Raw genomic sequence first — 144179 nt, 5'->3', positions numbered from 1 at the left:
GTTTAATTTGAACTATTGATGTACTTGAACTTTCAATGCTCGCAAATGGTCAAGAAGAAGAGTGTTTCATTTGAACTATTGATTTGTTGTACCCATGTATCGAACATAGTTTCCCATGTTCGATCTTAAGCAAGTATCTTCATACCATCCATATGTCACCCTCCAATCCATCCAACTTTAACCCAATTGTTTAGAATATTAACGTATGTCACCCTTCGATCCATCCAACTATACCTTAGATGTGGGTTGGAGAGGTTATTTTATTTTTATTTTTATAACGGCACGAAACTTGTGTAAACTAATGTTGCTTGCAAGACCAGCGAGAAACTCCCTTGCATCATGACCATACAAGCTAATTCCTGAGCTCAGTGCGGCCCGGCTTCTGCCGCGCCATGAGCTATGGCGTGACAACCGAACACGCTAGGGCCAATGACGCGACAAGTTCTAAACATTTCCAGCGGACCAAAGTCGAGCAGCAGCCACCAAGACGCTTCAATAAATCAACTAATGCAGCCTCAACTAGCGTTTTAAATGAATTTGAAGCAAAAAGTGGACCACAGGCATAGGTTTTCAAGTTGGTACACAAGAATTGATTTGTTTGACCCGACAAGTTGGTACATAAGACTTGAACAAAATTAAGTTCATGACGACACGACAATATTCGTTTGACATAAGTTCTACACGAAGCAACTAAGTCAACCAAGTGCACAAGTTGGTACGGAGGTCTTCAGCCACAAGTGCAACTAGTACATAATTTTGGTACTACATGAACTACAAAATAAGGCAAAGTCTTCAAGGATGGACGTCTTGATGACATGATCCTTCAAGATCTTGAGCATCTAAAGGCCTTGTTGAAGGTGTACCTACATTATCGTCGCAACGGTTAGTAAGGAGGCCACACATCAAGTTTTGCAGTTGAGGAAACTTGAAAACAAACACATGGACTATGGTTACCTAGACCCTACGTCCTAGGAGTGTAAGGGTCCCATGGATGCCTCTGTCTCTTCAAATTTGTAGGCAACACATTAGGAGTGTAGCCAACATCGGTGCGGTCACGATGGCGGGGCTGACGGCCATACTGTTGCGTATGGCTCATACCCTATAAGTATAAGATAGGCAAGATTAGTTATAATCTTTATCATTTCTAGTTCATATAGGCTAGGTATTTAAAAAAAGTACCTTTGTTACTACTTGTTCATCTCCTTGGGTACCAAGCGAGGCACCACCTAGCTGAGACATGTTGATCTCGTCCTACTACCAAGGGTCCCACTGGTGGTGGTGTATGTGGAAGCCCGAGGCCTCCTCCTCGTCGTCGTCTACAGGGCTGTTACTAGTGCTATAGTGTGGTGGTGTATGCACAGCGGAAGTCACACCTGTCACCGGCTCAGAAGAGTCGGCTGGTGTCCTCAAAGAGGCCGAAGCCATGCCACCCGACCGCGCTGGGTACTCGGGTTCCTCCCACGGAGTGTCCATGCAACTCAACTTCTGAGCTAGCTTCCTACAGCTCTTCTTCACTTTCTACATGAACAAACGTTAAAGATAATGCATTTCCCAAGCGCATTGAGACTAAACAAATATTTTCAAAATGGATAAGTTTATGTTTACCTCCACAAAAACCTAGAGAATGCCTGGTCCCTGCCCTCTAGACTCATGAAGTCAAAACGCTGCTTCATTGGACAACCTTGACAATTGTGTGGCCTGGGTACAGAAACGTGGTTGGACCATTTTAGTACACTTACTAAATACCAAATGGATAACAAATTATAGCATTCGAGTATCTTACCACGTATCTCTAAAACGGGGCTCTTTGTGGTTGTCTCCTCCCTAGTGGCAATGTCGTACACATCTTCCTCTAAGTCCTTGTCAATCGTGTTCTTAGTGTAGGGGGGCTTGATATGTGTCCTCATAGACCTATGAAGCCACCACAGGTAGTCGTTGAAGGTGTGCTGGTCGTGTGGGGGATCTGCATTGACCGCTCATCGCTCCCTAGTCTCCCACAGTTGGACGACCTCGTAGTGCTTCACGCGCCAATCCTTATCCTTGCACCTCTTCCTGCGGTCAAACCTACAACAAAACAATAGTTAGTTCTACCACAGCCACACCCACAATTGTAACTTTGTGGTGTCCGATGATGCACCCGTGCAATTTTTGATTGGTGAAGTAAAGTGGTGGTGGGTAGCCTGTAATTCTTCTGAACTGCCTGCAAACCCTAATGGGCAAGTGGATCTCGACCACGTGGAAGAAAATAAGAGGGACATTGCAGTGATACTCGTCGAACTCTTCCCTAGTGAAAGGACTCAGGTACTATTGGAGCTCCGTAGCATCCCAAGGACACCAAATCACCTGAACATTTCATAATTAAGTTAGCTTATGATAGAGTGCACGTCCATAAAGACACACATATGTTACCAAAGAGAGTGTAACCTGGTGCTGTGTCAGGACGTCGAGACAGTCCGTGTACTCCCTGTACTTGCACCGTGGATTCCTTTGAACTAACTCTGCTTCCTTCTAGATATACAGAGCAGTAGGTAGTGTATCATGGCCTTTTCAATGCTGCATTGAATACAACAATGAATTATCCAATCATAAATTCATGATATGTAATAGCTTTGAATTAACTAGTGAACCGAAGTACTTATAGGCAAACCATCAAGAAGGGGCCTCCCAACAGGCCATCTTTTCCAACACCAAACCTAGAGTAGGTAGGAGCAACCACCAAGGCTCACAAACGATGTGCGATGGCAGGCAACGCATTGTTGTCGATACGTCCATGCTAGGACCGTGCTGCCCTAGTTATACGTCGCTATGTTCTCCCACGGCTGACATAGTATGTCAAGGAAAATCTAGCTAATAGTGTTGCCCGACGTGACGAGGAATAGGAAAGCGCCAAGGAAGTGCTAGAGCCACACTCTAGCGAACCTGTCGATCTCAGCCTCATCAGCCTGTGGGTGCAAGTTCTTGAAGCGCCCTGTGATCCACAACGACGAAACGTCGGAAGTTTTCCTAAAATTCTCCAAAGACAATGAGACGTGATGGATTCAGAAAAGCAACGCACGTATTAAATAGGGTTGAATTGCTTGCTTATTTTTTTGAATCCTCATCGTCTGGTGGAAGAAAGCCATAGAACTAAGCCACCAGCTCTCTCTAGTGATCGTTGTCAACTATACCTGTCACCGGAAGTCTCCCCAACCGAAGGCCAAAGATAGCCTTCACGTCTTGCATAGTGATGGTCATCTCGCCGCAAGGTAGGTGTAACATGTGGGTCTCAGGCCTCCACCTATGAGGTTGCATTACAAAAATAGAATGATTGTCAGTTACTTTAATTTTGTTATAAGAATGTTTATGGGGAATCAAGGGACTCGCACCTGTCTACAGTTGTAGTGAGAAGTGAGGGGTCAACGGCCAAAAGACCATAGTTGACAACGCGAACAAGCTCGAGAAAGCCGACACGCCATATGTATGGTGCGTAACGCTCGTCCCACTAGTGCGCCCTGTTGTGCGTGCGTGGCCTCAACGGAGGCAAGGACACCTCTGCGTCAGTGTCAGTCAACACGTGAGCTCGGTGCAAGTCATCGTAATCCACCTCAAGAATGGGGTACAACGGGTGCTACGTGAGAGGGGACATCCTGGTACAAATTGATAAACAAAGGGTTAGAACAAACATGATGAATAATACAATATTGAAATTAACATTAAGTAGCATAGCAAAATTTAAACTACATGTTATGCAACATGAACATAATATGGAATCACATGTACATATTGAAAGTAACATTAACAAACATATTAAACAACTTCACTAGGAAAATAAGCAAGTTCTATATATGGACCTGCTGCCCTCGTCTTCTATGTCTGCTAGCCTTGTGACTAGGTTCTTTGCAAATGGAGCAAAGATTCCTACCACGGGTCTCATTGAAGTCTCCCCCTCCGTACATGTCTTCATCGTATCCTCTCATAGCATCCATGTCCCCCCTTGAGTCGCTTCTTGTTCCTCCTACCCTTCCCTACCTTCATTAGGTCTAGATGTGGCACGTAGTCATAACCATGATAAGGGGGCCACTATGTCAGGTCAAGGTATGGCTCAAAGCTCTTCTCCCATATACTAAGGGTGTTCGAACAGAGATACAAGGGTGACATGTATGGTAAACCCTTGAAGTCATATCCACGGACCCTGCAGGCAGTGATCATGTGAGAGCATGGGGCCTGCATCATCTGAGGGATGTTGCAACCGCACTCTACTTTGTCAAGATCAACTCGGTAGTTCCGTCCACCATAACGTTCATCGCCTAAGCTTGTGCCACCTTTCCCCCGTACACAAAAGACATGCTGACGAGGTGCATATGGCTCGGTGGTCTGCTGCTTGGCCAATTTCTCGGCCTCCTTCAAATGTTCTTGAAAGCATCTAGGCCCCTAGTTAGGTTTTGGTGATTAATGACAATACAAGATTACTATGACTAACATGTGTTTTGCAGAGACAAGTAAGTTAGGTCATGGTAATGGAGATCAATTGGGCAATCAAGGTTGTTATGCCCCTACGATGGAAATCGTTTCGGTTTTCAAAGGATGGACGACAAGGTTAAGGATGACTAGTTCTAAGTGTCGATTGGAGTTGGAGAGACACTTAGAGTAGTTTAGGACTTTGTTTTTCCTTTGGCCATACTATTAAGAGGGGTATGGATGGGTAGCCTGACCTAGGTGAGTCTAGTGAGTTAGGTGTGGTGCACACTTGTGAAAACTAGCTCTAGGTAGCTCCTATGAATGCCTAAGATCCTTTGGAGCAAACTTCATTCACATATGATCGAGAGTTGGAAGTGAATGAAGGGTCAAATGCTGACCGGACGCTGGCCCCGGTGCGACCGAACGCTGGCCATAGGGTCCGGTCAGTTCATTTGATCAACAGATTGCGTTCGGTGCCACCGGATGCTAGAGAGGTCAAGTGACCGGACGCTGAAAGGCAGCGTCCGGTCGACTCCAGTAAGGTTCTAGAGAAGGGAATCTACGACCGGACACGTCCGGTCAGTACTGACCGGACCCTGGGGGTTCAGCGTCCGATCGAGTCCAGTAAGGGTTTAATGCGACCGGACGCGTCCGGTCAACACATTTTCACTAGTTCACGGGTTGAACTGACTGGAGCGTCTGGTCAACATGATCGGAGCGTCCGGTCACCCCGCAGAAGCTCATAATGGTTTGTTTTTCAGGCTGCCTTATAAATAGAAGCTCCACTCGTGTGTGGAGTTACTTTTGCTCATTCCAACAGCCGAGAAACATGTTTGTGAGTGTCAAGAAGAGCAAGGTCCTAGTGAGGTGATTGAGATTTGAGAATCTAAGAGAGTAGCCTCATTAGTGAATCAAGAGTAGCCAAGTGTGCATCCATCTTCTCATTAGGCTTCGCGTGGTCAAGTGAGAGTTTGTGCTTGTTACTCTTGGTGATCGCCATCACCTAGATGGCTTGGTGGTGATTGAGAGCTTGGTGATCACCCGGCAGAGCTTGTGGGTGACCCAACTCAAGTTGTGAGCGGCTTTGGATGATTCGCCGTGATGGAGTATCGAAGAATTAACCCATAGAGAGCACTTGATCCTTGCGCGGATTAAGAGGGAGCTACACCCTTGCGCCGGTGCTCCAACGAGGACTAGTGGGGAGTGGCGACTCTCCGATATCTCGGCAAAACATCGCCGCGTTCCTCTCTCTCTCTATTTACCTTAAGCATTTACTTTGAACAATTCAATACTTGTTCTTTACATTCATAGAATTGCCATGCTAGAGTAAGTTTGGAACATAGGTTGTAAGTCCGTTGTGCGTTAGATCAATAGAAACACTTTTCTAGGCATAAGGGGTTAATTGGGCTAACCGTAGGATTTGATTATTGCAAGAAAATTTAGAATTAGCCCAATTCACCCCCCCCCCTCTTGGGCATCTTGATCCTTTCAATTGGTATCAGAGCCTCGTGCTCACGTTTTTAAGCTTAACCGCTTAGAGCAAGATGTCTCATGGGGATGGACCTCCTCCTATCTTTGAGGGAGATGACTTTCCATATTGGAAAATCCACATGGAGGCGTACTTAGAAGCTCTAGATGTTGGTATTCTTAGAGCCGCCTCACAAGGCTTCCCAAAACCTTGGGATGCTACTAACCTACAAGGCGATGAGGTTAATTATGAAAAATGGAATGCAAAGGCTTGCAACACCATCTTTAGAGGCCTTTGCAAAGATGTGTTCAACCGTGTAAGGAACCACAAAGACGCACATGCACTATGGTCGGATGTCTGTGCGCTCCATGAGGGAACCAAGAGTGAGCGTGAGGAACGCTATCATCTTGTGATTAAAAAGCTAAATTTATTTGAAATGCTTCCCAAAGAAAGTGCTAATGAGATGTATTCTCGTTTAAATGTTCTTGTAGAGGAAGTCAATGGGCTTGGACTTACTCAAATGTCACCATCCGATGTTGTGAGAAAGATCTTGAGTGTCCTCCCCATTGACAAATATGGGCACATTATGACCGTGCTACATCAAGGTGATCTTTCCGCCGCTACACCGACACAAATCTTGAGAAAGATCAATGCTCATGAGATGTACATGCACATCACGCCACAAGATGGCTCATCCTCTACAAAGAAGAAAGAGAAGGACTTAGTATTCAAAGCTAGCCAAGATAAGGGCAAAGCAAGACTTGAGTATGAGAGCTCAAGTGATGAAGATGATAAAGAAAGTCTTGCTCTCATGGTGAAGAAGACCACCAAGATGCTAAAGAAGCTAAACAAGAGTGGCATCAAGTTTGACGGCAAGAAGAAGAAGTTCTTCACTAGCTCAAGAAGAAAGCCAATCTCCGAGATGGATTGCTACAATTGTGGCGAACTTGGCCATCTAGCTCATCAATGCACAAAGCCCAAGAAAGATAAGTTCAAGAACAAGAATAAGGGCAAGAAAGATGACTCAAGTAATGAAGATGAAGATGAGAAGAAGAAGAACAAGCTATGCAAGAAGAGAGATGGCAAAAAGAGGGACTTCTATAAGAAAAAGAAGAGTGGAAAGGCTTATATTGTCGGTGATTGGTTCACGGATATTGATTCATCAAGTGGATCATCCTATGATGATAGTGACAATGAGAAGGTGGCCGCCATTGCTATTGATCTTGCATCTTCACCGCCACCATCGCCATCATCCTCTACACACCTATGCCTTATGGCCAAGGGTGAACACAACGTAACTAAGAATGATGATAGTAGTGATGATGAGCATGCTAGTGATGATGATAGCGATAGCAATGATGATGATTCACCTACATATGATGATCTTGTCAAAATACTAAGAAAATACACTAAGATCATTAGAAAGAGTAGAGCTACAAATGAAAAGCTTGATGCTAAAAATGATTCGCTCTTAGCTAAGTGCGATACATTAGAAAAGGCTAATGATGAGCTTAGAGAAACTAATGATGCTATATCATCCAAACTCAAGGAGCTCAAATCTTCTAAGAAAGAGCTTAAAGATAAACATGATAAACTTGAGTGGGTGCACAATGAGCTCATCACTAGTCACAACAAACTAAAAGATGAGTATACAACTCTTAAGATCAATCATGATACTCTTGTCATTGCTCAAGAATTCCTACCAAATGAGCCATATGATGCTACTAACCATGTTGTTAAGATTGATATAGCTACATCATGTGATGATTTGATTGATGAAAGCATTGAGCAAGGATCTAGTGGTAAAGGCAAGCAAGTGGTTGAGTGCAATGACTATGATGAATATGTCAAGCTCAAGAACACAAATGAGAAGCTCATGAAAGATCTTGAAGAAATGAAAAGCCATAACACCATTGTGCTAGAAACTCTTGATCATGACAAAGAGTTGATTCTTGAGAATGAGAAGCTCAAAGAAGAAAACAAGAAGCTCAAGAAAGAGAAGAAAGATGATGCTCTTAAAGAAGAAAATAAAAAGCTCAAGTTGGAGAAAGAGCATCTCAAGATTGGATTGAGCAAGTTTGCTAGAGGCAAGCACCTCCAAAGTGAGCTACTCATGAACACCATCATGAAGATGGATAGAAGTGGCATTGGATATGTGGCAAGTATAGAGAAGAAGAAGGCTCAAGTTCAACAACAACAATCAAAGCCAAAGCCAAAGCCAAAAAGATGTTTTGAATGTAGACAAGAAGGCCACTTTGCTCATGAGTGTCAAACTCCACTGCCACAACCCTTGCCCAAGCATGCTAGACCCTTTGCCTTCAATGCTCACTACATGCTTAGAAAGGACTCTAGTGGAAAGATGAAAGTCATGTTCTTAGGTCCCTCTAACAAGAATAGGCCTAAAAAGATTTGGGTGGCTAAGTCACTTGTTGAGAAGGTGAAGGGCCCTCAACAAGTTTGGATTCCTAAAGATTAAATCTCTTGTGTGTAGGTGAACTACAAGACCGGTGGAAGTCATTGGGTTATTGATAGTGGTTGCACTCAACATATGACCGGTGATCCTCATATGTTCACCTCACTAGCTGAAGAGGTAGATGGACAAGAGAAAATAACATTTACAGATAACTCAAAGGGCAAGGTTAAAGGATTGGGCAAAGTGGCAATATCAAATGATCATTCCATCTCCAATGTGCTCTATGTTGCTTCATTGAGCTTCAACTTGCTATCCGTTGGACAATTGTGTGATCTTAGCTTCCAATGCTTGTTCACCGAGAAGGAGGTTGTTGTATCCAAGGTAGATGATAATCAAGTGATATTCAATGGATTTAGATACAACAACTTATATCTAGTGGACTTCACCTCCGAAGATGCAAATTTGAAGACTTGCCTATTCACCAAAACAACACTTGGATGGCTATGGCATAGAAGACTTGCTCATGTTGGGATGAGCTCACTCAAGAAGCTTATGAAGAATGATTTGGTGAGAGGGTTGAAGGATGTGAAGTTTGAGAAGGACAAGCTTTGTAGTGCATGTCAAGCCAGCAAGCAAGTTGCAAATACTCATCCAACCAAAGTTTTCATGTCAACCACAAGAGTGCTAGAACTCCTACACATAGATTTATTTGGACCAACAACATATAAGAGTTTGGGAGGGAATCTCTATTATCTTGTGATTGTTGATGACTACTCAAGGTATATATGGGTATTCTTCCTTCATAACAAATCTAAAGTTGCATCTTGCTTCAAGAAGTTTGCCAAGAGAGCCCAAAATGAATTTGAAGTGAAGCTCAAGAAGATAAGAAGTGACAATGGCAAAGAATTTGACAACATAAACATTGAAGCCTATTGTGATAAAGTTGGGATCAAGCATGAAGTCTCCGCAACTTATACTCCTCAACAAAATGGTGTAGTTGAGAGAAAGAACCGGACCTTGATCACTCTTACAAGGACAATGCTAGATGAGTACAATACCCCCGAAGCTCTATGGGCGGAAGCAATCAACACTGCATGCTATGCATCCAACCGCCTATTCCTTCAAAAGTTCCTTGGCAAGACACCTTATAAGTTGCTCAATGGGAAGAAGTCGAACGTCTCTTTCTTTAGGGTGTTTGGTTGTAAATGCTACATCTACAAGAAGCGGCAACACCTAGGAAAGTTCCAAAGATGTCGTGATATTGGTTTTCTTGTTGGCTACTCATCGAAGTCCAAAGCATATAGAGTATTTAATCATACCACCAGCTTGGTTGAAGAAATATATGATGTGGAATTTGATGAATCTTATGGCTCCCAAGGAGCACATGAGAATCTCGATGATGTAGGTGACGAACCATTGAGGGAGGCTATGAAGAAAATTCCAGTGGGAGACATCAAGCCAAAAGATGATAAAGATGATGTATAAGTCATTAACCAACCTTCTTCATCAAGTGTGCCACAAGATGGTGAAAAAGATGGAAGAGTAGAAAATAAAGATATTCATATCTCCCATGAGCAAATGGTGGTACAAGCACAAGATGTTGATGCTCCACAACCTCCTCCCCAAGTGGTCAATAGAAGAAATACACCTCTCCTATAAGATCATCCACTAGATCTCATCATAGGGAGTCCATCAAAGAAAGTAATGACTCGATCTCAAAAACATACTTCATTTATTGCTCATCACTCTTTTGTCTCTTGCTATGAGCCTACTAAGGTAGAAGAAGCTCTTAAAGATTCGGATTGGATCAATGCCATGCATGAAGAGTTGAATAACTTCACTCATAATGAAGTTTGGACTCTTGAAGAGCGACCAAAAGGTGCAAGAGTCATTGGAACGAAGTGGGTGTTCCACAACAAGCAAGATGATCAAGGTGTTGTTGTGAGGAACAAGGAAAGACTAGTTGCAAAGGGATTCTCCCAAGTTGAAGGTTTGGATTTTGGGGAGACCTTTGCACCGGTTGCAAGATTAGAAGCCATCCGTATCCTACTTGCATATGCATCACATCATGAAATGAAACTATATCAAATGGATGTGAAAAGTGCATTTTTAAATGGCTTTATTAATAAACTAGTCTATATTGATCAACCTCCCGGGTTTGAAAACCCTAGATATCCTAATCATGTTTATAGGCTGTCCAAGGCACTATATGGGCTTAAGCAAGCCCTAAGAGCTTGGTATAAGCGCCTTTGGGACTTTCTCATTGAGAAGGGCTTCACCATTGGGAAGGTTGACATCACACTATTCACCAAGAAGCTTGATGGGCATATCTTCATTTGTCAAGTATATGTTGATGATATCATCTTTGGATCATCAAATGAAGACTCATGCAAAGAATTTGGTGAATTAATGTCGAAGGAGTTCGAGATGTCCATGATTGATGAGCTTACATTCTTTCTTGGTTTTCAAGTCAAGCAAATGGAAGAATGCATCTTCATCTCTCAAGAGAAATACACAAAAGATCTTCTCAAGAGATTCAAGATGGATGAATGTAAGCCAATCAAAACACCAATGCCTACCAATGGACATCTCGACCTAGATGAGGGAGGTAACCCAGTTGATCAAACTCTCTATCGTTCTATAATTGGTAGCTTGTTATATTTAACCGCATCTAGGCCCGACATCATGTTTAGTGTGTGTGTGTGCTAGATTTCAAGCTAGTCCCAAGGAAACATATTTAATTGCTGTAAAAAAAATCCTTAGGTATCTTAAGCACACACCAAGCATTGGCCTTTGGTATCCCAAAGGAGCTATATTTGAATTAGTTGGCTATTCCGATTCGGATTATGCCGGATGCAAAGTGAATAGAAAGAGCACATCCGGAGGGTGCCATTTGCTTGGTAGATCACTTGTATCTTGGTCCTCCAAGAAACAAAATAGTGTGGCTTTGTCCACCGCCGAAGCGAAATACATTGCCGCGGATGCTTGTTGTGCACAAATATTATACATAAAACAAACTTTGCTAGACTATGGTGTAGTTCTAGAAAAGGTACCTCTTTTGTGCGATAATGAAAGTGCGGTAAAACTTGCAAATAATCCGGTTCAACACTCTCGCACCAAGCACATAGATATCCGCCATCACTTTCTAAGAGATCATGTTGCTAAAAATGATATATCACTAGAAGGTGTAAGAACCGAAGATCAATTAGCGGATATCTTCACTAAACCACTAGATGAGGCTACATTTTGTAGATTGCGGAATGAGCTCAATGTACTTGATTTTAGTAACTTCACTAAAAATTGAGCTTGTGTTGTCCCTTGCATTCTTTGTAATATACAACATGTTTAATTTTTGGCAATGCATATAGGGCTTGTCTAACATGGTTAAGATAACCACCGAAAAGCGTGTGAAGAAGCTTAACCTTGGATTAAACTTGACAAGCAACTAGATTTACTTACAAGTATTGCATATGCATGAATGTTGCTTTGTCATTTCGTTCAATTTGCCCTCTTATTGCCTATTTTCCTAAAAAGAATTATAGCCTAAGGCAAAATATTTTGAAAAATATGAGAGTTTGAGAGAGGTCACTCACATCAGTCCCAATTGGTGTTTATTTGGATCTTATTCAAGTTGGGACTTGATTGGGAACAGGCAGCGCGAAGGAACTTTGAAGATTTGCTGGAAAAGGTGCACCGGACGCTGCACCAGACGCTGTTGTCCAGCGTCCGGTCAGTTCATAGGAGGTGAACTGCTGCTGAAGGAGTGACCGGACGCTGCATTTGTGCATCCGGTCAGGAAGGGATCCAGCGTCCGGTCGTTTGAAGAAGGAACAGGCTGTACTGACCGGACCCTACCTGTGTCCAGTCATGGACCACCAAACGCGTCCGGTCGCGATTCTAGAGGAATTGGACCTCTCTAGAATCGACCGGACACTGGGTGGTAGCGTCCGGTCGCTACCACCGAAGCGTCTGGTCAGTGGATCTCATGCGGGTTCAGGACTCTTTTCCGTTTCCTTTCTTGTTGCGTTGGGGGACCCTCATATAACCGGTTTCAATTCATTTGACTTAACCCTAGCCAACGCCGCCACAGCTCCTCCGCACCTCCTGCGACCGCGTGCCACCACAAGCTCGTCGTAGCCGTGCCCTAGCCGCCGCGCCACCACAGCTATTCCACGCCGTCGGGCTTCCTTGTCGCCGGAGTACTGCCTGTGCTCGCTCCTGCTCTATGGCCGAGCGCCTCCTGCGACCTTTGCGCCGCCGTAGCCAAGCCCATGCGCCCAGCGCCGCTAGCCAGCGTGCTGCCTCCTTGCGTGCTCAGGCCACCGCGAGTCACTATCGTCGTCCTCTGCTCCCGCGCACCTCTCACGATCCAGTGCCGCCGGAGCCAATCCAGTGCGTCCGATGCCTCCAGCCAGCGAGTAGCTCCACCGCGTCGATCTACTGTGCCCTAGCCCTACCTCCACACTGGTAAGGCCCTTTCTGCTGATTCATCAGATTACCTTGCGTCAGCGCAGCAACCCTAACTTCATCATTATCGCTGATCCCTGGCTGATTCTTCGTAGAGCTTCACAACCCTAGCCCCAGCCGGTTCTGAGGTTTCCCCCGCGTGTCATGTCTCTTCTTCTCTCGGATCGCCAGTTCATCAGGTAGCATGCCCGTTGCTTCAATTTCGTACCTACACTGCTTGCTTCCTAGGGTTTTCGCATCTATTAGATATATTGTATTTACTCATATATCCATCTATTCCATCGTGCAGCGAGTCGGTGCCGTTGAGGTTCTTGTGGTAGTTGGTAGTCAACTCGGAGCTAAGCTCGCGAGTAAGGATCGAGGCCAAGCCTCGGGAGTGTCAGTTTGACAGTTGATCTTCATCAGCGGCAGTTCATCCTCTTGTCAGGTCAGATGGCTCGCACAAAGAATGTTGGTGGTGGTCCAGGAGATGACAATCAGAGGCCCCTGCCTCGCTAGCCTACAGGATCAAAAGGCAAGGCAATGAAGCAGGTGACTTCCAAGAAGCGCAAGTACCCCAACGCAGAGACAGCGAGAGCAGCAGCAGTCGCTGAGGCCACAGAGCGTGCCGAGAGAGGTGGTGCCCACAGTGGAGTTGTCATAGCAGATCATCTGGCACTCGATGCTCAGGGTAGACTGAGGGAGATTAAGCGACTTCATGGTAGTCCACCTAGGACTGTCATGATGGCAGGACATCGTTTGGCTATTAAGGAGCCTCAGCGTCAGGGGGAGTCCCTGCAGGAGCCACAGCAGCAGCCCTTACCAGCAGAGCCTCAGCCAGCTCAGGAGACTCAGGAGGGCCAGCAGACTGAGGAGACCGAGCTGGCACCCCAGCTACGCCGCTCTGGTCATACCAGTGCTATAGTTCTACCGAGGCTAGCTATACAGCGCAGAGGCTCACGCCCACTGCCCAGACCACAGGGTTCGCCTCTAGTGTTTCACCTTGAGTTGAGGGCCGCCACAGCCAGACAGGTTTGCCAGCTGAGGTTTGTTGAGTTTGACGTGTGGTTCCCACCGAGGAGGGATGAGAGAGCAGTAGAGGGTTTCTATACACCGCTATAGGAGGATTTCTATAATGCTTATCTCAATAATGGGGCAGTGTTCAGATCTCAGAGAATCTGCAGTATAGATTCTATTGTGGCAGCAGTCGAAGAGCATATCCACCCCTACTTGTCATATTTGCCAGGGCTCATAGATTTGATTGGCCGGATAGGAGTATATGTACCATCTTGGGTTCGGCAGTTTAATGCTTCACTCTACGTTGATTCGCATCACAACTTCATACACTTTGCATTCAACGACAGAGATTATAGGGTGATGAGTTTTAGGGCCTGTCAGATTGCATGAGGTATGCTATGGACAGTAGGAGCCTCCCAGGTGTCCTCATGGAGGGTTGGTGCCCCCTACTGATCTTGTGTGCCATTGCTTCAAGGAGCCCTTTGGTGAGGGGTCGAGGAGGAACCCCAGTGACCTGACTCCTATAGCTCGTGTGCTAGAGGCCATTATCAGGAGGACACTACTTCCCAGGTTGGGATACAGAGAGGGTCTGACTCACCTATAGCTCTGGCTCCTTAATGCCCTGATGCAGCAGACCGTGTTCGACATTTGGGACCTCCTTCTATCAGAGATGGAGGATACTATAGCTGAGGGCTTCAAGGGTCGCATGCAGCTTCTGTATGCACATTGGATCACTTTCCTGATGCTTCAGTCTGTGCAGGTTAAGACCCCAGCGATGGTTGCCGAGTACAGAGGTGCCACCACAGAGTTTTCAGATTATAACATGGCACAGAGGATCCAGCACAGCACACCACAGGCACCCGCTCGGCCCAGTCGTCGTCCAGATGTTCCAGAGTCAGCAGCTCAGCAGGATGAGATCATTAGAGGCATTGCCGCCACTGAGGAGGAGCAGCTTGAGACACAGCAGGAGATGACCGAGTCCAGTGATAGTTCAGATGATGATTATCAGCCGATTCCTCAGATGCCTCCATGCCGACATGATGCAGAGGCCGGTAGTTCTAGCTCAGCTCCACCTGCACCGTAGATGGACCTTGCCTTGATTGCTATTCTTGAGTGGATACAACAGGATTAGGCATGTCAGGCTCAGGAGACGGCTGCCAACTTCGCACAGTTTTAGGCTCGTTAGGACGAGTTCCAGCGGCAACAGCAGCTCCTCCAGCAGTAGCAGCAGTAGATGCATCACCAGCAGTTACTCATGCAGCAGCAGCTTATGGGATTTATGCAGCATGTAGTGATAGCACTTGGGGCCCCACTACCATAGCCTTTGCCCCAGCTTGCTCAGCCTGCCACCACTTCGATGACTCTAGCTGTAAAACCTAGTGGGCTTCAAAGTCAGGGACAGCCTCCAGCTCAGTTTGCTTCCCCTACAGTTCAGGTGTCCCAGTGGTTGTCCTCACCAGTGGTAGCCCTGTAGTTCACTCCATATCACACGGGCTTCTCACCGGAGCAGTCACCCTCGCTATTTGTGCCTGACACGTCAGTCTCCAGGAGTCTTAGAGCATCCTTCAGCGAGTTGACCGGCATGCCTACACCGCCTCATATGCATATCACCGGTCCATCTACAGCAGCTCCAGTTGTCATGACTACTCAGCGGCTCCCCTCGTCTGTCACATCTTCAGATCCTATGATAGATGTCCTAGCAGCATCACAGGCAGCACCTGCCCTAGCTCAGACCCAGACCGCTTCAGCGACACTTCCTGCTACAGAGGGTCAGTCAGTACAGAGCTCAGGGTCAGATGATGATGGCGCCTAGTTTTAGCTTGCTCCTCGTACCTCAGCGCCTGGCTCATCCGCTGTAGCCTCGCCGACCGACCCTTAGGTTTTGATGTTTGACGCCAAAGGGGGAGAGGGTTCGAGTATGTAGACTCAGGGGGAGCGTCTCTTAGGGGGAGCTAGTTATCTAGTATTAGCTTATTATATACATTTGGAGTTTTATCTGTGTGATACACTATTATGTTCATGCATTCGTGTGTTACTTTCATGCATATTATTATATCCATGTGATAGTGCTATCTACGTGATTGTGATATATGACATGTGTGCTCTCTACTTTACATTATTTATATGTCATATCACTTGTGTTATGCTCATTTGCCCTTGCTTCTGCGTTTATACTCCGATGCAAATGAGCTTTACTTGTACTCTTGCTTAATTCATATCCTTTGAGTACATTGTGTTGGCTTGGGTCATATAAGCTTGACTAACACTTTTGTTCTTATCGACAAAAGCTTATATGAACCAAGCCCGTCAAAAACCTCACTCTTTCACATACTCGAGGTGGTATTGTCATCAATCACCAAAAAGGAGAGATTGAAAGCATCTAGGCCCCTAGTTGGGTTTTGGTGATTAATGACAATACAAGATTACTATGACTAACGTGTGTTTTGCAGAGACAAGTAAGTTAGGTCATGGTAATGGATATCAATTAGGCAATCAAGGTTGTTATGCCCCTACGATGGAAATCGTTTCGGTTTTCAAAGGATGGACGACAAGGTTAAGGATGACTAGTTCTAAGGGTCGATTGGAGTTGGAGAGACATTTAGAGTAGTTTAGGACTTTGTTTTTCCTTTGGTCATACTATTAAGAGGGGTATGGATGGGTAGCTTGACCTAGGTGAGTCTAGTGAGTTAGATGTGGTGCACACTTATGGAAACTAGCTCTAGGTAGCTCCTATGAATGCCTAAGATCCTTTGGAGCAAACTTCATTCACATATGATCGAGAGTTAGAAGTGAATAAAGGGTCAAATGCTGACCGGATGCTGGCCCCGGTGCGACCGGACGCTGGCCACAGGGTCCGGTCAGTTCATTTGATCAACAGACTGCATTCGGTGCCGCCGGACGCTGGAGAGGTCAAGTGACCGGACGCTGAAAGGCAGCGTCCAGTCGACTCCAGTAAGGTTCTAGAGAAGGGAATCTACGACCAGACGCGTTCGGTCAGTACTGATCGGACCCTAGGGGTTCAGCATTCGGTCGAGTCCAGTAAGGTTCCAGTAAGGGTTTAATGCGACCGGACATGTCCGATCAGTGGTGACCGGACCCTGCCAGCATCCGGTCAATACATTTTCACTGGTTCATGGGTTGAACTGACCAGAGCGTCTGGTCAACATGATCGGAGCGTCTGGTCACCCCGTAGAAGCTCATAACAGTTCATTTTTCAGGCTACCTTATAAATAGAAGCTCCACTCATGTGTGGAGTTACTTTTGCTCATTCCAACAGCTGAGAAATATGTTTGTGAGTGCCAAGAAGAGCAAGGTCCTAGTGAGGTGATTGAGATTTGAGAATCCAAGAGAGTTGCCTCATTAGTGAATTAAGAGTAGCCAAGTGTGCATCCATCTTCTCATTAGGCTTTGCATGGTCAAGTGAGAGTTCGTGCTTGTTACTCTTGGTGATCGCCATCACCTAGACGGCTTGGTGGTGATTGAGAGCTTGGTGATCACCCGGCGGAGCTTGTGGGTGACCCAACTCAAGTTGTGAGCGGCTTTGGGTGATTCACCACGATGGAGTGTCAAAGAATCAACCCATAGAGAGCACTTGATCCTTACGTGGATCAAGGGGGAGCTACACCCTTGCGCGGGTGCTCCAACGAGGACTAGTGGGGAGTGGTGACTCTCCGATACCTTGGCAAAACATCGCCACGTTCCTCTCTCTCTCTATTTACCTTGAGCATTTACTTTGAGCATTTACTTTGAGCAATTCAATACTTGTTCTTTACATTCATAGAATTGACATGCTAGAGTAAGTTTGGAACATATGTTGCAAGTCTGTTGTGCGTTAGATCAATAGAAACACTTTTCTAGGCACAAGGGGTTAATTGGGCTAACCGTAGGATTTGATTATTGCAAGAAAAATTAGAATTAGCCCAATTCACCCCCCCTCTTGGGCATCTTGATCCTTTCAGTTCTACTCTGGCCTTTCCAAATCATCCAAGCTTAGCTATATTCCTCTACGTAAGTTCCCACCTCTTGATAAAATATTCATTGCACTTGTGAAAGGATAACTCAACAATTTTAGACACAGGCAACGATCGAACTCCGGTGAATACATAGTTGAAAGACTCTGACGAGTTGGTGGTCATGATGCCGTACCTAAAACCGCCCTCATCATATGCTAATGCCCACTTAGCCTTCTATTCCATCTACGCCTCTAACTAGGCCTTACCCGCTTGGTTTACCACCTTGTCTAATTCTCCTTTTGTCTCCTTGAACTGGTGCTCTATACGTACACAACATAAAGTCTTTACCTTGTCACAAACCTCCTTCTTCCTCTAGCGTCGCCAAAAATTAGCGACAAAATATCGTAGGCACCATCTGTGCACTAGCGGTGGGAACACATCTATATGTTCACCTGTAGCATTAAGAATCCCTGGGTGACGGTTCGAGATCAAACATATAGTGCGAGATGGGCCAAGCACATGTACATGTAGAAGCCGCATGAACCATGACCAAGATTCATTGTTCTCCCCTCTGCCAAGGCAAAAGCCATGGGTACTATCTGGTCCTCTAGATCAACAGTAGCAGGATCAACAGTAGTAGCCATCATCAAGGTGCCCCTGTACTTTCTGGTCAGGAAAGTGCCATCAACAAGTATGACTAGGCGACAATACCAAAATGCATGTTCTGTCTGCGTAAACGACCAGAACACACAATGTAGGACATGCCTCAATGGGTCCTCGAAATACATCCCTTCGGTGTATATAAACCATTTCAAGTTAGGGTTGTAGTAATGCATTGCACATAATATTTGGGGTACCCTGTTGTACGCTTCCTCCTAGCTATCCCAATAAATCACCAGGGCAATTTGCTTAGCACGCCAAGCCTTTTCGTACTTCACATTATACTTAATGAATCCAGATATGGACTCTTGCAAGGAAGACACCAAAATGTCATTATTGTTATCGACGAGCCCTAATATACAATGGGCAAGGTAACGTACAGTGAGCTGATAATGATTTTTCTTCCCCTTATTTGATAGGCAAGTGTAGGGTTGGACCACTTTACTTATCCTTCACTTGCCATCACTCTATGTCTTTTGTGCATTTAACCTTCACATACAACCATTTTTGCATGTCACGTGGTATCTCAACTCCTTATCAGAATGAGTGATGTTGTAGGGCCTATGCTGATAGATAGCATAGTCCTAAAGGAACAACTTCATCTCTAACATTGTATTGAATATCATCCACTTCTCAAGGATTACATTCTTATGGTCATACAATGATTTCCTACACATCAAGAGACCGGTGTCACAAACTACCATATCCATCATGCTGACATTCCTATAGTTTAGAACGCCACTGAAAGGTACGTTCATCAACCTCAGCTGCATAAGCTCTATCGCTGTGTAAGGTGGTGGTAAAACATACTGCTGTGCTTCGCTAATTCTACCCCATGAATCATAGGGGGTATCATCCTATGGCAAATCTGTGACTAGTCTACCCTGAGCCGACATAGCATGAAGTACCTTAGTTGGTACTGCTAATGGCATAGCATGAACTGGTACTAGCATGACATCAACCGGTGTTGGCATAGCATCTCTACCTCCTTAGTCATCATCAGAATCACTGCTAACTGCATCATTGATCCTGTCCTCCTCCTCCTGCTCCTCTTCCCATTTGAACTCGTTCACATCAAAGTCATTGCTTATACAGTCTACTAGAGTTGAATCAAACTGCTCCTACGTCAACTGATAGTCGAAATCCATGTTACCCCTGAGTTGCTTTCCCTTCGACCCTTAATTCTTGTTCATTGCCTCCAACACCGTCATTAGATGGCCCGTCTTGGAGACCCTGCATCATGTACATATTCTCCACCACCACCTTAGCCATGGGCACATTAGAACCTTGGAGCACCCTATTATAGCGGGACCAGTGAGCAGGGTCGTGCAAGGGCATTAGGACATAGTGTGCCATAGTCTTCCCACTATCAAACCTCCCATTCACTATGAAATCACCACCAAACTTTGCATTCAAACAGACACAAAGGTCGTCGAAGCTAGGAGGCTCATCAAACCATTCCAATTCTTCTTCCATATCCTCAAATATACCATCTTCTTTTCTAACACTTACTCCATAAAAAACTTAGACACAACAATCTGTTGATGCAAAAGTGGATCTGCAAACACAAAGGGCTAATACCCGAATCGATATCCAAAGCGTGCCAGTCGATTTGACCTGCTAATCGACAAGGATGAAGAAACGAACACTTTGGTCCTGACAACAGCGATACGCCCGGAAGTCACGGCCAAGAGGTGCTCACGCGGAACTCGAGAATCGTCGAAGATCGCACTGAAGCGATGCAGCTCGCCGAATCAATGAGAACTCGTAAAAAGAAAAGTATGCAAATTGACGAAGTCGCCGAAAAGTAGATGCAAATAGGAGTAAAAGTTGGTTTTGATATTGATTGATATATGTTTTTACATTGCTCCTCACTCCATATTTATACCCTGATCTAAAGAGACACAACCGAACACAACTAGGACACCAATCCCATATCTAAGGAAACACGTGACTCTTACACGAATCATACTCTAACTAATATAGAAAAGGAAATCAACTCCTATCTATTTCCCTGTCCGCCTTAATTACGATGGAAAACTCACCGTCCTCCTTCCCATCGGCATACTCCTTGTTTCATCGGCAGTAGTCTTCAAGCCTCCCTTTATCGGCATATTCCATGTTCCATCGGCAGTAGTCTTCAAGCCTCCCTTTATCGGCATCGACAAAAACACCTCCAACCTCATCGGCAACGCCCGAGTCCAAGTCAACCTTTCCATCGACCACCACCAGCCATCGGCAACCATCTATACAAGCTAGCTTTCATCGGCTATCAAAGTATTCAATAACTTTCCCCTTACCGATTAGTCCACTCCGATTATTTTGACATGTGCAAAAAACGGTGTCAACACATGCCCCCCAATTTCGGAGTATAAAACCATTAATGCTCCGAAATTTACTCCAGATAACGCTTGCCTTCGCCCGATTACCGTAACTCACTCTCCAAGCCAAAACTTGATCTGTTATCAAATCCAATCAAATCTAATCTTGATTCACGCATTTCAGTAAATATCGCACAATCGCCAACCACTCTTGCCTTAATTATGGTTAAGATACCGAAACAATAACCCATCGGCAAGATCTTAACATGATAATGCTGCCATTTTCAGAATTAAAATATCCTGTATCGACATCCCCTCTAAGTCATGATTACTTGCCATCAACTCATCTGTACAATCCCTTGATTATCGTGCGAACAGTTACCATATCCTTCCGAACTGTCTCGACCTATATGCGCGCGACATAGAAATAAGTCCAAAATACCCTTACTCCGGGCGGCTTATAAATAGATTCCTCCGGAACCCTCATTTTCTACCTTCAGCCTCCAATCCTTGGCATTTCTCTCTCCGGCGGCGACTCCGACGAACAACCACGCGACCCCAACCAAGAAGAACCCTTCTCCGGTGCTAACTTCAAGTTTCCTCAAGACCATGGCCATCAACTTCGACGTCCCCGCGGTTTGCTCCACTTCCATTACCCTTTACTTTGATCTTTTCGTAAATTCATTCAGTTGGTGATTTTCCCTTTCTTCTATTCTCTGGATTTTATAACCTTAGGAACTGCGCAACAAATTAATTATCCCAACCGATCAGCCGCACGTCCAATGCCTCGGACCAATGGGCAACCCAGACCCAACCGATCTGATCAATGCAGAGGTTAACAGAATCCCCTTTAGAGCCCAAAATTTCTCTCTGAATTTGTGGAAAGACACATTCCGATCTTGGCCCAAAACCACCAAGGGGTGGAAAGACTGGTACTTGAGAGTTAATAACTCGATGCAAGTATACTGGGCAGAACGAAGATTAGACCAATGTATCAGGCTCTCTATTGCCGATATGCAGAAAAATGAATCAATGATAATTGCAGCTGCTTATTTCTGGTCAGATACAACCAATACTTTTATGTTTGGACATGGCCCAGCTACTCCTACCCTTGCCGATGTCCACATGCTTACTGGCTTGGACATCTCAACTGCCGATGAAGGCTCCATCTATGGTAGAAAGCCTGAATATAGAGTGAATACCCGTAACATCGGCGGTTGGACAGGATACATTCAAGAATACCAGAAAACCGGGACACCTAGCCAGAGGGAACATGCCACATTCCTGAATATGTGGTTAGAAAAATTTATCTTCTGTGGTCGATCAGTAGGACCAACCAACGCCTTCCTCCCTGCAGCTGAACTTCTAGCTAATGGCGCAAGGTTTCCTCTCGGCCGATACCTTCTGAGCTCCACTTATCATCTTCTTCACCAAGTGTCTCAGAAGCTTCTGCTTGGCGAACCCATCGGCAACCTGGGAGGCCCGTGGTGGTTTATCAACATGTGGCTGAATGCCCATATGCACAAACGTTTGCAATGGGACTTTTTTGCTCAACAATTCCCACGAGAAATAGCTGAAGATTATGTGCTCGGGGATGATGAATCGGCAACACGCTCACCCCTCAATTTTGGTGAAGCCATAATCGTCCTCCCTGGAACAGAAGCCAACGAAGACCAAATCGGCAGATTCTTTCAAAGCTTCTATAATGGTCTCTCTCGTGATCATAGGGCCTGGGTACCTTATATCGACGAAGAAAACAGATTCCCCCTTCTTTTCAACTTTGCCGATGACACTCTAAATCAAGATAATGAGCTTATGATGGCTATCATCACTCCCAGGGCAATTCCAGTAAACACATTCGGCAGCGGGAAAAACACCAACATTACATATGAATTTTACAACCCATCGGCAGTATCCCGCCAATTGGCTTTTGGGCAACTGCCAATCAAACTCTGCTTTGCCGATGTGATCAAACCCAGGGAAACAATCACTTGCGGAACAGACTGGAACAAGGTAGTACAACTTTCTCCTGATGCCGATACCGCAGATGTCGATATATCCACCTGGACACCAATCTCTTTCATCACCGAGTCATACAAGCAATGGTGGCGAGAGTGGAAAGAGCAACTGTTCGCGACTTCTGTTCACACATATCGGCACATGATCGATTCTGAATATGCCATCCCTGACGACGCGGTAAATTTCCTTTGAACTCCCTTCTGCTTTTCCTTTCATTTATCAGTAACTGATTCCCTTGTAACAGGTTAATAACCCAGCACCATCGGTGAGCAAAAGTGGGAAACCCTTCAACCTCCGGCCTGTTTCCCCAACATCGCCGATCGGCTACAACGCTCCCACCTTAGCCGCTTTGACCCGCCAGAAGATTCTTACTAAGACCATCACTTCTAAGTCCAAATTGGCTACATCCAGGGCTACCCCATCGGCCGCTGCTACAACCTTGGTCAAAGCCTTTAAGGTAACAACCTTGTTTATTTTCACTTATGCCGATCACAAACTATATTAACCTTAATCATCAGGGGGTAAGAGCTGCTACGGGATCGTCATCGGCAATTCCGCCGATATCAAGCACCACTCCTTCAGAGGTAGCTTCTTGACTTTACATTTTACCTGTTAAATATCATATCTTACACTTGTTTTGCAGCAACAATTGGGTACATCGGCAAACATACCAGATGCCCAAGCTTCACAATCAAGTGTCGATGCCCCCCAGCCAATCGTTGCCGATGTCCAAGCAAAGCGCAAAGCTTCAACAGATACTGAAGCACAGCCAAAACGACAAAGGTCTATGCCGATCCCTACATCCGCCCCAATGTCATCGGTCATCATACCTCAAGAGCCCACTACCGATGAAGTCATAGAGGATATCCCATCGGCAAGCTCAGCTGATCCACACGACATACTCCAGGCTGCTTCCTCCAGTCAAGCACAGGAAATTGCCTTGAAACAGGTAAACCGATTAACCTATCTGATTTTACAATACTCATACCTACCCCTGATTGAACTCCTTGTCTTTCTTTCAGGAACAAGATTCTCCGAACAGCCTATTTTCCTTTGCCATTGACATTTCTGACGACGATGGAGAGGAAACAAGTTCTTCCCTTGCACTGGGAACAATATCGGCAGAGACTAAATCCAAGTTGGAAACCCTCCTGAACTTGCTACAGCAAAGTACCGCCCAACTGGTAGATGACTCGGACCCCGCAAAGGCAATTTTCAAAACAATTCGTGGCCAGGTCCCTGCCGATGTTGAAGAAATACTCTTCCCAGCAGCTCACTTAGAAAGCCGTCAACTGCAATATCAACGGGCTGCTCAGCGCATTGCCGATAGAGCAGCTCAAGCTCAACTTAAAGGAGAGATGCTACAACTGAAACAAATCGCTGATGAGAAGCACAAGGGCATCGTCAACTTGCAGACTTCGGGTGCTGCACTTAAGCAGAAAATCTTGGATCTATCGGCAAGGAAGGCAGCTCTATTGGCTGAATTGAAAGAAATCGATGCAGCCTTAACTCATGCTCAACAAGAAGAAAGCCAGCTACCCAATGCCGTCAAACCCTTCAGCAAGAAAGAGATATCCAAGCTCGCAAAGCTTTAACCATGAAGAAGAAACTCAAGCCTGTGGAGGGTGCTGCCGATGACGATATCAAAGAAATGGAAGAAGCCGACCAGATTCGCCTGCGTGCGATATTAGCTATCCAATCTTTGCTGAACGTGTAATCTTATTTATTGTATCGGCACTTTATAAGACATTGATACTCTTGCATAATTTCAGCCGATAGTACTGTTATCGGCACTTATACTCTTATGCATCTGTCCAGATACTAGGGTAATATTTCTTTAAATATTTTCCATTTAACGCTCTGGGAAACACAACCCCTTCGAGGGTTTCTAAAATATATGCATTACCAGGAATAGACTGATTTATCCGATATGGACCTTCCCAATTAGGAGACCACTTTCCAAACTTTGAACTTTTAGTCCCAATCGGTAAAATCAATTTCCAGACCAGATCTCCATCGGCAAACTCTTTTACTTTCACTTTCTTGTCATACCATCTAGCTACTCTTTTCTTATTTTCTTCAATACTAACTAAAGCCCTTAACCGATGACCCGCCACATCTTCCAACTCATCTTTCATAAGAGTATTATACTCATCGGCTGTCAGCTGATTTTGAGAACGTATTCGTCTAGAGCCAACCTTAATTTCCCAAGGCAACACTGCATCGTGTCCATATACTAACTGATAAGGCGTTACTTTGGTTGCACCATGGCATGACATCCGATATGACCACAAGGCTTCATTTAATACTGTATGCCACCTCCTAGGATTTTCTTCAATTTTGCGCTTAATGAGTTTGATGATCCCTTTGTTAGAAGCCTCGGCTTGACCATTAGCTTGAGCATAATATGGAGAAGAATTTAAAATTTTAATTCCCATACCCACAGCAAACTCATCAAATTCTCCTGATGTAAACATAGTGCCCTGATCGGTAGTGATAGTCTGAGGAATACCAAATCGGTAAACAATATGCTCTTTCACAAAATCAATCATATTGACCGATGTCACCTTTTTTAAAGGAATTGCTTCAACCCACTTTGTAAAATAATCGGTAGCAACCAGGATAAATTTATGTCCCTTACTCGATGGCGGATAAATCTGACCAATGAGATCAATAGCCCATCCCCGGAACGGCCATGGTTTGATTATAGGATTCATAGCCGACGCAGGCGCTCTTTGAATATTACCAAACCTTTGACACCCCTGGCATCCCTTAAAATATTTAAAACAATCTTCAAGAATAGTCGGCCAATAGTACCCATTCCTTCTGATCATCCATTTCATCTTGAAAGCCGATTGATGTGCCCCACATACTCCTTCATGAATTTCACCCATCAAGCTTTTTGATTCATCATTGTTAACACATCTGAGTAAAACTCCATCTATAGTTCGATAGTATAATTCATCATCGAGGAGCACATATTTGGTAGCTTGGAACCTTATACGTCTCTCAACCTTTCTACCTGGATCCTTCAAATAATCGACAATCTCTTTCCTCCAGTCATCGGTATCAACTACCGATGTTAGCACTTCCTGAATAGGCTGATACCCTGAAGCATGCTGAGCTAGTCGATTAGCTTCCTCATTATGCAATCGAGAGATATGTTCAAGACGAAAATCTCTAAATCCTTTCAATAATTGCAAACACCTTTCATAATACGAAATCAAGGCTTCACTTCGGCATTCATAACTTCCAGCCAATTGATTTATAACTAGCATAGAATCACCAAAGATTTCAACAACATCGGCACGTATCTCCTTCAGCAATTCTAACCCTTTTATCAAGGCTTGATATTCAGCTTGATTGTTTGTTGCTGTAGCAACAATCGGCAATGAAAACTCATACTTCTTCCCTTGAGGTGAAATTAACACAATGCCGATACCTGCTCCTTCACCACATGTGGACCCATCGAAGAAAAGTGTCCAGGGAGCAATCCCCAGAGAATCCACCGTGTTACAATGCTGAGTGACAAAATCAGCCATCACTTGCCCTTTAACTGCCTTAGTTGATTTGTAGCGTAGTTCAAATTCTGATAATGCTAAAATCCACTTGCCGATTCTACCACTTAATATCGGCATCGACAACATATACTTGACCACATCGTCTTTGCATATGACCGTACATTCGGCAGATAACAAATAATGCCTTAATTTGATACAAGAAAAGTATAAGCACAGACACAATTTCTCGATAGCCGAATACCTTGTCTCAGCATCCACTAATCTTCTGCTCAAATAATAAATAACACGTTCTTTCCCTTCAAATTCTTGAATAAGAGCTGAACCGATAACTGCATCATCAGCTGACAAATATAACCTGAAAGGCTTCCCATGTTGAGGTGGAACTAGCACTGGAGGATTTGATAAATATTTCTTAATTTCATCAAGGGCTAATTGCTGTTCAACTCCCCATACAAATTCCTGATCAGCTTTCAATCTAAGTAATGGGCTGAAAGCCTTGATCTTACCCGACAGATTAGATATGAATCTTCTAATGAAATTAATCTTACCGATCAAAGATTGTAATTCAGTCTTATTGGCAGGAGCAATCACCTTGTTAATTGCATCAATAGACTTCCTACTGATTTCAATGCCCCGCTGATGCACCATAAAACCCAAGAATTGTCCTGCCGATACACCGAATGCACATTTATTAGGATTCATCTTCAATCCATGCTTCCTTGTGCACTCTAGTATCTTTCGCAGATCGGCTAAATGTGCTGTGATATCTCCAGACTTAATTACTACATCATCAATGTAGATCTCCACTAATGTGCCGATGTACTCATGAAAAATAAAGTTCATAGCCCTTTGATAAGTAGCACCGGCATTTTTCAAACCAAACGTCATGACTATCCACTCGAACAACCCCACATGTCCTGGACATCTGAAAGCAGTCTTGGGAATATCCTCCTCAGCCATGAATATTTGATTGTAACCTGCATTACCATCCATGAAGCTAATAATTTGATGTCCAGCCGCAGCATCAATCAACAAATCAGCAATCGGCATTGGATAACCATCCATTGGTGTGGCTTTGTTGAGATTCCTGAAATCAATACAAACACGAAGTTTTCCATTTTTCTTATAAACAGGAACCACATTAGAGATCCACTCTGCGTATCGACATTGCCGAATAAACTTTGCTTCAATTAATTTAGTTATTTCGGCCTTAATGTCAGGAAGTACATTAGGGTTGCATCGGCGCGCTGGTTGCTGATGTGGCCGAAATCCAGATTTGATAGGTAACCGATGTTCAACTATCGATCGGTCTAATCCAGGCATCTCAGTATAATCCCAAGCAAAACAATCTTTATATTCTTTTAATAAATCTGTTACTCGCTGCTTACACTTGGAATCTAACTTAGCACTAATAAAAGTAGGTCTTGACCTATTACCATCACCAATATCTACTTCTACTAAATCATCTGCCGATGTGAACCCTTGACCTAATTTCCCATCATCGGCAAACCTATCCATTAAAACTCCTCTTCAGAACCGACTGCTTGGATCGGTGGAATTTCATAATCAGCAACTCTAAGGAACTCTTTTTCCCAAGCTTCTCCTGATATGCATTTAGTTCGCTCATAAGTATCTGATTCTGCCGATGCGATGATATAAGAAGAATCACCAGGGACGATCTCAATCTTATCCCCAATCCACTGTACGAGGCATTGATGCATTGTAGAAGGAACACAACAATTAGCATGAATCCAATCCCTCCCTAGAAGGAGATTATATGCACCCTTGCCGTTGATAACAAAGAACGTCGTTGGCAAGGTTTTGCTGCCGATGGTCAATTCCACGCACACTGCCCCTTTAGCCGGTGACACATTGCCTTCAAAATCTTTCAACATCATATCGGTTTTGGTCAAGTCTTGATCCCCCTTACCAAGTTTCCGATACATCACATAAGGCATAATATTAATCGCAGCCCCTCCATCAATAAGTACCTTAGACACAGGCTGCCCATCAACTCTGCCCTTCACAAATAAAGCCTTAAGATGCTGTCTCTCGTCATCGGTAGGTTTCTCAAAAACGGCCATCATTGGATCTAGTGTTAACTGAGCTACTTGATCAGAGAGAACAACTTCTTCCTCATTATCAGATAGTGCTAAAAACTCCATCGGCAACATGAATACCATATTAACATCTGCCGATGGACCCTTATTTTTGTGTTTTACCTGCCACTGCTGATGACCAGGCTTTTCATTGGAGGAATTTTCCTCCTGGTATAAATCCTCCTGACGCTCACGTTGCATCCTCCTCCTCTGCGTCTTTGTCAGACCCTCTGGGCACCATCGAGGAAACTTGGTTTTCCAAACCGGCTGATAACAAGTCCTAGTTGATTCTACACGACGTATATTAGGGTCCCTGTAGAATATCTCCTCATCGGGAACTCTTGCGTTTGCCATCTCCTCAAGCTCCTCTTGATTCCTTGGAAAATATCCAGCGCGTTTACCAAGCCTCTCATGTACACTAAGTCTGCCCCCCAGCCGATCATGCACTGATGCTCTGCCTCTGATCGGTTCGTTGATAGACAAACCCTGATTACCACGTTGAAACATCCTTTCTGAACGATTGACTCCGTAATAACCGTTACACTCAGGGCAATTTTCAACAGTCGGCAATTTTATACCTTCTTCCCAGCAATGGATGAAGAACGGACATCTCCAATGATCTTTATGTCGATTCCACTCTTCCTGACGTCTCATTTCTTGCTGTTGCCGATATCGGTCATTACGTTGACGCCAACCCTCCTGCTGCCTTCGATGAGTAATCACAATGCCAGGTCGAGGAGGTTTTTTGGAACTACTGCTTTCCCCTAGCAAACCCTTACTCTTTGCATCATCGGTAGTTATCCGATGTTGGGGGTCTACTGACGCGTTTTTCTCAGCAGCTTCTGATGTCAATACCTTGGTCTTTCCTTTGGCATCCAACATATTTGCTGGAAAAGGGTGTTGATCAATTTTCATCGGCTTCTGGGTCTTGGAAGTACCAAACTTAATTCTCCCAGATTCAATAGCCGATTGTAACTGTTGCCTGAATACCTTGCACTCATTTGTACTGTGTGAAGTTGCATTGTGCCATTTGCAGTACAAAATCTTCTTCAACTCTTCTGCCGATGGAATCACGTGATTAGGTGACAGCTTAATTTGGCCCTCTTGAAGCAGAAGATCAAATATTTTATCGGCCTTGGTGATATCAAAGGTAAACTTTTCTGGCTCTTTTTGACCAAAGGGACATGATATCGGCTTTTTATTCTTAACCCACTCAGCTAAGCCGATAACTGGTTCTTCATCAGAGTCAGAATCTCCTACCTCTTCAACAAATGATACCTTTTTACTCCAGTTCTTTTTAGGTTCAAAAACCCTAGTGTCCTGATCAGAGATCCTTTGCACAAGATGACTGAGGCTTTCAAACTCCTGAGAAGCATATCTGTCCTTAAGATGTGGCAATAACCCCTGGAAAGCCAAATCGGCAAGCTGCCGATCATCCAGCACCAGGCTGTAGCACTTATTTTTTACATCTCGTAACCTTTGTACAAAGCTCTCTACCGATTCATCATTACGTTGTCTCAATTTTACTAAATCGGTAAGCTTCTTTTCATGGATTCCAGCAAAGAAATACTTGTGGAATTGTTTTTCTAGATCAACCCAGGTAATAATAGAATTTGGTGGCAATGAAATGAACCATGTAAATGCTGATCCAGACAGAGATGATGAAAATAATCGAACTCTTAACTCATCTCTGTTAGCTGCCTCTCCACATTGAATAATGAAGCGATTGACATGTTCCATTGTTGATGTATCATCTTGCCCAGAGAATTTAGTGAAATCCGGTACCTTGTACCGATTTGGGAGAGGAATTAAATCGTATGCAGGAGGGTACGGAGTCCGATAAGAATACGTATTGACCTTGGGCTTTATCCCAAACTGATCCTTCATAATTTCTGCTATCTTATCGGCCCAAAAAGCATCAGCCTCCTGCTGACGAACTAGTTGAACTTCTACCGGAGGTGCCTGCTGACATCCCTCCACATACCTTTGTGGCCCACGATCTCCAGCAATCGGCATATTTGCCGTTACTTGTGGTCCATTAACCTGTTGGAAAGGATTCATCGGCTGAGCTGCCGATGCTTGATTCTGGAAACCAGCTTGCATATGACCTTGTTGAATCCCTGCGACCTGCTGATTTCGCTGAACTGTATGCTGAACAGGTAATTGTCCTGACCAATCATTATTAGAACTCATCGGTACAAAACTTACCGATGGCTGGTAATTTGCCGATATCGTTGGATAATTATAACTGGTTTGAGGCATGAACTGAACCCCAGTTTGACTCATAGCAGGGGCTTTCTGCTGCATCGGCAGTAAGCTCGCCGATGGACTTGAATTGAATGTTTGAACCATAGGCATCTGGAAACCTCCTGGAGTTGGTTGCACAGAAGTAGTTGCGGCATATTGAGGCACTTGAGCCATCGGCGAAACGGCCGATGATAAAGGCGCTCTTCCTGCTGCATCAAATACTTGAGGTAATCTAGGATTGAAAGCAGATGACTCTGGAGGCATGCCATATCCCCACCAATTAGTAGGAATCTGGTTATTCTGAGACACAGGGCCTGACATAGCTGATGCCGATAGATCTGTATTAAGCTGAACTCGCCCTCCTGGTAACACCTGATCTGATTGTATCGGTGTAGATTGTATATTAGGTGAGCCTGCCAATACTGGAGGGGAAGTAACTTCTGTACCCGCAACGGCCGAAGGAACCGATGGAGTTTTTACAGATGCTGGCTCTGGTTGATGATAGGCAGGCCCAACGTAATGTGGTGCCGCTTGTCCTTCTTTGAGAGTTCGAACCACAGCATTATGAACAGTATTGGACAACACACTGGAATGATTAATCAAAGCATGATTTACTGCAGAATTAACCATCTCTTGAAGTTTACCAGGATTGGAATCAAAGGTAACCTGCCGAGGTAACGGCAAATCTTGCTTCTGGATGACTTGTCCACTCTTGTTCAAGCTAAACGATCTCAGACAAAGCTGCTTGTATTCTTCTACAGCCTTTTCCATAGCTTGCCTCTGTTCTTCCTTGAGATCTTCTTCTGATACTGCGATGATGTTCCCTGGATCGATCTCGGAATTGAACATATTGATTGATTGGTCCCACCGAGCGTGCCAAAAGATGTGTTGATGCAAAAGTGGATCTGCAAACACAAAGGGCTAATACCCGAATCGATATCCAAAGCGTGCCAGTCGATTTGACCTGCTAATCGACAAGGATGAAGAAACGAACACTTTGGTCCTGACAACAGCGATACGCCCGGAAGTCACGGCCAAGAGGTGCTCACGCGGAACTCGAGAATCGTCGAAGATCGCACTGAAGCGATGCAGCTCGCCGAATCAATGAGAACTCGTAAAAAGAAAAGTATGCAAATTGACGAAGTCGCCGAAAAGTAGATGCAAATAGGAGTAAAAGTTGGTTTTGATATTGATTGATATATGTTTTTACATTGCTCCTCACTCCATATTTATACCCTGATCTAAAGAGACACAACCGAACACAACTAGGACACCAATCCCATATCTAAGGAAACACGTGACTCTTACACGAATCATACTCTAACTAATATAGAAAAGGAAATCAACTCCTATCTATTTCCCTGTCCGCCTTAATTACGATGGAAAACTCACCGTCCTCCTTCCCATCGGCATACTCCTTGTTTCATCGGCAGTAGTCTTCAAGCCTCCCTTTATTGGCATATTCCATGTTCCATCGGCAGTAGTCTTCAAGCCTCCCTTTATCGGCATCGACAAAAACACCTCCAACCTCATCGGCAACGCCCGAGTCCAAGTCAACCTTTCCATCGACCACCACCAGCCATCGGCAACCATCTATACAAGCTAGCTTTCATCGGCTATCAAAGTATTCAATAACTTTCCCCTTACCGATTAGTCCACTCCGATTATTTTGACATGTGCAAAAAACGGTGTCAACACAATCCATCTACAAAAGCATTTGAGGAAACTTCATCAAATCTTTGAAATTGTCATATCACGTACTACTAAGTACCAACACATGAAAACTAATATCTATACTAACTACCATTACTACTACAAACTAACTAAACCATAACTACCTAACCAATCCCTAAACCCAAAGTCCTAACTAACAATAGCCTAAACCCTAAACCCTTAATCCTAACTATCAAAAACCTAAACCCTAAATTACTAACCAAACCCTAAACCTAATATCCTAACTAACAAAAACCTAAAGGCTAACTACCTAACCATACCCTAACTCCTAACTACTTAACTATATCAAATCACTAACAATAATCAATTCATTCAAAATTTAATCACTAAAATAAGGGTCTTAGAGGGGGGAATACCTTAGCAACAACGGGGAGAGCTCCTAGGGTTAGCCCTGACGACGAAGAGGGCCACCGGCCTCCTCGCCAGAGGCGACGGTGGCCAAACAGCCGCCCACCAAGGGAGGTGGTGTGGGCGGCCAAGGGGCTAACCCCCAGCCTATCACTAGGGGATATAGTTGGCCAACAGGCCAGCACGGCCCATAGGGGGTCGAGGCGACATGGCACGTCGTGCCTCTCGGGCCGTGCCCCTCCGGGTCTCGTGCCTGTCCTTCGGCCCAAGCATGGCCCTACGGGCCAAAATCCATGCCATGACAGCCCGCTAAAGCACGGCGAAATCCGTGAGCCATGCTAGCCCACAGACCGGTGCCCTTAAAACACCTCAAACTGCTTCTCTCATTCAACACTTCTCTATTTTCACAATCATATTTCACAAGTCATTCACATTTCAGTATTTCACATTCACAAGTAATAAACTGATCATAGATTATAAATTCTAACAAAAGCCACCAAAGGAGACAAGGGAATTAAGATAGTTGAGTTGTTTGTGCAATGCTGCCTCATTAAAAACCTTTCTAGGTAAAACTCACCCTTGTGAGAAACCCTAGAAAGAGAAAAAGAGTGCAACACAGCTCTTAATTAAGTCTTAAACCATTGTTCACCAGTATCAGTCACACATCACAGATACAAAGATAACAGATCACTCTCAAGTCTCACAACTCTCAAGTCTCACACACTAAGTACCAGTAGAAGCCACAGATGCAGATCTAGATGTGCTAGCCCTAGATGTGCCAGCAGCAACAGCAGCCCCAGATGCATCTTCATCAAGATAAAGATTCTTGAAGGAGTCTTTCAACTCTTGGTTGCCAACAGCATGTTGTAACCTTCTTTCTCCTTAAAAGGACCTAGGATGCTGCCTAGAGGGGAGAGGGGGTGAATAGGTGTTTCTATAAATTAACACATTTAAATCGAAAACAATTAGAAAAGGGAGTTTCCAAAATAAAAACTCTAAATTAAGAGTAATACCACCCCTCACAAGTTAGCCACAGAGTAAACAAGGTATAAATAATATATCTAGAAGCTACAACCCTGCAATACAAAGTTAGAACAGAGAATAAATATTTTAAGTATTGAGCTTTAATATCGGACGTGTCTGGTATGAATACCGGACGTGTCTAGTATACACGATTTCTGTAGATCAGCCCCGAACTTGTTCCTTTTGATTTCTATCTTCAAACCAAACTACAGGTACCTACTATAGATGACAATATACACAAAGAGCCTACACAAGAGCTAGAGCAACACAAATATCAAATGAAATGCGAATTGAGACACGATATTTGTTTTACCGAAGTTCGGACTCGTTCGAGTCCTACTCTCCATTGAGGGGGTTGTGGGCGACCCAGCGAAGGTCAGCCCTAGAGGGTACCATAAAGGTCACTCTAGCTGAAGTTTTTTCCAACTCCTTTTCCTCCTTCCACTAGTTGATTCCGAGGTAGCGAAATCAACCGTTTCAAACTTTCCGAGGCACACCATAATCTCTCGGGTGCTCTCCGACGATGCCTAGCCATCTAGGATCAAAGAGTCCAAGAGTAACAAATGCGAATCACGAAATAGACAATATACACAAGTGCTCAAGTGGTTGGATTGCTCTCTTTTTGAATTTCACTCGACCCATAATTTGATTTGGCAAATTTGATCAATCACTTACTAAGAGAGGGTTGGGAGAGTTGGCAAGGCTAAAAAACATGTATGTGTATCAGCAGAATCAGCAGCCTCCAAAGGTAGAGGCTTGGGTGTATTTATAGCCCCCTTGGAAAAAACAAGCCGTTTTATAGCCGTTGCCATATCAGACATGTCCAGTATGACTTATACTGCCCCAACGGTAACTAAGTTACAGTGACAATGTGAGGCGTCGGAACTCCCGATGAATGCCAGAACTCCCGACCATTGGAACTCCTGACTCACATTAGAACTCCTGACCCTCAGCATATTTGAAAACCATGTAACTGAGTTAAAGTATATGAGGTGTCGGAACTCCTGACTTATGCCAAAACTTCCGACCGTCGGAACTCCCGACTTACGTCAGAACTTCCGACTCTCAAGACATTTGAAAACTAGCCGTTTACCTTTGGTCGTCCATACTGGACACATCCGGTATAACCAGGACAGTGAACCTCCAAGTCGGTTTTAAGCACGAGGCGTTGGAACTCCCGACCATTGCTGGAACTTCCGACGAATCAGCCCGAGAACAACACTTTTATCATTGCTGGACAAATACCGGGCACGTCCGGTATTACCAGACCAACAAAAAATCAGTTAGTTCTTTTATCTCTCAAATACTCAAAACTCACATGGGTTGGCTTAAGCACTTATAAAACATTATCTATCAATATGATGCATCCCTCTTAATAGTACGACATACCTATTAAACTCAAGATTAAAGGAAAAACGAATTTATACTGCTTGAGTTGACCTCTTTTGAATTAATGTCGTCTCTTTCAATCTTTATCAAGTAAGGGTGCCAACATGTTGATATTGATCTTGTCACTTGAGCATAGCCATCTTGAGCACATGACTTGATTTCATTCATCAAATATGAATAACTCCAAATGCATCAAGTCACTTCAAACACTTTGTCCAATATAGATTTGATCCTCCACATCAATATGACCATCGTAGCTTGATTAGTACCTCAACTAAATGCAAGTACTTCCTTCTTCACCCTAGATAGGTTCTTCGGCCGCCAAGCCATCGCTTGCCCTTCACCCTTGTTTAGTACCTCGAAGCCTTTCCTTGCTATCTTCACCATCTCAAGCCATCAAGTCACATCTTGTGTTGAATCAACCATTCATTTGTATTATTATCTTTTTCATTTCAATTGAGCAAGCTTTAAATAAGAGATCAGTCCATATGCAATCCCTCATGTCTCATTAATTAATTCTTACAAGCTTGCTTTCACACAGTACATGAAAATCCCACAATAAATAAGCCTTTGCATGAATTCTATTTGCATTGTTGTCTTTTGCTTGAACTAGATTGTTTATACAACAACACATCATTTTGGCTTTTATTAAGTACCTGTGAGATAATCTATTACCTGTCCACACTTAGCAAATGTGTTAGACCTTTAATCACTTTGTCATTCAATCATCCAAAATCCACTAAAGGGCTAGATGCACTTTCACTCCTAACTCCCAATCCTTTATGCAAGCCAACATCTCCATAGTTTCAAGCAACAAGCGTCATCGCCGCTCTTCAATTATCCTTCCTATCAAGCTAAAACATGATTCTGAAGAGAGTAGAAACAGGAATAGATATAATATCTCTAGCCATTATAGATAGGATATGATAGGTTAGTTTGTGGTCATGCCATCAGAGAAGTAAGTCGAAGTCATCCTCATATTCAGTGACATTGTCATTGTCCAGATAAGCTATGAGTTCACAACCAACAATAGAAGCAAAATTGAGATGAAGTACGGGCAGAGGTAGGGGAAGGACCAACAACACCAGATGATCCAAGGCCTCCAAAGATTCTTTCCCATGTCTATTTTTTCTTACCTGTATGGCTTGCAGGCTGTGCAAGCCTCTGAGACCTAGCTGCACCAGACTTTCTCTCATATTGGTTAAACAACTTGTAAATTTCAGTTTTCACATCAACATAATATGAACTATAATCAACACCAGTGTTCTCTTTAAGTATTTGTAGAACATTAAATAAACCTCTCAACTTAGCTCTAGGATCAAGAATGAAAGCAAATGAATATAATAGAGGTATATCCGACCAGTAATTAAGGAATTTAAGCTTTATAGGATAGACAACAGCTATTAGATTTTGATCTTTTTCACTTGCATGAAAATGAGAAGTAATGTCTAGCAGATGGTGCAGAATAAGTGGACCAGTTGGATAGTAAACACCAGAAAGAACAACTATGGATTCATAAAATATTTCTAGGAACTCCAATATCTTTTCAGCTATATACCAATGCCTTGTAGTCAACAATGTTGAGCCATAATTTGCATTAATGAACACAGAAAAATATCCTTATATGGAACCAAGTGTTTAAGCATAAGGTATGTAGCATTCCATCTAACATCCATATCTAAGCCAAACTTTCTAGGTCTAACACCTTGAGCAGTACAGTAGTTCTTAAACATAGTAATTCTTTGATTAGAAGAATTTAAGAAATCAATAGTAGTTCTAAAATATTCTGTGTAAGGTTTGAACCTCTTTAAACTAGATTTTACAATCAGATTAATGATATGACAAGCACAATGCACAAGACTATACTTACGCTGATTAGGATCTACAAGCTTAGGTGAAGAATCACAACCCAAATAACCAGCAAACATATGTGTCAAAGTATCCATAGCCTTAGCATTAGAAGAAGCATTGTCTAGAGTTATAGAGAAAACCTTGTCAATCAAACCAAATTCCTCAACGACATAAGCAATTTTTCAGTAATATTTTCACCAGTATGCTTCACCTCAATCAATCTCAGACCAATAACCTTTTTCTATAACTCCCAATTAGCACTCATATAATGAGCAACAATACTAATGTAGTCCTCTTTAGCATTACCAGACCAAATGTCTGATGCCAAAGCAATAGATGAAGCACCAGTCAATACATAATTCTTAAGCATATTACGACATTCAGTAAATAGCTTACTAAGATCTCTAGTGGTGGTCTGACTAGAAACCTTAGTAAACCTAGGGTTATGAGCATGGATAATGTACTCCTCATATGCATCTGTCTCATCAATACCCAACGGCAAATCAAGCCTAGCAATCAAGCGACATAATTCAAATCTAGCAACATCAGGTTTATAGTCCCTGTTATGCACAGAACTATCAGGATTATAAGTAAATCAAGACTGAACCCTAACAGCTTGATCAGTTTTCTGCTTACAAGATTTCTGGTGCCTCTTCAAGTGGCTAGTGCCAGCATTCGATCTAGCAGACAAAGTATGCTTATATATTTTACAGGTAGCTTTAGTGTAGATTTTCCTACCATTCACAGTCTCATATATCTCATTAAAATCAGCCCACATAGCAGATTTATGCTTACCAGTACCAACACTAGAAGAGTTATCAACAACAGATAGAGCTGAGCCGTTGGAGCAGGCTAGGGTCCCAGTCGTCGTCGCCCCTTCACCACCGCCGTCGTCCAGATTGATCAGAGTAGCAGAGTCACCATCGACATCGATACCGAACAAGGTAGCAGCGTCCTCACAGGTGTCGTCGTCGTCCTCAGGGGTCAGGCCTACCACGATCAGATCGTCGTTGCCGATGAGTGGCCAAACGATCTCGTCATCAGCACAAGCCATGACGCCCTCGACCGTGGAGGGCTCTCTAGCATCGTTCCTCAATGGTGCGTGGAGCAGCCTTGGTCGCTCTATGCCACAGCTAGAGGACGACACATTGACCACCGACCTGCGCAAAGAGATGGAGGAGGAAAAGAACACATCAGAATAGATCAATCATCAATGGAAGAAGAGGAGGGTTTGAGTTAGGGTTGTACTTGCGCAACCGAAGCCCGGTGCCAAAGAAGATGAGGGCCACCCAGAGAAGACACATCAATTAGAAGGACGGCAAGCGACCGAGGAGGGATAGATGGGGAGTCGGGGACACGAACTCACATAATCACTGAGATCAAGAGGGGAGATAGGGAGAAGGGAGAAGAGAGAGGCGGAGAGGGAGGGGATCATGTAGGAGGAGACGAGGAGTAGGGAGCAGCTCGCCGGTGGCAGGCGGATCGAGGTCACCGAAGTCGGGGAAGTTGAACGCCACCATCAAACGAGACGATGAGGTGAGAGCAGCGTGACGGGGGGAGTGGAAGTGATTTAGGGTTTGAGGTGAGGAAGAGAGCATCGTGTCTGCGCGCTTATATATGGGGGGAGGCAGGGGGAGCCATTGGGGCTGGTCCGCCTCGCAGGCCACGGGGGACTGGAGGTGGGGGGATGCCGGGACGCTACCGGGCCGATCCTTATAGGTCGGGCCATGCCGTGCCAGCCCACGGGCTTGAGCGATGGCCCAGGCACAGCCTGTACCCCTGGGCCAGGTCAGTCCGGGCCCGCTGATCATTGAGTCGTGCCATGCTTGGACCGGGCAAAAAATACGGGCTTCATGCCGGGTCGTCGGGCCTCGGGCTGCATGGACATTTATACCAAGGGAGGCGGTGCGGGCGTAGGTAGAGAGGCGCGGCCGGCGGTGGACGAGCCAAGGGAGGGGGCGACGACGAGCACAAACAAACAGGAAGGGAGGGGCGCGGGCGGCCAAGGGGGTGCGGCCTCGTTCGAGCAGGGTAATAGGGAGAGAGAGGGAGGGATGGAGGCGCGGTGGAGGGCCCAAGGTCATGGGCGGGCGTGATAGGATGGTGGCGGCGTGGTCGGGCGAGTGGCGGCGGATGATACAGAGGAGATAGAGAAAGAAATGGAGAGAAATGGAGGAAGAGAGGCCTTGCCGCGGGCTTGTGATGGGCCTTGCCGCGCCATGCGCCGTGGCGCGTCAGCGCCGCGTCCAGATTTGCGGCGTGACAGCTCTGGCCATGTCAGCGTCCAGCGGCTCTGGTCGCTGCCACATCGCCGCTCCTGCCGTGCCCCATGCATGGCGCGACAGCATGATTTAGCCGCGCCATGCGGATAGGTGCGGTCAAAAGTGTTCGTTTTGAAGAAAAAAATAAACAGTATTTTCCCGTTCGCTGGTCTGAATCTTGGCTGAAACTGGCTAAAAAACACTGTTCTGGTTGAATTGTTGTGAGAGAAAAATACTGTTTCGGTTGAAAAAACAAACTCAACCAGCCGAATATGGGGTAAGCCAAACGGGCCGTATGTATTTGCATATAGTTTGAAAAAAAAGTGTTAAAAATAAAAAAAAGGCTCCGGAGTGCGACAGCCCGCCTGCAGTGATGACGCCCAAGCACCTCAACCGCCGCCGCCTCCTCTTCGCCGCGGCGTCGGTGCTCCTCCTCCTTCCCTCCGGCTCCAGCGCCACCGCCGTCGAGTACTGCAGTAAGCGCGCCTCTAGAAGTGTCCCCGTCTCGAGTTTTGTTTTTGCGGGACTGCGCTTTCGAGCCTTTTTTTTTTCTTCTGATGGCGATGATTTCGTGGTGTTTCTGCAGAAAAGGGGCGGGACTACCCAGTGAAGGTGAGCGGCGTGGAGGTCGTCCCCGATCCCGTCGTCAGGGGGGAGCCGGCCACCTTCAAGATCTCCGCCTCCACAGGTAACCAGTCTGTCGGTTGTCAACGGGCTAGCCTCCGTGTTGCGGGTTACGGATTCAGAGCGATTTGTGGCATCCGGTAGTTCGACTGTGCTTAGCCATTTATTAGCCCGGAAATTCCTGTTTCCTGTGTAGCCACTGTCTCAGATTGGATATGCTTCTCGTGGGATCAAATCCGAGCTGTTAATACTAAGCCTGCTGTAACATTGATGAGCGGCGTTGCCCTGTTTCACAATATTGTCTGATTTCTGGTGTACCAAACACAACAAAGCCCTTCGTAATGCACATAGGGCCTTGTTTAGATGCCACCCAAATTACAAGTTTTTTCACTCTCTTTCCATCACATCAATTTTTAGCCGCTTGCATGAAGTATTAAATGTAGGTAAAAAAAATAACTAATTACACAGTTTAGTTGTAAATCACGAGATGAATCTTTTGAGCCTAGTTGGTCCATGATTGGACAATATTTGTCAAATAAGACGAAAGTGGTACTATTCATCGGGTTGAAATTTTTTCGCAATCTAAACGAGGCCTAGGATTGATTGGAATGTTTGCTACAATCTAGATAAGTTCTATCCTTAGGTGCCATATTGGACTGTTCTTGACAATAGTTGGTTGTCACATGGAAGTATGAAACAGTCAACAGTGTATGTTGCGAATTCATATGCATGTGTGCATGCCGAATCAGCGATTTCTCTTATTTTTAACCCTTTTTTCTATTGTTGCCTGTATTTCAGTCAATGAGGACTATTCTAGTGTATTAGTTGTATCCTACAAATGATGTGTTATCTTTTATGTGATGTGCTCATAAGTTCGTCTGCAACCAAAGGTTAAGAGTTTAACTACAAAGCAGGGTGATAATCAGCCTACAAAGCAACTACTTTACTCAATATTTTTTGTTCCATATGTAAGACTGATTACAATTCGGACTTTGGACGGTGAAATTAGGTACTGCCACCTGTTCTAGGCCTGCATATGAAGTTAGGAACCGACAGTTTTATTTTATATTTTTTTTTGTTTGGAACTATGGTGAGCCTTTGTGCCTGCCTGAATAAGTTGTGTTAAATCCATCAAGAATTGGTGGGTTTTAACCACCTAATTTTGGCATTTAAGCCACCCTTTTATCGCCTGTTGAACCTTTATTCACAAGTTATGTTGTTACTATCTTGTTTCTCTTAATTTGGTACATATTCCAAACCCCTTGGTTATCAACCCCATTTAGATGATAGTATATTGTTTGAAACTTAGATACCTAACCATTAGTATTTGTTACAACATAACAACTTGCTACTGTGTCGCCTTTGGAGTATATGTTATCTATCATGTATTATGCCGCAGCTACTATTGTTTAGATTGAGAACGAACATCATAAAGAATTTTGCAATGCTCATTATTCTTTTTTTTTTGGTCTGCATTACCTGACACATCGCAAGCTTTTGCATAGAAACTCAGTGTAATTTTGCTGACACATCAAAACACTATAATATCCATTCTAGCCTATAGGTGTGTAACAGATCAGAGGATGCACACTTGAGTAGAGATACTGATTCACGCTTGAGTAGAGATACTATACCTAACTCGACTTGTCAACTATCTAGGGCAGCAGGATGGTAAACCCTAGATACTGAGTCTATATGATTTGTCAGGCACTATTTTTGGGTGTTTATTGTATCATGATTTGCAGACATAGGGTCATACATTTTTTTAGTTTTTATTTTATACCTTATAAAGACATGCAGATCAAATAATTATTTTACCTTAGGAAAATGTCTCATATGGCTACTGGAGCCCTATGGATGAATCTGAAGTTGAAAAAACCATTTAGATTACCTGTTTTATACTGTTGCAATTTGCTTATCATTCGAAATGATTTTTTATGTTGTATCACCACCTCAATTTACTTGGTTACTTCCTGCCAGACCCATACAGGATAGTCATGAGTCATGAGATATTTTTGTTTGTGAATACAGATAAAAACATCACTAAAGGGAAACTGGTGATAGATGTTGCATACTTCATTTTCCACGTCCACTCAGAAACTCATAACCTCTGTGATGAGACTCCTTGCCCAGCAACAGGTGAATTTGTGCTAGCTAGCCAACAGACATTACCATCATTCACCCCGCCAGTAAGTATAATGCACCACATAATTTAGTTCTATTAACAAACTAGACTTGCTGGATTACTGAGGCAGGTAAAATAATGATTGTCTACTTTTCCTGGCATATTGTTTATCTTGCAGGGTTCCTACACCCTCACGATGAAGTTGCTGGGAGACAGCAATGAGGAGCTAACCTGCATCTCCTTTGGGTTCAGCATCGGGTTTGTTACACCAAACCCCATCATCTAAACCTGATATCAAATTTGCCATGGATGTAGTTACATGAACCTTGTAATGCAACATATACTTCCATATGACTCAGAATGTGTGTTCAACTGCTGTCTTGTATTCGGAGGTGGACACCTGACCTAACGATCTAACTACATACAGTGTTATCATGGACCTACCTGAGTTTGGTGCTCTATGTCAGCATGCTTTTCACATGTGTATATAAATAAATAAATGGACATCGATAATTGCTGTTATGGTCTTGTTTCCTCAGTGCGTCTTTCCTGAATGATAAAACTTGAAAGGACAATTGGGTTCACTTTCTTTTGATACTTGATTTTGTTCTGTGATGCCCTGGCGAGGGTGGGATGGCCGGCGTGCGCTGCTGTCCGTCCAGCTAGCCGAATGAGCCTGACGCTGCCTGAGTACAAGGCAACAAATGGACAGACAGGGCGCAATGGGTGGCTGGATGCCGTCCAGCTATGTGTGGCAGCAGGATCGCCGGGGAGGGGCAACAAATGGCCAGGCATGGCGCAATGGATGCGGTTGCTGTAGTACGTGTAGACGTGTAGGCTTTGTCCCACGTGGCACGCATAACGTTGCCGGCAATGTTTTCTTGCGACCGCACCACGTGTGGCGAAATGGTTCCTTTTTGTTTGCAAGTGGTAGACCAATTAGCACTGACACGGAGGAGTACTTTCTTCTCTATTATAGGGCAACAATAACGTGTCCAAAAGATACTTTCTTGTCTCAAAAAGAACACAGTTATAGAATGTCTATCTAGACCTTATGCTATCTCTCTACAGTGAAACAATAGCAAAAGCCACTCGTATGGCCTAGGAGTAGCAATAATTATTGTTCTTCCTTTCCTCTCTTCTCTCCCCTATTTAGTACCTAGTGTGGGTCGAGCATTGTGAGGTTTGTTACAATTGCTGTTCGGCGTGTTCACTGATTGGTTTCTGGGCTGATTTGGGCTGGCTGGTACTGGTTTATTGTGAGAGAAAAATACTGTTGGCTTGTTGAATAAGTCTGGCTGAAACCAACAAGCGAACATGATGGTTGACTATTGTGAGGACCGAGTATATGGATTGGGTGATCTAAATACATTGTCGTTGCCTTAAGCCAAATTTGGGTGAAGTCACAACTAATATTATCTAGATAACTATCAATAATTGACTAACTATCAGTTAGGTGTTGTTTGGATCCACCAGCTAAGGATGCCTTTGAAACACTGATTGAAAAAATATATAAATGGGATAGGAATGCACATGCAAACAGAAGAATAAAAACACATAAAATTTACAGAATAGGTGTTTGGATCAATTGTGGAAAAACAGGAAACATGAGATTTGAGCATATGGCTCTGTTCGCTTTGCTGAAATTTGGCTAATGCTGCTGCTTATGCTGATTTATTGTGAGAGAAAAATACTATTTATTCGCTGAAAAGTACTGCTGAAAAACAGGGCGTATGTTTTTCCCCACATGTCCTGTGAAATCAAACGAGCGAGAGATTGAGAGAGAGAGAGTTTCTACGTTTTTCAGTAAGCAATTTCTACGAACCAAAGGACACTACAACGACTCAATCCATAGGGGTCCAAATTTTGCGTTTTTCCTACAATCAAATGGGGCCTAAAAGGTAGATGCATCTGTGGTTGTCTATTATGTCCTTTATTTTCTATTTGTTATTGGGAGGGCACATGGATAAAGGTAAGTGGCAGAGCAAAAGTACCTTTTGCAACCTGTTAGCTTTAGATGGGTGTCTAGCTAACAATTACTTGACCTATTAGTTGGGTCTATTTGGTTCCACAACAACTCTTTTTTAGCAACTATAACTATTAGTTGGATGGATCCAAATAGGACCAAGTACTTCCTTTGATTCAAAAGTATACACTGTTTTAACTTTGTTCCAAGCCAATTGTCTAATTTGAACTAACCTTATATGAAATATATTAACATCTACAATAACAGAATAACACACTATCAAGATATATTTCGTAGTACATATGATGAAACGAATTTGATGATACGCATGTTGATATATTTTTGCTTTTCTTTTGGTCGAATTTAGATAAGTCTAGGATAAAGTGAAAATGACCTATAATTTGGAACTCGGAAGGGTAGCACATGCTTTGAACTAACATGGAGGGGGATTGAACGTTGTTTTTCATATACTAAACGCCCTTGAGATTTTAGAGGGTACTGACTTCATTTTCTTTTAGAACTTATATTGAATCGACAAGTTCTATGGGTTTTGACGGCCATGTTAGTATGTATACATCTAGAATTCTGAGCTAAAGGTGCAAGCAAATCAAAGACATTTGGTTGAGTAATTTTATTACTATATTTTAAATTAACACATGTTCCCACCGCTTTATTTTATTCTACAAACTTCAAACCTTTGCATCTATAACTTGGATGTTGAAACTCATATAACTGCAAGTGTCAGATAAAATATGATACTATTTATTAGTCACGATAACGGCAAAGGTGCATCCATGCCACATCCAGCGCCAAAAAGGAAGGCTGTTCAAAATTTCGAACCATCCTTTGCATTAACGGCTCTAATCGTGTTCAAACGACCAAATCTGAACGTTAATGGGCTGCCCGGGAAGCGGCAGGCGCCCGCACGCAAGTTTAACATCCGCACGCCAGGCCCACTGCCCACGCTCCGCGCACGCCAACAACGCCCGAGAAACAGGAGAGGCTGCGTAGCACACGGGCCTCGCGACGCGACTCGCGGAACGGAAGCCCTAGCTTTTTCCTTGCGTTCTTCCACCCCCGGCCCCCTTCCCTTCCTCCCCCGCGCCTCCACCCCGCGCCCGCCTCCACGCCGCGCCATGTACCCGAGCCCGTACGCCGGCTCCGGCGCCGGAGGGAAGATCCGGCGCCGCCCGCCGCCCCGCGCCGCCTCCACGCCCTACGAACGCCCCCCCGCAGCCGCCGCCGCGCACCGCCTTGCGGCTGCGGCCGCTGCTGCAGCAGTGGCTTCCGCATCCTCGGAGCCGGCCGGGGAGCGCGGCGGTGGGAGCGGTGGCTGGGTGTCCCGGCTGGTGGACCCGGCCTCCCGCCTCATCGCGGGCGGCGCCGCGCGCCTCTTCGGCTCGGTGTTCCGCAAGCGCCTCGCCCCGCCGCCGGCCCCGTCTCCGCCGCTGTCGTCGCCTCCTGGTGAGCCTAAGAGTCATCTGTGCTCCTCTCTGCTCCCTGAGATTGGCATCTGCAACAGCCGTCCGTGATTTTGACTGGGGCTAGGGTTTCGGGCTTCCCATGCATGCTAGGGTTTACCTCACATTGGTAAGCACCTACGTAAGGTTTTGGGCGATTTTGGCTGTGGCAGATGTATTGCGGATGCATTGAGGTGAGCTCGTAATGAAGCCGAGTTGTTTTGCCGTGGTAGCTCACATGAGCTTTCCTGCAGAAACGGAAAGCTTTGAAACCGTGGTTTGCAGTTATGTATATAGTGCATTAGCATTGTTTAGATTTAGATTTGATTATATACTTCAAAAGGAAATATGTCACAATGATTGATTGGTGTATGCTAGAGTCTAAATTTTAGGGCTCGAGAGGTGTCTAACCTATTGGATCCTTGTGTTTTTATTGGTGGATGCGAAATAAAAGGGTTCTCTTACTCTCCCCATTCTTTCTTACTGTTGGATCTTAATTCTTATTAGCGATTGTGTGTAATGATTACCTCTAAATAAATTAATAAATTATATTGTTGCTGGTCTGATCACAGTTTTTGTGCTTGCAGGAAAAAATAATGAGCCAAAACAGGACTTGCCTGATTCAACACATGTTGTAAGTAGCAACTGACCGTTTGCAGTTAAACATAACACATTATATATTATGTTTAATGAGCCTGTGTTCTATTTGGTATCATTTGGTTCACCATTGTTCAGACCAGAACATTTGAAAACTCTATGCAGGATTCGCTTCCAATCCCAGAAGGTGGAATGGAGAAAGGGAAGAGCATAGTTGGCACATCAGATGACAAAGCATTGTCTGAAGTAGAGCACTTGTTAATGCGGAAGACATTCACTAAGTATGTATCTACATAATTACTATTCTTCAATTTCTTGTGTTTAATCTGCTATATTTTTCTTAAAATGTATTTTGTAAATTCTCAGTTCATAACTAGCATTCACCCTCACCCCTGGTATAGTGGCTATTATCTGGTTCTGTGACGTTCCACCTCTTCCAGTCTAAAACATATTTCAAATGAGATTCCCTTTTGTTGTACTGCTGCACGCAGTGTGCTCTTCGCCTTTCCTCTGTTTGTGCCTGCGTATTGCTTTCACAATGTATTCTTTGTTCAATGCTACTGAAGCTGTTCATGACGAGCATTACTTCCTTTGCAGGGTTGAGTTTGATCGTCTTACAGACTTATTGCGTGCAAGAACCATTGAGTCTGATCCACCTAAATCAATTGTTTCTCGTGAGGAAAAGAATGAAGAAAGTATCAGGATTGATGGAATCGGAGGCTCAGCATTACGTCATATGGATCTTGATGATTCTCCGGCTGTTAAAGTAAGGATTCAATTTGCTCATACAAGAGGAAGGCTTGTACAATTCTGTTATCCAATGCCTGAATACCATGAAATTTCATGCTGTTAGTTAGAGCCACAAGAGGAAGGCTTGTACAATTTATAGTTCCTTTGTCCTTGGAGTTCTGTGTGTATCACCAAGGCTCTTGAGGCGGTAGGGGGAGGTGAAGGCTTGAGGCGAGGTGATGTCACACCAATCAAGGAACAGTGGAATGCAGCAGAGAAAGTAGCAAAGAAAATGGGGAAAAAGATAAATAAAGGGAAGAAAGGGGAAGGAGAGGCAGGCCGAGCGCACCATCGAGTCTATACCCCTTTTCTTTGCGACTAACCTGAATCCTGAACTCCTGATTGCTCGATGTTCAAAATGTACTGCTTGCAGTGCTACTGCTCCCTCCCTGCTGGGTACACATCCCATCTCTGTGTCCCTCCTCTCTGCCACCACCCTTCCTGGAGGGGAGTGCTGCGTCGGCCATCAACGCCGAGCTTGGTGGGGGTGGGGGAGATGGTGGCTGCTTGGCCTGGCCATCAACTTCCCCAGCTACTCTTCATATTTTCTTCCTCTCTTCTCACTGCCTTTTTGGTAAACTGTCCATTATGCCTAGGCTTGCCGATGCGCCCTATCTACATTGTGTATCACTTAGATCCCTTAGAACTGCAAATTTATGTTACCAAACACTTGGCCCTATTTAAGGTCAATTTTGGTTATGTGTATGCTAAATGAGAATAATGGAGCATTACTGAGATTTTCTCCTTATAATTTAAAGACCTCATTTAAATTAAAGACTGTCAATTCTACATTTATAATTTGTTTCAGATAAAAACACGTGAAAAACAACAGCTTATGGTTGAAATAAGTTCCCATGCCATGTCTAGTAACTAGTTTTTGTTCCCTATTGGCTCCCAGTTAGTTTGGGGCCTTGGGGGCTAAATACACATAGGTCTCAAGTTTTAGTTCAGGGATGCAAATGACATACCTGTGCACATTTAGATTATTAGCTTCAACGCCTGTTGTTACTGCACTCCAAAATATGTTGTTAATAAAGCTGGTTAGATTGTTGGATCCATGTTTTTTCCTGTACTAATGTAAAATCACTCGTCTGATTGGATGCATGTAGCTCAGTAAGCATAATAATTTGTCTTGGTATATATACAATTGCTGACTTGCAGCATCAACCATTCAGTGAGCTAGGAAGAAGCTAACAAATGTAGCTTTGCTTTTAGGTATTGTTGTCTGAAACTTCTATTACCTTTTATATTTAATTCCTATCTAATTTGCACTTTTACAGGGTAATCATGGTGCTAGTTCTCCTACAGAACTCGCGATACAATATATGAGCTCTCGTTATTCGAGGGAACCCCAATCAAATAGTCTGCGGAGCCGATTGTTTCTTGAGAATAAAGGTGAAGCAAGCAACATTGCCAATGATAGGAGGTCCGGACCACCAATTGTTCAGGCACCACTTGAATTTCGGAAGGAAAACCCTAGTCTCCCTGTAAATGGCTATGGGACTTCGGGATTACGTGGGCGGTCAGCAATATATAGAATGTCTCGCTCTCCATATTTTAAGGTTGGTATATATCTAGTGCCCATTATGTCGGGTTCTTGTAGGTTGCTAGTTTTCTGATAAGTATAGTTTTGCATTGCAATGGCCTCAAAAATATAATTTTGACAATCAAATGTAAATGCTACTATAAAATTGCATTATTACCATCTAAGTTTACTTGTATCACCTTTTCATTTATACTTAACAAATATTGATGGCCAGTGCTGGTCAGATTTAAAATAGTTTGACTTAATGAGTTCTAGGATATCACCTTTTTCCTTCACCAGAGGTCACAAACACATATTTATTTGTATGTGCTCCACACAGAATGCTCTTGGTTCTACGACACTAGAAATTTTCTACTTGTTCATTTAATGAGTTGAGAAGAGCCTCCAAAGTTATTGGAAGTAATTTTTTGTTTATGCATCTTGTAGGGTAAGAACTATTCCAACGATTTGAACACGTCTTCATTGCCCCAACGAGCACAAAGTTTGCATGTTGGTGGCAGGCAGGTAATTTATTAAACATTTGTAGTACTGCATAGCTTTAAGTACTGAAGTATGCATTTTTTTCTTGGATTATACACACATATTAGAAAACGATGTGGATACGTTACAGAATTATGGTTGTGAACGTGTAAAATCTATGATTTTGCTCCTGATATCCGTGATGTGCCACATGCAAGTATTTATATGATAGAAGACAACATATCAACTTGTTTTATCGATCCTTGTATAATATCATGGAATCTAGGCTTGTTGGATACATCATTGAGGAACTTTCTTTGAGGTGTATGTAACTTCTGCGTGGTCTGAACTTTATGCACCAGAGTTTTCTCACTATACTCCCATCTTCATAACAGGTCTTGAAACGAAGTGGGGCTGAATTAGAGAATGAACTTGGATCTTTAGGCCCCATTCGTAGAATTCGGCAGAAGTCAAATATGATGTCTTTTAGAGATTCTCGTGCAAACCCTCAAGGAAGCCTTCTTACTAGCCATACAAGTGGTTCTTATTTCACTGAAGACAGCACATCCATTCAGTCTTCGAGCTCAAAAAGACTATTGGTTGGGAGTAGTCAATCTCTGCGACCCCTAGAATCCGAAAAGAATGGGGGAGATGGTAAATCTAGTGATAGCATTCCACCCATACCTGCTCAATCAAACAAGATGGCTGAGAAGATATTTGAGCAGCTTAATATAATAGCTCCATCGCCAAAACAGCAGCAGTCTGTTACTCCGAATGCTAGTAATTCTATGTCAAAGAAACCTGTTTTGCAAGATGCTGGGCCAAGCAGTATGTATAAGTTGTATAACCAATCTAGCTCCCTGAAGTTTCAAGATTTGGATGGTGCAAATGGACCCCTTGATACAAACTTGAATGGTTCCCTGTTGAAGAAAGACAAGCTAAATATAATAAAAGACGTACCGCCAAGAGCTGCCTTTTCTGATAGACCTACCCTTTTGGGGAACTCAGTTTCTGCTTCTAAATCACTGACGCCAGGCTTTAAAATGGCTGTGATAGAGGTATGAGAAATGTGTACTCTTTTTATCAAATGTAATGCAGTCATGTATCCAATACTTATGACCTGACACCTTTTTCTTACCGTTATGTTTTCAAGGAGTTGGATGATGATCTCGAGGTCCCTATTCCATCAAGTAAGATAGAGGTTGAAACAACTGAGCAAAAAATTGATTCAAATAGAAAAGAACAGAAGGTTGAACAAAATATATTAGAGCAAAGGGTCGAACCAAAGCTAAAGAAGAACATTGCTGGTTCTCCGGTTAGTGAACAGCCTGTAGCATCACTGTCTAAAACTGTCCCTTCATCTGGTGGTTTGCTTTTATCTAATGACCCTGGGAAGGCAGTACCCAATGCTTCTGTGGACAACAATACCGGTTTTGCATTCTCAAATGCACCTCCTGGCACCCGTCCTGCAACTGGTGTATCAGCAATGCCACTTGCTTCAGTTAAGGACGATAAACAGACTGGTGCTTCAAATTCTATTTTTGGCATCAAGCAGTCAATTGCATCAGATTCGGAAACATCAACTGTAGAAAACAAATCCACACTTGGGCAGAGGTGATTTCTCTTATATCCTTGTCTCTCTTTTGATGTTTCAGGGTCCGTTTACGTTATTAGTAGTAAGAATGTGCACCATAATTGCAATGTCTTATGTGTTACTGTGAGACTGAGTATTTATCTTATCATGAAATTGGTTAGACTTGGTGTTAGTAATTGGATGTGGATCCTTGATGGACAGTGGAGAGATATTTTTTTTTTTAACTTAGTGATACAAGTGATTCATTTAAAAAATCTATATAGTCTTAAAGCTGATCCTCCTGGAATGTAAGCCCAGTTGTTTTCAATGTTTTTAAGTCTGCTAATCTATTTTGCTTTTTATGTTTCCAGTGTCACGAAGCTCACAACATTAGCCAGCACTAGTCCAGAGAGAGGTGATAAAACAGAAAAAGCAGAAGATGTAGCTAAATCATCGGACAAGGTGTTGCCCTCAGCTGCATCAACAACATTGAACGCACCTCTCCATTTTACTTCTGTGGCATCTACTTCGAGCCTGAGCAATGGCTTCTCATACTCGCCACCAAAGCTCGAAACTGCTCCACCTACTGATAAACCTGCTATCAGCTCTGCTGCTTCCACCTCCATATTTGCTGTATCCAGTAGCAGTCCAGCTATTTCATCGTCTCCTGCATTTACAGCATTTAGTTTTTCTTCCAGCGCTCCGGTTGGCTCGTCAGTGGCAACATCAGCTAAATCAGATGGCACAACTGCTGAGAATAAGGCAGCTAGCACCATATCATTTGGTATAGGGGGTGCAAAAGATGAAGTGAAATCTGTGGCACCAGATGCAACCAGCAAGCCATCATCGAAACTTTTTACTTCACCTGTGTCATCAAGTATTGCAAGCTTTTCAAGTTCTCCCATCACATCTACGCCTAGTCTCTCCCCGGTTGCAGCTTCAAGTGATGCTGCTGGCATAGCTATGGCTGCACCATCTAGTACTTCCACTGCACCAGGTTTACAGTCTGCTTCAACCCCATCATTTACATTTCCGAGCTCTGGAAACAGCCTTTTTGGGTTCAGCTCGCCAGCCCAATCTACTGGCCTCAGCACACCATCAGTTGCTGGTAGTACCTCTCAACCATCAGCTGCTAGCACACTCTTTGGTAGTAAGCCGACACAGTCAGAGGGAACAATGCAACAACCATCCCAGAGTTCAAAACCACAATCTGGCTCACCATTCCCAGCCATGACTCCTGGAGTTGGTGCTTCCTCGTCCGGATCTGGGACCTTATCTTTTGGACTTGGAGCTTCCTCGACTGGTTCAGGGACCATATCTTTTGGTGTTGGAGCTTCATCTTCCGCACCTGGAACTTCATCAGCTTTTGGGGCAGCAGCTCACTCATCTGGACCTGGGGTTTTCTCTTTTGGGGCAGGAGCTTCCTCATCAGGATCTGAGACTGTTCCCTTCGGAGTTGGAGCTGCCTCATCTGGACCTGGAGCCGTGTCTTTTGGATCAGGAGCTACCTCGTCTGGACTCGGGGCCATGTCATTTGGAGCAGGAGCCTCCTCATCTGGACCTGGGATCGTGTCCTCTGGAGCAGGAGCCTCCTCATCTGGACCTGGGACCGTGTCTTTTGGAGCAGGAGTCTCATCTGGACCTGGGACTGTCTCTTTTGGAGCAACAACTTCCACATCAGGGGCTGGATTTGGCAATTCACCATTTGGAACTGGAGCTATGTTTGCGAACCCATTTAGCTCTAGCTCAAGTACTGGGTTCACATTTTCTTCACCTAGCTCTTCTGCTGGTGCATCAATGGTAGCCAGTACGAGTGTGTTTGCCAGCACCTCCACAGCTTCTTCAGCCTCAGCTTTTAGCAACCCTTTTGGCTCAAGTTCATCCCCACCCAGCACATTTACATTTGGGCAATCAGCTTCTTCAGGCAGCGGTTTTGCATTTGGAGCGCAGCCAGCACCAACGTTCTCATCTCAACCGTCATCAGTTTTCTCATTTACTTCAGCAAACACTAGCATGAACTCGTCTCCACAGCCTACATTTGGAATGACTAATACCAACACAGCCTTCGGCGTGGCTTCCCCCGGAAATGATCAGATGAACGAAGACAGCATGGCAGATGACATTAGTCAGGCGGCACCTGCGCCGGCGCCAATATTTGGTTCTTCATCATTTGGACAGCAGAATATCTCGCCTGCTGCCCCGGTATTTGGTGCTCCGGCAGTCCAGCCAGCTGGGGTTTTTCAGTTTGGGGGCCAACAAGGCTCAGCACAGCAGAACCCGTCCTTCCCAGCCGCTGGCAGTCTAGAGTTTCAGGGTGGGAATTTTTCGTTGGGCAGCGGGGGTGGTGGCGGTGACAAGTCGAACCGAAGGGTGATCAAGGTCAAAAGGACAACAAAGAAGAGATAAGGGTGAGCCCTCTGTTGGAATCTGCATTCAGTGGTGTCATTTGGGATTGGATTGCACCGCTTGGTAGCAACCTTGCCTCGGTTTATAATCAAGGGAATGAAGTTAACTACGATGAGGTTTTTTGGCCATACAGATTTCCCTGCAGCAGGACGATAACACCATATATATCTCATGGCTGGCTTGTAAACCCATCCTCAAGGTCAGTGGAGTCTGCCTCACTCGATTCATTTCCTGATCTGAGCTGGCCTGCATGTTGTGTGTAATATGCTTGTGCTCTTGGGGTGTAAAATAGAACAAACAAAGATGTGTCTCCAGGTGTAATTTTTGTTTTCTTGCCCCCAAATGCCGTCTTGATTTCTTTTCTCTGTGGTCTGCCTCCGGTATATTTGTCTCGGAGTGTAATGCACTGTTTTTTTTTTGTTCTTGGTTTATTACATTCAACAACAAGGTCAGAACTGTAGGGTAGAATCCCTATCCAAACTAATCATGCGTACGCATTGATTATTTACGTGTCTTCCGTGAGCTGTTGCGTGCTCACGCCACTCTGTGTTGTCCTTCTCGCAGCAGAATATTTTCGTTCCCGTGTGCTTGACCGGTTCTTCCCGAAAGCTACCGCTCGGCACCTATGTTTAATCCGTAATCAAACGGGCACCTGATTTGGAATTTTTTTGTCCGGCACAGCTGAAACTGGGATGTTACTGGCCACCTGCCGCGGCTGGTAGTCTGGGAGAGCCGGAGATCCGGACGGCCATTGGCCCCCGGACGGCGACGCGCTTTGGACTTTGCACAGCGGAGCGGCGCGACCCGGTCGGTCGGCCACCCACGCGCAAGGCGCTCTCGCTGGTGCTCGTTTCATTTCAACCCCGCTTTCCCTCCGCGATCATGGAAGTGGAAGAACCGGGGCAACAGGACAAAAACAATGACACGGGCGTCGTGCCTCCTCGCCGTTCCCCACTTCGCGCCCTCTTCCTCCTAGCTCCTGCTCCTTCCTCGCCGTGCCATGTCAAACTCATCAACAGCTAGACACGAGTAGCCACCCAATCATTGCCCCCTCGGTCCCAAACTCCCAACTGCGCGTATCCACGGCAGCCTAAACCGCCACAGGTCGCCCCACCCCCCACCCACCCTGCTGGATCTCTTTTTTGTTCGCTTCTTGGTCCATTCATACTTCCCCTCACGCGGCACGTAACGAGGGATCACGCATTTGCACCCACAGCTCCTGCCCTTTTGTTGCCCCCCCCCCCCCCCCCCCCTATTCATGCTCTCACCACTTCTTCTTCTTCGAGCTAGCTGCCTATCATGGTCATGGTCGAGCTGCTGTCCCTCTGTTTGTTATCCTCGGTCCTGTACAGAGGTGGCTCTCCAAGTCTCGAACCCCTATCTTTGCCTCGAGCAATTTGGTTTCTAGCATCTGTGAGTGCTCGCCTTTGACTTCTTCTTCCTCCACCTCACCTGCCGCGCCGGCAGGACGACGAGGTCCAAAAGTTTGGTTATTGTTGATGCGCAGGCATAGCTGCTGTCCCAAGGCGTCTGATTTCTGCATTGCGAGCTCCGGGATACCTTGTCTGGCGTTGACTTCGACACGCACTCGAGGCGATCGGCGCATTTTTTTTCCATCTTTGATCTTGGCTTTCCATAGTTTTCCGCGCGAGGTATCCGATCTCCTGCCCGGAAGAGGTCCGTTCCCGGATGCTGGAAGAGACATACACCCATACATCCGCGACGTGATCTGAGCCGGCGCAGAGCTCGAGGAGTTGAGAGCTGTGTTTCTTGGATCCGAGCGGGGGTCAGCTTGGGCGCCCGCCCCGATAAAGATTCCGGCGACTCGTGTTCTCCCCGCCCGCCGCGATGGGGAACACGTGCGTCGGCCCCAGCATCACCAAGAACGGCTTCTTCCAGTCCGTCTCCACGGTGCTGTGGAAGACGCCGCAGGACGGCGACGCGCTGCCCGCCGCCGCCAATGGCCCCGGCGGCGCCAGCCCGGGCCGGTCGCAGTCGACGCCGCTTCCGGCGCTGCCGAAGCCGGCGTCCGACGTGCACGTCGCCGTGCAGAGCAAGGCCCCTGAGCCCGTCAAGATCGCCGCCTCCCACTCGGAGCCGGCGTCCAAGGCTGCCGCCGCCGCCACGCAGGACGCCAAGCCTGCCAACGCCAACGCCAACGCCAGCCCCAGCCCCAACTCGTCGGCCGAGGCGCCGCCCAGGCCGCGTCCCAAGGTGCCGCAGGTGAAGCGCGTGTCCAGCGCCGGGCTGCTCGTCGGCTCGGTGCTCAAGCGCAAGACGGAGAACCTCAAGGACAAGTACAGCCTGGGGCGGCGGCTCGGGCAGGGCCAGTTCGGCACCACGTACCTGTGCGTGGAGCGGGCCACCGGCAAGGAGTTCGCGTGCAAGTCCATCATCAAGCGCAAGCTCGTCACCGACGACGACGTCGAGGACGTCCGCCGGGAGATCCAGATAATGTACCACCTGGCGGGCTACCCCAACGTCATCTCCATCCGCGGCGCCTACGAGGACGCCGTCGCCGTGCACCTCGTCATGGAGCTCTGCGCCGGGGGCGAGCTCTTCGACAGGATCGTGCAGAAGGGCCACTACACCGAGAGGAAGGCCGCCGAGCTCGCCAGGGTCATCGTCGGCGTCGTCGAGGTGTGCCACTCCATGGGCGTCATGCATCGGGATCTCAAGCCGGAGAACTTCCTCTTCGCTGACCAGAAGGAGGAGGCCGCTCTCAAGACCATTGACTTTGGTCTCTCCATTTTCTTTCGCCCTGGTGAGTTTCTGCGATCACGTTGTGAACATAACCTTTCATTCAAAAAACATGTCGACGCGAATGGTATTGTACCATGCTTTTTTCCCCCTTTGACATGATCCCATCAACATTTGATCAACATTATCAACAGTATGTGATGCAATGCAATGATTCTCAGTTTCTCATCAAACCAATTATGATGCGGTTTTGATGATCCTATTTCTATCAGTTACAGAGACAATGGCATCTGTTATTCAATTTACCAATTCGATGTTCACCAGAATTAGAATTCAGAATATTGTCATTCATTAGCTGTGATATGTGGTTAGTGATACACATTATGTTTTTATTGCTGATGTTCTGGTGAAAATCTGATTCTTGTCACTTAATTTATTTGGAAGGATTTTATTTGTGCCACCAACAGTTGAGACATATACAGCTGCATATCTTCACTTGTCTGCAACTCTGCATTCCATCCTTGTGATGATATCAATCATTCTCCATTCCCCTCAACATTTACATTCCATCTTACTGCAGGTCAAATATTCACCGACGTCGTTGGTAGCCCTTACTACGTCGCACCAGAGGTCCTAAAGAAGAAATATGGTTCAGAGGCAGACGTTTGGAGTGCTGGCGTAATCATTTACATCTTGCTCTGTGGAGTGCCACCATTTTGGGCAGGTGCAATACTATGCTCTTTTCAGTAGTCCAATGATACTGATACATCAGTACAGCTTCATGCAAATTTTCTGGCCAATCTCTTGTACTGATCACTCACTTCACTTGTTTGTCAACCAGAGAACGAGCAGGGCATATTTGAGGAGGTTTTGCACGGGAGGCTTGACTTCGAGTCGGAGCCGTGGCCCAGCATCTCCGAAGGCGCCAAAGATCTTGTGAGGAGAATGCTTATTAGGGACCCAAAGAAGAGATTAACCGCTCATGAAGTTCTACGTGAGTTCCTGACTTACCATCAATCACATTGCTTCCCTGTTCATGGCTGCCTGCATTCCCATTTTTGAACAAGTGCATCCCTTCCACTGGCTGATGTATTTCTGAAGCATGTTGTCTGTTATCATGTTGCAGGGCATCCGTGGGTTCAGGTTGGTGGTTTGGCTCCTGATAAGCCGCTGGATTCCGCTGTTCTTTCTCGTATGAAGCAGTTCTCGGCAATGAATAAGCTGAAAAAGATGGCTCTTAGGGTAAGTCGTTTGGTCTTGAAAGAGTTGTTTCACACACCTCTATTTTGTGCATTGGTGTTGGACCTTAGCTACCATCGTCTTGCGCTTGTACTCATGCCCCCAGTCAATACCTGCTGTATGTGTTAGGATCATAAATGTGTACCTCTCTGTGTAACCGTAGATCCGGTGTGAGCCTTCTCACCTTTTGCGAAGATTCACCGCTCTGTCCATGGCGCCGTAGCAGCTTGGACGCCAGTGTAGAGGCAGCTCCGGCTCGGTGAAGTCCGTAGTGGTACGGTGATGGCCCTGCAGGAGCGACGGCGGTGGCGGGGCACATCCCGTCGCTGGCAGCACGTCTTTAGGATCGGTTTAGGGTTTTCTCTGTAGGCGGGTAGCGGCTCCGTTCAACCTCGTAGCCCGAGCCTTGATCCCCACCTTTCTTTTATGCGTGCTGTGCGACATGGGCCCACCAACCGTATTAGGGTTGGGCTCCCCCGATCAGGGAGCAGAGACAAGGGCTCAATAGGCCGTTGGGCCTATTGGTGGAGATCAACTAACATTCTCCCTCTTGATCTCATTCCATCTTTCACTTTCATATCATTTACTTTTGTTCATTCCATTACAGATTAGCGCATAGAGCATGTCTCATCGTCATGGTCCATTGTCGATAGACTTAACAGCTACAATACACTACTCTATTCTAAAATAGATACTTATCTTTGAACATTCTTTTGTCCAGGAATTTTAGGCTTTCCCTTAAACCCATGCTAGCTACATGTTATTTGAACACCATGTTCTCTGAACATGTTGGGTGGTAAGCCTTTTGTAAGCGGATCCGCGAACATCTTTTCTGTACTTATATGCTCAAGACTTATGACTTGATCCCGGACTTTATCTTTCACAACATAATACTCTATGTCAATGTGTCTGGCAGCACCACCTGACTTATGTTGTGAGCATACTATACTGCCAGATTATAATCGCAGTATAACTTAAGTGGTCTATAGATGTCGTCAACCACCTTCAAACCAGGTATGAACTTCTTTAGTCAGTTCACCTGCCCATTGCCTCACAATACGCTACAAACCGTCATACATTGTGGATGATGTAGTGACAGTTTGCTTAGAGCTTTTCCATAAAATAGCTCCCCTTTGCGAGATGATAGAAAATCCATGTCTGGATATGTATTCACTCTCGCATAATCAGAATCTGAATAGCCCACCATGTGGAGTGAATCAGATCTTCTATATGTCATCATGAGGCCTTTCGTTCCTTGCAAATAATGCAAGACTTTCTTTACTAATTTCAGTTTTCTATTCCAGAATTGCTCTGGAATGTACCAAGTAAAACCCGGTAACAAATGTCAAGTCAGGGCGCGTACATACTTGAGCATGTTGCAAGCTTCCGACAGCTGAAGCATATGGAACCACTTTCACTTTATCGATTGAGCTCATATTGGTTCCTGGGGCATTAAAAATCCCCATATCTGTTGCCCTTGACTATAGGAGCAGGTGAGGGACTACATTTGTGCATACTAAATTTCTTTAAGATCTTTTTCAAGTATGCCTTTTGTGATAGTCCTTATACTATTTTTCTTCTATCTCGGTGAATCTCGATCCCTAGAACAAACGAGGCTTCGTCAAGATCTTTCATATCAAATTTCTTTGTCTCCAGTAGTAGACTGACATCACTACTAGCAAGTAAGATATCATCTACATACAGGACAAGGAAGATAAACTTCCCATTCTTAAACTTTGTATTGACACAATTGTCCTCTACATTCTCTTTAAACCCAAAATTCTTTATAGTCTGATCAAACTTCAAGTACCACTGTCTTGAAGCTTGTTTTAATCCATAAATGTATTTCTTTAGGCGGCATCCCATTCGTTCTTTCTTTCCATGACAAAACCTTTCGGTTGTGCCATGTAAATATTTTCCTCCAAGTCTCCGTTGAGAAATGTCGTCTTTACATCCATCTGATGTAGTTCTAAATCGTAATGTGCCACTAATGCCATTATAATTCTGAAGGAATCCTTACATGAGACTGGAGAAAAGGTCTCATTGTAATCAATCCCTTCTCTTCGCATAAAGCCTTTTGCCACAAGTCATGCTTTATATTCCTCTATATTCCCTTGAGAGTCAAGTTTTGTTTTGTAGACCTATTTTACAGCCTACTGTTTTGGCTTCTTTAGAAATTATTTTCAAGTCCCAAACTATATTGGCATTCATTGATTTCATTTCATCTTCTATGGCCTCAAGCCACTTTGATGAATGATCACTTCTCATGGCTTCTTCAAATAAGGTGGGATCATCCTCCATTTGAAATTCCTCAGTGTTGTACACTTCATAATCAGCAGGAATAACTGATTTTCTAACTCTTTGAGACCTTCTAGGGGCCTCCACTTTTGGCACATCTTCTGTTTGAGGCTGTTGTTGCTCCCCCTCATGTGTGGCATTAGGTTCTATAGAATCCTGAAGAACAGGTTTCTTATCATTATTCATTGTTGCCACAGATGGGATAACAACAGGTGTTGGCACCACAGTATCTAGCATTATCGGTGCAGCTATAGCAGGTAGTGAGAAAATTGGCTCATGAATCATTGGAGTGGGCGTTTACACCCGCTTCACTTCAAGGTCAATTTTTCGAGCTACCATGCTCTCCCTCATCAATTCGTCCTCTAGGAAGACAGCGTGTCTCGTTTCCACAAACTTTGTATGTCTCTCTGGACAGTAGAAAACGAAAACTTTTTGACTTTTCTGGGTAGCCAAACAAATGACAACTTACTGTTTTAGGATATAACTTTCCAACGTTTGGGTTAAACACTTTAGCCTCAGCAGGGCTCTCCACATTCACGGAAGTGGTTTAGCGAGGGTACTCTTTCTGTCCACAACTCATACGGTGTTTTGGGCACCGACTTTCTTGATACTCTATTGAGAATATGAGTGGCAGTTTTAACGCCTCCATTCACAGGCTCAACTGTAAGGTGGAGTAACTTATCATACTGCCCACCATATCCATCAGGGTATGATTGATTCTTTTAGCTACTCTATTCTGCTGAGGTTTGCCCGGTATAGAATACTGGACTACTTTGTCATTCTCCTGTAAGAACCTTACATAAGGTCTAGGAACTTTGGCCATATGGGGTATGCCGACCGTAGTACTCTCCCACGGTCAGACCTAACTATCTTTATCTTTAAATTGCGTTGGATTTCAACTTTTGCCTTAAATATCTACATTTATCAAATGCTTCTGTTCTTTCTTTGATTGGATAAATATAGACATAACGGGAGTAATCATCTGTGAATGTTATGAACGAATCATTACTATCCACACTCTTTACAGGAAACTGACCACAGATGTCTGTGTGAATAATCTGAAAATTTTCTGCGCTTCATTTGTCATCTTTCTTAATCTTCTTTACATACTTTTCTTTTATGCATTCTCTGCATTGTTCTTAATCTGAGAGCTCTAATGGAGGAAGAATATCATTTTTAACTTGTCTTTTTATTCTCCCCCTCGAAATATGGCCTAAACGACAGTGCCATAATTTCGACAACGCATCGTGAGCTCTCTTATGCCACCATTTCCAGAGTAACACTCTGTCACCAGCTGCTTTATCAGCTGGGTAGCATATGTCTTTAAAGAGCCAGTGAACTAACTCTTTATTCTATCGAGGTACTCGGTGACCGCGTCACACTCTGGGATTAAGCCCACAATTGCAGGTTCAATCATGTTCTTTATCACAGCCAAACATTTCTTATTGGCAGTGACCCACTTCCTATGCACAAAAGTCATAGGACTATCTTTTGGGATTTAAAATCCCTCTCTTTAGTTGCCTAAGTGGCATCATTATCTTTTGTCTCCCTCACCGGTGCCACAAACTCAGTGGAACACGGTGAGGTGACTACCCAGTCCACCTTAGACAAGATGAAAACCAGGTCAAAACTTTTCTTAACATAAAATTAACACCATTTGCATGCCTTGATTCCAACGTTGGTCAAAATCAAAACATACAACTATTCTTATACACTAATGCTACATCACCGTTGGGCAGAAATAGAATTAATGCATAAATCATTAACTTTTATAATTGTTCTTACACACTAATTCTACATCACCGTTGGGTAGAAATAGAATTAATGCATAAATCATTAACTTTTATAACTGTTCTCATACACTAATTCTACATCACCGTTGGACAGAAGTAGAATTAATGTATAAATTATTAAAATTATCAACTTTTCTTATACACTAATTCTATATCACCGTTGGGCAGAAGTAGAATTAATGCATAAATCATTAAAATTATGATATTGTTATTAACAACGTTGGTCAGAAAATAACAACATCATAATCATGTTAAATCTCCTTTTCTCCAATTAAATATCACATTGATTCAAAATAACTGGAGAATAAACAACTTCTTTAGCAGCGGAAAAATTTTCACTCAATTTCTTGAATTTTACCCACAGGGAAAAATTACTTTTCTATTTTTCTTTTGAGCCAATTTGCATTTTTCAATTTTCTGGAAAAAGAAAAAAATGCAAAACTGGACTCAAACTTTACTGTTTCGGCCCAAAAACCGCAAAAACGGCTCGGCCCATTTCTTTTCGCGCGCACAGAGAAAAATTACTTTTTCTATTTTTCTTTTGAGCTATTTTTCATTTTCCAGAAATTAGCAATTACTGGAAAAGAAAAAATCAAAAACTGATCTGGATTCTTTCACTGTTTTCGGCCCAACCGGCAAAGCGGCCCACGGCCCACGTCCGCGCACGCTGTCCCGCGCGCTCCCCCCGCGCCCAGGCCGCAACCTGGGCCTGGGCTGGGATTCCGGCCTCGCGCGCTCGCCCGCCTGGGCCACGACGCTGGCCCGCGCATCTGGCGCCGTTGAATCCAATCGGACGGCCGAGCGGGCGTTTCGGCCGGTCAAAACCCCAGCGCCGCTCGGCTCCCCACAACCCTAGCGCCATTCGCCCCCTGCCTTTCTCTCTCTTCTTTCTCTCTTCGCCGCTTTCCTCTCCTCTCTCAGCCGTAGCGATGAAACCGAGCGAGAGCGAGCAAGGCGAATGAGTGGAGCAGCGAGCCCCGGCGCCATCGCCGGCCCCCTCGCCGGCGTGCGCGTTCCCCAGTGGGTGAGCGCGCCGCCGTCGAGCGGCCTGGCCGCGGCGCCTCTGTGGCCGGATCCCGACGAGCAGTGCCCCCGGCCGGCCCTTTCTTTTCCCCGCGCGCCGGAGTGCACGGCGGCGAGGTAAGCCACCCCCTTTCCCTCTTCCCCTTTCGGTTTCTTTGGTTCTTGTGCTCGGATTTCATCCGATTTGGGGATTATGGTTAGGGTTTGGGGATGGGGTTTCACTGTTTTCTTTTTCCCTTGCTCCCCAATCGGATTTAGATCTTGTTTGCTTTTCTTTGTTTGACCGATTGGGTGGGTTAGGGTTTCATTTTCTTTTGATTTCTTTTCCTTTTCGGAGTTCATCCGAATGGGTTCCCTTCCCATCCGAATCGGTTCCTTTCCCCTTCTCCCTTTCTCCTTTCCCATCCCCTTCTTCTTTTCGATTTGGACTGTGTTCTTCTCTTTTCCGATCCAGTGGATGGGAATAGGGTTTAGATCTAGGGTTAGGGTTCGGAAAACGACCTACCCCTTTTCCCTTTCTCTGATTTGAGTTTTCTTTTCTCTTATCCGAACTGATGTGGGGAATTAGGGTTTGGATCTAGGGTTCCTTTTCTTCTTCCCCTTCGGATCTGAGCGGGTCTAAGCCGAATCCCATTTCTTTCTTTTCTTTTCGCTTGTTCACCCGAAAAGGGGATCTAGGGTTAGGGTTCGGTTTTCTTTTGATTTCTTTTCTTTTCTTATTTGTACCGAATCCCTCTTTTCCCCTTCCTTTACTTCTTCTCTGATCCGAACACGGATCTGTTCTTTCTTGCCGTGTCAGTGCGGCACTTTTCCCGCGCGGTGGCGGTGGTGACCGGGGTTCCAGTGACCTCCGCCACCCCCGGTCCCTTTTCCGTTTCTTTTACCCGATTAGGGTTAGAGTCACACAGAGACAACCTTGCTCTGGTACCAATGTTAGGATCATAAATGTGTACATCTCTGTGTAACCGTAGATCCGGTGTGAGCCTTCTCACCCTTTGCGAAGATTCACCGCTCTGTCCATGGCGCCGCAGCAGCTTGGACGCCAGTGTAGAGGCAGCTCCGGCTCGGTGAAGTCCATAGTGGTACGGTGATGGCCCTGCAGGAGCGACGGCGGTGGCGGGGCATATCCCGTCGCTGGCAGCACGTCTTTAGGATCGGTTTAGGGTTTTCTCTGTAGGTGGGTAGTGGCTCCGTTCAACCTCGTAGCCCGAGCCTTGATCCCCACCTTCCTTTTATGTGTGCTGTGCGACAGGGGCCCACCAACCGTATTAGGGTTGGGCTCTCCCGATCAGGGAGCAGAGAAGGGCCCAATAGACCGTTGGGTCTATTGGTGGAGATCAACTATCAGTATGGCCATTTGGCTGATGCAAGACGCATAACTGATTCTGTGATTCATGCAAAAAACAAAAGGAAATATTTACTGGCATCCATCCATCCATCCAAATGGTTGAGCTGAATGCTGTTCCTGCCGAAGAATGGCTTTGTCCTGATATATGTATGTTTGTTTGTTTGCAGGTGATCGCCGAGAACCTATCCGAGGACGAGATCGCCGGGCTGAAAGAGATGTTCAAGATGATCGACGCGGACAACAGTGGGCAGATCACGTTCGAGGAGCTGAAGGTGGGCCTGAAGAAGGTTGGCGCCAACCTCCAGGAATCGGAGATCTACGCGCTGATGCTAGCCGTAAGTGATCCAGTTTTCATCTTTGGATTCTCCAAGTCACGGCAGATAGACAGAGATCCCTCCCTGCTGAAAAAAGGAAAATTAACTCTTTGTTGTGGTTGGGCAACACGCAGGCGGACGTGGACAACAACGGCACGATCGACTACGGCGAGTTCATCGCGGCGACGCTGCACCTGAACAAGGTGGAGCGGGAGGACCACCTGTTCGCGGCGTTCCAGTACTTCGACAAGGACGGCAGCGGGTACATCACCGCCGACGAGCTGCAGGTGGCGTGCGAGGAGTTCGGCCTGGTCGACGTCAAGCTGGAGGACATGATCGGAGAAGTCGACCAGGACAACGTCAGTATATATTTATGTCCCCTCGTTCCGTCTGTCTGACAGAGCTCTGAATCTGAATTGTTCTGAACCCGTGGCTGATTTTTTTTTTCAAAAAAAAAATGCAGGACGGGCGCATCGACTACAACGAGTTCGTTGCGATGATGCAGAAGCCGACGGTGGGTCTCCCCAAGAAGGCCGGCCTGCAGAACAGCTTCAGCGTCGGCTACAGGGAGGCACTCAGGATGGCCTGAGTTGGGGATGATAGTTGCCTCTCCTCTCCTGCTGCGTGTAGATGATATTGGAGTTTGGACCTGAGTGAGTACAGTTGCTGTAGAGACGGTACTTCATAGCATAGGACTGATGAGATGAGTCGAAGCAGGCTCGACCCGCTCGAGACGTGTACATGTGCCATAGAGGCGGCCCTGGATCGGTTCGACTGCTTGGTTCCAAACGGTTTTGTTTCATGTCGCGTGCACATGTGCCATATCTGCCTGATATATACTACTAGTATATGCCGCGCGCGTCGGTGACGCGACGCGATACCTATCCGCCGAGCTCTGACGGGATTCTGTCGCCTTCTCCGGCCACCAACCCGGCAGCCGGCAGCCCAACGCCCCGACGTAGCCGCCGGCTGGATTCCCGTGGCGGTGGGCGCTTTTGTGCTTTTGTGTCGCGTCTGAGTTTGGTTGGGCCAAGTTCCGACGCGGCCCAACAAACCGCTCCGAATTTATCGCGCTCCGGCCTCAGGCCCAGCCCGCCAAGCCTCACGGCACGGCACTGCCGGAGTTGGCGATTAACGTGCATGGTCCTGACGGAGTTCTCAATCACCGCCTCACCAGCGGTCATGTCATGCTTCGATTTGTGTACTCTCAAAGCCTGAAACCCCCACCACACCAGCAACACCCACTTGCACGATGGGTTCAGCCGTTCAGGATCCGTTCATGACTTCCCTGTCCGGCTGTTCCTGGGACACAAATGACAAACCCGTAGTGCGTCCGTTAAACCTGGATGCTACCGTTAGCGTGCGTCGCCCGTCGGGACCACGCGACTACTGACCACCAGAAGAGCGGCACCTATCTTCGGTTTACTGCAAGGTTAAAATCTGCCATTCTGCCTGTTGTTTGGGACTAGCTTTTTCTCACTGTCAAACGGACCGCTACCGGTAGTATAGCAGGAAGCAGACCTTTCCTTTGAGTTAGTTGTTCGCCATTAAGACCCTTGGTCATAGATACTAGTTTCGGCCCCGTTCGCTGGTCTGAAACTGACTAAAAAAACACTCTTCCGGCTGAATTGTTGCGAGAGAAAAACACTGTTCCGACTGAAAAAAAGAAATCAAACCAGCCGAATATGGGGTAAGCCGAAAAAGGCCTACCATCATGCAAAGCCATCCGGCATTAGCTGTCGCCTGCTTGCAGCATGTTCAGTTGGCTGGTTCGAATCGTTGCTGGTTCATGAAGAAATACCGCTGACTGATTTATGTGAGAAAAAAATACTATTCCAGCTGAAAATTTACGATCATTTGCGATAAGCTACAGCCAAACGAACAGGCCGTTGATTAATAGCACCAGCAGCTTCTGAGTTGGAGCATCCCTGGTTTATTGTTCACCAGACCCGTCATGTTCTCCAGAAGATTCCTCCCCACTGTCACGACTCTTGCAAGTGCAACGCAGGTACACCCAGACACACATCACACAGCCTCGAAATCACAATCTTACAAAGATTGATCCCGACGAATGCGACAAATATCCTCACGAAAAATATATATATTAAAAAAAGAAGGAAAAAGGAATAATAGTAAGAATGATTGCGTGTTTACCCGATATTCTCATTGTCAAAACGGGAACAGAAGCAAAGAATGACAGGAAAAAAAACAGAAAAACAAAACGTTTTTAATTCCTTCCTATACAGACGACGGCCCTGGGCTTGTTCATGTATGGACAATTTTTTTTTCTGCCTTTCTTTTTCTCCTTTTCTTTTTCTGGACACACCAACAACCACCGAGTTTACATCCCCCACCTGATTCATTCATTATTATTCTCATAATAAACAAAAAAGAAAAAAAAAACAAATAATGTGGACGGCTTCCTCCCTCTCCAGCGCCAGCCCATCATCAGTTCGTTCTTCTTTCGGTATCATGGAGATCCAAATCCTTTCTCCGTCTACTGGCAGCTTGCGAATCGCGATCGCTGACCGAAGAGCCCAGCCATTTGGCACGTTGCTTCTAACAATTTGCCTGCAAGGTGTTTAGTTGGGGAACAAAAGCGTGAGACTAACTGCATGGTTAAGAAAATAATGACACTGACATGGTGCCCAACAGAAGAAATAATACTTTGGTAGAAAGTAGCAAGAATAAACACTAGATTATGCTGTAAACAGATAACCTGTCAAATCAGCAGGACAGCACCCGATGCCTAATAAATATTTATGCCAAAGAAAACTTGCAGATTTTAAAACATATATACTATTTTTTTCATGCTTAAGGGACATGACCCTGGCCGATGGTAACTTGGCTTCGAAGGCTACAAGCAGAAACGAATAAAAACCATCTATGCAAGGTGGGATGGGTCTGCTATCAAAATCACGTGGAACTGAAAATACAGGGTGGAGACTGGAGATTACCCAAAAAAAGCTACAGACTAAACGTATCAAATTATGCAATCAGCATTGCCATGTTGCAATCCTAGAATATCATTGAGAAACAATCTCCCAGATCATGACGCACGGGCTACTGGAAGAGAATCTTCCCAGTTTCAACAGCGCAGAACTGGCCCAGTGAATTTTAGGTCCCTGCCCTTCAGACTCATTCCTAGAAGGTTTTGGTATATTCCTGCTCCCAAGTTACCAATCTTGAGTAGCCATCTGATTTCACGATAAATGCTAACCAAGGCCTACAGAGGTTTAGTGGCTTGGATTGAACTGAGCTTAATTCAGCTTATTATATGTATGTTTTTGAGGTTCTCCCTCCCTAACACAGGCCAGATTTTGATTTCGTTCAGTTATCAATTTCTGCAGTCTGAACACTACCAACTATTGCTATTTTCCCCTACAAGGCACACAATTTGGCCTTGCCCTACCTCTAAGCATAACTAATTTATTTAGCTACTATTCCACCGAAACTATGACAAGAAGGACGTGACAGAGGCTTCGGCATGAGACTTTCATGCTTTGCAAAAAGGCAAAATTGTTGCTCATGTGTCATGGGTTAAAGGGTAGTGTTGCTTGCAGTCCCAGGAACGGCATCAGCCATCAAACAGATGCTGAAGGCAACTACCCACCAATATATGCTCAACCATCACTATTGCTTCAGTTCACATCCATGTTTTCACGGTGGTCACACGTTGGCCAGTACAGATGTTGAGCATTTGTAACACATCATATAAAAAACCTTCGAAACTACAGTAATATTGGTTGGTTCACAGACAGTCATGGTAGAAAATGTCCAAACGGGCACCGACAGTCCCATACGCCCTCCAATAAGGCCATGTCAATTGGATAGTAAGGAACCCTAATTGCTGCTTCTATTTTATGCCAACGCCTTCGTCTTTATTCTACTACCGGTACTCATCACCCACCAACTGATAAATTATTAATCCTGGCCGCTAGGATCGGAACACTCACCGGTACCCTCACCGACAACATTCTGACCGCTAACTGATCAGCTCGCGTTGATTGATGTTAATAATCAGTTGCAAAATTAATCTACAAACCTCCCCCAATCTAGATTACGAGCTGTAAATTTCGGTGCTATTATTGAAACAAGGACAATGTGTTGGGCTACTTTTGAGCAATCTGTAATGATACGAGCAGGACGGAAAGGACCAGGTCCAGATCTGAAGGTAGGTACTGACCTCGCCGGAGCTTGATCTTCTTCTTGTTGGTGACGATGGCAGGAGGCTTCCTGTTCGGGTCGGCGGTCTGTGTGGCCTTGGTGTCATCCGGCGCGAACAGCACGGCGTCAATGCCCTGCACGGAGATCCTACCGTCGGTGTAGATGTCCGGGTCGAAGAGGTAGGCGGAGCCCTCGCCCTGGCCGAACTTGACGGAGCCGTCGGCCTCCCGCGCCACCACCTTGTGCGGCAGCCGCAGCGTGTCGTAGCGCACCTTGCCGAAGCGGCGCACGGCGTTGTACATGGACTCCTCGGTCTGGTACTCCGGGATCATGTGGTAGTAGAGGATGTTCTCCGGCGACCCCGGCTCGCTGAGCTGGTCCGTGGTGAGGCGCGCCATGGCCTCGTCGTTGGGGGCGAGCACGGTGAGGACGTAGCCCTCGGAGACGAGGCGGCCCATCTCGGTGGCGAGGGAGGTGAGGTTGACGAGGATGTCGGCGAGCTCGTTGTAGCCGCCGTAGAGGAGCAGCGTCTGGATGAAGTCCTTGACCTGGCTGTGCCCGTCGAAGTGGTGCTTCCCGGAGCCCGGCCCCGGCGCGGGCGCGGGCGCGATGGAGGGCCCGGGCGCCATGGCGTCCCAGATCGGGAGCACGGGGGGCGCACCGGGGGGAACCGGCGACGCGGGCTTCTTGAGGCGGTGCGTCCTGGGGTCCACCTCGGGCGCGCCCGTGGGCAGCACGGCCGAGATCGCGGCGAGGCTGCGGCGGCGGTTGAAGTCCTCCTGGACGGAGCGCGGGACGAGGAGGCGCTCGATGCCGTGGATGACCCCGTCGGGCCTGAGCACGGCGTCCGGGCGCGTGACGGCGGCGTGGCCGACGCGCATGCCGGTCCCTGCCGCGGCGAGCTCGACCTCCTCGCCGGAGAGCGTGGGGTGTGAGGCCGCGGGCCAGGCGTCGGAAGGCAGGCGCGAGGGGAGGACGTGGTAGAGCAGCAGCGCCTGGAGCGACTTGAGGTTGCGCGGCTCCAGCAGGAAGCGCTTGAACTCCGGGTCGAGGTCCCGCTCCAGCGCCTCGTTCCGCGGCGCGAAGATGGTGACGTTGTGCTTCCCGACGGCGTCCTCCAGCGTCTGCAGGAGCAGCGCCTTCTCCACCAGCTCCGCCAGCTCCGTGTAGTGCGAGTCCAGCAGCGCCACCAGCACGGAGTTGGAGTTGACCCCGACAGCCGCCGCCGCCGCGCCGGCAGCGCCGGAGCCGGAGCCGGCGGCGGGCAATGTGGGTTCCTGCGGCGCCGTCTCCTCGGCGGCCGCCTCCGCCCCCGCCAGGAGCAGGAGGAAAAAGACAAGGGCGCCGTGCACCGGCGCGCCCATGCCTGCGCGCGCGGCCTCGGCTCCCTGTGGATTGCTCTGCCTCCTCTTCCTCCTCCTCCGCCGCCGCCGCTGCTCGGAGCTCGGTGGTGCGTGTTGCGCTGCCCTCCTCCTCTGCGCTCTAGCTCTCTCTCTTGTTCGCAGCTAGGTCGATTTGTTGGCTGGGGAAGAAAGCGAGAGGATGGAGTAGTAGGCTAAGCTAAATGGAGGTGGGTGGTGTGAGCCTTTCTTTTGGGCGTGCTGTTTTTCCACTTTGTATGTAGAGAGAGAAAGGGGGGGGTGAGGTGTGTGTGAGAGAGCTTGCTTATAAGTGAAGAGAGAGAGAGAGAGAGAGAGAGAGAGGCGGGGGAAGCAGAGCCAGAGGCCAGAGCCAGCCAACCGAGCCGACGGAAGGAGAGAGAGACGTGAGACGCGGTGCGGTGGGTGGGGGCAGCGCGAGGGCACAGGCTGGCATGCGGGGCCGGAGGGAAGTGTCGGTGTGCGCAGCGGCGGCCGCGCACATAAGGTTCGCGTGTGCGTAAGCAGGAAAAAGGCGGGACGCAATGGTGAGGTCGGGCCGTCGGGGCCGGGCCATGGCCGTGTTCGTCCGTGGGCGACGAGGCGGGAGAGGCAGCCAGGTAGCCGAGACCGAGGGCCCTAGGCGGCGGGCGGGCGAGCGCGGCGATGCCGCGGTTTTCGCCTCCGCGCGCGCCGGTTTCGGCAAGCTTTTTGAGCCCCTTGGGGGGCATTCTACGGTCGACACGGATTCCTGTGTGCATTGGTCGTTTCGATCGGCTAGAATCATTCACGCTGTCACGTAATCTGACGGTTAAATACGGACATGTCACACCCGTGTGACATGTCCGTATTTAACCGTCAGATTACGTGACAGCGTGAATGATTCTAGCAGTACTTACATGTTGAGTTCACTCTGCTGCAGGGGGGCTAAAATACGTTGCATAGCATGCCTCCAAGTAAAACGGACTCGGTTTGCTTGCTTTGCTGGACCCTGGCCGTGGCCTGGCCTGTCCGTCCTCCACTCCTCCGTCGGTGCTATTACTTCCGGCCGGGGCCAAAAAAGAAAATGGCCAACACCCTGTTCACGTGTGCTGAGATTTGACTTATGCTAATATTTATTTTAAAATATTGTGAGAAAAAAAACTATTTCGTGACTGAAAAGTAGAAGCAAAAAGGAAGCAAGTGATCGAGTGCGTTCCGATTCCTCTCGTGAAAAACAAATGGGTCTCGGTAGGTGCAGGTTGCCAGCAGAGCCCGGATCAAGGAGGGACGAGCTTCTTTTCCATGCTAGAGTATGTTATCATCTTCTTTTATTGTTGAGGTCAAACAAGACTGCAAGAGCTTTTTGCTGCGGCATGTGCATTTCGCCACGGGGTAATTAAGGCCCTTGGTTGAGCTGTGGCTGTGGGAAAAGCTGCTGTGGGCTGTGAGCTGTGGAAAAGCTGTTGTGGGCTGTGAGCTGTAGAAAAGCTGAAAGCTGTTTGGTTAAACAAGTATAAAATATACCTTTTATCTTTATCTCTCTTGAAACAACTATGGAAGAGCTTTTTATTCCACCAATTTCGAAAAGCAGAAAGCCAAAAGCCAAAAGCAGGGTCAAACCAGCTTTCAAAAATGAACTACAGAAAAACAGCTGCTTCTGAAAAAGCACCCTCCAAAAGTAGCCCCTTTGGTTGGGCTTTTGGCTTTTGGGGGCCAAAAGCCCAACCAAATAGGGCCTAAGACGCCCTAAGCACTGGTCTCTCTACTACTTGCCCTCGTTTACCTGCAAGTTGCGATACCAACAAGTCAATGAAGGCTGAGGACTGACGAGCATGCTAAGGCCAAAGACGCAGAGCAATGAGCTGCCTGTGTGGCACTATGGGTGTTGTTTTATTGCATGCGGAATTGCAGATGCAGCACACATACAAGCTCTCTGTGGTCTCCTTACTTTCTCGTGCGTCAGATGCGGAGAAGGAGAATAGAAGATTAGATATATCATGCATTTGAGTAGTTAAACGTCCCTCGGAGAAAGACAACCCACCTATATATATAACTTATGCCGCATTGCCCCTCCATGATTACTAGGCTAAGCTAGCTAGGCCAATGATCGGTGGCTGATCCACGGTCTAACATAAACCTACAGCTTGTGATTTTTCAACGATATCGTCGTCCGATCCATCGTCTGGCGAAACCATTTTCTTTTGCCTTGCTCAAGATGTACAATAGTTTTTTTTCTACAGGAAGTGGGCTGTACGGTGTGTGGCATTAGCAGAGCATATCACCACGTTTTTCGGCGTTGCAGCACGGCATGCACAACGCAGCAACGACATTAGCTTTGGCTATACTGCGCTAAACGTGGCTTAATGAGGGCTCCGTTGGCCGGTCGCCATCGCCGATTGTACGTAAGGATCGCCGGTGCTGCGCAGCCCAAAACGGCGATGGATTGATCGGTCATCAGTTGGTTTGGGTGCTGCACTGCACTGCACCCAAAAGGAACTCGCAGGACAGTACCGTACGAGCTGATCCTATCCTTGACAGATTCGATCTCGAAGAGGGGAAAATGATGCTAATACACGGCATCGGCAAATGCCTGCACAGAATCATTGCTTAACCGCGTAAACGAGGTGTTACATTACATCGAGCAATTAGTAGGGGTTTCTTTTCGGTTTTGGTGGTTGGATTAGGGGGTGTTTGATGCAGGGACTAAAGTTTAAGAGATGTCACATTGGATATCGCATGGTGTATTTGGATAATAATAAAAAAACAAATTACAAAATCCGTCAGTAATCCGCGAGACAAATTTATTAAGTCTAATTAATCCGCTATTAGCATATGTTTACTGTAGCCCAACATTGTCAAATCATGGACTAATTAGACTTAATAAATTCGTCTCGCAAAGTAGTCTCAATCTGTGCATTTAGTTTCGTAATTAGTCTATATTTAATACTCCATGTATGTGTCCAAACATCTAATGAGACATCGACTAAAGTTTAGGAGGTGGAACCCAACACCCCCTTATTGACTTATTATTATGCGCCATGTTTGTTTGGGCTTGTTTGACTGATAAGCTATGGTTGAAAGTACTGTTGGCTGGTTTGGTGTGAGAGAAAAATATTGTTCGTTGGCTGATAAGTTATGGCTTATAAGCCAAATACGACCAAGCGAACAGGAGAATTAAGAGGGAGAGTGTCAGTGCCAGGGTAAATTAAGTGAGGTGTCACTTTTCCGGATGGTTTGGCTGGCCTGAGGCGTCGCCGGCCGGTACGGTCGCTTGACGTGGGTTAGTCTCCACGCTAAGCTACCACCGCCCGTCGGATTCTTCACTCCCTGCTGCCTTCCGAATTCCAGTGCGACGTGCCTTTCCATCTCACAGTTTACTGCTCGAATTCTTATGATGTGCCACAGCGCCAGCTAAGGTGTGTCTTGTATACTTTGGGCGCGCGCCTCGTCTGGTTACTTTTGACGAGTTTTGATGGACCGCGCACGCTGGAGTAAGCTCCGTTCGTTCACATGCCTTTTCAGACTTCAGACTCACCCAACACCAACACCAACACCAACACCAACTGTCTCGCGCGTCCTATGCATTCGCGGCGCCCTTCGAAGCCAAGCCAAAACAGCCGTGGTGCTCGTGCTAGCTAGCGCATAGCGCACAGAAGCAACTGGCGGGGAATAGCTGGTCACCACCAAACGAAACGCAGGCGACGCCACGTTTCTGGTCCTCCCTCCTCCGCAGACCGCAGACACGAGAAAAAAGTACGTGTACTAGTACTAGAACAGTGCGGGGCGGTCCGATTCTGATCTCGGATACACGGCGCGGGCAAGGCAAGCGAACAGGAGAGAGCCCCGGCCCCCAGGAAGACGCCGGGTCGTTTCGTTGCGGGCTGGGAGTCGTGTCGATCTGCCACCGTTGGCATCTCGCGGCACGGGACGACGGGGAAAGCGTCGGTCGGTGTCGGTGGGTTCGGGGTACCACCTCCGTCCACGTCTGGGGGCTGGGGGCGACTTGGGATACGATGTGATGCGAGGGCGGCCCCGGCAGGCGAGACGGCGAGTCAGCAAGCCAACCGCAACCGTGTCCGCGCACCTGAGCGAGCGAGTGCTGATGCTGATGTTTGTTTAAGCAATACGCAGAGGCTTTGGTTAGTTGGTGCTCCATCGACTCCTTGATGATCTGTGTTTATTTTCCTTTTTCTCAACCGAGGCCGCACGCAGGGACGCCACGACCTTCGACATGCCAGCCTCCGGCGACGGGCTTTCCGCCAAGGACGACGCCGACGTCGCCGCTGACATTAAAGTGCTCGTCTTCGGCTCCAAGCTTGTCGGCGCTGCCGGGGGCGCCCTCGCCGCTGCCGCCACGTTCGCCAAGGTGCCCGCCCTGTCCCACGATCTCCTTGTGAGCAGCGTCGACGGCGTTGACGAGATCAACGAGCTAGGAGGAGGGGTCCGCCATGGCCGCGCTCGTCGACGCTGCTGTGGTGGGTGTCGATGGCGTTGACGAGAACAACGCAGACGAGTGCGATGTTTGGGCTGCGATGGGCCACTAGAACGGCCTGCTAGATGAGTTTAGTTAGGGTCACCGTTGGATCACAATGAACGTCTCGGATGCGCCGACTGCAGAGAGAAGTCGCTCTGCGCGACTGCAGACGATCTCATTCCCGTCAAAGCTCCCCTTGATCCAAGCCTTGGCATTTTCTAACTCCCACTCCGATGAGACCACGACAAAATTTTCATTCCTCCTGGGTACTGGGGTGGTGTGGTGGCTTGGGAAGAAAACTCCTCTATTCCTGTGGCCAAACAAACTGATCTAGACTTACTGAACTCGGCTACCCTGCCCTCCGGCCTCCGGGAACAGCCACAAGAGCCTGGAGTTACCGTGTACGAGCTGTGCAGTCGCTAACAGACAGGCGAATCAGAGGGACGGCACGCATCGCGCAACCAAATCGAATGCCCCCAGCTGCAATATAATAATAACATGACAAACGATCCATTAGGGCCTTGGCACGGTAGTAATACTTGTATTGTATGTATGGGTGTTATAAACTGGAACCACACAACCAACACAACACTCATACTGTCACTGTTTACAGACACCAGAGGCCTTAGCATTACCCACCCTTGCAGATGTTACACAAGGTACTAAACGTCTGAATGTTCCATTGGAAGCACATGTATTCCTTTCCCCTGACCTGGACACGAGCAAAGTTCTGGGAGTCTGAAGCAGGGGGGCTATCAGGTGCCATGAAGCATCGCCGGATCTCAGGTGCTCTCAACTCTGTCCCTTTGGACCTGAAGCAAAGCCAAATTCCTATTTAGCAGCAGCAGTCAGAGAAACTACTGCATCATTTCTGCGACAAGGTTATAAGACTAGTCTACATAGGAGCCCTGGAATTGCCTCCAGACAATTACAGAAAAACTCAAATCCGTAGGTTTGTCAACAGAAAAACGTAACGAAACACTGAATTTCAGGCTTTCATTTGCACAACATGAGCACATTATACCTTCTCTTTATAGTTGCATCGTCCTTTCAAGGACGAAGGAGTGTTTCACTGAGAACCAGATCCTGACGCGGAGGTGGCAGAAGGCCCCGTGCCGTCTCTTGTATCATGCCGTTCCATCATGCGAGACACCACAGCAATCCCCGCGTTGACCTCCCTCCTTACCTCAGAACCAAGATCTGATAAAGAGTTACTCCGAGAAAACCACCTCTCCCTCCATCCACTTGCACTCTTGGTTATGGAATCCTTGTACCTGCAATTGTCAAGAAATGCCCACAAGGTAAGACACCTGTCCGTGCTCAATTTGTCAGGAGTTCTAATGCGTTGGGTTAGGAGAGTACCTCATTGAAGCTGACTGCAGACGAGATCTCAAATTGTCAGAGATTGATTGTAAATCGGACTGTCCTGCTCCATCTTGATCCACAGGTGTAGACTGAATCCCAGAAATCCTGACAGATAATAGTAAAAACTAAGCACAGGCATTCAATGATACTGAAGAGAAGTGCACAAGCATAGTATCACACATAGGATGTAGGAAGTACCTATTGTTTGATCTACCAGTACCATCAGCAGGAGTAGAAAAGCGGAGAGATGGACTGGATGCATCCACTAACCCTCGAGTGCGTTCTTGTTCAACAAGAGTACGTAAAGGGCGACCAGAAACTACAGCAGGGGCTTGTTCATAATCCCCTTCTTGACCTGAGGTTGTGTGCTCGTCTGCTGAAAGCACCAGGAATTGTGGGTGGCTACTTGCTCCTGATCTTCCCTGGTGACTATCTCTTCTATGATGACGGTGTGACCTACGCACTGCAGCTGCAGCAGCCAAGTGCTGAAAAATGCGTTCTTCAAGTTCTGCATCATCTGCACCTACAGGAATCTGGAAATACAAATGGTGATATTAACAGAAGTACGTGTGTTAAAAGTACATTCATAGCAGAAAGGTGAATGCTATTGGAAAAGTTCCCCAAACATGCATGAAGAAACATGCCCCCACCTCAAAATCACCCAGCATTGGATGGTGGAAAACAGCAGTATTATGTGAACGATTAGCTCGGATGTTCCTCTCTTGTTCAACAGCCTCTAATAGCTCTTGGCTGCAGAACATCACAAGAATAAGTGAGAACCAGCAATTCAGTCCCTTAGGAGTTAAGACAGAATAAAGGTTGCAATTTTCACCTCATAGCATCTTTCATGCTGATAGGCTGCCAACACATGGGGCATTGGGAGCTTCTCTGGCACCTAAATTACTACATGAATTAGAATATATATTGAAAAGCACATAAAATGGGAACTGTAAACATGGTGAACAAAAAGTACTTCCTCCGTTCCAAATTGTAAGTCGTTTTTAGCTTTGTTCTAAGTCAAACTTCTCTAGCCTTAACCAAGTTTATAGAAAAACACACAAACATCTACGACATCATGCAAGATACGTTAGATACACCATGAAATATATTTTGACGGTGCATTTATTTGATATTGTATATGTTAATATATTTTTCTACAAACTTGGTCAAAGTTAGGCAACTTTGACTTAGGAAAATACTAAAACAACTTAAAATTTGGAACTGAGGGAGTAGTAGTTTCAGTAGATGTTTAATTGGTTTTTCTTTCCATGCATGCAGCACAGATTGTTACATGTATTATTTTTTCTTGCATTGTTGATTGACCACAGGATGTTGTTACTTTCTGTCTTACTCCAGTATCAGAAACCACACACTCAATTTAGCTCCATTTTATTTTTCATGAAAACTACAAATCCCAATAAATCTGTGACACCATAACAAGCCATTAAAAAATTCCTGTCGCCAGGCATTAGCTTCATGAGCTCACTATAGACGAATATTCATGCTAAGAACTTCTCCAACAAAACTAAGATTCTGACACGCATGACACAAACTCAAGTTAGTAATAAGAACTACAGAAAGACTTCCAGCAGAACAGTTGTTCAGTCAACTACTTCTAAGTTATTAATAAGAATTGCTCCAGGAGTACACCATCTAGAAGAACAAAACAGATGAAATAATGCAATGACGTGAATCATATGTTCCGCAATGTGTTTTCATAACCCAAGAGAGACACGCATGTTGTGCACGATCATTCAGTGTTCCCAACTTGTACAGGCAAGTTGAATGCAGTTACAGACAAATGAAAACAAACAGAATATATGATTCACTTCCATCTCATGTGGTAGACTAGTGCTCCTTACGAGCAAGAATTAAGCTGTGATTAGCTTATACTGCCATGAAATAGGAGAATTCTGCAAATATTTAAACTAAAGCCATATCCAGATAGTTGCAAACTTGCAATCAACTGCGTCACAAAAGCATTACTGAGATGAGAACATTAGACGAGCGCCATTTTACTTCATAAATTCAAAGATGAAGAGAAGTTGTTTGGTTTGGTCTTTGGTGTTAACTAAGGCTATGAGCATGAATGAAATGCTGTAACACAGGGATTGGTGTCATAATTTATGCAATATACAAGACAACTCAATGCATCGAAGGTTGATCAAGAGAATGCAGAATATGCAGTTGTAAACTAGAACAGGCAAAACTGCATAAGGTCTATAATTTGCAGGCAAAAAGGTAAGGTATAGATGTTCTTGGAGAAAAGAATAACGCATCAAGAGACGTTACCATTCAAGAATGCACTGGAGATGGTAGTCATGCCTGCAATTGGTCATCTGCAAAGAACACAGCAGCACCAACGAACATGAAAGGCCCGATAAGCGCATCGGTCAGAACTGAGAAGCAACCAAAGTATTTGGCGGCGGCGGCGGATGTGCGGACCGTGGAGGGGTTGCTGTCGCAGAAGGCGTCGAGGCAGATGCTGCAGGCGTCGTCGCAGGCGTCCTGCACGCCCCCCTCCACGAACGCCGCCGCCGAGGACAGCTTGCTCTCCATCTTCGCCTTCTCGTCCATCTCCGCCGCGAGTGGGTACCCAAACAGGTTCCTTCGCTTAGCTCTCGTCCCGCACACGTGTATCCTCGGTGAAATTTCCTACAGCCAAGGCAAAGCCAAGAGGCGTCGATTGGAAAGAACGCGTGCCATTCAAAATCCCCCGCTTCACGCAACAAATTTGGCCCGAAATGGCAACCAACGCCGAAGAATTGAGGCCGCCCGGCCGGGGGAAACGGAACGGTTGGGAGGATCCGGGAGGGTACCTGGTCCTGCTTGCCCGCCCCAGGACGCCACCAAACGCCACGAAAACGATGGAGTTCCTGGTGGGAATCGGGGATCGTTCCACTCCGCCGCCGAACGCCGGAGACGAGCCGGCAACGTCGCGCTCGCGCCTGGAACAGGGGCGGTGGGTGATGGCGAGAGGAGACGGTGACGGGGGATTAAACAATTCCTCCGCCGCCGCTCCCTCACCTCCCCTTGAACCAATGACAGGTGGGGCTGGCCAACGGTGGGCCCGCCTTATCTAGTCATGCTATTGCAAGGAGTTTGCCAAAATTGAGAGGCGTGCCGCGTGCGCACGGGTTCCCCACCGAGGTGCGGGGCCCGCGTTTATATTGGCCGCCCGGTGGGGCTCCTGTGACCAAGGCACGGCGTCGGTGATTGGCGGAGCACTACTCACGTCTCGCATCAGGCGTCCGAGGGCTAGCAACTAGCAGCCGGCCATCCGATGCATGTCTGATGTCACTAGGACTATGCAATCTGCTCTGCATTGTATCATATATTTATTTATCTATTTGTGCACCATCAACAAAGGGTCCATAGCTCAGTGGTAGAGCAATTGACTGCAGATCAATAGGTCACCGGTTCGAACCCGGTTGGGCCCTTGTTGGGATATTTTTTCCTCAAATTTTGATTCTTTTTTTATTTATTTTTCCTCAAATTTGATTCTAACCTCACGGCGATTTTTCCCCAAAAATGATACCTCAGGATGATTTAATCATTTAGCATCACCAGGTGCGAGTGCAGGAGCTTGGTTGTCATTTTCAGGAATCAATCATTCTCCAGTATCTGGGCGACGCGGCGAACCAGGCCACGGCACAAACTACAAGCATACAACCACATAGACATGGGAAACAAAGCGGCTTCAGTAATCATTCATCACGTTTTGGTAACAAGGGAAAATCAACACAGAAGAATTGTTTCGTTGGTCAGACTCCTACAATACAATCTTATATTCTTACAGGCACTAAGAACTACACCTATCGAACATGGATGAGCATAATTGAAACATTAGTCTTGGAACGCAGATGCAGGATGGTTCGCTCTCTTCCTGCCGTTGATTCCCAATGGAAGAATAAAGGGGGTAGAAGAAAGCAATCCCACCTACTCTCATGCTTACTTAAATTACAACGCAGATACGCGATGGGCTGAAGAAGTTTTCATTGCCACTACATATGAACTAGAAAGGAGGGAAATCAAAAGATGCCATGTTGAGCATGAGGACCCTATTGTTAATTTGGTGAGGTTGCTGCTTTCCGGCAAAAGTTCACGCTCCTAGTCCTAGGTTGCTTCAGCGACCCCGGATTTCTTAGTTGCTGAATGCTAACTTTGCTATGAAGGGAAACATCTGCTCCTGTAAAACAATACAAACAGTAAGTAGAACAAACTAACAGGAAGAGCAATAATCAATCAGATACCTTAATGATGCAACGTTATCCATAAAAAAGGTAAACTGGGGAAAACAAGCATCTATTACCTATTTTACCGAAGCTTAAGTGCGTCTCCAAGACCAAAATTAGCATTACTTTGATGTCCCTTTCTTCCCAGAGGATTATCTCCCTTCTGCATCATTGCAACAAACTCATTGTAGTCGATCCGGCCATCCTGCAAAATATATGATGGATGAATTAGACAGATTGATTTTACCAATCTTAATTGGAATAGTAAATCTGGTCTACTTACATTGTCCTGATCGATGTCCCCAATAATATCCTCAAGTCGGGTATCCCCTATACCAAACTCCTCACATGCCTTTTGGAGCTCATCTTGAGTTATGTAACCACTGCCATCTTTGTCAAAGTATGAGAAAGCAGCAAAGAGCTTATCCTCCTTTTCAACCTTGTTTATATGCAAAGTTGCAGCAATGAATTCCCCATAATCAATTGTGCCACTATTGTCGATATCCGCCTGATATTTTTATGAAATGTACTTCAACTGAGTTGCAGTCCATAAAGTGGAATGATGATCACCATCAGAAAATTAAAGTATCACTACTGTTTCAATAGACTTCCCAAAATAAATCTTGTATACTTGGTAACACGGTTAAGCTTTCCTTATAATGTGGTATTTTCTTTGTTCATCAAAACATGAGACAATGTTGAAGCTAATTGGATGTTCAAAAGTATGCAAGGTTAGAAAAAAAATTAATGATCTTATTCTTGAACTTATTATTAACATTCGTTCATGGTTTATTTTGTAAATGAGAATTAGTGAAATAAAGTGGTCTGCCGACTAAAGTTCAAAAAACTGTAATGAATGGGAACCAATGTGGGGTGATCATCTTGGAATACTTACTGCTTCCATTAGAGCATTGATTTCTGAGTCCATTAAATTAGCACCAACTCTCTGCAAGCCAGTTTTTAGTTCCTCCATTGTGATATGACCACTGTTGTCAGTGTCAAGCATTTTGAACATTTCTTTTAATCCTGCAATTTCTTCCTCAGATAAACTCTCAGCAATAACCTACAAGCACAAAGAAGATGAACCACAAATAGCATCGGTATAATGCAGAGATAGACCATTGGTATTAGTACTCACCCTAAGGGCCATTTTCTTTAGTTTATTCATTGCAGAAAATTGTTTCAGCCGGCTTAGAACAGCGGAATCAAGAGGCTTGTCAGGAGCAACTCCATCAACACAAGCCCAAGGGTGACCTAAGAAAACCCAGGTCAATCACTATAGCCAATTTGGTTGAGATGAGGCTAAATCAACTAGGAAAGAATTATTTATTGAATTGGTATTGGTACATGCATTCATGCTACTCACATAAGGCTTCATGGGCAGTCAATCTCTTCTTTGGATCACGAATAAGCATTTTCCTGACCAAATCCTTTGCACTCTCTGAGATGCTAGGCCAGGGCTCTGACGAAAAGTCCAAGTCACCTTTCAAAACTTGTTCAAATATCCCTTGTTCACTTTCTGCCCCAGAAACCAATAGAAAATTCAATTTAATGCCAACTGTCAATGTCATATAAAATTGCAATGCAATATTTCACTGAAATGGCTACATATAACCTCACCATCCCAGAATGGAGGGACTCCACTCAACAGGATATAGATTATGACACCAGCACTCCAGACATCAACCTCACGGCCATAGTATTTTAGCAGAACCTCAGGTGCAACATAGTATGGGCTTCCAACGACATCTGTAAACATCTCGCCTGCACAAACAATTATCTTAGTCCAAATGGCATCAGAAGAATGCTATTTAGGAATTAGGACTGCATGTGGAAAAAAGAATGCGATAACATTCATACGATTGGTTTCCACCACCTCATATTTCCTTTAAAAAAACAGACATAATCTGCTGCTATTTTTATATGTAGGATTTTTGCTGAGCATAGAAGCCTGGTGTTAAATCACCTACTGTAAATCAATGTGTAAAATGGGTCTATGCTAACTTTCTAAGCCATGAATGTGGCTGAATGGGATTGAAGATAAGAACACAAGCAAACCTTATTAGGAACTTCATAAGTTTTGGGGTGATGCTCATCAACTGCAAATTGTAGTGATATTATAACGAGATTGAAGAAAATAAAACCAGTGCTTACTACTTGCTCAATGTAGTTCAGCAGCATAAGTGATCTCACAGCATGTTGATTGGTAAAAGTGACGTAACCATTGTGTGAAGTACATACACACACAAAACTATGCATGTATCAGTTGTCAATCTACATTTTGTTATGACCACATGGTGGCCTCTTGCATGCACGACGACAGCAGTGCTATCCCTACATACGAAAATTCCCCCATTCTGTAACAACTGTTTGGCAATTGGCACCTCAGTTGCTAACTAAGTATTAGCTCCACTGACAGGCTCACATTATATACTATACTAAAATAACTTCACAATCAGATAAAGCTGCATTGCTATACAAGTAATCGATGCCAAATATACCTGGCTTGAAGAAGATGGACAGGCCAAAATCGATGGTCTTCAGGGGCGAGTCCTCCTTTTGATTGATAAACAAGAAATTCTCCGGCTTAAGATCCCTGTGCATCACGCCGAGCGAGTGGCACGCCTCGACGACGCCGACTATCACCCTGGCCAGCTGCGCGGCCGCCTTCTCGGAATAGTGCCCCCTCTGGATGATCCTGTCGAAAAGTTCGCCACCGGCGCAGAGCTCCATGACAAGCTGCACGGCGACGGCGTCCTCGTAGGCGCCGATGATGGAGACGACGTTTGCATGACCCGCGAGGTGGTGCATGATCTGGATCTCGCGGCGCACGTCGTCGACATCCTCCTCCGTGAGCAGCTTCCGTTTGGCAATGGACTTGCAGGCGAACTCCCGGCCGGTGGCCTTCTCGACGCATAGGTAGGTGGTGCCGAATTGACCCTGCCCTAACTTCTTGCCAATTGTGTAGAGGTCCTTGAGCCGGGCCGTGTTAACGTCGCGCTTGAGCACGGAGTCCGCGAGGAGGCCCGCGCTCTGGACACGCTTGACCTTGGGCGCGGGCTTCTTCGCCGGAGGGTTGTCCTGCGCCTGCGGCTGGGAGGCGGGGGCCGGTGGTGGCAAGTCGGTGGATCGGGATGAATGGTGCGAGGAATGCTCGGATTCCGGGATGGTTACGGGATCGGGCGCCTTGTCGGAGGCGGGGGAGGAGGGCGGCGGTAGGGCTGGGGCTGCCGCGGGGTCGTCGCCGCGCGGCCGCCACAGGGTGACGTTGGCCAGGAAGCCGTTGCGGCCGGTGGCGCTAGGGCCGACGCAGGTGTTGCCCATCGCCGCGGGGACGCTACACGGACGGCAGCGGCGGCGGCGACGGCGATGGCGGTGGCATTGGACGCGGGGGCGGCGAGGAGGCGGTTACCGGTTGGGTGGTTCAGGCTGGATCCATCGTGGAAGCGGGGCGGAAGCGGAGGAACCGATGAATGGAAACGGAGCCGAGGTGGGTCCCGGGCAGCGGGTTCGTGTGGATGGCGTGTGGGTCCGCCGCGTATGGGGCCGTTTGTCAGCGTCGTGCTCCGGCGTTTGGATGCGAGTGACACCGCGGGATGCGGATCGGGGTCTTGGGCTCTTCGCGCCAAATCGGATGGCTAATTGCCGTTTTGCCCACCAAATTCCAAGTCGTATTTGGTCACTGGACGGGCCGTTTCATCCTTGGCTGAATTTAACTTTCATGTGGCAGAATTACTTAGGTTTCTACTAAACAAATGACTAAAATGTTTACCGGTCTTCCAGTCCAATTGCTTCTTCTTTCCGGTAATGCTCTCCTTAGGCCATTGCACGCTTTGGACGTGCCCTTTGTGGGCCAGCAGAGTCCAATACTAAGTCTGCTCTCGGCTTTAATCCAATACTAAGTCTGCTCTCGGCTTAAAAAAAACGATTCTGCCACCTCCTTCTTCAACTCAACCACCCGCTGCTGGCTGGTCCTGGTGGCGTCGAGCTCGGTGCGGAGGTGCGCGTTCTCCGCCTGAAGCCGCGACGTCGGTCTCGAGGAACAACACGATGGAGATGGTCTCCTTGAGGATCTTGTGCTCCAACAGCTCGGTGCGGAGGCAGGACTCCTGCTCCAGGAGCTTCTCGACGAGGCGGATGAGGTCTGCGACGGCTCGGGCGGCCTCGTCGCATGCACCGGCTGCACCTGCACGAACGACCATGGGAAGTAGCGCGAGAATGGCCCGCCCCACATGTATCTCCCCCCCTCCCCCACTCTGCGGCATCGAGCTCTGCATTGACGAGCCTCCATTCATCCAAGCAACAAGTAGATACTACGCTGAAAGCGTATGTTGCAAGAGTATGTTTCAAGTGTTTCAAAAGTATGTTGCAAGTGTTGTATATTGATGTTGCAAAAGTATATAGAGATGTTGCACGTGTTGTAATGGCTATACACATATGTTTTAAGTGTATGTTCCAAATGTTTTATCTCTTTCATACATATATTGCATGTGTTTTTATCTGGATGTTGTAAAAGTAGATCTGGATCTTGCATATCCATGCATGTTGCAAGCATATGTTTCAAGTGATCTAGGTGTTTTCATATGCTTGTTTACAAGTATTTTTCAGGCGTCCCACAAGTGTTTCAGACACTTATTTTAAGTGTTTCATCTGCCTTAAGACGTATATTGCAAGTGTTACATCTGGATGTTTCAAAAGTAGATCGGATGTTGCATCTCCCTCCTCACTTTTTTCTGCCTCGCCTCGGTGTTTCCTCCTCCTCCTAGCGTCGGCTGCAGTCGCCCCCTCTCCCACTTTCTCAATGCTGGTGACGTTTGGGGCAGCTTGGTCCCCGCATGGACGCGCGAAATGGCGCGGAAAATAGCTACAAGCGCGGGTGTCCGGACGCTAGCAAGCCCATTCTTTTTTCCGCAATAGCATTTATTTTTATAAATTACTTCATCCGTTCCAAAAAGAAATGCAATTCTCACTTCCGGATAAGTCAAACAATTTTATGTTTGAGCAAATTTGTACAAAAAATACTAATATTTATAATATTAAATAAGTATCAATTACTACATTGGTTATAAAATATATACTTATAGTAAATATATCTGAAGATATAAATGTTGATATTTTTTTATTATAAGCTTGGTCAAATTTCGAAAAGTTCGATTTATCCAAAACTTAGAATAGTATCATTTTTGGGAAGAAGGGCGTAATTTCCCTTTGCTAACAAAAACAAGTCTCACACCACTTGATCCATCAGCTCATCTTCCGTAACAAAATCTTTTTTTTCCCACTCCTTGCGCATGGAACGCTCCCAACACACACACTGCTATTTCATGAAAGGTGAATATTTATACTCAACGTCCCCCACTTTTGGGGATTGCTGATGCATTTCACGTCCATCTAATGTCTAGTCTTGACTTGTTTACTAACATAGCCCCATGTTGGTTGCTCTTCGGCCTTGCCTATGACGAGAACAATCTTGCCACCATTGGGCGTGGTCGGCGTCGTGTCGCGGCTACCTCGTCGGCAAGCAGGTCTAGTAAGGTATCCGCTAGCAACAGGAGCTCGTCGCTGGCCGCTAACGACCTCTTGGAGCCCACCTCAATGTTTGACCATCGTCAACACAACCCCAATCCGATCCTGCCAACCTTAGTTTCCATGTTGTCGTCGCCCCCAGGTGTTGCGACCATCGGTTTGGCGTTACGACGCGGGAGGAAGGTACAACGACAACGCAGGAGCATGCAGCGTCGGGTATGCATTGGCATGGAGGAAGAGAATGCAAGGTCAACCAGCCGTGTCGGAGTAGGCAATGGTCGGCACCATCGCGAAGTTGAGGAAGAGACGACACGGGTGGCCGGAAGCATGCGCTGACGGCAAACACGGGCAACTGTGCCGCAGCGCCCTCCCTAAAATGGGCTTCAACCTCCTCTTGGCTACCCATAGCCACGATGCCCACCACAGAGTTGGCTATGGAGAGGCAGTCGTTGTCGGGGCCGGACGCCTCTTCGTCCTCGGTCATTTTCTAGCTCGTGCGTGCATCCAGGCTCAAGTGTGTGGTCACAGAGCAAGCACGACCATGTGCAACCCGACCGATAGCAATCGAGGGCATGGTCGTCTCCAATGGATGCACGAACAAGGCATGGTAGCTGCGTTATTTGGACTTGTTGGTGACGGCGTGGGCCACCGTATCAACAAACGGATGTAACCTAGACCTGTTCGGACCTGTGACACAGCACGAGCCTGGTTCATGTACGTGGATGTGTACTTAAGGAGTTTGGGGGACTTAAATGACATTTTCTGCTAAGTTTAGGGACTGATCTAGCATTGGTAGTGCTGGTGTGGACATGCTCGGCCCGGAGGGGGAGGGTCAAGAGGGGAGGCCGCCCTGGGGCCCCATATCTGCAGTATGGATACTAGGATTAGGCAGTAAGCAGGGAACAACCGAACAGAGCACACAACGCAACGCTTGATCTCCACAGAACGTCGTCTCATTTTTCCACAAGGCGATTCTCAGTTTCTGCCTAGCAGTTATGGATACGAACGGATATCACTGATATTACATTTGTTTTCATATTTCTGTCCGAATTCGGATTCGAATTCGGATATTGTCAACCTTGACGGATATGATACGATTGGATATCGACATCATAAATATGCGATTTGATTATTCGGATATGGATACGGTATCGGATATTGAATATCCGAACTCAGATACGAACAGATCTAAACTCCACTAAACAGATTCAGTCTCGAATACGGTCAGAAAATATCCATATCATTTTCACCCTGCCAGCAGTCGTCCGCCGCTCACGCAACGCAACGTTAGACTACATAGACCGAGACTCGCTGAACTGAACTACCGGATTCGAGAGACCTCTGATTCCCTGACCGTAAATTTGTGAATCCCGATCGCACGCCCCCACACCATATATACTTGAAGGTATGAGTATGTCTCTAAGACTGACTCTATAGATTATTAATCTATATAGCATGCCCTGGTGATTTGGTCGAGATGGTCAATAATAAGATTTATAGACTGTGATCAGATCAATATTGCATGATTATGTCTTTGTTGTTGCAATGGGGCCACTTATATATATTTTTTGAGAGAATTGGGCCTATTAATTGATGTTATTTGGATTTTGTGAGTTCGACATCGACATGGTAAAGTGATATTTAATTGAGTTCAGCATGTTTGTTGCTTTTTACTACTAGTTTTCAACTATTAACTATTTTGGTAAATTTCAGGTCCTATGTTATCTAAACGTATGCATTCGGTAGTGTGAAGAAATCATTGGATAAACAGATGTTAATATATAATCATCAATGATAGAAAATTTTAAATGCCACATCAATTTGTTGTTTAATATGAGTATTACTTTCATTTTTTTATTATTACTAGGTAGCGTGCCCATGCGTTGCTACGGGATAGCTAACATTCTATACTAAAAACACACGGATCGCACGATAAGATAACAATACTGTAAAAATTAAATACCAACGTTAAAGTAACATTTAATCCAAAAGGCAAAGTTTATGAATTTAACACAGTCACGGAGAGCGCGACGTCGCAGGCTCACAGGCTCTACTATATAGATCTTTCCGTGATGCGGCTAAGATAATGTTTTATATCGGCAGGAAGAAATCTCCGATATTCATTTCTTTCGTGCGCCAATAAATCCACGAATAAGTTCCGCCGCATCTTCATACCATTCTGTACATAGGTTCGAGTATATATGTAAATATAGGTAAATGCTCATGCATTGCAACGGGAAAAACAATGTTACGATAACATATGTATGAACATGTGTTGTACTATTACCTATAAGTATGATGTACAGAACACCAATATTATATAAGTCTTCATGTTGTATAGACCATTATAAAGTTCAAGAAATCATTAGTATTTTACCTTCTAACTTGACTATAAACCATCAGTTTAAGGGCCCTAGCATGCATGAAAAAAGATAAAGGTAATATCTTTCAGAACAAGATAATTAGATTTGGACAGGTAACTATAAACGTATCAGACAACCATCTGGACCAATTCCCAACATACAGAAGTATATATCATGTGTTAACAATTAATAGTGCAAGGGAGGTGTCATGCATAGTCCCTATTCTAGGTTGTTTGTTTGTTCATCATACAATTACAAGCATTTCATAATTTAAGCACGTATAGAGTTCTTAAGCTGTGTGCCTGATCCAAAGCTTAAGTCGCCAGCTAGAATAGGCAGAACTCTTGAGTCCACAATTGGGTCATATATAGTATCTGTGGGTATCTCATTCTCTGATTCACGAAGGATGGCATTAAACATAGCAATATCTAAATGAGCTACGCAATGCTCCATCACCTGATAGAAACATAAAAAATTTCAGGACTTCACATAAAAAATACCATTACCAAAGAAACAAAAATCAGCATCTAAAAGCATACCAATTTTGCCAACACTGGTAAACATCCACACTCATGTCCACCAGCACGAAGAGGACAACTTCTGCTGAATGCATCATCAAATGCAGTTTTCCAGAGATCAATAGAAAAACTCCTATGTTGTTGATCACCCAGAAAGCCCTAACAACCTCCCAATCTTTGGAGTTGTCAAATCTTCTACAAGGGTTTGCATGTGGGGTGTCATTGCATGTGAAATGAAAATCCTTCAGAAAACTAAAAAATGAATTAGTTTGTAGTAGGTTTTACTCATCACTGTTTTACAGGAGCCATACTTAGCTTTCTGGAAAGTGCTAAGACAGTAATAGGGTTAACCTTTATATGCCACCACATCTTCTCCAATGCATCTACAATGTGCTAGTTTCGCGCCAATCATCTAGCAGCTTCATGATATTGGGTATACTTGCCATTGTAGTTACTTTTCCATCGTGTTGTAGCGAAACTCCTCTCAGGCTTCTTTGCACCATTTGTGCTGAAAACCTTAAATGGACTTGAGTGCCGTGAAGTACCAAATGTTTGTGCAACGATCTCTCAGGACAAATGTGTTTGATAGCCAAAATATCAGCCTACATCAAAATTAGGTTCTTACTTCTTAAATTTTGATCTGAAAGAATTGATGCTAACAACAACAAGGAAAACACGCGGTAGAGCGTAGTCATAATTTACCTTGAAACATCATTGCCACGAGATTTTAAAACAAACAGAAGCCTAGAAACTGAATTTTTTGCAACTGGAGCTTTCCTATCTGAGGACCAAAATTTTGATGCATGAATATAAATCCTAGATAAATGGGGAGCTAGCATATGAAACTTATGTGATGAACAACCATGCTCTAGCACCACAGAGTAGAGAGAAACCTTAAGAGCAGCCTCATTATTTTCATACAAAACTTAGTTGCCATTATTAGCTTGGTTTTCTTCAGTATTAGCAATTCCATAGTCAGTGCCCCAAATCTGATCACATTTCGGAGTTTCATCCAAATATCGATCTCCTTTGCCTCTTCAGTGGCTTTACCTTCAATCTCTCTGTCCTCAATGGCATTACCATTAGTTACTTTGCTCTAAATAGGTTTATCATTAGTGACTTGACATTCAACGGACTTATCATCCTTTATTCCGTCCTCAATGTCCTCATCATTCTTTGCTCTGTCTCAACAGCTTTGTCATCAGTGGCTTTGCCTTCAACAGTGCTATCATCCTTGATTCTGTCCTCAACTGCTTTATCATCTGCGGGTTATTAGTAAAAAAGAAAAAATCCATCTCAAAGAAAAAAGGAACAAAACTTACATCATTGAAACATGAAAAGATCAGACAAATATTAAAGCAATGGATATTAGTATGATTGTTATTTTACATCTACAGGCAACAAATCATGAATGAATCATTGATGTCTAATGGAATGCATAAATAACCAGTGCCATAGTCATAAATTAAGTCTGTTGAGCTAAAGAAAACAGGGAGACAAAAACAACCATTTTCCTTGCTTATCTGAACAATCCAACAGTTGCTGCTGCTTTCACTTCACCAACAGAAGATAAATATCAAGCCACTACTAGTTTCTTCCAAACTATCATGCCTGCTTGTTCACAGAGGTGGGAACATCATCACAAGATTATGTAAATTCGATTAGCATTCTATCTCTTTCTAGCAAGATGCCAATTATGGCTACCAGCTGAAGATTATGATTTAGTAGTACATACTACCACCTTATTAATTCTAGAGCTCAGAGAAATGATATGGTAAGATATTTTACTACCTTAAACAGTCCCTATTTGTATTATTGCCTGCAATAATCTTAGTATTTTTTATGAAACTATCTGAAGGTACAAAATTACACGTGACAATCGAGTCATGCAAAGATTAGATAGAAAATATCAACGGTGTATGGACCCCCATCATATTCTTCCTCATCATCATCCCCAGCATCATCCTGCTCAATGGCTCGCCATGGTACAGTGACAAATTAAGCACCATACAAAAATAGGAAAAAAGATTATCAAGGTTGACTGAATTTTGACACTGGTCTGTACACTCACAATCACCGATTTCAATGAGCGCCATCAGCCTATCGGCAACATCAAGCTCCTCGGTGTCCTACAGGGGGCACACAAAGGCCTCGAGATCACGTACTCGCCACCGATAGCATCATGTATGCCCGTTCCTGCAAAAAGCAGAAGGAATCAGCATCGATCAGCAAAGTGCCCGGCCTGGGCGCAATCGACCCGTGAGATTGGCCTCTTGCAAGCTCCTGGATGACGTGGGCGAGGGCGAGATTGTCCTCTTGCTAGCTGAGGCCAGTGAACGGCCACCTCCCGTCAGCTGGCGACATGACCGCCACCTCAGGGATCAACCGCCACCGCAACATGGTAGATCATCATGTTCGGTTGTTTTGCATGAAGGAAAATCATAACCTCTTGATGAGAATAATTTCTTATTTGATTTGATTTGATTGGTTGATAGTAGTTTCCTTTTGCATGCAAGAAAGTTATATCACAACAGGCGTGATGGTCGCACGAGGGAGCACTTCCTTTTGCATGGAAGGAAACTGCCATGATTGCCATCATAACCTCTTGATGAGAATAATTACTTATTTGATTTGATTTGATTGATTGATAGTAGTTTCCTTTTGCATGCAAGAAAGTTATATCACAATAGGCATGATGGTCGCGCGAGGGAGCACTTCCTTTTGCATGGAAGGAAACTGCCATGATTGCCACCGCACGTGGGTCTCATGCAAGAAAAATCAACAACTACCGTGATTGTCGCACGGAGGTGGGATCGATCGCATGGGGTGGCAGACGGACGAACCAAGACAATTGTCGCACCAAAATGATGTCCACACTTTGTTCTTTTTAGTTGTAGGAGATACGATGTTTATGTTAAGGGGCATAGATTATAGGCTTGCCATAGGCCCCTAAAATCTATGGACCGGCTCTAAGTGTGGACTGGCATGTTGGATCTAGTTTTGACCTGTTTAGACATGTGACATAGCCTGTGCCTAGCTCATGTACGTGGAACACACATTTTAAAGTTTAGAAATTTAGACGATACTATGTCAAGTTTAGGGGCCGTTGTTGCACTTTATTACTGTCTTATTATGTCCGGATGCATTGAAATTGGGATGTACACACCGAATACAACTCTAAAAGCTTCCGGTGTACACGTTATTTTATGCGGATCCAAATTCAAGATTTTTTTTAATTTTAACACTTTTTGTAAACTAATTCTAAATCTAACACTGTCTTTTTTTTTATTTTCAAAACTAGCACTTTTGGCCACGCCTATTGCCATGGTGCGGCCAAAGGCCTGTGCCGCGTCATGCATGGTGGCGTGGTAGGAGGCTGAAGTGGCGATGACCGAACCGGCTGACCGTTGACGTGGCGAGGCCTACCACGCCACCGATCTTGGCGCGACAGTGCCACACCCTGATCTGTGGCGCGGTAGAGCCGTATAAAAACCCCATGGCCAGTCCCGCCTGCCCGAGCAGCCCGCCCGTATGCCCGCGCCAGTCCACTGCCGAGCACGCCGGCGACCGCGCCACGAACGCCTGCATGGCACGGCCGCCGGCCGCCCGGTGCGGCCACTGCGCCCGTACGTCGGCGTGCCACCGCCTCTGGCCACGCACGGCGGCTGCCCGTCGAGGCCAGTGCCTGCGCCTATTGGCCCAGTCTAGCGCGCCACCGCCATGAGGACGAGCGCCGCTGCCGCGAGGTACTCCCCTAGTGTAGTTAGTATAGTTAATAAAGTTAGTATAATTAGTAAAGTATAGTTAGTTAGTTTAGTTAGTATAGGTAATATAGTAAGTTAGTATAGATAGTAAAGTTAGGTAGTTCAGTTAGTACATTTATTAAGTCTAGTTATATATTGGATTTAGTCCAATTAGTTGTTGTATTGTATAGATGTTAATATTAGCTTAGTTAGTATAGTTATAGTTAGAATAGGTATTAATATTACTATAGACATTACGCACGACGATTTCGACAACTTGATGAAGTTTCTGAAAATGCTTTTGCAGATGGATTGTTGTGTTAGAGTTTTATATGGAGGAAGTGTTAGGAGAAAAGATGGTATATTTGAGAATATAGAAGAAAAAATGGAATGGTTTGATGAACCTCCTAGCTTCAACGACCTTTGTGTCCGTTTGAATACAAAGTTTGGCGGTGATTTCATACTAAAGGGGAGGTTTAATACTGGGAAGACTAGGGCACACTATGTCGTCATGCCTTTGCGCGACCCTGCTCACTGGTCCCACTACACTAGGGTGCTCCAAGGTTTCAATGTGCCCATGCCTGAGGTGGTGGTGGAGAATGGGTACAGGATGCAGGGTGTTCAGGACGGCCCGTCCATTGATGGTTTTGAAGGCAATGAACAAGAATTAGGGGGTCGAAGGGGAAGCAACTCAAGATAATATGGATTTGGACGGTCAGTTGATGTAGGATCAGTTTCATTCAACTGCAGTAGGCTATATAAGCAATGACTTCGATATGAATGAGTTCAAACGGGAAGAGGAGGAGCAGGAGGAGGAGGACAGGATCGGTGATGTAGTTAGTAGTGATTCAGACGATTCTGATGATGACTAAGGAGGTACAGATGCTATGCCAACACCGGCTGATGCCATGCTAGTATCGGTTCATACTATGCCATTACCAGTACCAACTGAGGTTTTGCATGGTGTCCAGGCTCAGGGTAGACTAGTCATAGATTTGATAGCAGATGATACCCCATATGATTCATGGGCCAGAATTAGCGAAGCGCAACAGTATGTTCCACCACCACCTCACACAATGATTGAGCTTGAGCAACTAAGGTCGATCAACGTACCTTTCAGGGGTGTTCTAAACTATAGGGATGTCAGCATGACGAATATGATAGTTTGTGACACCGGTCTCCAGATGTGTAGGAAATCATTGTATGATCATGGAAAAGAAACCCTTAGGAAGGGGATAATATTCAATACAATGTCAGAGATGAAGCTCTTCCTTTAGGGCTATGTTGTGTATCACCATAGGCCGTACACCGTCACTCATTCGAACCAGGAGTTGAGGTACCACGTGATATGCAAAAACGGTTATATGTGGAGGTTAAATGCACGAAAGAGACAGAGTGATGGCAAGTGGAGGATAACTAAAGTTGTCGAACCCCACACTTGCCTAGACAATAGGAGGAAGGAAAATCATTAGCAGCTCACTGCATGTTACCTTTCTCATCGTATATTAGGGCTCGTTGATGACAATAATGATATTTTAGTGTCTTTTTTACAACAGTCCATATCTGGCTTCGTTAAGTATGATGCGAAGTATGGAAAGGATTGGCATGCTAAGCAAATTACCCTAGTGATTCGATGGGGTAGTTGGGACGAAGTGATTTAGCAGTATGATGAAGTGATTGAGGAGTATGAGGAGGAGATCCTCGTGCAGGAGGGAGCCCTAGAGCCTTTTGGTGCTGACCTTACTAACCCGTCACCTGTCCAAGGCAAGCCCCGGTGCATAACCCTTATTTTAAATGATCACTGAATATATATATATATATATATATGATGTGCATTTACATTACAGGCATTTTATGAAAATCACATGCATAAATATATCTACCTATGAGTCCTACTAGTACAGGGCGAGTAGCCGCTATGCTCAAGATATCGGTAGCATGAGTTACTTACCGTTACTCATAAGTAGGTGATAAATATGATCACTCTTGGTAAAATATGGTAAAGGTAAATGGTGATTGGGTAGGGATATGGTTTGGGTATTGGTGGGTGTAAGGGGTTGTGTCCTGTGGCCAACAGGGCATAGCTCGGTTACACTTTTTCCCTGTCTGTGTCAATTAAGGACCGGTCATTGCATATGGCTCTTGGCAAGTCATAGATCTATTGTCCCAAGCACATACTTGGGTATAGGTGCAGGGAAGACTTGTTGCTTTCTTGCCGTGGATCTGGCTCTTTCTGGACCGACTGATTGGGGGTGGAGATGGTGGAGGTCATTGCACCACACTGAGCCCAGGACTCAGGAGTGGGGGCTTGGAGTCCAAGTTTGGATGGGGACCTTGACACCTAGGATAGGAGAGTGATGGGTAGGTCCTGCTTATGTCTGGGGTACAAGCGGGGCGTGTGTCTTTGGGGCACCCAGCTGGGGGCATTGATTCATGAATCGCCGACGTTCTGGTATGGCTTGTCTACGGTTTAGCACCGTAGTAAGAACTAAAAGTTGAAAGGAGAAGAAATGAAACTGATTGCTCAACTCTTGCTTAAAAGTAGAACATGTGCTTATATAGACTGGGTAACTAATAACTTAATGCGGCTAATAATAATAACATAAGTAAGGACTCACTATTAGTATTGCTTTCTGCCCAAAAGAAACCAGCAAACCATAAAGCTTATCATATTCCTTGGAGTCGGGAAATTATTCCCACTAGTCGGATAAGTCTCGCGAGTACATTATGTACTCAGGGTTTATTTACCCCTGTTGCAAGTGATGCATGAGAAGTACCTTTGTGTGGAGGATTCTTCTAGTGGGCTCAGACGGAATCTTTGTTCCTATCGCTAGATGTTTATTAAATTCCATTGTTTATCATTCCGCACTCTGACATTTGTTAATGTAATAATGTACTTTTTTAAGAACTTCTAATGTATGAAATGGACCTGTATTGTAACTCGTTCTCATTATTGGATCCTTAGGAAAAATGTGGATCTTTCGGGTTCTCCCTTGGGGTGTGCCCGATGGAGACCGCCCGCTGTAGCCTGTTTTTGGAGTGCTTAGTGTCTGGTGGGAGACGAGCACCTCTATAAGTGTGCTATTTCAGGCGGTCTACTACAGTTGGTACCAGAGCCAATAATGGTCACGAGTTTTGTCACTCTTTTTCAAAAATTTAAAAATTTGACCAACAAAAGCTTTATAAAAAGTAGGATGCGATTAAGTTAGTTAAATAAGTATAAGCCCTAGCAATATGGTCTATCTAGGATAGCGGCCCTAGTTTATCTAATTAGTTTTCTGTAGGTACACTGACTTACATTGCATAACAAATCGCTTAGCATTGCGGAAAGTGAGTGTGCGATGTGCCAAAAATTTTATGAATGACGCTATATTCCTGCTTGAGTAAACGTATAGGCCGAAGCATGCATCATGATAATAGCATCTTACTTAAACCGAAATCCCCCTACACGTATAATTGAATTAGTAAATTGATAGAACTAACTAAAGAAATGCTTTAATAAATGTGCTATCACTCCTCTAATTCCTTGCGTCTGATCGTGAAGGTTGTTCTAAATGGATGGTTCCTATCTCTTATAGATGAATCTAAGGTCCGAACGCAGGAGCACCAGTGCTAGGGTGGCTCACGGTCTTGGTGAGGGCCAAGGCGAGAGTGGCCAGGCCCATGAGCACAACGGGGAGAGCCATGGGGCACCACTTCTGGCTCCTCCTCCACCACCGCCGCCTCCGATGACTCATGCTGAGATGATGGCGGAGCTGTTGGCTGCTTGCCGTGAGTCAGCCCGTACCATGGTGATAATGGCACAAGCTATCATGGGCTTCGCTCGTGGAGGCCATGGGGGCAATAGTGGGAACGAGGGTGGTGCCCACCGTCCTGAGGGACCCTCCTCTTACTAGGACTTCATCAAGACCCACCCGCCCACCTTCATGCCAACAGATGAGCCCCTAGATGCGAAGCACTGGCTTCATATTCTAGAGCAGAAGTTTCTATTGCTCAACGTGGCCGACGAGCAGAAAGTACGCTTTGCAACGCAATAGCTATTGGGGTCCGCAAGTGCATGGTGGGATACCTTCCATGCCATGTAGCAGCCTGATCATCTAACAACCTGGCAGGAGTTCACCACAGCATTCAGAGAGTTCTATATCCCTGCTGGTGTCATCAACCAGAAGCTGACTGAGTTCCTCGAGCTGCGTTAGAAAAGTATGACAATGATGGATTATGTTAATAAGTTCAATCATTTGTCCCAATATGCTGGCATTCATGTGGACACTGACGATAAGAAGAAGGATTGCTTCTTTCATGATCTCTCTTCCATCCTTCAGGAGAAGCTATACATGGCAAACTATCAGACCTTCGGGGCACTGATGAACGCCGTCATTGCCATGGAGGATTTTCAGCGGGAGTCCTAGGCAGAGTGGAAGAGGAAGCGGGTGGCTACAGGGTTTTCCAGCCACCCTCATACTCAAAAGATACAGGTTGTCCGGTGGGGGCCCTATCAATCATTAGGGGGCCTTCATTTTGGTAGCCCTAGCAAACTTCATAGATTTCTTCCACATAGTCCCATGCTCCCATGCAGTAGGTGTAGCCCTAGCAACCTTAGGGACAACTGGTCCTACCTTGCTAGGGATTTGAAAACAAGCCTAGTGCTTGCTTCAAGTGTGGCAAAAATGGCCACTATGCCCAAGTGAAGGGTCAAGATGGCGACTAGAGGGGGGGGTGAATAGTCCTTTTAAAACTTAATCACGTTGGCTAACCGAAACAAATGTGGAATTAAAACTATCGGTCTAGCCAAGACTATATCCCACTATATATGTTCACTAGCACCTTGCAAACATAACAATTATGCAACAAAGGTGTCGGGCTAGTTAGAGCTCTCCTAAACAATTCTAGGAGCAAGGTTACACAAACCTATGTCACTAGTACTTTAAGCAACAAGGGAGCTCCTACACATGCTAGTAAGCAAAAGCACAAAGCTAACTAAGCTTACTAGCAATGCTCAATAACAAGGCAACCAATGCCTAATTAGAGAGCGCAAATACTTAGCTACACAAACTAAGCAATGTGACTAACAAGGTTACTAAAACCAAATTAGCCACGCAAGGGAGCTACTTCTATGCTACACAAGCAAGAAGGTAATTAGCAAGCTACACAAGCTATCTAATTACAAAAGCAACAACACAAGCGTAATGTATATGAAAGTAAACGCAAGCTTGTGTAACAGAGATGCAAACCAACAGGAAGAACAAGGTTGACACGATGATTTTTCTCCCGAGGTTCACGTGTTTGCCAACATGCTAGTCCCCGTTGTGTCGACCGCTCACTTGGTGGTTCGGCGGCTAATTGGCATCACCCGCCAAGCCCGCACGTCGGGCGCCGCAAGAACCTACCCCTTGAGTGAGGGTAGCTCAATGACACGCTTTACTAATGTTGCTCTTCGCGACTCCCGCGGGGCGAGCACAAGTGCCCCTCACAAGCACTTCTCTGGAGCGCCACACAAGCTTCTTGCGCGCTTCGACGGAGACCACCACCAAGCCATCTAGGAGGTGGCAACCTCCAAGAGTAACAAGCACCACCGGCTTGCAACTCGATCACCTAGTGCCACTCGATGTAACCTCACGATGCAATTGCACTAGAATCGCTCACTCACACAATCGGATGATCGCTATCAAGTATGTATGAGATGGAGGGCTCCCAAGCACTCACAAGCATGGACACTAAGTCCCTTGAGGTGCTCCACACCAGCCATGGCCGAAGGCCACTTCTATTTATAGCCCCAAGGGCTAAACTAGCCGTTACCCCTTCACTGGGCAATGGTCGGGCCGACCGGACGCTCCGGTCGTGTTGACCGGACGCTGGACCTTAGCGTCCGGTCGCCCGCAGACGACCATGTGTCTAGATTCCAACGGTCACTTGACCTGACCGGATGCAGCAGCTTCAACTGACCGGACGTTGAACCCCCATCGTCCGGTCGTTTCCAGTAAGGTACCGACCTCGACCGGACACGTCCGGTCACACTTGATCGGACGCAGCCAGCGTCCGGTCACACTCCAGCTTCTGCGTCACTGTACGTCAGCCTGACCGGACGCAGCCTGCCAGTGTCCGGTGCATTCAGATCCAGCGTCCGGTCAGTTGACCGACGCTAGCATCTTCGCGACTAACTCGTTCTCACTTCTAACTTCTTCATCCTTGCTCCAATGAGCTAACCACCAAGAATTTGCATCCAGCGCAATAGAAAATAGGCATTCCATCCCAAACCCATCTCACCCCTGCAAACACCACCTCCTTTGTAAATGTGCCAACACCACCAAGTGTACATCACCATGTGTATGTGTGTTAGCTTTTCACAATCATTTCCTAAAGGATGTTAGCCACTCAACTTGCCACGCCACTCGATCCTAGCGACAATGCAAAGTTAGATCACTCGAGTGGCACTAGATGACCGATATGCAAACAAGTTTGCCCCTCTTGATAGTACGGCCATCTATCCTAAATCCGGTCATAAACTTCTCTACACACCTATGACCGGTGAAATGAAATGCCCTAGGTTATACCTTTGCCTTGCGCATTCCATTCCATCTCCTTCAATGTCGATGCAACACATGCACCAACACGATCAACAATGATATGATCCACTTCATATCATCACATGATCACATTGGTTCATCAATCTTGACTCTACTTGCTCTTCACCATTGCTATCATCCATCGGCGCCAAGTCTTGCTCAAGCTTCACCGCCACGTGGTCCATCACTCCAAAGCCTTTGACTTGCCCTTCACGCTTGCAACCGGTCCATCAAGCCAAGTCTTGTCTTGATCTTCTCCACCTTGATCACATGACTCAATGTCATGTCTCATGTGCAATAAGCTCCTTCATCATCACATGTGTGAGCTTTGCAACATTTCCAAGCCATTTTCACCTCCATGGCATATGTTGCTCATACACATGTACCTGTGGACTAATCACCTATGTATCTCACATAAACACAATTAGTCCACCTAGGTTGTCACTCAATTACCAAAACCAACAAGGACCTTTCAATCTCCCCCTTTTTGGTAATTGATGACAACTCTACAAAGATATGGAAATTAAGCTCTTTTGGATTCATGTTGCTTGCCCAAGCAATTTTACCATGTGAAAAAAGATTTTGGACAAGTACCACAAACCCGAAATGGTAGTATTAGCTCCCCCTACATATGTGCTAGTGTATTTAATTTGAAGCTTGCACATATGCATAGATTGAAATTGTGGGAGAGTAAATACTACAAAATGATGCTAAGGTATATAGAATAAACCTTTGAAGCATGTACCAATCGTAGTTGTATCTTTAAGTTCATCCTTAGCACCATGGTTAGCTAGATATCACTTGGAAATAAAAGCACTAGATACCTCATGAGATCAACATTAAAATCAAGGTACTAGCATTACTTAAAGAATATACCAAGTGTCTAGCTATCATCCTATGCATGCTAGTTATCAAATCATCATCCAAGTTCTACAACTAGCATACACCACACAAGCATGCATATTGAATTTGAAAACTTATGCAATGCAAGCAAGCACATGATTATGCACATATCAAATGCAATCAATCAAAGTTTATGAGCTTGCTCTCCCTACTTGTGTGCTTCTCTTGTCCAAGACTTGTGATCCATTCTTTTCTCCAATGTTGCTCCCTCTTTGTCCATGTCCATGTCCAACCTTTTTCATATCTTATCTTCTTATCTCTCCCCCTTTGTACAATCTCTCCCCAAGCTTCATATCTTTGTACAATCTCTCCCCCTTTGTCATCAATTTCCATAAAAGGTATGCTTCTTATTGATGCAAAGGTGTGCACTTTGGGGTAGATGGTTGAGACTAGAATTTTATATTTTTGATGGACATTACTTGAATATTGGAATGGCACCACATGTAGATACCATTTAGAATTTGCAACTTGTACTACTTGTATCTTATCATTCTATGTATGGGTCATCCATTTTATTTCACTTAAGCTCTTGTAGGTGAGGGATGCATTCTTTATTTGATGATCACTTAAAGTTGAGGATCACTTGTGGAACCATCGTCTACTATGTATAGATACCACTTGTAGGAAGTGAATACCATTTGAAAGAATCTTCTAGTATGGAACCACTTGTTTGATTTATCAATAAAGACCATTTCTTGAACATTTGCTATCTTCATGAGTACCACTTATAGGATATCACTTGTGAGTTGAAACATACAAACTAGATATCCATTTGCATTGTTGTCTTGTGCTTGTACTCTTATCACTTTCATGAGCTTCTTATGTGACTTGAACTAAATTGATTTGCTTAAGTTTTCAAGTCCGGTTTGAACCAATGACAAGCTTCTTCACACCTCTTTTAAGGGTTATCTTGTCAATGTTGTACTTGTCACTTATTAGCAATCCAAATTAAGTCAAGTACTTGGGTTCACTAGCTCATGAACAAATTCATGTACTAACCACTAGATCAAGTAATCATTCAAACAATAGTGGTAGGCTATGAATTTAAACATTTCATTTGTTATGCATGATCCTATGAAGCATGTACTATATGCACTAACCACATACTAGTAAGGGATGAAATGATCATGCACATTACAATGATACCTTTGCTATGTTGGAGTAGAGGATAGTCACATAGATTCCAATTCATTACTCCAATAGCAATGTGAAGTCCAATTATAAGCTTGGTGAAGACCGATAGATACCAATTTGAATCTCATTCTTCACCCATATGAAATGAATATCACTTATGATCAAGTGCACTTTCTTGTTGTGGTTGACTTGCTTCATCTTTTGATCTTAGCTTGCATGAGAGCATCAATATGAGAATACCACTTGAAATATCATGACTAGCTCTCTTTTGGGTGTTGCTTGCTTTTCTTGATCAATCCTTTTGATTTCTTCAACTAAGCATCTCAAATGTTCCTCGGATCACCACTTCCATGTTAGCCTTCCAAGTACCACACTTGGTTTACCTACACATAGGCGGCAAGCCCCTACACTAGGGAGAAGTGACCTCTCTCCAAGAACCATTGTTGACACTCACTTGAAATAACTTAATTGATTGATCCAAGTGATGGACTTAACTTGATGAGTAACCTTGATTCCTTCTTTAAGTCCTTTTCTTTCTTCTTGTTTAAGTTCTTTTCTTTCTACCAAGAGATTTCCAATAGTCACTAGAACTTAAACTTCGTCTTCATCTTGAGTTTGATCTTGATCTTCTAATTTGAGTACCAAAAGTGTGCAAAGTACACTCCTCAATCAAATGGCCTTGTACTCTTTGTTTAACATGTTACTAGATTATCTCAAAACCAAACTTAGGTACCTCAATCACTTGTAAACATGTTTCCAACTTGAGGACCTTTCAATCAAAGTGACTCTAGATCAATCCAATACTTGTCACTTTTCTGGCAGATTCTGTACTCTCCAAAGAAGTTAACATATCTCTTAAAGTACAAATCCAAATACCACAAAATTTGGTGGAGATGAGCTTCACTAAGTTATCTAGCAGCCATAAAAATTTTAGCTTCATTTGATCTCATATGACTGCCAAAATTTTAATTCTTCCACCACTGCTACATGCTGAAAACTGCTGCACTATAGCTGACAAGAACCACTCCAAAACCGAAGCATTTCTTATCCAATTTCCATGAAATTTCTACAGCATCTTATACCATAAATCTAGAGCATGTACACCAATTTTCATGCCAATCCAATAAGATTTGATTACTCAAACATGGCTATGATCACAGCTAGCTCAGATTTTGAATATAGGACAGATTTCAAGCAATTGAGCTATACTTCATCAAATATGAATCAAACTTGATACTAACTTGTTTGAATACTTCCATAAGACATATATCCATTCAAATCACTTACTAAATGTCATCTCATGAATTTATCCAACACAAATCAATCCAAACTTGATTACTAATCAACTTATCCATTCAAACACCTCATAGCAAGCAACATTGCATATTTATCCAATTCAATCAACTCATATGCATCCAAATGAAGTGATCAACAAGAGATATACCTTGGTTAGCTCATGATCATCCAACTAGGCAAGCTTCAACTCAATTATTTGCAAGTCATCAAATATATTCAATGAATCACCAACAACTTGAAATTTTCACTTGTATGTTGTAGCACATTTGGACTTCACTTAATTTATCATGGCATTGGGATTGGATGTGCACTAAACTTCATATCTTGATTCAACATATGATGATCACTATGAAGACAATTGAATCAAGCCTCCAATGCCAATGGTACCTACACACATTCATCCACTTTTTGATGGTACCCAAATAACTTTGGGTCCTCTCAAGTTAGGAGCAACATACTTAGGCAATGCCTTAGTATGAGTAGCGGGATGTTTTGCAATAGCAACTATAGAGGTACCATTACCATCCTTTCTAAGCATATCATGATCATCAATTGAAATAGGCTTAGAAATTTTACCTAGGGGACATGAATGTGCCATGTGTCCCCTTTCCCGGCATGAGTAGCACTTTCTTTTTGCTTGAGCCTTTTCTTCCTTGCTCATGTTGTACTTCTCATTGCCTTGCCTCTCATGGATTGCTTGAGCCATCTTCTCAAGCTTGGTAGGACACTTAGAGGCAAAGTGTCCCGTACTTCCACACTTGAAGCACTTGATGTGAGCAAAGACTTTCTTTTCATCTTCATTCTTGCTCATCATCTTGGCATCTTGGGTTAGCATTGGATGCCTTGCCTTTCCACCCCTTCTTGTTTTCTTCTTCTTTATCATCAAGTCACCACCATCTTCATGGTTGATCTTGATTTGCTCTTGGGGGTGTCTTCTCTTGCTCAACTTGTGGTTTTGGTTGAGGCTTCACTTGTTGCTTCACCAATTGCTTGGTTGGGCACATTGAGGTAAGATGACCCCAAGTGCCGCACTTGAAGCACTTGACATGCTTTAGCCTCTCTTCTTCTTTCTTCAACTTGAGCTTCTTGATGTTAGGGCAACCATTTGCAAAGTGTCCCACTTCATGACACCGGAAGCACATGGTATGAGAGAGCTTTCTTTGTTGTAGCTTCTTCATCTTTCTTTCTCTCTTCATTTCACCCTTTGTCATCTTCTTCTTGAAGCCAAGGCCACACTTGTCACCATAGTTTCTTTGAGTCTTCAACATATGCTCAAAGGTGACTTGAGAGTTGTAGCACCTCTCTAACTTGTTGCTCAATTTCTTCACTTCATTTTTGAGCTCATTGTTCTCCTTCAAAATGTTAGTCTCACAAGACATAGAAGTAGAACAAGCATCTATATGTGAAGAGCATGGCATTTCTAGTAAATCATCACAAGAGGTGGATACATGCTTCTTGCCTACATCACAAGGGTTAGCAATAATATGTGATTGATCAATTGACCCATGTGATGAGCTCTCACTAGTTTTAATTTTTCCATTAGAAATCTCCATAGTGAGAAAAGCATGGTCTTGTACCAAGTTATCATGAGCAACACTAAGTTCCTCATGAGCCAATTTTAGCTCCTCATGTGAACAAGTAGTAACATAGAGTAGATACTTTTGTTGTTCACATGTGTTTTTTAGAAAAGAGTTATCATTTTTCAATTTCTCGGTTTTAGCCATCTCTTTTTCTAAAGCTTTGATCATGCAACCATATCTATCTAGAAGCTCCTCATATGAATCAAGATCAATCACATTTGCATTAGATACCTTAGTGTCACCTTGTGACATGAAGCAATGTGATGTAGTTGGAGAGCTTGTAGTAGCATCTTCATCATGGCATGAGCATGAACCATCATCCCCATCAAGTGTGCATGGGGTAGCATCATCACTTGCGACACTTGTGGCATCATTATCAACTTTATCAAGTGAACTTGTAGTGGATCGATCATCATCATCGGAGACCGCACCATACTTCTCATTGAGATAACTCCAAATCTCATGGGCGGTCTTCATGTCAATGATCTCTCCAAATATGCAATCATGCAAAGATCTATACATGATATTAGTAGCTTGGATATCGAGATCTAGGCATTTTTCTTGTGCTTGAGTTAGATTATCTTCATCCAACACATGAGAAAAGCCTACATCTACCATCCACCACATTTGAGGGCAAATAAACTTAAAATTGCATATCATCCAATTTTTCCATCGTGTAAAGTGTGTGCCATCAAAAATGTATGGACAATCAACATCTAGCCCATAAGCCGCCATCCTCTCGGGTCGGTGAAGATCACAAATGAGAGACCTAGCTTTGATACCACTTGAAGGGTCGAGATGGCGACTAGAGGGGGGGTGAATAGTCCTTTTAAAACTTAATCACATTGGCTAACCGAAACAAATGCAGAATTAAAACTATCGGTCTAGCCAAGACTATACCCCACTATATATGTTCACTAGCACCTTGCAAAGATAACAATTATGCAACAAAGGTGCCGGGCTAGTTAGAGCTCTCCTAAACAATTCTAGGAGCAAGGTTACACAAACCTATGTCACTAGTACTTTAAGCAACAAGGGAGCTCCTACACATGCTAGTAAGCAAAAGCACAAAGCTAACTAAGCTTACTAGCAATGCTCAATAACAAGGCAACCAATGCCTAATTAGAGAGCGCAAATACTTAGCTACACAAACTAAGCAATGTGACTAACAAGGTTACTAAAACCAAATTAGCCACGCAAGGGAGCTACTTCTATGCTACACAAGCAAGAAGGTAATTAGCAAGCTACACAAGCTATCTAATTACAAAAGCAACAACACAAGCGTAATGTATATGAAAGTAAACACAAGCTTGTGTAACGGAGATGCAAACCAACGGGAAGAACAAGGTTGACACGATGATTTTTCTCCCGAGGTTCACATGTTTGCCAACACGCTAGTCCCCGTTGTGTCGACCGCTCACTTGGTGGTTCGGCGGCTAATTGGCATCACCCGCCAAGCCCACACGTCGGGCGCCGCAAGAACCTACCTCTTGAGTGAGGGTAGCTCAATGACACGCTTTACTAATGTTGCTCTTCGCGACTCCCGCGGGGCGAGCACAAGCGCCCCTCACAAGCACTTCTCCGGAGCGCCACACAAGCTTCTTGCGCGCTTCAATGGAGACCACCACCAAGCCATCTAGGAGGTGGCAACCTCCAAGAGTAACAAGCACCACCGGCTTGCAACTCGATCACCTAGTGCCACTCGATGCAACCTCACGATGCAATTGCACTAGAATCGCTCACTCACACAATCGGATGATCGCTATCAAGTATGTGTGAGATGGAGGGCTCCCAAGCACTCACAAGCATGGACACTAAGTCCCTTGAGGTGCTCCACACCAGCCATGGCCGAAGGCCACTTCTATTTATAGCCCCAAGGGCTAAACTAGCCGTTACCCCTTCACTGGGCAACGGTCGGGCCGACCGGACGCTCCGGTCGTGTTGACCGGACGCTGGACCTTAGCGTCCGGTCGCCCGCAGACGACCACGTGTCCAGATTCCAACGGTCACTTGACCTGATCGGACGCAGCAGCTTCAACTGATCGGACGCTGAACCCCCAGCGTCCGGTCGTTTCCAGTAAGGTACCGACCTCGACCGGACGCGTCCGGTCACACTTGATCGGACGCAGCCATCGTCTGGTCACACTCCAGCTTCTGCGTCACCGTACGTCAGCCTGACCGAACGCAGCCTGCCAGCGTCCGGTGCATTCAGATCCAGCGTCCGGTCAGTTGACCGACGCCAGCATCTTCGTGACTAACTCGTTCTCACTTCTAACTTCTTCATCCTTGCTCCAATGAGCTAACCACCAAGAATTTGCATTCGGCGCAATAGAAAATAGGCATTCCATCCCAAACCCATCTCACCCCTGCAAACACCACCTCCTTTGTAAATGTGCCAACACCACCAAGTGTACATCACCATGTGTATGTGTGTTAGCATTTCACAATCATTTCCCAAAGGATGTTAGCCACTCAACTTGCCATGCCACTCGATCCTAGCGACAATGCAAAGTTAGATCACTCGAGTGGCACTAGATGACCGATATGCAAACAAGTTTGCCCCTCTTGATAGTACGGCCATCTATCCTAAACCCGGTCATAAACTTCTCTACATACCTATGACCGGTGAAATGAAATGCCCTAGGTTATACCTTTGCCTTGCGCATTCCATTCCATCTCCTTCAATGTCGATGCAACACATGCACCAACACGATCAACAATGATATGATCCACTTCATATCATCACATGATCATATTGGTTCATCGATCTTGACTCTACTTGCTCTTCACCGTTGCTATCGTCCATCGGCGCCAAGTCTTGCTCAAGCTTCACTGCCACGCGGTCCATCACTCCAAAGCCTTTGACTTGCCCTTCACGCTTGCAACCAGTCCATCAAGCCAAGTCTTGTCTTGATCTTCTCCACCTTGATCACATGACTCAATGTCATGTCTCATGTGCAATAAGCTCCTTCATCATCACATGTGTGAGCTTTGCAACATTTCCAAGCCATTTTCACCTCCATGGCATATGTTGCTCATACACATGTACCTGTGGACTAATCACCTATGTATCTCACATAAACATAATTAGTCCACCTAGGTTGTCACTCAATTACCAAAACCAACAAGGACCTTTCACCAAGCTTGTCCCCAGAACCAGCCAGCTCAGTCTACTCAACCGTCAGCAAACTTTAGGCTTGTCAGGAGGACCGTAATCAAGAAGAAAGTGCCCAGCAGATTTAGACAGGTGCATTTCACAGATGCTGAGCAGATATTGCAGTAGGAACCGATGATGGCTGATATGTTTACCATTGATTCCCATCCAACCTATGTGTTGTTCGATTCTGGTGCATCACATTCTTTTATGAGCATGAAATTTGTAGATCGGCACAACTTACCACTTATGGCTATACCGTATGCTATAGAATCCATACTGTGGGTTCGCAAATGTTCATCAATACCCGAACAGACACAGTAAGCTTGGTATTAGCCACCCACACTTACCGCCTAAAGTTCATGGTAATGCCCGGACAAGGCATTGATGCTATTATTGGAATGAACTGGTTGCGGGTGTATGGGGTAGTATTGGATATGAAGCGAAGAAGTGTCAAGTTACAGCTTCTGTCTTCTGAGGATAGGATGTCTCTGCTTGTACCCTCAGATCCAGTCTTACATGTTGCTACCCATGCCTCTCCTGATGTTACCTCCATCCCTATGGTTTGTGAGTTCCCAGATGTTTTTCCTGAAGATCTTCCTAAGTTGCCACCGGATAGAGAGGTAGAATTCTCCATTGAGCTAGAGCCTGGTACTGCCCCTATCTCCAAATGCCCGTACCACATGGCTCCAAGGGAATTGGCAGAAATGAAGAAGCAGTTGGAAGAGTTGATGGAAAAAGGTTTTATCCATCCTAGTTCTTCGCTATGGGGTTGCCCAACCATTTTTGTAAAGAAGAAGGATGATACTCTATAGATGTGTGTGGATTACTGTTCTCTTAATGCAGTAATAGTTAAGAACAAGTATCCTTTGCCTCACATAGACACTTTGTTCAATCAGCTAGCTGGCGCCAAGGTGTTCTCAAAGATTGATCTTCGATCAGGCTATCATCGGATCAAGATCATGCCACATTATATACCAAAGACAGCTTTCTCTACTAGGTATGGACTGTATGAGTACCTAGTGATGTCTTTTGGTCTCACCAATGCTCCTACCTTCTTCATGTACTTGATGAATTCAGTCTTTATGCCAGAGCTGGACAAGTTTGTGGTAGTATTCATTGATGATATACTGATTTATTCCAAGAATGATGAAGAGCATGCCCAACACCTTCGAATAGTACTATCTTGACTAAGGGAACACAAGCTTTATGCCAAATTCAGTAGGTGTGAATTTTGGTAAGATCGAGTGCAGTGTTTAGGGCATGTGTTGACACCTGACGGCGTTTTGGTAGATCCCAGCAAGGTGCAAGATGTGTTGGATTGGCAGTCTCCCAAGTCTGTGCATCAAATTCGTTAGTTTCTTGGTCTAGCTAGGTACTATCAGCGTTTCATCCTAGATTTCTCCAATATAGCCCAGCCAATGACCAAGCTGCTCTAAAAAAGTCAAGTTTGATTGGAGCCCTGCCTGCGAGGAAGCTTTCCAAACTCTAAAGACATTTCTGACCACTGCCCCTATGTTGGCCCAACTAGATATTGATAGGCCCTTTGATGTATACTGTGATGCCTCAAAGATGGGGCTAGGGTGTGTGCTTATGCAAGATGGGCGTATGATAGCTTATGCTTCGCGCCAACTAAAAAAGCATGAGGTGAATTACCCCACCCATGACTTAGAGTTGTCTGCTATGGTCCACGCTCTGAAGATTTGGAGGCACTATCTGTTGGGCAACAAAGTGCATATCTTTACAGATCACAAGAGCCTCAAGTATATTTTCACTCAGTCTGAGCTGAATATGAGGCAACAAAGATGGTTAGAATTGATAAAGGATTACAACTTGGAAGTCCATTATCATCTAGGAAAGGCTAATGTAGTAGCCGATGCTTTGAGCCGAAAGTCACACCGGGTTGAGGAAACACCTTTGTCTCTCAACCATGTAGAGGTGTTGGCTCACATTGCATTGACCTCAGAATTACTGGAACAGATTATTCGAGAGCAAAAGGAAGACCCCGAAGAAATTCCCCACATCAGAAAATTGATTGCCGAAGGGCATGGCCCTCACTTTAGCGTTGATACGCATGGTGTAGTAAGATACAAGGATAGGCTGGGGGTTCCATTCAGTGAGGAGTTGAGAAGGAAGATTTTGAGTGAAGCCCATCATTCAAAGATGTCTATTCATCCTGGCAGCAACAAGATGTATCATGATCTACGCCGCTTGTACTGGTGGTCCAACATGAAGCAGGACATCACCCGGCATATCACGGAGTGTGACACTTGTGGTAGGGTTAAGGCAGACCATATGCATACCCTAGGATATTTGTAGCCCTTGCCCATTCCTGTTTGGAAATGGGAAAATATTTCCATGGACTTTGTGGTAGAATTGCCCCGTACCTCCAAGGGTTATGATTCTATTTGGGTCATTGTGGTCCGCCTAACTAAGTCTGCTCATTTTATCCAGATGAACACCATGTATGCAGCCAGGAAGTATGCTCAGATATACTTTGACCATATTATGACTCTACACAGGGTTCCTCTCACCATCATCTCTGATAGAGGGCCAGTCTTTGTCTCTCATTTTTGGGACTAGCTCTAGCAATGTCTTGGTACTCATCTCCTCAGAAGCTCAGTATATCATCCATAAACTGATGGTCAAACCGAGAGGGTGAACCAGGTGCTTGAGGACATGTTGAGAGCTTGTGCCATTTCTTTCCCTGAGAAGTGGGATGCCTACTTAAAGCTAGCGGAATTTTCTTACAATAATAGCTACCAAGAAAGCATCCGCATGGCACCATTTGAAGCTCTATATGGAAGAAAGTGTAGGACACCACTCAACTGAGTTGAAGTGGGAGACCGTGGGTACTTTGGGCCCAAATTCGTCAAAGAGGCTCGAGAGCAAGTATTATTCAGAGTCACTTGAAGGCAGCTCAAAGCCGATAGAAAGCTTACGCCGATAAGCGAAGAAGGCCCTTAGAGTTTGCAGCTGGAGATTATGTGTATCTCAAGGTGTCTCCTATGAGAGGGGTGCTTCGATTTGGTGTCCATGTTAAGTTAGCCCCTTGATATGTGGGTCCTTATCAAGTGTTGGAGCAGTGTGGCCCTGTTGCTTATCGTCTCCAGCTTCTCGATATCTTATCTGTGGTACACAATATGTTCCATGTATCACAATTAAAGAAATGTCTGCGAGTGCTAGATGAAGCTGTGGAAATTGAAGGGCTTACCCTCCAGCCAGATTTAACTTACGTTGAGCACCCAGTCAAAATCTTGGATGAGAAGGAGAGAGTGACCAGGAACAGAGTGGTAAAGTTCTACAAGGTGCAGTGGCAAAACCATTCAGAGGATAAAGCCACCTGGGAACAAGAGAGTTACCTAATACAGCATTACCCCCACCTCCTTGCTGGCTCTAATAGTTAGTTGCTGCGCCAAAATGTATTCCCTATCTCCTTCTCACACTAGGCACATGAAATCTCGGGTCAAGATTTTGTTTTAGGGGGGTAGATTTGTAACACCCTTGGTGTTACGTTGTACAGTTTTTGCTAAAACACTGCATGAGCATCATACTTATGTGTAAATGTGTGTAACATAAAGTATAAATTAATGTACGGCACTTGAAACGTTCATCCGAAACAAGAAACAAATGTTACGCTTCATGTCGCTTAATATCGTTTAGTATTCTAAGCGAATTTTTTTATCGAACAAAAATGCTATAGAACGTTTATGTGAACTTTGATAAAGTTTATAGTACGAACTTCGTAGACGACGATGAAATGCGTGCGGCCGAGGACGAGGCTCGCTAGCTAATATGTCAAGAAGCTCAGAAATTGGAATTCGACGCAAAATCGTTTGAGGTTTATTCATTTCATGTTAGGTCTGTAATTGGGTCGACGAACCCATGTTTGGCACTTTTTGTAGAGCGATCGACTTAGGAAGTGGTGAGATGTCATGGCTTAGGTCGATAGCCCTACGTACTGATGTAGACTAGGCCCAATCTTTCAAAATGTATGATAGTATCGATTGGTGGAGACTCGATATTCATGATCTAGGCTTCGAACCAAGACTGATTCGGACCCCTGCAACCGTTACACAGACCATTGCTGCATTGCTCCATTGGTTATCAACCACGCGAACGCGATTGACCTCGCCAAGAAGGATTTCCTGCAAGCGAATCGAGAACACAAGCAAGAACATGATGAACGCAATCTGAAATTACAAATAAATATGAGGCTTATGATAACAAGAAGGAGTTCAAGTCTTTATTCGAAAGGACTAATCGCCACAAGCGAACAAGATCAAGAACTGGGGCCCTAGTTCACAGCAAGCAACCTTGGCGGCACAGTTGCAGCAAAACGATGTATGTTTCATGAGAAAATCAAGAACTAAACAAAACCCAAACCCTAAGGAGAGCGACGGCTACTATTTATAGTCTTGGGCGTCACCCCCTTGGATGTGCCCCCTAATGGGCCCAAACACGATACACAGTCCAATGGACCAAAAGACAGTGTCGTAGCACCCTGGTAGATTCTGGACGCTGACTTGTTTCAACGATTCCTGTTGATTCCAAAGGTATTTTGACATGAGACCACTTGGATTGGCTTACTTATCAATTTAGCTTTCCAACCATATGTGGATCATCGAAAACGGAGTCTAGATGTGTCCTGGGTGACCAGTTTAAGGTAGACTGGTCCTAGAGGCCGAGGCAGACTCGAACTTGAGTTGCTTTGGGCCTCCACCTCGGGGACTCGAACCGAATTAGCCTCGGACCTCCTTCTTGACTTGGACACCCTTGCTGGTATCCTACCCCTCCATACCATGTGCCAAACATGGTCATATGCATGGGTGTCATATCCTCATCATCCTCCCCTTCTTGACGAAAAGTCATCCTCGGCGTCGATTGTGCTTGAAACTGATCCTGCACAACATAAAGGAGAATGGGGTGGCGAAAACAAAGGGAACTGAAATAATTGTGAGAAGAAACATGACCAAGTTTCCAAGTTTGTAGCATGTCATCTCGCATAAAAATTTCAGCAAGCATGTAGACTCCATGATCCAAATGCACACGATGTATGTCAACACTATCCTGCAAAAGATTAAAACTAACCAAAGACAATGCAGAAATAGATGATCTAGCAGACATTGGTAGCAACCAACAATGCTCCTCTTCTTGGAAGTGAACTTGTTTCTTTGAGGAACATGAGAAAATGTTTGTATTATTATAGCAGCCCTCTAAACGATCATAATCTGGTACAATAAAAGGAGAATTCATATTACTATGAATGTATACTCAATGTATCATATATTGTCCCTTGTTGTTATATTTGATAGTAACATGATATGTATGTTTAGAAAACCAAGGCAAATCAACATATTTAAATAGGCTCTCCTTCAAATAATCTAGGTTACACAAAACATCAAATTCAATGTAACCCAAAGTATGTAAAGAAGACAACAGTTTGAACTCATTAGTTTTAGTAGCAATATGAATAACATGTTTATTTTCAGCACAAGTGACTGGTTCAAAAACATGTAAAACTGAGGCATCATCAACCAATTCATCTTTATCACAAGGAACTTCAAGCAAATTATCATGGGACAGAGATAAATCAAGAGAGGGTTCCACTAACAATTGCTCTATGATAGCATGGTTTGTCGAAGAATTTAGTATATTAAAACTATTCTCACCTTCCGTGAGTGTAGCACTGTCGGGTACCTTAGAACGGGGTACCCCAAGCAAACATCAAATGGGTCGCTAAAATCCCATCTAAAAAATAAAGCTAGAAGGTAAGCCGTGGGCCTCTCACCTACCACGACCGAGCCCACTGGGTCCTCCTCCTCCTCGCCTCGAGCCTCAAGCAGGAGGTCTCGGCATCCTGACACAAACTTCGCCTCGCGTGAGGCTCCCCAGGGAAGGCCTCGGTAGGGAACGCCGTCTCCGTCTTGCCCGAGGCTCTCCATGGAAGGCCTCGGCAGGGGGTACATTCTCCGTATCGCGCGAGCCGTCTCGCGCGAGGCCTCGGTAGGGAGACCGATCTCTGTCTCGCGCGAGGCCTCATTTTTCGTATCGCTCGAGGCTGGGTCGTCCATGGCCCATCACCCCCTACCTCGACCGACCCTCCAGACAGCGCGTCATGTCTCATTAATGCTTCAACCACTCCCGCAATCTTAGCCGGACGATGGCTCAACGCCACAGAATGGCCGACGCGACCCGAGGTTGCATCAGCGCCATACCGGCCAGGACAGGGCACGGCGGGGATTACCGGCCACTGTGTCCTAACACTGTGTCCACGACCAGCGCCATACCAGTTGGGACAGGGTACGGTGGGGATTACCGGCCACTGTGTCCTAACGCTGTGCCCACGATCAGCCGCCCGCTCGAGGCCTCGGCACTGTACACCAAGGTCTCAGCGATCTTGGGGTTCGCGCCTACCGAGACCCCTCCACCGCGGGGCAGCCTCGGCACCGACCAAGCCTCGGCCTCGCGCACAGTCCGTCCACAGTGGCTTGCACATTCACCACCGCACCCACTCCGAGGCAGTCCTGGGGTTCCCACGATGCACAGAATCTGATGGGACGACCACGCCGCTCCAGTGCTCCAAGGACGGACCACTCCGACGACCACGCCGCCACAGGAACAGACTACAGGGCCCGGACACGCCGCCTCTGTTCACACAACACCATATAGTTAGCTCATGTACCATCCTTGTCCTCCCTTCAGGCTATAAAAGGAGAGGACTTGGGCCATTTTGAGGGAGGAAGAAGAACACCTTGTAACACACACACACGCACATCCCTGCCGCCTGAGAGCAACGTCTCAAGCGGCCCGCATGACACCCTGCCGAGACCTGGGACCAGCTCCCTCTCTCCTTTAGCTTGTAACCCCCTACTACGAGCACTTCGGTGCAAGGAATACAAGATCGACCTCTCAGACTGGACGTAGGGCCTCGATTGCCTAAACTAGTATAAACCTTGTGTCTCTTTGCATCACCATCCGGAATCGGGAGCACGCAGAATAAATTCACTGGTTGGTTGAGGACCCCCCGGTCCAAAACACCGACAGTTGGCGCGCCAGGTAGGGGCCTCTGCGTGTCGGTTTCGTCATCCCAGCAGGTTTCGGATGGCAAACCCCGTGCGACCATTGCGTCTCGGCATCGTGGTTTGGTTCGGGAGCCTAGAGTTCATGTCTCTAGGGCATGAGTACGACATGGTACTCCTCACTCCTCGAGCCCCACCGTCCGACGATGAAGTCACACCCCAGCAGCCCAGGCACAGGCGGCGTCCGAGCGGACGCTCTCGCCGCGCTCGCCAAGCACGACACGAACAAGGCCACCCCGACGCTACGCGAATCCGGGGCGCCATGCCACCCCCCGCCGATATCCTACGACCAGCTGTTGGCATAGGGTCCCTGGCTGGGGACCTATCTAGCCTGAGCTTGGACAAAGGAAAGTCACCTGTGACACGCGGCGATGCCCAGTCGTCAAGCTCCGCTCCACCACTCCCTGAAGAACCGACCCCGACGGGGCAGAATCTAGCGACGGCACCATCCCCATACCCCTTTGGGTTGAGAAATGCCGCTGCCTCTTACGCCTACGCTTACACTACCGCTCACGAGCATCCCTCGGAACGCCGCCAGCGCTTCGCTCTCGACCTGAGCATCCACGCCGACTCCTCGGATGAGAACGAGGCATGGCCCAGAGTGGATTTCTCCGGACTCAACAACCCTGGGGCTTTGCGCCAGTTCCTAGCCGCAAGCGACTACTGCTTTGGCTACTCCGACTCTGACGACGAAGGCACCTACGACCCCACTCGCGAGTGTTTTCACGTCGGGCTCGGGATGCCGAGGGCGGGCGAAGAGGACGAGGGGGTAGGTAGCCGTTCCCCGCTTCGCCCAGGCGTGGGCGTCGTCACACCTCCACGCGCCGTCCTGCCGGCCGCACGAAATGAGAACATCACTCTTGCGTGACCTCAGCGCCTAGACCTAGAACAGCTCCGTGAGCTCCAAGCCAAGGTCGAAAAAGACCAACTCCTTCTGCAGCAGCTTCGAGACTCTCTCGAACAGGAACAGCGAGGTCGCGGCGAAGGCGGGGGAGCCCGACGGAGGGCCCATGATGTGCATCACCGCATCCATGACGACGAAGGGAGTGAGCAACCCCCAGTCTTCAATCGCGCTAGCCAGAACATCGCGGCTGCAGCAATGCTGGTCCGCGCAATGCCCGAGCCTTCTACCACAGAGGGGTGGCGGGTCCGTGGCGAGCTCCGGGATCTCCTAGAGACCGCCGCGGTTCAGCGGGCTGAGAGTTCCGCCTCCCGACGACACGGGGGTGCCTCGAACTTGCCCACGGCACCGCCTCGGCAGGATAGGGAAGCCCCAGCTCGTCCCAAGCCCGACCAAGCGCCGATAGCCCACAGGGCCCCCGTGCTTCTGGACCGCCTCGGCAATCGACGCGAGGTACAGGGAGACCATGAGGTGGTCAGCAGGCGACGACGCCACGACAACGAGGGGCCCACTTGGGGCTACCACCCACACCGAGGCGGTCGCTATGACAGCAGGGAGGACCGCAGTCCTTCCCCTGAACCGCCAGGCCCTCGGGTCTTTAGCAGGGCCATCCGCGCTGCTCTTTTCCCTGCCCGGTTTTGGCAACCAGCCAATCTCGCAAAGTACAGCGGCGAGACCAACCCTGAACTCTGGCTTGCCGATTACCGCCTGGCCTACCAACTAGGTGGCATGGACGATGACCTACTCATCATCCGCAACCTCCCCTTGCTCTTGTCGGACTCAGCGCGAGCCTGGCTCGAGCATGTTCCTCCCTCACAAATCCACGACTGGCGCGACTTGGTGAGGATATTCGTCGGGAACTTCTAGGGCACATACGTGCACCCTGGGAACTCCTGGGATCTTAAGAGCTGTCGCCAGAAGCCGGACGAGTCTCTCCGAGACTTTATCCGGCGCTTCTCCAAATAGTGCACCGAGTTGCCCAGCGTCGGCGACTCGGAGATCGTCCAGGCTTTCCTCTCCGGCACCACTTGTCGGGACTTGGTTCGAGAGTTAGGTCGGAACATGCCGCGCTCTGCTGCCGCGCTCCTCGACATCGCCACCAGCTTCGCCTCAGGTGAAGAGGCTGTTGGAGCCATCTTCCCCGACACCGACACCAAGGGTAAGCGGAGGGATGAGGCACCCGAGGCCTCAGCCTCCCACCTCCCCAAGAGAAAGAAAAAGGGGCGCCTGGGGAAGCAGGAGGTCCTGGAGGCTGATCTGGTCATGGCCACAGAACGCAAGAACCCCCGAGGCATGCTCTTGGGATTCATAGTCTCGGAACGCGGCATCGAAGCCAACCTAGAGAAGGTCTCGGCCATAACTGGCATGGGACCAATCAGGGACCTCAAGGGAGTATAGAGGGTCATGGGATGCCTTGCGGCCCTGAGCCGCTTCATCTCGCGCCTCGGCGAAAAAGGTTTGCCTCTGTACCGACTCTTGAGAAAGTCTGAGCGTTTTTCTTGGACTCCCGAGGCCGAAGAAGCCCTCGACAGACTCAAAGCACTGCTCACAAATCCTCCCGTCCTGATACCCCTGGCCATGGACGAGACCCTCTTACTCTACGTCGCCGCAACGACCCAAGTGGTCAGCGCTGCCGTAGTGGTAGAGAGGCAGGAAGAGGGGCATACTCTGCCCACCCAACGACCTGTTTATTTCATCAGCGAGGTGCTCTCCGAGACCAAAGCACGCTACCCCCACATCCAGAAGCTGGTCTACGCCGTGGTCCTGGCCCGGCACAAACTGCGTCACTACTTCGAGTTGCACCCAGTGACTGTGGTATCATCTTTCCCCCTGGGTGAAATAGTTCATAACCGGGAGGCCTCAGGCAGGATAGCCAAATGGGCTATCGAGCTTATGGGGGAAACCTTGACCTTTGCGCCTCGAAAGGCGATCAAGTCCCAGGTCTTGGCCAATTTCATGGCTAAATGGACAGATACCCAACTGCCACCCACTCAAATTCAGACGGAGTGCTGGACCCTGTACTTCGATGGATCCCTGATGAAGACCGGGGCAGGCGCGGGTCTGCTCTTCATTTCGCCCCTCGGAGTACACATGCGCTACATGGTGCGGCTCCACTTCGCCGCCTCCAACAACGTGGCCGAATACGAGGCCCTCATCAACGGCTTACAAGTCGCCATCGAACTTGGGGCACGACGCCTCGACGTCCGAGGCGACTCGCGGCTCGTCATAGATCAAGTGATGAAGGAGTCAAACTACCTCGACCCCAAAATGGAGGCTTACTGCAAGCTGGTACGACGCCTAGAAGACAAGTTCGACGGTCTCGAGCTAAATCACGTCGCGTGGAAGTACAACGAGGCCGCCGACGAGCTGGCAAAGATGGCCTCGTCATGGGCCCTAGTCCCCCCGAACGTCTTCGCCAAAGACCTCCACAAACTTCCATTGGATACACCTCGGCAACAGAGGAGGGCCCACCTGTGGAACCCGTGGTGAAGCTTGACGCCCTCTCTACTGCCGAGACCCCCTCAACCAAGCCCGAGGTCATGGAAGTCAACGCCGAGCCTCCACAGACTGATCAGGACGTGGATTGGCAAGTCCCGTTCCTCGATTGGCTCGATCGGGGGGAGCTTCCTGATGACAGAACCGAAGCGCGACGGCTTACGCGGCAAGCCAAGACCTACGCCCTCTACAACGACAAATTGTATAGGCGAAGTCCCTCAGGTGTCCTCCAACGGTGTATCAGTTCTGAAGCGGGCCAAGCCCTGCTTTGGGACTTACACGCAGGCGCCTGCGGGCACCATGCGGCGCCTCGGACGCTCGTAGGGAACGCTTTCCGCCAAGGTTTCCAATGGCTGACGGCAGTCGCCGACGCTACCAAGCTGGTACACTCCTGCGAAGGATGCTAGTACTATGCTCGGCAGACACATCTCTCGGCCCTGGCCCTGCAAACCATCCCCATCACATGGCCATTCGCCGTGTGGGGGCTCAACATGGTCGGGTCTCTACAAAAGGCTCCCGGGGGGCTTCACCCATCTATTGGTATCAATCGACAAGTTCTCCAAATGGATCGAGGCTCGTCCGATCAATCGAATCAAATCCGAGCAGGCGGTGCTGTTCTTCACTGACATTATCCACAGGTTTGGGGTCCCTAACACCATCATCACCGACAACGGGACGTAGTTCACCGGCAAAAGGTTCCTGATGTTTTGCGACGACCACCACATCCGTGTGGCCTAGTCGGCCGTAGGACACCCAAGGACCAACGGCCAAGTAGAGCGTGCCAACGGCATGATCCTACAAGGCCTCAAGCCAAGGATTCACAACCGGTTGAAAAAGTTTGGCAAGAAATGGCTCGCCGAACTCCCGTCGGTCATCTGGAGCCTGAGGAACACTCCAAGCCGAGCCACGGGATTCACGCCTTTCTTCCTAGTCTATGGGGCCGAGGCCATCCTCCCCACCGACTTGGAATATGGTTCCCCGAGGCTGCAAGCCTATAACGAACAAAGTAACCGCACCACCCGAGAGGACGCCCTTGATCAACTGGAGGAAGCCCGAGACGTCGCGCTACTACACTCGGCCAAATACCAGCAGAGCCTGCGGCGCTATCAGGCCCGACGCATCCAAGGCCGAGGCTTGAAGGTAGGCGACCTGGTGTTGAGGCTAGCACAGAGCAATAAGGGTCGCCACAAGCTGACCCCACCATGGGAAGGACCGTACATCATCGCCCAAGTGCTGAAGCCCGGGACCTACAAACTAGCCAACGAGAAGGGCGAAGTCTTCACCAACGCTTGGAACATAGAACATCTACGTCACTTTTATCCCTAAATTTCCAAGCATTGTATATATCGTTTCTCGAAATACAATTAAAAAGCGTTCTTTAGTTGGTCTAACTTTTCGAGAAACCCTCTGAGCCCATCGTAGGCCTCGGCAATACAGTAACACGACAAGGGAAACTCAGTTCTGCCTCGGCAGAACCAAGCCTCCCTCGGGGGCTAGATAGGGGACCCCCCTAGGCATAGGCGTCCCCTAGGTCCCATGCACCATTCTTCAGTTGTTTTTCGCAAAAATTCCTACGCCAAGTCCCTAGCAGGCTCTGACGAATCAGTTGTAAAAACCCCTCGGACCAAGGTCTGTTTCCTAAGCAAGAGGCCGGTAGAGTCGTGAGACGGCCTACGCCTCCGGGCTACGGCACTCCCTCACTACCTCTCGCTCAAGGGACGGCTTAGGCCCCAAGGGGGTGTTTTGCAAACGAAATCCGATCAGGAGCGACAGAGGGCAGAGGCTCGAAAACATAAGAAAAACAACTAAGAAACACAAGTACTTCAAAAGTAAAGGCCTCGACGGCCACAAGCGTTACGATACAAAAAATAACCCCTAATTCTATTTTTACATAGCCCCCGGGGCCCAGATCAAGGCTCAGGGCCTTCAGCACCGGCAGATGGTAGGGGAGGAACCACCTCCTCTTCGAAGAGCATCGCCAGCGCCGTGCTAGGGCCTTCCGCCGCCTCCATCATCTTCGTCACCGCCGCGTCGGCCTCCTCGTCATCATCAGGCAGAACATAGCCATCACTGATGGCCGGGAGGTCGATGCCAAGGTAGTGAGAGGAGATGACAGCCAGCGCCCGCTTAACACCTGTGTGCAGTGCCCCTCAGAGCCGCTCGCGCATCTGGCTGCTCAGCGCAATCAAGCGGCTCCTAAGGGAGCTGCCTGATTGAACCCCCTCGACCTCCAAGGCCTCGTAGGAGGAAAGGGCAGCACGCTTCAGCGCCTCGTGCTCCCTGATCTCGGTCTCGAGCACCATCTGCACCGCGCTGGAAGCCTCGGCGGCCCGAATGATCTCTACCTCTGACTCTGCACCACGGAAAATGGAATGAGGTCGAGCGAGAGAAAGAACAACCTAAGTTAGGGACGGAAGCCCACGGAACTCACCCTTGGCCTTCTGCTCCCAGCGTCGGGTCTCAGCCTGACAGGCCTCGGCCTTCTCCTTCAACCGCTGGGCCTCGACCCGAGAGGCCTCGGCCGCTCTGGAAGCTTCACTTCCCAGCTCTGCGTCATACAAGGAAGTCAGGGAGCGAACATAAGGAGAAGGAAACAAAACAAGGGGACTAGAACTCACCCTCGACCGTCCCCTTCAAAACCATAGCCTCAATTTGTGAGGCCTCAACCGCAGCAAGGGCCCCGTTCAGAGCGCCTTTGGTCAGCCGGTGCGCACTCTCCTCTGCCCCCAGCAGCCCGGCGAGGACCTTGCCCGAGGCCATCGCCTCTTCGGCCCGGGACCTGAAGGCATCCCGATCGCTGACCGTGTGGGTAAGCTCCTCCTCTAGCTCCTTGACCCGCACCGCCAAAGGGGCGAGCTGCATCTGGGCTACGGCTGCCTCGACCTTCACATCGGCACAGCGAAGGCGGAGGTCCTCCACCTCCGCGCTTCGCGCCGACAGAAGCTCGTTAGCGTCGGCAAGAAGGCCCCTCTGCCACTGAAGCTGGTCCCAGATGCCCCTCTCCTGCCGGAGAAAGACCGACTTCCCGAGGGACCGGGTCTTGAGCTCCTGAGGAGGCAGAACAGAGGTCATCGATTGCGACAAAACCGAGAAAAGAACGACGTCACGCGAGAAAGGAAAACGCGAACCTTGGCGACTTCGGGCAGTTCGTCGGCCACCACGGACAAGGCCGTCCACAGCGACCGCTCCGCCAGCTGGCGGTATTGCTCGAAGGTGCCCCAGCGCCTACCCTCGGCTGCGTCCTCAAGGGCGAACAGAGGCTCTCCCTCAGGGTCGTCCCGGCTCTGCCACAGTACCCGCGGGTGGTCCCACCTACGAGGCTCGGGTCGCACCCGCATGAGGGCCGAGCTTCCCTCGTCCAAGAGCCGTGCTGGCTACTGCACGACATCGGTCTCCTCAGCATCGACCACCTCCCGTGCCCGGGAAGTATCGTCGGAGGAGATCGGATAGACCTCCGCCTCCTGGGCGCTCTCTCGCAACAACGGCGGGCCCTGAACCAAGGGCACCACCGAGGCCTCTGCCGCCTGCATCTCCGCCTCCTGCACAGATGGCCTCGCCGCCATCACGACGGCCTTGGTGACCTCGGGGGCTCCGGCCTCTGCAATTATGGCCTCGATGGTCTCGGGGGCTCTGGCCTCCACCATTGTGGCCTCGACAGACGCAGAGACACCGACCGCGGCCACTGCAGTCTCAGCGGTCGTGGGCGCCGTAGCCTCCGTCGCCTCAGCCTCGGAGACCCCGGGAGCCTCGACAACAAAGGGCACGCCGGCCCTATCCGACTCGTGAGCCTCGCCCCCACGAGGTGGAAGCGCTCCCTCCCTCGTCTGTGTAGGGGCCGCCTCGACAACCCCTCCTTGGTCGGCCGACCCCTTTGGGTCGACCCTCGCCGACGCCGCGCCGCGTTGGATAGCGGCTTGTGCCTCCACCACCCAGTGGGCGGAGGAGCCGGGGCTCGCCTTAAGTGCCTTAAGGGGCGCCAAGGGGAGGTCGTCCGCAGGCCGCTTCCGACTAAGGAAAATTAACCTACAGGGTTAGCGCAAAACCAAAAAAGTGACTGGAAGGCACCATGACCCTGCCAAGAATACACTTGCCTTAAACAGGGCGGCCCCCGCTTCGCCACGGCAAACCTCATCCGCAGCGGCGGAGGCGGCGGCAGAGGCATCGCCTCCATATCCATCGGCGTCGGTCGGTCTTTAGCGGACCCCAGCGCCCCTTTGGTCCTTTGCAGGGGCGGTGGCATTGCCTCCACCGCCACCTGCTCCACCACGGCCGCCGAGCCTACCGGGCTGACGGCGCGTTTGCCTAATGCCCGCGCCTCGGGCATGTCGGCCTCGGCCCCGGAGCGGGCAACCGCCGGCCCCGGGTCCGCTTCTCCTCCCCTTCCCGGGGGTGCCGGGCTGCTTGCCGGCACCCCGGGCGCCACCTCCACAACGTCAGGAAGGTGGTCCAGGGGACCTCGCCCTCCCTCGCCCTTGTTGTTCCCGTCCGAGGCCTCCGTCGACAGCGACGTCGACGGGGATTCCTCCAACAGGAGACCATCCTTCCGTTGTTGACGGCGGCGCTTATCTAGCTCCTCGCGCGCGAGGATGTGCTTCGTGCGCTTCACCGCCTTGGCATCCTTTTGCCTCTTCTGTGCATCGGCGTGAGCGCGGTTGATCGCCCACCGCCTCGCGTCCTCGGGAACGGGCGGTGGAGAGGAGCGCACGTCCCTCATCCCCTGAAAGAACGACAAACGCGCATGAGGGAGCAAGGGGTAAGGGGAGACTAAGGAGGTTCAGAGGCTACAGCGGCACACGACTTACCAGCGAAAGGAACCCCCACGACGGCCGCATCGCGATAGTGGTCAAGTTGCCGCCCCGAAGCTTCGCCTCTACCGTCTCCCCCACCCGATGAAGAATTTCCTCGTCGGAAAGGGCGGAGGAGGACATCCGGGTGCCCTCAATGGGCTCACCCGGCTTCATCTCGAACAGCCGCCACCGCCGAGTCATCAGCGGCAGCACCCTCCGGCGGTGGAAGGTGGCCACGACCATAGCCACGGTGAGGCCATGGCCTCGTAGCCTCGCCAGCCCCTCCAGGAGCGGCTCCAGCTTGGGCTGGTCGACCTTCGGGACACCCCACTTCCATTTCTCCGGGCAACTCCCCACAATCCGCCCGGTGTAGGGGGGAAGCCCTCCGTCGTCGTTGCGGAGGTAAAACCAACTTGTGTACCACCGGTGGTTGGAGGATGCGAGTTGGGCCAGGATTGTCATAGAACCGACCAATTTATAAGAGCACAAGTACAAAAACAATCGCCGAAACGATCAAATTCTCGAACTTGAGCCCATATAAACCCGGTAGTCAACCGAAACCTCGAAGGATTTCAAACCAACTTGCATACAACCAAGATCACAGTAATTCAACATAACATATCATACGTTACAACATTTCGCAGATGTTCGCAAATAGATTACATCATCACAGAGTCATTGTTATTACAAAACAAGTCTTGTAAAACATGCGGAAGCAAATAGTTTAACTCACACACCGAGTTCAAATACACATACTGGTTTGTTGATCACAGACCGCAAAAGCATTCAGATAAGAGAAAGGAGATCATGCCCATGATCTAGTCCTCATCACCCGCCGGGTGGAGACAATACTTGCAGAAGCCCTGATATAGGAGGTCATCTGCAACAAGAGGGAATAAACCCTGAGTACGGGAATGTACTCAGCTAGACTTACCCGTCGAAAACCAAACAAATGACACCAAGGATTATGCATAGCTTAATGTAGTGGAGCTGGCTGACACTTTCTTTTTGCAGAAAAGCATAAGTAATAATGATCAACTCTTAACCTGAACTAGCAGTGACTTTTTAGCCATTAACCTATCATCTATATTAGCACCTGTACTAAGCAATCATTTTATTAGGGTGCAAAAATTAATAACCATATCAGGTATTCATTGTGGCAACCTTATCATCATCCATTTAACCATATCATTAAATTAATTGAATCTACGTTGCCGCTGCTCAGTCAAGTTCTCACTATCCGGGAGAGACGGCGATTCGAATCGATTCCTATCCAGCTGGAGGGGTATTCCTAAACACAAACCCTGCTTCCCCCGTCAGGGTCGCAAACAAGTCACCTTTGGTACGATTCAGGAGTCGCGAGTCCGAACAGATCGACATTCTCAGAGAACCACTCTGCCAAGGTCGTTCGGGACTTTAACCCGCCTTGGACTTATGCCAATGGCTCCCCGCACATCCTTACTACCTCCAGAATGTCGCCACCGCTCGCGTCCCCGGCCTGAGTCGAGCTACTAGGCTTTGCGGTCGGAACGACTTATCCGGCCAGCTAAGTGTTAGGCTGCGTTCAACATGACATGAGGACGTACAGCGTATCGGTCCTTAAACGACTCAGACGGAGTCACTATGTTCAAACCTACACAAGACCCCGCCCGGTCTTAATTCATTATTCACATGGTTCTTTTCCACGATAGCAAATATAGCCAACCGTGATCCACCTCATCCTAAAGCTCGCAGGTGACAGGAAATCACCTGACTTCTACCGCACTAAGCATGGCTAAGCATTTAACCCATTCCTGAACTTAATTAGGATTCCAGTGCGATATCTGGTCAAGGAAGGATATATAATGCAGCAATTGGTTCCAACCAATTCCTATACTTAATGTATCATCAACAATAAAAGATACTCAATGTATTTGTAAAAACATGGGAGGCTTAATATGCTCCGGGGCTTGCCTTTCAGGAACGAGGAAGGCTGGTGGTCAGGGCACTCGGGCAATTCCTCCGCGGCGACTGCTTCGTCGGTTTCCTGCACCTCGGGTTCCTCCTCCTGGTTGGCTCCCTCGAACTCCAACAACGTCACTCCCTCCGGCACACCTATTGCATGAATGCGCAAGATAAATATCATGGATGCACATGTACGAATGTCGGGGATGCTCGGGGAATGCACATGTTCGCTGTAGTTTGCATATTCCAACTTAAGCCCTATTCAAATCACTTTCACTTACCACGTTTATACAACCTAAGGTATAATTGCTCATCTTCCATTAATGACCTAGCACCTGCACCTAAGCATATTCTCAAGTTAGGCTAACCCCTAAACAATCGACGAGAACCTTGCAACAACATACACTCAAGCATTTGTATTTCAGCAAAATGAATACTATGTAGCGGTGCAGTAAACTAGTCATAACTGAAGATTTATAAATCCAAATGATATGCAACAAGACAATCTGGAAAGCTTATAAAATTGTCTACAATACATTTTCAGACCTCAAAGCATGATTCAAACTTTTACCAGGTCGAATTCATAAATCAACAGAAGTCTATCCTCACAAGGCAGAGAATCAGCAAAAACTGCAACCTAACTTTAAACAGCTGTAGTTTCTAAACTACTGGGCCAAATGCCCTCAAATTTTGACAGGAGCTAGATACATAAACTATCTACAACTTTTGTATTCATCACAATCACAGAAAACCAAATTATCATGGGGAACTTTCCAAAGTCCCCAGATCTGTCCAGAGGGACATGATGCAAACAAATAATTATTAACTTATGATATAAACACTTAATTGGACAAAACTAAATCTACTCACCTGTCACACATCTCACAAGAACACCAGAAAGTAGGGTGTTCATTCCCAAAACATTTCCTCTAATACCTTTCTTAATTTATTTAATTAATTATAGGAAATAGTAAACATATATGAAAGCTACACCATTAAATCTACAAAAATTACAGTAGACCCTACATACCCTAAGTAGACTACCATAAAAATTTCACACCATTTTAGTAAGTACAACAGCCTACACAAAAATGGTAAGGCAGAATGGCTTAAAATGGCATAATTAGGAAACCTTAGTGAAAAGTGTCAAGCAACAGATTTCATATTTTTCCTAGCATCTATAAGGTACCAAGATACTACCTACCAAGTTTCATGGCCATAGGATTCATAATTAATTTACTAAAATTTTCCCAAGTATCTACCAATGATAAAAGGAAAATCTATAACTCAAAAACTACACATGCAATGACTCTTAAATTTTAACTAGAGCTTCTACTATACAATACTAGCTTACCCACAAAATTTCATAATTTTTGGATCACAGAAACTCAAGATATGATTTAAACAAGTTTACATGCATTCAAAAACACTTTTCAAGTTCCTATTTAATTCACCCAAAACTTCTACATAATGTGCTCAAGGCATATTTTTATTAAATACTAGACCTCACAGAGAGTCTAACAAAATTTGAATCACACAATTTAGATCTACAAAACAGGAGATACAAATTTTACAAAACAACACAAAAACTGGAATTATTTGAACTATCTTCACAAACTCAGTCACTGACGTGTGGGACCCGGCCGTCAGCCGACCCCACTGGTCAGCGATAGCGAAGTAGAGGAGGCGGCTGTGACGCGCAGAAGATGGCGTAGCTCGCCGGCGGCAGCTCTACCGGCGACGAGAACGGCACCAACGTGACCTCCTAGACCTACTGCGTCGATTGGTACCCTAACCGCAAACCCTACCGGCCTCAAGGTGCGCCGGCCACGGAGCTCGGCGGCTCGGCCATGGCGCATGGTGGCGCGCGGCCGTGTTCCGGCCTGGCTAGACCGGCGTGGGTGGTGACACCTTCACTCGAGCATCGGTGAGTGACGGAGAAGTCGAGACGGGAGCTAGGGAAGGAAGAGAGGAGCTGTGATGTGCTAGCCACGGTGAGTGCCCCTCCGGCGAGGTGCGGCCATGGCGACGACGTCGGAAAAATGGCCAAAGGCCCTCACCTACGGCTCGTCTGGCTCAGCGATGGTGACGACGAGGCACGTGGTGTGCTAGAGGAGCTTTGGGCGGAAGCTGGCTGACTGTGGTGCCACGGCGAGCCTGCTCGAGCGCGGCGGAGCAAGCAGTCGGCAAAGGCGTCGGCGCTGTGCTGCTGCGGCTGCGACGGAGAAGGACGGAGAGTGAATGGGAGGGCAGAGAGCGTGCGGGCGTGCTCCACTTCAAGCCGGCCAGCGCGCGGCGCGGTCAGGCCAAGCCAGGCGCGTGGCGGCCACGCGGCGGCAACCTTCTGGCCGCGGTCGGCCATGACCGGCCTGAATTTTTCGATTCAGGTTACTACAGTACCGACTGACATGCGATATTTGGTGGTGATTAACTCCTAAACCGTGCTGATCTAGATCATGTCGTAGTTAACAAAGATGGAGATCTACATGTGGGCTACAACTTTCACAATTGGAGCTCGAGCTGGTTCGGCTTGGTTTGTGAGATACAATGCTCCAAACATCGACACATGAAACTGAAAACCGGTTTCAGACTTAGAAAATTTTCAGAGTTTCAACATAGATCTCAAAACTGACTTGTGGACCATTTTTGAACATGTTGTGCACATTTTCATGAGATGGCCATAAAATAACTTTTGTTCCTTATATAATTCTCTACAACTTTGCTTTAGGTTGCTCAGACATGCAAACATCCTAAGCTACACTTTTAAAATAGTCAAACACAGGAGCTCTAGGGGTCCAAATTGGTCAACCATGACTTGGAAACCTAATTAGGCAAAGTGATCAACATGAACAATGTTCCAAAAGACATTCTAGGTGTAACTAAGTTACTTAGGATGATTATTAACCACACCACACATTGGTCACACAAGAATCAAGCAAGGTATGTACTGAAACAATGAAAAACACATGAAATGTTACAATTGTTTCATAGTCATGTTTCACATGTTTCATGATCTTGTTGCATAGTATTAACTAACCTTGTTTCACTAAGTGAGTGGCACATGTTGCACTTAAGTGTTGCACACTTTACATTTCATAAAAGAAACAACACACATATAATATTCAACATGTTGCAATGTTTCGAAATCATGTTTCATGTGATATAAGCTCACGAAGGGATGCATGATGCTCATGTTCATGAAATGCAGTGCAAATGTGGAAGCTAAACACCAGGGGTGTTACAGCCCTCCCCCCTTATAAAAATCTCGTCCCGAGATTTGAAAAGCGTACCATTGTTGATAGAATTCCTTATAACCATCCCTCAAATAGTCTTCCCTTTCCCATGTTGCATCGCGTTCACTACCCTTTTTGCTCCACATGACTTTATAGAACTTGACTACCCGACTCCGAGTCACTCGCTCACGAGTGTCAATCACTCGAACCGGCTTTTCCTCAAAGGTCAAATCCGATTTTAACTCGATATCCCCCAGTGGAACTCTCTCTTCAGGGACGCGAAGACATTTCTTCAATTGGGATACATGAAAGACATTGAAGATAGCACTCATCTCAGGAGGTAATTGAATCTTGTACGCCACTTTACCACTTTGTCCAATGATTTCAAATGGACCAACATATCTTGGTGCAAGCTTTCGCTTCACACCAAAGCGTTGGACACTTTTCATAGGTGAGACTTTCAGATAAACGAAGTCTCCAACCTCAAATTCAATAGGTTTTCTACGTTGATCAGCATAACTTTTCTGCCTAGCTTGAGCTGCGGCCATGTGGGTTTGGATAGTACGGACTTGTTCTTCGGCTTCTTGAACAAAATCAATTCCATAATATCTCCTTTCACCGGCTTCTACCCAGTTCAACAGGGTTCTACACTTCTGACCCTACAAAGCTTTAAACGGTGCCATCTTTATGCTCTCTTGATAACTATTATTGTACGAGAATTCGGCTAGGGGTAACCATTTTTCCCATGAGCCCTTAGCCGAGATGACACAAGCTCTCAACATATCTTCTAAGATTTGATTCACCCGTTCAGTTTGCCCATTGGTTTGCGGATGATAGGCAGAACTTCTTACGAGCTTAGTCCCTAATAATCCGTGTAAGTGCTCCCAAAAGCGAGCAGTGAACTGTGGTCCTCTATCTGAGACAATAGTACGAGGGATCCCATGAAGTCGGACTATCTGGTTGAAGTACAACTTCGCATAGTCAGTTGGACGAAAGTCTATGCGGACCGGAATGAAGTGTGCCGACTTGGTCAGTCGGTCCACAATTACCCAAATTGAGTTAAAATTCCTCTAAGTGGTAGGGAGTCCAACTATAAAATCCATACTTATCTCTTCCCATTTCCAACCTAGAATAGAGAGTGGCTGAAGTAATCCAGCTTTCATGTGTACCGCCTTGACCCGACAACAAGTGTCACACCTAGCCACATAAGCGGCTATCTCTTTCTTCATTTTGGTCCACCAAAATCGAGGCTTTAAATCATGATACATTTTACTACTACCAGGATGAATAGATAGCTTAGAGGAATGAGCTTCGGATATGATTTGGTTTCTAAGCTCTCTATCCTTCAGAACTACCAACCTATCCTTGAACCATAACACGCCTTCCTCATCTACTCGAAAATGTTTGGTTTCTTGCTCTTTCATCTTGCGCTTGATGTGAAACACACCTGCATCTGTCTTCTGTAGCTCGATAATTTAACTCTGTAGAGTACAACTGACAGTGATGTTGTGCAGGACTGCAGGATGAAGGAGCTTTGACAAATGGACATCACTCTCAATCAACGAGTGGCAATGAGACTTTCTGCTTAAGGCATCCGCGACGACGTTTGCCTTGCCAGGGTGATAGTGCACTTGAAGGTTATAATCTTTGATCAACTCGAGCCATCTTCTCTGACGCATATTTAACTCTGGTTGAGTGAAGATGTACTTGAGACTTTTATGATCAGTGTAGATGTTGCACACATTGCCAAGTAGATAATGTCTCCAGGCCTTCAAAGCATGAACAACTGCAGCGAGTTCCAAGTCATGCGTTGGATAATTCACTTTATGCTTCCGAAGTTGGCGAGAGGTATAAGCGATGACTCTACCCTCTTGCATAAGAAGACCTCCTAACCCAATACCTGATGCATCACAGAACACATCAAAAGGTTTCTCGATATCCGGTTGCGCCAAAACCGGAGCCAGTGTTAGAAGAGTTCGCAGGGTATGGAAAGCCGCATCACACTCAGGAGTCCAGACAAACTTCATATCTTTTTGCAGCAATCGAGTCATAGGCTTGGCTATTTTAGAGAAATCCGAGATGAAGCAACGATAATAGCCAGCCAACCCCAGAAAACTCCGAACCTCGTGCACCGAGATGGGAGCCTTCCAGTTCAATACTTCTTGCACCTTGGTGGGATCAACCATAATTCCACCATCGGACAACATGTGTCCAAGAAAAGGTACCTCACGAAGCCAAAATTCACATTTGCTGAACTTTGCATACAGCTGGTGTTCTCGCAATCTAGTAAGAACCACCCGCAAATGTTCAACATGATCTTCTTCATTCTCAGAATAGACCAGGATATCATCTATAAATACCACCACAAATTTGTCCAACTCGGGCATAAACACTGAATTCATCAGATACATAAAATGTGCGGGGGCATTGGTCAATCCAAAAGACATAACCAGGTACTCATATATACCATATCTTGTAGAGAATGCGGTTTTTGGAATATCCTCAGGCCGAATTTTTATTTGATGATACCCAGATCTCAAATCAATCTTGGAAAAGACTTTTGCTTTAGACAACTGATCAAACAAGATATCTATACATGGTAGAGGGTACTTATTCTTGATTGTAACTGCATTCAAGGGTCTATAATCTACACACATGCGTAGAGATTGATCCTTCTTCTTCACAAATATGGCTGGGCACCCCCACGGAGATGAACTAGGACGGATAAGGCCTTTCTTTAGCAGTTCATTCAACTGGGTCTTAAGTTCAGCTAGTTCATTGGGAGGCATTCTATATGGCCTTCTAGAGATGGGAGCTGTACCAGGAAGCAACTCTATCTTGAATTCTACTTCTCGATCCGGGGGCAATCCAGGCAAATCATCAGGAAAAACATCCTGAAAGTCACACACGATGGGGATATCTGCCAGAGACTTTGCTTGAACCGCATTGGTCGTGCAAGAAAGATTGATGTCCCTAGGTAACTGTACTAGAAAACCCTCCTGATTGCTCGGATCTCTGAGCATAACTACCCTAGTCGATGTGTCGATAAGCACTCCATGACGGCTCATCCAGTTCATTCCCAATATCACGTCGATACCTAGCCCCGGTAAAATTACCAGATCAACCTGATAACTTCGCCCCTCTATCACAAATTGTACATCCCCAACTACCAGCTTGGTGGGGATAATACCACTGGCAGCCCTTATACAATAACCCTCACCCTCAACAGTATATGTTTTCTGCATAAACTTGGGTGCAAATGATGGACTAATGAAGGAATGCGAAGCACCTGAATCAAATAGTACAACTGCGGGGTGTTGGTCAATCAAAAACTTACCGGCAGCCACTACCTCTCCTGAAGGAATCTTAGTAATATTAGTGTGGTTCACTTGTCCCTGACGGCCACCCTGGTAATTATTCTTCTTAGGGTAAGGGCATTCCCTTGCCCAGTGGCCTGTCTTGTTGCAGTTCTAGCACGGCATGTTGCTTGGTGGAGCCCTGGAACTACCCTGACTGGTAGTGCCCTTGGGAAGAGCAACTATAAATGCCTTGCGAAACCCAGTCTTGGCGGGATTCTTCTTCTGCGGGGGGCGAAACTTGGCTGCTGACGCTGGAGGACGGAATGGAGTCCTTTGTGCGACGGGAGCCTTAGATTGTGAGGCACCCGCCTCATAGGCCCTCTTACGACTTTTTGAAGCCGCATATACAGCATTGTTGTTCTCTTGCGATAAAGCATCACTCACAAACTCATTAAAATGAGCACACTTGCAATTTCCCATGGTCTTCATTAGTTTGGGGCTAAGTCCCCGCTTGAAGCTTGTAATCTTCTTGGCATCTGTGTCCACAAACTCGGTGGCATACCTTGCAAGGTTGTTGAAAGCTTGCAGGTATTCGTTCAGGCTCTTGTTTCCCTAAGTCAGCTTCATGAACTCTGTATGTTTGATCGCCATAAGACCAGGAGGAATGTAATTTCCCCTGAAAGCAGACTTGAACTGATCCCAAGTGATTTGGGCATTAGCAGGCATAGTGGACCGATGATGACTCCACCAGATGCCAGCAGGCCCATGAAGTTGGTGCGATGCGTACTCAGTTTTTAGCACCTCAGTCAAGCGGAGCAGACGGAACTTCTGCTCGAGAGTATTCAACCACTCATCAGCTTGTAGAGGCTCCTCAGCCTCCTTGAAGATTGGGGGTTTCGTGTCAAGGAAATCCTTGAAATCACTGTATTGATTTGGATCCGGTCCTTGGCGTGGACCACGGCCATCACGATTCGCAATCGTACGGAGGGCCTCGGCCATAGTGCGCTGTCCTTCCGCAAGCATTGCTATTAGTTCCGTTGGTGTGGGTGGTGGTGGCGGAAGATCATCATCATCACTCGCACCGGTGGAACGAGTACGAGGCATCTGCATAATGCGCAACCAGTAATTATTGATGATGTCAGCACATTGGAGAGGAACAATACAATCGTGCCAAACTGTATTTACTGACGAGAATGAAAACTTCATACAATAAACAGAGGCAATAATTCATTCTCCAATCACCACATCATCAAATAGATTACTAGCGCCATACGCAGTGCATTCCAACAGGACAAGTTTTAAACTTCACCAACGTTACGCATCCCGAAGGGAGCGAAATAAAGTACATTACCAGTATGACTGCAAAAGCTTAACTCGTGAGACTTGCTAACGAACTACTCGTCGAAGTGATTACTGTCCACATTGGAGACACCTTGGACTTCTTCTGGTATTCCTCTTCTTCAAACTTCTTGCCGAGAGATTTCACTTTAAACTTGGGATAAGCAATTATAAGGGAGGGAGTAATGCAATATGAATGTCATGAGTGAATATGATGCATGCTCGTTCCGTACGTCTTCACAAACCTAAGAAATTTTAAGCTTTAGCGGACTATACGGTGGCATACATACGTTCTCTCAATTAGCGGTAACTAGTCGATCTACACGGTGCATTGTTAGCGTACCTGCAGAAAAACTTCATTGCAGCCCAACCCAACAAGATATAATGCTAATTACACAAGTAGTACTAAGATACTCTCCATATATACATCCCCCGATATATATACTTCGGTATCCAAACTACCCGAGAAATGTACCCACAATTAAGTACCTTCATATATACATGTATGCAACATGTAAATACTTCAGTAACCACAACTAGCTCTCCCCTAGACCGACGGTTGGACGGTCATGCTCTCTCAACTCACACTTACCTTAGCGTAGAGGCAATTGATCCATACATTACCATTCAACGAATGGCATCCATGCAATATCACGCCGCATGGACGACGAAATAGAAATAATCAATTCCCCCAGTTAGTAATTATATATAAGCCACCTAGAAGTCCTTAAGTGGGCTATAAGGGATGTGATCACCAGTATACCATAAAATTTTTGAGTTTTGAACACTTATATATAACTATAAGTTTGAAAACCATTTTAACAACAAAAGCTTTTTGTTTTAAATAGCCATAAGATATGTTTAATGTTGAATCTAGCTCTGATGCCAGCTGTCACAGAACCGACCAATTTATAAGAGCACAAGTACAAAAACAATCGCCGAAACGATCAAATTCTCGAACTTGAGCCCATATAAACCCGGTAGTCAACCGAAACCTCGAAGGATTTCAAACCAACTTGCATACAACCAAGATCACAGTAATTCAACATAACATATCATACGTTACAACATTTCGCAGATGTTCGCAAATAGATTACATCATCATAGAGTCATTGTTATTACAAAACAAGTCTTATAAAACATGCGGAAGCAAATAGTTTAACTCACACACCGAGTTCAAAGACACATACTGGTTTGTTGATCACAGACCACAAAAGCATTCAGATAAGAGAAAGGAGATCATGCCCATGATCTAGTCCTCATCACCCGCCGGGTGGAGACAATACTTGCAGAAGCCCTGATATAGGAGGTCATCTGCAACAAGAGGGAATAAACCCTGAGTATGGGAATGTACTCAGCTAGACTTACCCGTCAAAAACCAAACAAATGACACCAAGGATTATGCATAGCTTAATGTAGTGGAGCTGGCTGACACTTTCTTTTTGCAGAAAAGCATAAGTAATAATGATCAACTCTTAACCTGAACTAGCAGTGACTTTTTAGCCATTAACCTATCATCTATATTAGCACCTGTACTAAGCAATCATTTTATTAGGGTGCAAACATTAATAACCATATCAGGTATTCATTGTGGCAGCCTTATCATCATCCATTTAACCATATCGTTAAATTAATTGAATCTACGTTGCCGCTGCTCAGTCAAGTTCTCACTATCCGAGAGAGACGGCGATTCGAATCGATTCCTATCCAGCTGGAGGGGTATTCCTAAACACAAACCCTGCTTCCCCCGTCAGGGTCGCAAACAAGTCACCTTTGGTATGATTCAGGAGTCGCGAGTCCGAACAGATCGACATTCTCAGAGAACCACTCTGCCAAGGTCGTTCAGGACTTTAACCCGCCTTGGATTTATGCCAATGGCTCCCCGCACATCCTTACTACCTCCAGAATGTCGCCACCGCTCGCGTCCCCGGCCTGAGTCGAGCTACTAGGCTTCGCGGTCGGAACGATTTATTCGGCCAGCTAAGTGTTAGGCTGCGTTCAACATGACATGAGGACGTACAGCGTATCGGTCCTTAAACGACTCAGACGGAGTCACTATGTTCAAACCTACACAAGACCCCGCCCGGTCTTAATTCATTATTCACATGGTTCTTTTCCACGATAGCAAATATAGCCAACCGTGATCCACCTCATCCTAAAGCTTGTAGGTGACAGGAAATCACCTGACTTCTACCGCACTAAGCATGGCTAAGCATTTAACCCATTCCTGAACTTAATTAGGATTCCAGTGCGATATCTGGTCAAGGAAGGATATATAATGCAGCAATTGGTTCCAACCAATTCCTATACTTAATGTATCATCAACAATAAAAGATACTCAATGTATTTGTAAAAACATGGGAGGCTTAATATGCTCCGGGGCTTGCCTTTCAGGAACGAGGAAGGCTGGTGGTCAGGGCACTCGGGCAATTCCTCCGCGGCGACTGCTTCGTCGGTTTCCTGCACCTCGGGTTCCTCCTCCTGGTTGGCTCCCTCGAACTCCAACAACGTCACTCCCTCCGGCACACCTATTGCATGAATGCGCAAGATAAATATCATGGATGCACATGTACGAATGTCGAGGATGCTCGGGGAATGCACATGTTCGCTGTAGTTTGCATATTCCAACTTAAGCCCTATTCAAATCACTTTCACTTACCACGTTTATACAACCTAAGGTATAATTGCTCATCTTCCATTAATGACCTAGCACCTGCACCTAAGCATATTCTCAAGTTAGGCTAACCCCTAAACAATCGACGAGAACCTTGCAACAACATACACTCAAGCATTTGTATTTCAGCAAAATGAATACTATGTAGCGGTGCAGTAAACTAGTCATAACTGAAGATTTATAAATCCAAATGATATGCAACAAGACAATCTGGAAAGCTTATAAAATTGTCTACAATACATTTTCAGACCTCAAAGCATGATTCAAACTTTTACCAGGTCGAATTCATAAATCAACAGAAGTCTATCCTCACAAGGCAGAGAATCAGCAAAAACTGCAACCTAACTTTAAACAGCTGTAGTTTCTAAACTACTGGGCCAAATGCCCTCAAATTTTGACAGGAGCTAGATACATAAACTATCTACAACTTTTGTATTCATCACAATCACAGAAAACCAAATTATCATGGGGAACTTTCCAAAGTCCCCAGATCTGTCCAGAGGGACATGATGCAAACAAATAATTATTAACTTATGATATAAACACTTAATTGGACAAAACTAAATCTACTCACCTGTCACACATCTCACAAGAACACCAGAAAGTAGGGTGTTCATTCCCAAAACATTTCCTCTAATACCTTTCTTAATTTATTTAATTAATTATAGGAAATAGTAAACATATATGAAAGCTACACCATTAAATCTACAAAAATTACAGTAGACCCTACATACCCTAAGTAGACTACCATAAAAATTTCACACCATTTTAGTAAGTACAACAGCCTACACAAAAATGGTAAGGCAGAATGGCTTAAAATGGCATAATTAGGAAACCTTAGTGAAAAGTGTCAAGCAACAGATTTCATATTTTTCCTAGCATCTATAAGGTACCAAGATACTACCTACCAAGTTTCATGGCCATAGGATTCATAATTAATTTACTAAAATTTTCCCAAGTATCTACCAATGATAAAAGGAAAATCTATAACTCAAAAACTACACATGCAATGACTCTTAAATTTTAACTAGAGCTTCTACTATACAATACTAGCTTACCCACAAAATTTCATAATTTTTGGATCACAGAAACTCAAGATATGATTTAAACAAGTTTACATGCATTCAAAAACACTTTTCAAGTTCCTATTTAATTCACCCAAAACTTCTACATAATGTGCTCAAGGCATATTTTTATTAAATACTAGACCTCACAGAGAGTCTAACAAAATTTGAATCACACAATTTAGATCTACAAAACAGGAGATACAAATTTTACAAAACAACACAAAAACTGGAATTATTTGAACTATCTTCACAAACTCAGTCACTGACGTGTGGGACCCGGCCGTCAGCCGACCCCACTGGTCAGCGACAGCGAAGCAGAGGAGGCGGCTGTGACGCGCAGAAGATGGCGTAGCTCGCCGGCGGCAGCTCTACCGGCGACGAGAACGGCACCAACGTGACCTCCTAGACCTACTGCGTCGATTGGTACCCTAACCGCAAACCCTACCGGCCTCAAGGTGCGCCGGCCACGGAGCTCGGCGGCTCGGCCATGGCGCATGGCGGCGCGCGGCCGTGTTCCGGCCTGGCTAGACCGGCGTGGGTGGTGACACCTTCACTCGAGCATCGGTGAGTGACGGAGAAGTCGAGACGGGAGCTAGGGAAGGAAGAGAGGAGCTGTGATGTGCTAGCCACGGTGAGTGCCCCTCCGGCGAGGTGCGGCCATGGCGACGACATCGGAAAAATGGCCAAAGGCCCTCACCTACGGCTCGTTTGGCTCAGCGATGGTGACCACGAGGCACGTGGTGTGCTAGAGGAGCTTTGGGCGGAAGCTGGCTGACTGTGGTGCCACGGCGAGCCTGCTCGAGCGCGGCGGAGCAAGCAGCCGGCAAAGGCGTCGGCGCTGTGCTGCTGTGGCTGCGACGGAGAAGGACGGAGAGTGAATGGGAGGGCAGAGAGCGTGCGGGCGTGCTCCACTTCAAGCCGGCCAGCGCGTGGCGCGGTCAGGCCAAGCCAGGCGCGTGGCGGCCACGCGGCGGCAACCTTCTGGCCGCGGTCGGCCATGACCGGCCTGAATTTTTCGATTCAGGTTACTACAGTACCGACTGACATGCGATATTTGGTGGTGATTAACTCCTAAACCGTGCTGATCTAGATCATGTCGTAGTTAACAAAGATGGAGATCTACATGTGGGCTACAACTTTCACAATTGGAGCTCGAGCTGGTTCGGCTTGGTTTGTGAGATACAATGCTCCAAACATCGACACATGAAACTGAAAACCGGTTTCAGACTTAGAAAATTTTTAGAGTTTCAACATAGATCTCAAAACTGACTTGTGGACCATTTTTGAACATGTTGTGCACATTTTCATGAGATGGCCATAAAATAACTTTTGTTCCTTATATAATTCTCTACAACTTTGCTTTAGGTTGCTCAGACATGCAAACATCCTAAGCTACACTTTTAAAACAGTCAAACACAGGAGCTCTAGGGGTCCAAATTGGTCAACCATGACTTGGAAACCTAATTAGGCAAAGTGATCAACATGAACAATGTTCCAAAAGACATTCTAGGTGTAACTAAGTTACTTAGGATGATTATTAACTACACCACACATTGGTCACACAAGAATCAAGCAAGGTATGTACTGAAACAATGAAAAACACATGAAATGTTACAATTGTTTCATAGTCATGTTTCACATGTTTCATGATCTTGTTGCATAGTATTAACTAACCTTGTTTCACTAAGTGAGTGGCACATGTTGCACTTAAGTGTTGCACACTTTACATTTCATAAAAGAAACAACACACATATAATATTCAACATGTTGCAATGTTTCGAAATCATGTTTCATGTGATATAAGCTCACAAAGGGATGCATGATGCTCATGTTCATGAAATGCAGTGCAAATGTGGAAGCTAAACACCAGGGGTGTTACAGGGATGTAGAGGTGCAGGCGGTCCTGAAGCACTTGGAGAGTGCAGCCTCCGGCCCTCGCCGCCTTCCTCTTACCCGACGTGCTCGTCGGCTTGGTAGTATGCCTCGCCCGGAACAGATGGAGCCACAACTCCTAATGGGGAGCGATCCCTAAATACCCCTCGCAGACGACAACAAAGATAGCCGCCTGAGCAATGGAGTTGGGATTAAAATTGTGGAGCTCCACGCCGTAGTAGTGCGGGAGCGCCCGCATGAACCGGTCCGTCGGGACGCCGAGGCCGCGCTTGTGGAAGGAGACGAAGCTTACGACGTAGCCGTCGCGAGGCCTCGGCTCTGGCTCGCCGTACGGAGCAATCCACTCCGGCCTAGTGGGGTCTGTCATCAGGCGGAGGAGTCCACCGTCGACAAGCGACTGGAGCATCTCCTCGGTGACATCCGACGGACCCTAGGGGTCCGCCTCGACAACAACGATGTCGCCGGCCATGGGTGCGATGGAGGAATCAGGTGCGGCGGTGAGTTTTTTCTCTCCCTCCCATGCTCTCGCTTTTTTCTCGCTTTCTCCCTAGGCTCGCTCTTCCTCCTCTTCTTCTCGGCACCCGCTGCTCTAGCGATGGCTCGATGGGGGCGGTGCTAATGCAGGCAAGGTAAGACGAGGAGGGACGAGACTCTTCGGGTATTTATGCAAGGAGGAGGCGAAACAAACAGACGACGAAATCGGGGAGGTTTTCCCCCCCGATCCGGCGCAGTTAACCACGAGCCGATTTCGCCGGGCCATGCGCCCACGTCTCCCGCATTAAATGCGAGGACAGTTACATCCCATCCACCACGCCACGCTCGGCCACTACGGCAGCAGGTGTCATTTCGACTCCCCATGAAACTGCCTCAAAAGGCGCGCCGCCCGTACCAAGCCAATAGGGAAGATATTCCCTGTGGCCTATTCCTTTCGTATGAAGGAACCGGGCTCTGAACCTATTACGATCCAGGGGTTCGAAGGCTGGGCCCCAAAGGGTTTCGACAGCCGCCACAGGATAACAGAGTCAGGGACGACCGCGGGCGAGCCCATACAGGGCCAAGGCCCAAGCAAGCGAAACGCTTGGGACGCCCAAAGTTGTGTCCGAGACCGGAGGAAAGTCTCCGAATGGGATCCCACCGTAGGGAGGCACCGAGCCACCGAGGCCTAGCGAACGGCCTCAGCACCCACTAGAGACATCCTCTGGTACTCTTGGAGTGTGTCTCTGGACCGCTAGCCGTCCCCTAGCGAATGGGGTACGGGCCTCCACTTGGACTACCCGATAACAGCTCACCGGAAGTGCCACCGCTCGTGCCCATCGAGGGTAGCGAGGCACATTCCACCCCTCCTTCCGAGCGAAAAGGAAGCGCGAGGGTCGCACAAAAAGTCAGGGGAACCCCCGACGGCCTTCTCGTTTTATGCAGAGGCTAGGGGGCTCTCCCTGCAACCTTGCCGAGACCCAGCGACCCCAGCTCGCACTCAAAGGGGCTCGGCAAAACAAACCCTCCTTCCGAGCGAAAAGGAAGCGTGAGGGTCGTACAAAAAGATAGGGGAGTTCCTGACGGCCCTCTCACCCTGTGCAGAGGCTAGGGGGCTCTTCCTGCAAATACGCCGAGACCCCACAACTCGGGCCCGCGCCCAAAAGGGGCCTCGGCAAACAAACCCTCATGCGCGAGGGGCGTATAAAAAGTTAGGGGAACTCCCGACAGCCCTCTCGCTCTGCATAGAGGCTAGGGGCTCTTCCTACAACCTTGCCGAGACCAAAATGGGCTCGGTAAACAAACCCTCCGTTCGAACAAAAAGGATATGTGAGGGGCGGATGAAAAAGTCAGGGGACCCCCGACCGTCCTCTTGCTCCAGGCGGAGGCTCGGGGGCTCCTCTTGCACCCAAAGACCAAGACAAACGGTTCAAAGCCACGCTAGAGATTTCATTACAAAACACGATAAAGGGCGCCGAGCCTGTTATGGTCTAGGGGTTCGAAGGCTGGGCCTCCAAGAGGTTTCGACAGCCGCCCCAGGGCAACAGAGTTAGGGACGACTTCGGGGCGAGCCTACGAATGGCCCAGGCCCGAGCGAACAGTCGCTCGGGGCGTCCTAAGTCGTGTCCGAGACCGGCAGGGAAGTATTCGAATGGGATCCCACCGTAGAGAGGCATCGAGCCACCGAGGCCCAGCGAACGGCCTCGGCACCCACTAGAGAAACCCTCTGGTACTTTTGGAGTGCATCTCTGGACCGCTAGCCGTCCCCTAGCGAATGGGGCTCGGGCCTCCACTCGGACTACCCGATAATAGCTCACCAGAAGTGTTCACGCTCGCGCCCATCGAGGGTAGCCTGGCACATTCCACCCCTCCTTCCGAGCGAAAGGAAGCGTGAGGGTCATACCCAAAGTCAGGGGGGCCCTGACGAACCTCTCGCTCCGTGCGGAGGCTAGAGGGCTTTTTTTTCTGTAGCCTCGCCGAGACCCCCGCAACCCGAACTTGCGCTTATGGGCTCGGCAAATGCAATAAGAACTAATCGCTCAAACGCGAAAATGGAGAAAGCCCCTGGAGGAGTAACTTCACTCCTCCAGGGGCTCGGGGGCTACACCTGGCAGGTGCGCTCGCGCGCACCCACTGGAACCTCAAAAAACAAACCAATTCCTACGGAGCAGGCATAAACCCAGCCTCGACAAACCCTCAGGGAGAGTGCACGCACTCCCCCCAAGGCTCGGGGGCTACTGTCGGGTACCTTAGAACAGGGTACCCCAAGCAAACATCAAATGGGTCGCTAAAATCCCATCTAAAAAATAAAGCTAGAAGGTAAGTCGTGGGCCCCTCACCTGCCACGACCGAGCCCACTGGGTCCTCCTCCTCCTCTCCTCGAGCCTCGAGCAGGAGCTCTCGGCATCCTGACACAAACTCCGCCTCGCGTGAGGCTCCCCAGGGAAGGCCTCAGTAGGGAGCGCCATCTCCGTCTCGCCCGAGGCTCTCCACGGAAGGCCTCGGCAAGGGGTACATTCTCCGTATCGCGTGAGCTGTCTCACGCGAGGCCTCGGCAGGGAGACCGATCTCTGTCTCGCGCGAGGCCTCATTTTTCATATCGCTCGAGGCCGGGTCGTCCGCGGCCCATCACCCCCCGCCTCGACTGACCCTCCAGACAGCGTGTCATGTCTCATTAATGCTTCAACCACTCCCGCAATCTCAGCCGGACGACGGCTCAATGCCACAGAATGGCCGACGCGACCCGAGGTCGCATCAGCGCCATACCGGCCGGGACAGGGCACGGCGGGGATTATCGGCCACTGTGTCCTAACACTGTGTCCACGATCAGCGTCATACCGGCTGGGACAGGGTACGACGGGGATTACCGGCCACTGTGTCCTAACACTGTGCCCACGATCAGTTGCCCGCTCGAGGCCTCGGCACTGTACACCAAGGTCTCGGCGATCTTGGGGTTCGCGCCTGCCGAGACCCCTTCACCATGGGGCAGCCTCAGCACTGACCAAGCCTCGGCCTCGCGCACAGTCCGTCCATAGTGGCTTGCACGTTCACCACCGCACCCACTCCGAGGTAGTCCCGGGGTTCCCACGACGCACAGAATCTGATGGGACGACCACGCCGCTCTAGTGCTCCAAGGACGGACCACTCCGACGACCACGCCGCCACAGGAACAGACTACAGGGCCTGGACACGCTGCCTCTGTTCACACGACACCGTATAGTTAGCTCATGTACCGTCCTTGTCCTCCCTTCAGGCTATAAAAGGAGAGGACTTGGGCCGTTTTGAGGGAGGAAGAAGAACACCTTGTAACACACACATGCACATCCCTACCGCCTGAGAGCAACGTCTCAAGCGGCCCGCACGACACCCTGCCGAGACTTGGGACCAGCTCCCTCTCTCCTTTAGCTTGTAACCCCCTACTACGAGCACTTCGGTGCAAGGAATACAAGATCGACCTCTCAGACTGGACGTAGGGCCTCGATTGCCTGAACCAGTATAAACCTTGTGTCTCTTTGCATCACCATCCGGAATCGGGAGCACGCAGAATAAATTCACTGGTTGGTTGAGGACCCCCCGGTCCGAAACACCGACAAGCACCATGCGCATTACCTTGTCCTCAGCAGGAGTAATAGGTGCATTATGAAGTGATGGTTCTAAATTTGCATATGAGGTTGTGAGTTCCTAATTTTCTTCCATGTCATCCTCTCGCTTATGTACATTATCCTGCAGAAGGTTAGTCATAGCAAGAGGAATAATAATAGACTCATCCTCTAAATGGTGCACCTCAGCATATGAAGTCAAAATAGGAGGTGGATTAACAAAGGTTTCTCGCATAAGGAGTTTCATATCGTTCCAAGTTTGAGGTTTATCAGAAGGATCTAAAGGCTCCCACCAAGATAAAGCAGAATGTCGCAAAATACTAGATGTATTTGTTACCTTCCTCCTTGGACACATAAAGCGAGTAGCAAATATGTTATCTATGGCAATTTCCCACTCCATGTACTCATCAACACCTATACCATCATAAGTTGGTGGATACGAACAACCTGTCATTGTTAGAAGACAGCAAAAAACAAAACAAAAGTATTATCCCTATCAACTACTTAGGTTGTGGACAAGGAAAAAACAAGGCACTCAACTCTCAAGCATCTTACCACAGTCTTACAAGTGTTCTTACCAAAGCAACAGGTGGTGTAATCGGGCGGTGACTGTGATACCGTTATAGCTTGAGTGTAACAGTTGTAAAGCGAATCTGTACTTGGTTAGAAGAAAGTGGAGCTTGGACAGGCACAATATAGTAGTAAGGAATAGTAAAATTCGCAGCTGAATAGCAAAGTTGAATAAGTATCACGAGTACTTGTCTTAGTTACTGGCCTACTCACGTTCCAAGTACCAGATGTATCAAGTGATGTGAATAGCAGGAATATGATTAGGAACAAGGCAGAAATTAGCATACGCAAACACAGCTCAAATGGCGATATCTATGTGCTCCTATAGATATTGTTCCACTTTTGCCTCCTCTTTTTCTCTATTTTTGGGTTGTCGTTGTTTTTTGGATTCTTTAACTTTTTATTTTTATTTTTTTTATATTTTTCTTCACTTAGGAGCACAAAAGAAGTAACCACAAAAAATATGAGCTTAAACAAGTGAAAGGCGTGGCCTGTGGAAATTTCAGAAAATATGCTCAAAATTGATAAAAAGCTGGTGACCTCAAAAAGATGATCTTGTGACCAGTTTTTAGCCAAAATAAAAATTTCTGAACCTGGCTAAGTGGGGGACGGACGGATCCTAAAAATTTTTCTGATCGATTTTGATATATGGAACATCGAAATCCGAGTTCATATGCGAAAACTAGACCAGTTTTACGAACTGAATCTGAATTAGAGAATAAAACGAGAACAATGCGCGCAAAATTGGTCACAGCAGCAAGGATTTGATGAAAATAGTGAAGACAAGTATAACAAATTAGATAGCGTGGACTAGGGTTTGATGGATATAAAGGAAACACAGCAAGACTTGAAGGTGTTCACGGATTATGATGAAAAACAAAGGGAAAACACAAACTGAACTCAAAAACGATCTAAAACCAGCAACTAGAGCTTGACCTAGGGCACAAACTCAACCACACGACACAGAGACGAAATTGCATGGCACAATGAGACTATAGGACAGGGGATATGTGGCGGTGTATATTTTTTTGACTTTTTGTGGACTATAGGTAATGCAAAAATAGTAACAATCTAAAGGAAAAAATAAAGTTATACCTAACAGGCAACAAGGTCTCTGATACCACTTGATGTAGACTAGGCCTGATCTTTCAAAAGGTATGATAGCGTTGATTGGTGGAGACTCGATGTTCATGATCTAGGCTTCGAACCAAGACTGATTCGGACCCCTGCAACCGTTACACCACTGCTCCGTTGGTTATCAACCACGCGAACGCGATTGACCTCGCCGAGAAGGCTTTCCTGCAAGCGAATCGAGAATACAAGCAAGAACGGGATGAACACAATCTAAAATTGCAAATAAATATGAGGCTTATGATAACAAGAAGGAGTTCAAGTCCTTATTCGAAAGGACTAATCTCTACAGGCGAACAAGATCAAGAACTGGGGCCCTGGTTCACAGGAAGCAGCCTTGGCGGCACAGTTGCAGCAAAATGATGTCTGTTTCAGAGGAAATCAAGAACTAAACAAAACTCAAACCCTAAGGAGAGTGACGGCTGCTATTTATAGAGTCTTGGGCGTCACCCCCTGAACACACCCCCTAATGGGCCCAAACACGATACATGGTCCAACGGACCAAAAGACGGTGTCGTAGCACCCAGGCATATTCTAGATGCTAACTTATTTCAACAATTCCTGTTGATTCCAAAGGTATTTTGACATAAGACCACTTGGATTGGCTTACTTATCAAATTAGCTTTCCAACCATATATGGATCATCAAAAATGGAGTTCGGATGTGTCCTGGGTGACTAGTTTAAGGCAGACTGGTCCTGGAGACCGAGGCAGACTCGAACTTGAGTTGCTTTGGGCCTCCACCTCGGGGACTCAAACTGAATTAGCCTCGGACCTCCTTCTTGACTTGGACACCCTTGCTGGCCTCCTACTCCTACATACCATGTGCCAAACATGGTCATACGCATGGGTGTCATGTCCTTTGCGTATAGAAGAATTGGTTTGGCGTTTGGACCACCGGGTAGGATTTTTCAATAGCTTTAAAAAGTGTGCACATCACATAGTTTCAACCAAAGCCAGTGCTGGTCACAGTCACCGCCTCTGCTTGGCATCGCTGCTGCCGCTGCTGACCGCCAGCGAGCAGTGCAGAGGCAGCCGTGTCGCCACTGCTACGCTTGTGTGGGCACGCCACTCGCGGGCCACCGCACTGGCCGTCCTAGCCACTACCCTCGACCTACTGGCTGCATTGCGCTGCTGCTCTGGCACGCCGCGTACACTCCCACACCGGCTGCCATCGCGCCTGCATGTGTACACCTGCGCGTTGGCCCTATGCTGCCGGCCTGGGTCTCCTGCTATCGTACGCTGGCACACAGCATGCGCGCGCACTGGGCCCGGTCATGCCTGGCTGCTCTGCTCCTCCTTCAGCGCGTCCACCCATGGCTGATGGTCGCCATCGCATCGCTTCGTGTCGCTTGCCCTGCGTGCCGTCTAGTGCTGCCGTCTTGCTACTGCTTCCGTTGACATCGGCTGTGTGCGCGCATGGGCTCATCCTGCTTGCCTCGTCCTCAAGCTTGCGCTCGAGGCCATGCCAAAGGTGCCAGTCACGTCGCCTGGAAGGTCGTCGGCCGGCCGAGCCACGCTAAAGCTGAATCGATGCGCTCGCCGGGAACCAGTGTCACCCCGTGTTCATGGCCGACCGTCTTGCCAAGCCTCGTGCCTTCACCTAGTCCATCTGTCACACCACTGGTGAGGTTCTCTTGCTCCTAGGGTAGCTACTTGACTCAGTTAGGGTTGGGGTTCGTCGGAGTGCATAGCTGTCCCCGGCGGACGTAAGTAAATGTTGTATACGTGGCCGACGCGTTTGAAGGTAGTAGCGGACCAATTAGGACTTCTACATTGTTTAACACAGCCTACAGATGGTCACCAAGTAGTAGTAGAGGCGTTCGAATAGGTGGTTTCGTCAGCGCCGGGCTACCGTGGCCAG

General features: G+C 46.6%; 5 protein-coding genes, 1 non-coding gene and 1 pseudogene across 6 annotated transcripts; 3 read left to right on the top strand and 4 right to left on the bottom strand.

Moving 5' to 3' along the window:
• The first annotated feature begins 39548 nt into the window (after window positions 1–39548).
• On the top strand, window positions 39549–42478 carry LOC136477814 (uncharacterized). The gene is made up of 4 exons (XM_066476073.1): window positions 39549–39683; window positions 39794–39895; window positions 41863–42020; window positions 42135–42478. The coding sequence occupies exons 1-4, from the start codon at window positions 39581–39583 to the stop codon at window positions 42240–42242; spliced, it is 471 nt and encodes a 156-aa protein (XP_066332170.1). The 5' UTR covers window positions 39549–39580; the 3' UTR covers window positions 42243–42478.
• Window positions 42479–44938: 2460 nt separating this feature from the next.
• Window positions 44939–64269, top strand: LOC136454159 (uncharacterized). Its single transcript, XM_066454696.1, has 18 exons — window positions 44939–45386; window positions 45970–46016; window positions 46118–46260; window positions 46577–46745; window positions 48049–48330; window positions 48741–48818; window positions 49169–49831; window positions 49927–50387; window positions 50718–52749; window positions 52886–52951; window positions 53434–53654; window positions 54567–55516; window positions 56033–56176; window positions 56294–56446; window positions 56579–56694; window positions 63321–63488; window positions 63602–63826; window positions 63931–64269. The coding sequence occupies exons 1-18, from the start codon at window positions 45059–45061 to the stop codon at window positions 64054–64056; spliced, it is 6372 nt and encodes a 2123-aa protein (XP_066310793.1). The 5' UTR covers window positions 44939–45058; the 3' UTR covers window positions 64057–64269.
• A 1325-nt stretch (window positions 64270–65594) lies between these two features.
• LOC136475105 (fasciclin-like arabinogalactan protein 16) lies at window positions 65595–69275 on the bottom strand. The gene is made up of 2 exons (XM_066472692.1): window positions 67654–69275; window positions 65595–66038 (listed from the first exon to the last, which is right to left on the bottom strand). The coding sequence occupies exons 1-2, from the start codon at window positions 68996–68998 to the stop codon at window positions 65965–65967; spliced, it is 1419 nt and encodes a 472-aa protein (XP_066328789.1). The 5' UTR covers window positions 68999–69275; the 3' UTR covers window positions 65595–65964.
• Window positions 69276–73969: 4694 nt separating this feature from the next.
• Window positions 73970–77870, bottom strand: LOC136477807 (E3 ubiquitin-protein ligase RHF2A-like). The gene is made up of 9 exons (XM_066476066.1): window positions 77633–77870; window positions 77259–77468; window positions 77106–77152; window positions 75646–75708; window positions 75464–75563; window positions 75012–75346; window positions 74811–74918; window positions 74473–74722; window positions 73970–74260 (listed from the first exon to the last, which is right to left on the bottom strand). Exons 2-8 carry the CDS (start codon window positions 77388–77390, stop codon window positions 74518–74520), a joined length of 990 nt encoding a protein of 329 aa, XP_066332163.1. The 5' UTR covers window positions 77391–77468; window positions 77633–77870; the 3' UTR covers window positions 73970–74260; window positions 74473–74517.
• Window positions 77871–78181: 311 nt separating this feature from the next.
• TRNAC-GCA (transfer RNA cysteine (anticodon GCA)) lies at window positions 78182–78253 on the top strand. Its single transcript has one exon. It is a non-coding gene; the product is annotated as a tRNA-Cys (tRNA).
• Window positions 78254–78504: 251 nt separating this feature from the next.
• Window positions 78505–82551, bottom strand: LOC136475015 (calcium-dependent protein kinase 11-like). Its single transcript, XM_066472601.1, has 8 exons — window positions 81550–82551; window positions 80669–80812; window positions 80415–80567; window positions 80187–80302; window positions 79944–80111; window positions 79332–79556; window positions 79126–79253; window positions 78505–79002 (listed from the first exon to the last, which is right to left on the bottom strand). The coding sequence occupies exons 1-7, from the start codon at window positions 82370–82372 to the stop codon at window positions 79131–79133; spliced, it is 1752 nt and encodes a 583-aa protein (XP_066328698.1). The 5' UTR covers window positions 82373–82551; the 3' UTR covers window positions 78505–79002; window positions 79126–79130.
• A 4471-nt stretch (window positions 82552–87022) lies between these two features.
• On the bottom strand, window positions 87023–119169 carry LOC136454153 (uncharacterized; annotated as a pseudogene).
• Window positions 119170–144179: the final 25010 nt, after the last annotated feature.

Source organism: Miscanthus floridulus, chromosome 1, assembly GCF_019320115.1.
Source record: "Miscanthus floridulus cultivar M001 chromosome 1, ASM1932011v1, whole genome shotgun sequence".
Taxonomy (NCBI): Eukaryota; Viridiplantae; Streptophyta; class Magnoliopsida; order Poales; family Poaceae; genus Miscanthus; species Miscanthus floridulus.
This window is presented reverse-complemented; position numbering and strand designations above follow the sequence as displayed.

Excerpts from the sequence above, each read along its gene's own strand:
- LOC136477814 (XM_066476073.1), top strand. The coding sequence starts at position 39,581 with ATGACGCCCAAGCACCTCAACCGCCGCCGCCTCCTCTTCGCCGCGGCG. Across the intron at positions 39,684-39,793 it reads CACCGCCGTCGAGTACTGCA|AAAAGGGGCGGGACTACCCA; the intron begins GTAAGCGCGCCT and ends GTGTTTCTGCAG. Across the intron at positions 42,021-42,134 it reads TACCATCATTCACCCCGCCA|GGTTCCTACACCCTCACGAT; the intron begins GTAAGTATAATG and ends TTTATCTTGCAG.
- LOC136454159 (XM_066454696.1), top strand. The coding sequence starts at position 45,059 with ATGTACCCGAGCCCGTACGCCGGCTCCGGCGCCGGAGGGAAGATCCGG. Across the intron at positions 56,695-63,320 it reads TGAAAAAGATGGCTCTTAGG|GTGATCGCCGAGAACCTATC; the intron begins GTAAGTCGTTTG and ends GTTTGTTTGCAG. Across the intron at positions 63,827-63,930 it reads GAGAAGTCGACCAGGACAAC|GACGGGCGCATCGACTACAA; the intron begins GTCAGTATATAT and ends AAAAAAATGCAG.
- LOC136475105 (XM_066472692.1), bottom strand. The coding sequence starts at position 68,998 with ATGGGCGCGCCGGTGCACGGCGCCCTTGTCTTTTTCCTCCTGCTCCTG. Across the intron at positions 66,039-67,653 it reads GAAGATCAAGCTCCGGCGAG|GCAAATTGTTAGAAGCAACG; the intron begins GTCAGTACCTAC and ends AACACCTTGCAG.
- LOC136477807 (XM_066476066.1), bottom strand. The coding sequence starts at position 77,390 with ATGGACGAGAAGGCGAAGATGGAGAGCAAGCTGTCCTCGGCGGCGGCG. Across the intron at positions 75,347-75,463 it reads CAATGCTGGGTGATTTTGAG|ATTCCTGTAGGTGCAGATGA; the intron begins GTGGGGGCATGT and ends TTGTATTTCCAG. Across the intron at positions 74,919-75,011 it reads ACTGGTAGATCAAACAATAG|GATTTCTGGGATTCAGTCTA; the intron begins GTACTTCCTACA and ends ATTATCTGTCAG.
- LOC136475015 (XM_066472601.1), bottom strand. The coding sequence starts at position 82,372 with ATGGGCAACACCTGCGTCGGCCCTAGCGCCACCGGCCGCAACGGCTTC. Across the intron at positions 80,303-80,414 it reads GACTGCCCATGAAGCCTTAT|GTCACCCTTGGGCTTGTGTT; the intron begins GTGAGTAGCATG and ends GGGTTTTCTTAG. Across the intron at positions 79,254-79,331 it reads GGGACATCGATCAGGACAAT|GATGGCCGGATCGACTACAA; the intron begins GTAAGTAGACCA and ends TATATTTTGCAG.